The 144,179-nt window shown below is 37.7% G+C and overlaps 3 protein-coding genes across 3 annotated transcripts; 1 reads left to right on the top strand and 2 right to left on the bottom strand.

Annotated features, from left to right (window-relative positions):
• The first annotated feature begins 22,996 nt into the window (after positions 1-22,996).
• Positions 22,997-96,940, top strand: LOC140139927 (nuclear pore membrane glycoprotein 210-like). The gene is given in 39 exon segments (XM_072161707.1): positions 22,997-23,173; positions 26,891-27,030; positions 27,483-27,570; positions 27,572-27,612; positions 31,562-31,658; positions 32,240-32,390; positions 33,096-33,228; positions 34,150-34,278; positions 34,740-34,805; positions 35,563-35,674; positions 39,071-39,212; positions 39,803-39,943; positions 41,262-41,417; positions 43,175-43,283; positions 43,830-43,916; positions 44,120-44,208; positions 44,210-44,266; positions 47,568-47,739; positions 56,608-56,828; positions 57,893-58,085; positions 59,251-59,357; positions 60,616-60,720; positions 62,665-62,766; positions 63,177-63,305; positions 64,041-64,168; positions 71,980-72,121; positions 72,661-72,903; positions 73,580-73,948; positions 74,552-74,646; positions 77,220-77,391; positions 78,276-78,533; positions 84,217-84,346; positions 86,522-86,658; positions 87,992-88,115; positions 88,771-88,917; positions 89,351-89,604; positions 90,424-90,646; positions 91,819-92,052; positions 95,979-96,940. Coding segments are annotated over 39 exon segments (5,715 nt in total). The 5' UTR covers positions 22,997-23,009; the 3' UTR covers positions 96,107-96,940.
• A 20,228-nt stretch (positions 96,941-117,168) lies between these two features.
• LOC140138992 (uncharacterized protein TM_0508-like) lies at positions 117,169-117,591 on the bottom strand. Its single transcript, XM_072160773.1, has one exon. It carries the CDS (start codon positions 117,589-117,591, stop codon positions 117,169-117,171), a length of 423 nt encoding a protein of 140 aa, XP_072016874.1.
• Positions 117,592-134,115: 16,524 nt separating this feature from the next.
• LOC140139385 (uncharacterized protein TM_0508-like) lies at positions 134,116-136,222 on the bottom strand. Its single transcript, XM_072161154.1, has 2 exons — positions 136,042-136,222; positions 134,116-135,021 (listed from the first exon to the last, which is right to left on the bottom strand). Exon 2 carries the CDS (start codon positions 134,994-134,996, stop codon positions 134,307-134,309), a length of 690 nt encoding a protein of 229 aa, XP_072017255.1. The 5' UTR covers positions 134,997-135,021; positions 136,042-136,222; the 3' UTR covers positions 134,116-134,306.
• Between the last annotated feature and the right edge of the window lie 7,957 nt (positions 136,223-144,179).

The raw sequence follows: 144,179 nt of genomic DNA, 5'->3' as shown, positions 1-144,179 counted from the left end.
TCACACGGTAGAGGATAGGCAAAATAAAAATTCCTATCGTTTATTCTCTAAGTGACGGATTCTTTTCTTTTTGCTCTGGTATATTTAACATCTTTGATTTTTTCAGTGTCTTTTCTGTGCTCATTCAGTCTTGTTTGGAATTTTCTCCCTGTCTCGCCGATATATGATTTATTACAAGTTTGGCAAGGGATTTCGTATACACAGTCGCAGGATTGTGAGGAGTCGATCTTGTCCTTAGGATGCACAAGCAATCTCTTGAGGGTGTTGTGGGGCTTCATGGCCGTGCTGATACCATACTTTTGAAAGATCTTTGCAACCTTTCAGAGACTCCTTGCACATAGGGAATGACAACCATTCCTTTGCACCGATCCGCACTGTCTTTACTATTCCTGCTCACCTTAGTCTGTTTATTTTGAATTTGTTGTTTTGCCTTATCGATGGACCATTTAGGGTAGCCACACTGCGCTAACGCTGATCTTATTTTGTTTTCTTCCTCTTGTTTGTCCTCCTCCTCAGTGACAATGTTTTCCATCCTGTTAAGTAAGGTTCTAACCACCCCTATTTTTTGATGGAGTGGGTGCTGCGACGAAAAGTTCAGATATTGATCTGTGTGAGTCTTTTTCCTGTAGATTAACAGTTTCACAGATCCATCGTCCTTCCTGATAATGAGGGTGTCAAGGAACGGTATCTGGTTGTTTCTTCCTCTTCGTGCGTGAACTTGATGTTCTTAGTGGGGTCGACTGTGTTGAGATGTTCCGTGAGTTGTTGCGTAGTCCCTTTTTTGATGATTTCCAGGATGTCGTCAACATATCTCTTCCACATCTTAGGCTTACACTCCATGGGTGCTGTGGCAATAGCTTCTTGTTCGAGCCATTCCATGAATATGTTGGCGATGATTGCACTACATGGGCTCCCCATGGCGGCTCCGAACTTTTGTTTGTATATAGTCCCCCTGAACGAAAAGTATGTTGTCGTTAACACAAACTCCAGTAACTCCATTATGTCATCAACGTTCAAATTAGTTCTGTTCTTCAATGTCTTGTCATCTGACAGGCGGTTCTTGATGATACTAAGTGTCTTGTCAATCGGGGTGTTGGTAAATAAGGACACGACATCGTGTGAATTAAAGATGTCCCCTCTTCGATGAAAACCCTGCTAGATCCTCCGCTAATTGGCGGGAATTCACAACATGGTGCTCCGTTTTTCCAACCATTGGGGCAAGGATTTCACCGAGTGCCTTAGAAGTTTGGTATGCTATTGATCCAGTGTAATCTACAATGGGGCGAACTGGGTTGCCCTCTTTGTGAATCTTGGTTGTACAATAAAGGCGTGGAGTGACCTCTGCAGTAGGAGGTGTATATTCTCTAAATCACATATATGATCCACTACTAAGAACTGTGCACCCTAGGGATGAGAAGTCTCGCGGGAAAACCAGTGGATCATCGCATTACTGAAGAAGTCTTCCGACCAGGAAGACGAAACTGTCTAAGTGAGTAGAATTTCATTGGATTTGACTACATAATCAAAAACTTTAGTTTACTTCACAATCCTGATGAATTTGTTTCAATATGTGCTATATTATTTATTATATTTAATGTCATTTTGCTCTGTCTTTGTGTCATCTGTGGCATGTTATGCATTCAATCATTCCTTATATATATGTGCTATATATTTATTTTATTTAATGTCATTTTGCTCTGTGACTTTGTGTCATCTGTGGCATGTTCTGCGTTCAATCATTCCTTATATATATGTGCTATATATTTATTATATTTAATGTCATTTTGCTCTGTGACTTTGTGTCATCTGTGGCATGTTCTGCGTTCAATCATTTCTTACATATATGTCCTATATATTTATTATATTTAATGTCATTTAGCTCTGTGTCTTTGTGTCATCTGTGGCATGTTCTGCGTTCAATCATTTCTTATATATATGTGCTATATATTTATTATATTTAATGTCATTTTGCTCTGTGTCTTTGTGTCATCTGTGGCATGTTCTGCGTTCAATCATTTCTTATATATATGTGCTATATATTTATTATATTTAATGTCATTTGGCTCTGTGTCTGTGTCATCTGTGGCATGTTCTGCGTTCAATCATTCCTTATATATATGTGCTATATTATTTATTATATTTAATGTCATTTTGCTCTGTGTCTTTGTGTCATCTGTGGCATGTTATGCATTCAATCATTCCTTATGTGCTATATATTTATTTTATTTAATGTCATTTTGCTCTGTGACTTTGTGTCATCTGTGGCATGTTCTGCGTTCAATCATTCCTTATATATATGTGCTATATATTTATTATATTTAATGTCATTTGGCTCTGTGTCTTTGTGTCATCTGTGGCTTGTTCTGCGTTCAATCATTTTTTATATATATGTGCTATATATTTATTATATTTAATGTCATTTTGCTCAGTGTCTTTTGTGTCATCTGTGGCATGTTCTGCGTTCAATCATTTCTTATATATATGTGCTATATATTTATTATATTTAATGTCATTTGGCTCTGTGTCTTTGTGTCATCTGTGGCATGTTCTGCGTTCAATCATTCCTTATATATATGTGCTATATTATTTATTATATTTAATGTCATTTTGCTCTGTGTCTTTGTGTCATCTGTGGCATGTTCTGCATTCAATCATTCCTTATATATATGTGCTATATATTTATTTTATTTAATGTCATTTTGCTCTGTGACTTTGTGTCATCTGTGGCATGTTCTGCGTTCAATCATTCCTTATATATATGTGCTATATATTTATTATATTTAATGTCATTTTGCTCTGTGTCTTTGTGTTATCTGTGGCATGTTCTGCATTCAATCATTCCTTATATATATGTGCTATATATTTATTATATTTAATGTCATCTGGGTCTGTGTCTTTGTGTCATCTGTGGCATGTTCTGCGTTCAATCATTTCTTATATATATGTCCTATATATTTATTATATTTAATGTCATTTAGCTCTGTGTCTTTGTGTCATCTGTGGCATGTTCTGCGTTCAATCATTTCTTATATATATGTGCTATATATTTATTATATTTAATGTCATTTGGCTCTGTGTCTTTGTGTCATCTGTGGCATGTTCTGCGTTCAATCATTCCTTATATATATGTGCTATATTATTTATTATATTTAATGTCATTTTTTGGTTTGTGTTTTTGTCTGTTCTATGGCATGTTATGCATTCAATCATTCCTTATATATATATATGTGCTATATATTTATTTTATTTAATGTCATTTTGCTCTGTGACTTTGTGTCATCTGTGGCATGTTCTGCGTTCAATCATTCCTTATATATATGTGCTATATATTTATTATATTTAATGTCATTTTGCTCTGTGTCTTTGTGTCATCTGTGGCATGTTCTGCGTTCAATCATTCCTTATATATATGTGCTATATTATTTATTATATTTAATGTCATTTTGCTATGTGTCTTTGTGTCATCTGTGGCATGTTCTGCATTCAATCATTCCTTATATATATGTGCTATATTATTTATTATATTTAATGTCATTTTGCTCTGTGTCTTTGTGTCATCTGTGGCATTGTTCTGCATTCAATCATTCCTTATATATATGTGTTATATATTTATTATATTTATTATATTTAATGTCATTTTGCTCTGTATCTTTGTGTCATCTGTGGCATGTTCTGCGTTCAATCATTCCTTATATATATATATGTGCTATATATTTATTATATTTAATGTCATTTTGCTCTGTGTCTTTGTGTCAACTGTGGCATGTTCTGCGTTCAATCATTTCTTATATATATGTGCTATATATTTATTATATTTAATGTCATTTGGCTCTGTGTCTGTGTCATCTGTGGCATGTTCTGCGTTCAATCATTCCTTATATATATGTGCTATATTATTTATTATATTTAATGTCATTTTTGCTCTGTGTCTTTGTGTCATCTGTGGCATGTTATGCATTCAATCATTCCTTATGTGCTATATATTTATTTTATTTAATGTCATTTTGCTCTGTGACTTTGTGTCATCTGTGGCATGTTCTGCGTTCAATCATTCCTTATATATATGTGCTATATATTTATTATATTTAATGTCATTTGGCTCTCTGTCTTTGTGTCATCTGTGGCATGTTCTGCGTTCAATCATTCCTTATATATATGTGCTATATTATTTATTATATTTAATGTCATTTGGCTCTGTGTCTTTGTGTCATCTGTGGCATGTTCTGCGTTCAATCATTCCTTATATATATGTGCTATATATTTATTATATTTAATGTCATTTTGCTCTGTGTCTTTGTGTCATCTGTGGCATGTTCTGCGTTCAATCATTCCTTATATATATGTGCTATATATTTATTATATTTAATGTCATTTTGCTCTGTGTCTTTGTGTCATCTGTGGCATGTTCTGCATTCAATCATTCCTTATATATATATTATATATGTTTATTATATTTAATGTCATTTGGCTCTGTGTCTTTGTGTCATCTGTGGCATGTTCTGCATTCAATCATTCCTTATATATATGTGGTATATTATTTATTATATTTAATGTCATTTGGATCTGTCTCTGTGTGTTCTGTGTCAGTGTCTGCATTCAATCATTCCTTATATATATGTGATATATATGTTTATTATATTTAATGTCATTTGGCTCTGTGTCTTTGTGTCAGCTGTGTCATGTTCTGCATTCAATCATTCCTTATATATATATATGCTATATATTTATTATATTTAATGTCATTTGGCTCTGTGTCTTTGTGTCAGATGTGTCATGTTCTGCATTCAATCATTCCTTATATATATATATATATGATATATGTTTATTATATTTAATGTCATCTGGGTCTGTGTCTTTGTGTTATCTGTGGCATGTTCTGCATTCAATCATTTCTTATATATATGTGCTATATATTTATTATATTTAATGTCATTTGGCTCTGTGTCTTTGTGTCATCTGTGGCATGTTCTGCATTCAATCATTCCTTATATATATGTGCTATATATTTATTATATTTAATGTCATCTGGGTCTGTGTCTTTGTGTCATCTGTGGCATGTTCTGCGTTCAATCATTTCTTATATATATATGTGCTATATATTTATTATATTTAATGTCATTTGGCTCTGTGTCTTTGTGTCATCTGTGGCATGTTCTGCGTTCAATCATTCCTTATATATATGTGCTATATTATTTATTATATTGACACAAAGACACAGAGCCAAATGACATTAAATATAATAAATATATATCATATATATATAAGGAATGATTGAATGCAGAACATTTTGGCTCTATGTCTTTGTGTCATCTGTGGCATGACATTCAATCATTCCTTATATATATATATGCTATATATTTATTATATTTAATGTAATTTTGCTCTGTGTCTTTGTGTTATCTGTGGCATGTTCTGCATTCAATCATTCCTTATATATATGTGCTATATATTTATTATATTTAATGTCATCTGGGTCTGTGTCTTTGTGTCATCTGTGGCATGTTCTGCGTTCAATCATTTCTTATATATATGTCCTATATATTTATTATATTTAATGTCATCTGGGTCTGTGTCTTTGTGTCATCTGTGGCATGTTCTGCGTTCAATCATTTCTTATATATATGTGCTATATATTTATTATATTTAATGTCATTTGGCTCTGTGTCTTTATGTCATCTGTGGCATGTTCTGCGTTCAATCATTCCTTATATATATGTGCTATATTATTTATTATATTTAATGTCATTTTGCTCTGTGTCATTTTGTGTCATCTGTGGCATGTTATGCATTCAATCATTCCTTATATATATGTGCTATATATTTATTATATTTAATGTCATTTTGCTCTGTGTCTTTGTGTTATCTGTGGCATGTTCTGCATTCAATCATTCCTTATATATATATGCTATATATTTATTATATTTAATGTCATTTGGGTCTGTGTCTTTGTGTCATCTGTGGCATGTTCTGCGTTCAATCATTTCTTATATATATGTCCTATATATTTATTATATTTAATGTCATTTGGCTCTGTGTCTTTGTGTCATCTGTGGCATGTTCTGCATTCAATCATTCCTTATATATGTGCTATATATTTATTATATTTAATGTCATCTGGGTCTGTGTCTTAGTGTCATCTGTGGCATGTTCTGCGTTCAATCATTTCTTATATATATGTGCTATATATTTATTATATTTAATATCATTTGGCTCTGTGTCTTTGTGTCATCTGTGGCATGTTCTGCGTTCAATCATTCCTTATATATATGCTATATTATTTATTATATTGACACAAAGACACAGAGCCAAATGACATTAAATATAATAAACATATATCATATATATATAAGGAATGATTGAATGCAGAACATGCCACAGATGACACTAAGACACAGAGCCAAATGACATTAAATATAATAAATATATATCATATATATAAGAATGATTGAATGCAGAACATGCCACAGATGACACAAAAGACACAGAGCCAAATGACATTAAAATATAAATATATACAGACATACACAGATGACACAAAGACACAGAGCAAAATGACATTAAATATAATAAATATAATATAGCACATATATATAAGGAATGATTGAATGCAGAACATGCCACAGATGACACAAAGACACAGAGCAAAATGACATTAAATATAATAAATAATACAGCACGTATATATAAGGAATGCTTAATTGCAGAACATGCCACAGATGACACAAAGACACAGAGCAAAATGACATTAAATATAATAAATATATAGCACATATATATAAGGAATGATTGAATGCAGAACATGCCACAGATGACACAAAGACACAGAGCCAAATGACATTAAATATAATAAACATATATCATATATATAAGGAATGATTGAATGCAGAACATGCCACAGATGACACAAAGACACAGAGCCAAATGACATTAAATATAATAAATATATATCATATATATATAAGGAATGATTGAATGCAGAACATGCCACAGATGACACAAAGACACAGAGCATTAAATAAATGATATAGGATAATAAATATAATAAATAATAAATATAATATATACATATATATATAAGGAATGATTGAATGCAGAACATGCCACAGATGACACAAAGACACAGAGCCAAATGACATTAAATATAATAAATATATAGCACATATATATAAGGAATGATTGAATGCAGAACATGCCACAGATGACACACAAAGACACAGACTAAATGACATTAAATATAATAAATATATAGACATATATATAAGGAAATGATTGAATGCAGAACATGCCACAGATGACACAAAAACACAGATCAAAAAGACAAAAAATATAAAAAAAAATATAGCACATATATATAAGGAATGATTGAATGCAGAACATGCCACAGATGACACAAAGACACAGAGCAAAATGACATTAAATATAATAAAATAAATATATAGCACATATATATAAGGAATGATTGAATGCAGAACATGCCACAGATGACACAAAGACACAGAGCAAAATGACATTAAATATAATAAAATATACATATATATATAAGGAATGATTGAATAAACATGCCATATGACACAAAGACACAGAGCCAAATGACATTAAATATAATAAATAATATCCCACATATATATAAGGAATGATTGAATGCAGAACATGCCACAGATGACACAAAGACACAGAAAAATGACATTAAATATAATAAATATATAGCATATATATATAGGAATGATTGAATGCAGAACATGCCACAGATGACACAAAGACACAGAGCCAAATGACATTAAATATAATAAATATATAGCACATATATATAAGGAATGATTGAATGCAGAACATGCCACAGATGACACAAAGACACAGAGCCAAATGACATTAAATATAATAAATATATAGCACATATATATAAGGAATGATTGAATGCAGAACATGCCACAGATGACACAAAGACACAGAGCAAAATGACATTAAATATAATAAATATATAGCACATATATAAGGAATGATTGAATGCAGAACATGCCACAGATGACACAAAGACACAGAGCAAAATGACATTAAATATAATAAATAAAAAACATATATATAAGGAATGATTGAATGCAGAACATGCCACAGATGACACAAAGACACAGATCCACATGACATCAAATATAATAACTATATAGCACATATATATAAGGAATGATTGAACGCAGAACATGCCACAGATGACACAAAGACACAGAGCCAAATGACATTAAATATAATAAATATATAGCACATATATATAAGGAATGATTGAATGCAGAACATGCCACAGATGACACAAAGACACAGAGACATTAAATGATATATATAAATATAATAAATATATAGACACAGACAAAAATGACATATATATAATATATACATATATATAAGGAATGATTGAATGCAGAACATGCCACAGATGACACAAAGACACAGAGCCAAATGACATTAAATATAATAAATATATAGCATATATATAAGGAATGATTGAATGCAGAACATGCCACAGATGACACAAAGACACAGAGCCAAATGACATTAAATATAATAAATATATAGCACATATATATAAGGAATGATTGAATGCAGAACATGCCACATGACCACAGATGACACATATATATATAAGGAAAAGACACAGAGCAAAATGACATTAAATATAATAAATATATAGCACATATATATAAGGAATGATTGAATGCAGAACATGCCACAGATGACACAAAGACACAGAGCAAAATGACATTAAATATAATAAATATATAGCACATATATATAAGGAATGATTGAACGCAGAACATGCCACAGATGACACAAAGACACAGAGCAAAATGACATTAAATATAATAAATATATAGCACATATATATAAGGAATGATTGAATGCAGAACATGCCACAGATGACACAAAGACACAGAGCAAAATGACATTAAATATAATAAATATATAGCACATATATAAGGAATGATTGAATGCAGAACATGCCACAGATGACACAAAGACACAGAGCTAAATGACATTAAATATAATAAATATATAGCACATATATATAAGGAATGATTGAACGCAGAACATGCCACAGATGACACAAAGACACAGAGCCAAATGACATTAAATATAATAAAAAATATATAGCACATATATATAAGGAATGATTGAATGCAGAACATGCCACAGCCAAATGACACAAAGACACAGACACAAATGACATTAAATATAATAAATATATAGCACATATATATAAGGAATGATTGAATGCAGAACATGCCACAGATGACACAAAGACACAGAGCCAAATGACATTAAATATAATAAATATATATACATATATATAAGGAATGATTGAATGCAGAACATGCCACAGATGACACAAAGACACAGAGCAAAATGACATTAAATATAATAAATATATAGCATATATATATAAGGAATGATTGAATGCAGAACATGCCACAGATGACACAAAGACACAGAGCAAAATGACATTAAATATAATAAATATATAGCACATATATATAAGGAATGATTGAACGCAGAACATGCCACAGATGACACAAAGACACAGAGCCAAATGACATTAAATATAATAAATATATAGCACATATATATAAGGAATGATTGAATGCAGAACATGCCATGCCACATTAAATGACACATATACAAAGACACAGAGACACAGAGCCAAAATGATATTAAATAAGAAATGATTGAACGCAAATATATGCCACAGATGACACAAAGACACATATATAAAGGAATGATATATGAATGCATATATACATGCCACAGAACATGACACAAAGACACAGAGCAAAATGACATTAAATATAATAAATATAGCACATATATATAAGGAATGATTGAACACACAGATGACACAAAGACACAGAGCAAAATGACATTAAATATAATAAAATATATACATATATATAAGGAATGATTGAATGCAGAACATGCCACAGATGACACAAAGACACAGAGCCAAATGACATTAAATATAATAAATATATAGCACATATATAAGGAATGATTGAATGCAGAACATGCCACAGATGACACAAAGACACAGAGCCAAATGACATTAAATATAATAAATATATAGCACATATATAGAAGGAAGGATTGAACGCAGAACATGCCACAGATGACACAAAGACACAGAGCCAAATGACATTAAATATAATAAAACATATAGCACATATATATATATATATAAGAAGAGCAAAATGACATTAAATATAATAAATATATAGCACATATATATAAGAAACGATTGAACGCAGAACATGCCACAGATGACACAAAGACACAGAGCCAAATGACATTAAATATACTAAACATATAGCATATATATAAGGAATGATTGAATGCAGAACATGCCACAGATGACACAAAGACACAGAGCAAAATGACATTAAATATAATAAATATATAGCACATATATATAAGGAATGATTGAATGCAGAACATGCCACAGATGACACAAAGACACAGAGCCAAATGACATTAAATATAATAAATATATAGCACATATATATAAGCATATATATAAATGATTGAATGCAGAACATGCCACAGATGACACAAAGACACAGAGCCAAATGACATTAAATATAATAAATATATAGCATATATATATAAGGAATGATTGAATGCAGAACATGACACAGATGACACAAAGACACAGAGCCAAATGACATTAAATATAATAAATAATATACCATATATATATAAGGAATGATTGAATGCAGACCATGCCACAGATGACACAAAGACACAGAGCCAAATGACATTAAATATAATAAATATATAGCATATATATATAAGGAATGATTGAATGCAGAACATGCCACAGATGACACAAAGACACAGAGCCAAATGACATTAAATATAATAAATATATAACACATATATATAAGGAATGATTGAACGCAGAACATGCCACAGATGACACAAAGACACAGATGATTGAATGCAAAATGACATTAAATATAATGACATTAAATATAAATATATAGCACATATATATATAAGGAATGATTGAATGCAGAACATGCCACAGATGACACAAAGACACAGAGCCAAAATGACATTAAATATAATAAATATATACACATATATATAAAAATGATTGAAGCAGAACATGCCACAGATGACACAAAAGACACAGAGCAAAATGACATTAAAATAATAAATAGCACATATATATAAAGAATGACACATATATATAAGGAATGATTGAATGCAGAACATGCCACAGATGACACAAAGACACAGAGCAAAATGACATTAAATATAATAAATATATAGCACATATATATAAGGAATGATTGAATGCAGAACATGCCACAGATGACACAAAGACACAGAGCAAAATAACATTAAATATAATAAACATATAGCACATATATATAAGGAATGATTGAATGCAGAACATGCCACAGATGACACAAAGACACAGAGCCAAATGACATTAAATATAATAAATAATATACCATATATATATAAGGAATGATTGAATGCAGAACATGCCACAGATGACACAAAGACACAGAGCAAAATGACATTAAATATAATAAATAATATAGAATATATATATAAGGAATGATTGAATGCAGAACATGCCACAGATGACACAAAGACACAGAGCAAAATGACATTAAATATAATAAATATATAGCACATATATATAAGGAATGATTGAACGCAGAACATGCCACAGATGACATAAAGACACAGAGCAAAATGACATTAAATATAATAAATATATAGCACATATATATAAGGAATGATTGAACGCAGAACATGCCACAGATGACACAAAGACACAGAGCAAAATGACATTAAATATAATAAATATATAGCACATATATATAAGGAATGATTGAACGCAGAACATGCCACAGATAACACAAAGACACATAGCAAAATGACATTAAATATAATAAATATATAGCACATATATATAAGGAATGATTGAACGCAGAACATGCCACAGATGACACAACGTCACAGAGCAAAATGACATTAAATAAAATAAATATATAGCACACATATATAAGGAATGATTGAATGCATAACATGCCACAGATGACACAAAGACACAGAGCAAAAATGACATTAAATATAATAAATAATATAGCACATATATATAAGGAATGATTGAACGCAGAACATGCCACAGATGACACAAAGACACAGAGCCAAATGACATTAAATATAATAAATATATAGCACATATATATAAGAAATGATTGAACGCAGAACATGCCACAGATGACACAAAGACACAGAGCCAAATGACATTAAATATAATAAATATATAGGACATATATATAAGAAATGATTGAACGCTTGAACATGCCACAGATGACACAAAGACACAGACCCAGATGACATTAAATATAATAAATATATAGCACATATATAAGGAATGATTGAATGCAGAACATGCCACAGATGACACAAAGACACAGAGCCATATGACATTAAATATAGTAAACATATATCATATATAAGGAATGATTGAATGCAGAACATGACACAGCTGACACTAAGACACAGAGCCAAATGACATTAAATATAATAAACATATATCATATATATATAAGGAATGATTGAATGCAGAACATGACACAGCTGACACAAAGACACAGAGCAAAATGACATTAAATATAATAAATATATAGCACATATATATAAGGAATGATTGAACGCAGAACATGCCACAGATGACACAAAGTCACAGAGCAAAATGACATTAAATAAAATAAATATATAGCACATATATATAAGGAATGATTGAATGCATAACATGCCACAGATGACACAAAGACACAGAGCAAAATGACATTAAATATAATAAATATATAGCACATATATATAAGAAATGATTGAACGCAGAACATGCCACAGATGACACAAAGACACAGACCCAGATGACATTAAATATAATAAATAATATAGCACATATATATAAGGAATGATTGAATGCAGAACATGCCACAGATGACACAAAGACACAGAGCAAAATGACATTAAATATAATAAATAATATAGCACATATATATATATAAGGAATGATTGAATGCAGAACATGCCACAGATGACACAAAGACACATAGCAAAATGACATTAAATATAATAAATAATATAGCACATATATATAAGGAATGATTGAACGCAGAACATGCCACAGATGACACAAAGACACAGAGCAAAATGACATTAAATATAATAAATATATAGCACATATATATAAGGAATGATTGAACGCAGAACATGCCACAGATGACATAAAGACACAGAGCAAAATGACATTAAATATAATAAATATATAGCACATATATATAAGGAATGATTGAACGCAGAACATGCCACAGATGACACAAAGACAGAGCAAAATGACATTAAATATAATAAATATATAGCACATATATATAAGGAATGATTGAACGCAGAACATGCCACAGATAACACAAAGACACATAGCAAAATGACATTAAATATAATAAATATATAGCACATATATATAAGGAATGATTGAACGCAGAACATGCCACAGATGACACAACGTCACAGAGCAAAATGACATTAAATAAAATAAATATATAGCACACATATATAAGGAATGATTGAATGCATAACATGCCACAGATGACACAAAGACACAGAGCAAAATGACATTAAATATAATAAATAATATAGCACATATATATAAGGAATGATTGAACGCAGAACATGCCACAGATGACACAAAGACACAGAGCCAAATGACATTAAATATAATAAATATATAGCACATATATATAAGAAATGATTGAACGCAGAACATGCCACAGATGACACAAAGACACAGAGCCAAATGACATTAAATATAATAAATATATAGGACATATATATAAGAAATGATTGAACGCTTGAACATGCCACAGATGACACAAAGACACAGACCCAGATGACATTAAATATAATAAATATATAGCACATATATAAGGAATGATTGAATGCAGAACATGCCACAGATGACACAAAGACACAGAGCCATATGACATTAAATATAGTAAACATATATCATATATAAGGAATGATTGAATGCAGAACATGACACAGCTGACACTAAGACACAGAGCCAAATGACATTAAATATAATAAACATATATCATATATATATAAGGAATGATTGAATGCAGAACATGACACAGCTGACACAAAGACACAGAGCAAAATGACATTAAATATAATAAATATATAGCACATATATATAAGGAATGATTGAACGCAGAACATGCCACAGATGACACAAAGACACAGACCCAGATGACATTAAATATAATAAATAATATAGCACATATATATAAGGAATGATTGAATGCAGAACATGCCACAGATGACACAAAGACACAGAGCAAAATGACATTAAATATAATAAATATATATCATATATATATATAAGGAATGATTGAATGCAGAACATGACACAGCTGACACAAAGACACAGAGCAAAATGACATTAAATATAATAAATATATAGCATATATATATAAGGAATGATTGAATACAGAACATGCCACAGATGACACAAAGACACAGAGCCAAATGACATTAAATATAATAAACATATATCATATATATAAGGAATGATTGGATGCAGAACATGCCACAGATGACACAAAGACACAGAGCCAAATGACATTAAATATAATAAATATAATAAATATATAACACACATATATAAGGAATGATTGAATGCAGAACATGCCACAGATGACACAAAGACACAGAGCAAAATGACATTAAATATAATAAATAATATAGCACATATATATAAGGAATGATTGAACGCAGAACATGCCACAGATGACACAAAGACACAGAGCTAAATGACATTAAATATAATAAATATATAGCACATATATATAAGGAATGATTGAACGCAGAACATGCCACAGATGACACAACGTCACAGAGCAAAATGACATTAAATAAAATAAATATATAACACATATTTATAAGGAATGATTGAATGCATAACATGCCACAGATGACACAAAGACACAGAGCAAAATGACATTAAATATAATAAATAATATAGCACATATATATAAGGAATGATTGAACGCAGAACATGCCACAGATGACACAAAGACACAGAGCAAAATGACATTAAATTTAATAAATATATAGCACATATATATAAGAAATGATTGAACGCAGAACATGCCACAGATGACACAAAGACACAGAGCCAAATGACATTAAATATAATAAATATATAGGACATATATATAAGAAATGATTGAATGCAGAACATGCCACAGATGACACAAAGACACAGAGCCAAATGACATTAAATATAATAAACATATATCATATATATATAAGGAATGATTGAATGCAGAACATGACACAGCTGACACAAAGACACAGAGCCAAATGACATTAAATATAATAAACATATATCATATATATATAAGGAATGATTGAATGCAGAACATGACACAGCTGACACAAAGACACAGAGCAAAATGACATTAAATATAATAAATATATAGCACATATATATAAGGAATGATTGAATGCAGAACATGCCACAGATGACACAAAGACACAGAGCCAAATGACATTAAATATAATAAATATATAACACATATATATAAGGAATGATTGAATGCAGAACATGCCACAGATGACACAAAGACACAGAGCAAAATGACATTAAATATAATAAATAATATAGCACATATATATAAGGAATGATTGAATGCAGAACATGCCACAGATGACACAAAGACACAGAGCAAAATGACATTAAATATAATAAATAATATAGCACATATATATATAAGGAATGATTGAACGCAGAACATGCCACAGATGACACAAAGACACAGAGCAAAATGACATTAAATATAATAAATATATAGCACATATATATAAGGAATGATTGAACGCAGAACATGCCACAGATGACACAAAGACACAGAGCCAAATGACATTAAATATAATAAATATATAGGACATATATATAAGGAATGATTGAATGCAGAACATGCCACAGATGACACAAAGACACAGAGCCAAATGACATTAAATATAATAAATATATAGCACATATATATAAGGAATGATTGAACACAGAACATGCCACAGATGACACAAAGACACAGAGCAAAATGACATTAAATAAAATAAATATATACCACATATATATAAGGAATGATTGAATGCAGAACATGCCACAGATGACACAAAGACACAGAGCCAAATGACATTAAATATAATAAATATATAGCATATATATATAAGGAATGATTGAATGCAGAACATGCCACAGATGACACAAAGACACAGAGCCAAATGACATTAAATATAATAAATATATAGCACATATATATAAGGAATGATTGAATGCAGAACATGACACAGCTGACACAAAGACACAGAGCCAAATGACATTAAATATAATAAATAATATAGCATATATATATAAGGAATGATTGACTGCATAACATGCCACAGATGACACAAAGACACAGAGCAATATGACATTAAATAAAATAAATAATATAGCACATATATATAAGGAATGATTGAACGCAGAACATGCCACAGATGACACAAAGACACAGACCCAGATGACATTAAATATAATAAATATATAGCACATATATATAAGGAATGATTGAACGCAGATCATGCCACAGATGACACAAAGACACAGACCCAGATGACATTAAATATAATAAATATATAGCACATATATAAGGAATGATTGAATGCAGAACATGCCACAGATGACACAAAGACACAGAGCCAAATGACATTAAATATAATAAATATATAACACATATATATAAGGAATGATTGAATGCAGAAGATGCTACAGATGACACAAAGACACAGACCCAGATGACATTAAATATAATAAATATATAGCACATATATATAAGGAATGATTGAACGCAGAACATGCCACAGATGACACAAAGACACAGAGCCAAATGACATTAAATATAATAAATATATAGCACATATATATATAAGGAATGCAGAACATGCCACAGATGACACAAAGACACAGACCCAGATGACATTATATATAATAAATAATATAACATATATATATATAAGGAATGATTGAATGCATAACATGCCACAGATGACACAAAGACACAGAGCCAAATGACATTAAATATAATAAATATTTAGCATATATATATAAGGAATGATTGAATGCAGAACATGCCACAGATGACATAAAGACACAGACCTAAATGACGTTAAATTACATAAAGAATAAGCCCTATGTATATACATCATTACAATTTCATACTGGCATGACACTCATTACTTGAACGCTTGTTTAGTAAGAAATTTTGTCACGTGACACTACCTATGTTTTTTTCTATTCTACCCCTATTCAAATGTTAACTACGGAAAAAAATACCGCGTCCGGGTATGCGTCCTTGTTCAAGTCGTTGCTAAGCAGTGTCGGCTTCACTACGCGAATCAAAGTCACTGGTCTAGGTACTAGTTTGTCTGGGATTTCGGCGGTGTTTCTAGATCTTAGTCTCATGATGATAGCAGCTTTTCTATGTGGAACTGCTATCAAAATGTGGGTCAAAATCCCCCTAAAATTCCATGTGCGAGTGTCTCATCGCCATAAAAAAAATCATATATTTGGGTCAAGTGAAGTATAGACAACATACTAGTATTTATGTAGGTTTCCTTGACCTACCTGTTCTTTTAAATTTCTATGTAAATATGTATTGTGTTCTAGGCAAATTTGGCTGACTAGCAGATAGGTTTGCCTGGCATACCTATACGCTGTGTGCAGTATTACATGTAAACTATTATACTACTGAGTGGGAGCTGAGATGTATGGTCCAGTGTGCATGTTTCTCTTTCAAGAGCTTAATGGATTGGAAAGTTCCATGAAAGAAGTCTACATTGTAGAAATTTTTATCAATTATATCATTTTAAATGATAACAAAAATATGATTCTGCTAAGTGACAGATAAATCTAAATAATTTGGTGGATATGTAGGAATAATAACAGGTTGCAGATTTGACAGCCCCAATTCATTTGGAAAATGGCCAAATAAGTAAAGTCAACAAATTTGAGATCTATTTTTACATTTTTAGATAATCATTTCACATTTTACATAGATTTGGACATTGGACTGGACTGGGACATAGTTTTTAATGCAATATGCCACCTTTAGGCTAGATTCACTATGACCACCAATATTTGATCTCTTTTTGTACTTGATTAATTTTATTTGTTTATACCCATACCCATAATAGGACCCATACAAGTACTTGAAGTCCCAATTTCCATACCACTACTGGACCAGTACCCGTACTCGAGTCCCAATTTCCGTACTCCATACTGTACCCTGCACCCATGGCTCCGCACCGCACTTGCACCCTATTTTGGAATGGACCCATACTGAATACTCAAGGCTAGGGATCCGTACCCGTACAGTTTGGAAACCAGAAGGGATTGTCTACCACCCACTGCCTTGTTGATGTCTATCACCACTTGATGTCAGGGGCGAGAAATCAAAAATGTTGGCACACTTGTGCTAACAGATTTTCAAAGGCTTTCGATTTAATTGACCATAAGATCACAGTCACAAAGCTTCTCAAGCTTGGTGTTTCTCCTTCCCTTGTGCAGTGGGTGGTGGACTTCCTTTCTGGGAGGAAACAAAGAGTGAAGTACAAAAACACTTACTCTGAGTGGGTAGAATTACATGGTGGTGTACCTCAGGGCACTATCATTGGCCCTATTGCCTTTTAGGCATGATCAATGATGCGCTCACTGAGTTTGATAACAACAGAATGAAGGTTTGGAAGTATGTTGACGACCTTACAATAGGTGAAAATAGAGCCATTGATGATGTCACTGAGGTACAGCAGTGCTTGGAATCTCTCCATGAGTGGTCTGTCAGTAACAAACTTAAGTTGAATCCAAGTAAATGCCAAGCCATGAGTGTGTACTTTGGTAAAAACAATCCCCCGGATGTTGATCTACGCATCTCTGAGCACTCCCTGGCAGTAGTCCAGAAAGTCAAGTTGCTGGGAGTTATCATCCAAAATGATTTGAAATGGCAAGGCCAGGTAGACAATATGCATTCCAAAGCTAATGGAAAAATGTTCATGTGACGCAAACTTAAAGAAGCAGGTCTCAACGCAGGTGAAATCCTCTCTGTCTACAAAGGTTATATGAGACCAGTGTTAGAGTATGCAGCCCCCTTATGGCATGCAGGTCTCGCTCAGAGCCAGGAGGACCGTCTGGAGAGAATTCAGAAACGTGTATGTAAGCTGCTCCTTGGAAAGGAGTATAAATCTTACTCCGACTCCTTGCAACTCTGGATCTTGAGCCTCTACACTCCCGTGAGACTGCAGATTTGCAAGGAGTTTGCCTCCAAAGCACATGCATCTGAAAAATTCTCCAGATGGTTCCCTGCCACTGACTATTCATCCTCAATGACCCTAAGAAAGCCCCCTAAAGTCAAGAGTTACAGGTGGAAAACCAAAAGATTCAAGGAAAGCCCAGTTCCATACATGGCTGAACTCCTGAATCATGCTTAGTGTTCTCCTGTCCATCTAGTGATTTGGTTTGAATCATTTTTGTGGGAATGGATGGATGGGAAGGGCTGGTGTGATTTGGTAGTCCAAGCCTTTTAGTGCAATTCCCTCTCCTGTCATGTTGTCATATTATCATATCTTTTTATTATGCCGTCACATTGATATTCTATTTGGTTGAGTTTGTGTGCAATGGTAAGTGTGGGTGTGTATCAGTGGATGTTGGTGGGGGTGTGTGCAGGGATGTGTTTGAGATATGTTGTTGGTGTGAGTTCGGTTGAGTATGAGCTATAGCTATTTATTAATTCTTTGATTGTACCTTTTAAAATTTTCATTGAGTATGTATTGTGCAATAATCCAAGTTTTTTTTATGTATTTTATTATTATTTGCATTTCTTTATATAAATTTGATTGTAATTATTGTAATTCACCATGCAATTCAGCCATTTTGGCTGCTATTTGAGTGTTTTAATAAATATACCTGAATATATACCTGAATATATATACCCTTACCCATGACCTGAAATCCGTACCGGGACACGCACCCGTACCCATACTCATGGCGGGTCCTAATGGCAATACTACAAGTCTGACTGATTACTGATTTCCACAATGCACTGGATGGAGCACATAGATTCATAAATTAATATTATGTACTCTCACTGGGAAATGCAAATTGGGCTATCAAGTTGATAGCTGGTATCATGAGCATATAAACGTGAAGTGACTCGAAATGACTCGACAAAATATATCAGACTCGACTCGACTCGACTCGACAGAATGGCCTGACTCGACTCGACTCGACTCGACTGACAACTTCAAATGACTCGACTCGACTCGGACTCGAAAGCTTCATGACTCGACTCGACTCGAGACTCGAGGGCTCGATGACTAGACTCGACTCGGACTCGACTTTCAGTGACTCGACTACAAGTCTGCACAATAATAGTGACAAAATGGTCCACCAAATGGCTTCAATTGGGTCTTCATTTTCCAAAAGTTTCTAACTTCTGAGGGGGGCAGATCCCCTCACACACCCCCGTCGCGCATAAGCGCTCTGGGATAGCCATTACTTACTTTAAAAAAAATTGAATTGCCCCCCTGACTGCTCTGGATCCGCCACTGTATACAGGCGGCATAGGAAGCGCAACACGTGACGTACGAGGCTGGCGAAGATACAGGGCTGACAGCCCCATTCAAAATACACGGTTAGCAATTACAAATGGAAAATTAACCTACTTGCAGTGACGGTGGTACACGGTCGTACCCCGGCGGTTTTAGAGTAAGATAATTTTGCTTTGACACCACATAACAAATTTAGAATTGTTTATGAAGATTTCATGATTATGTGTCAGTAATCCAATGGCGACCTCAAAATTGGCGATATCGCTTCCATCACCGCCTGACTGTAGGCCTATAGGCCTACATTTGACAAAAGTGTTGTTGTTTCAGCCCCTACACAGTGGCGCCGTTACACAGGGGGGGGGGGGGAAATTCCCCCAGCCAGAAGCTCTTCCCTCAGAAAAATTTAGAGCTAGGGGTGAAAAGCCACTTTTACCGGAAATGCCCCGGTCGGAGGCTCAGTCCCCTTCAATCACCCCCCCCGAGACCATAATGGTCTCAGCCCCCCCTTCCCCACAGTAAAAAATATTCTGGCGCTGCCACTGCCCCTACAGGACCTACAAAAGTAGCATAGACCTATAGGTTTTCTTAATGAAATGACTCGCCATGATGAAATGGAGCTAAATGGCAATGCAATTTTTGCCAAAGCTCACTACCATTCGTAAAGATACTAGGCCTACTACCAAATCGCAACAGTTTAAAATAGTTGCTATATCTTGCTATAGGGTAAATTGGGGGTAAATGGAACGCTTAAGCAATAAATCACTTTCTGTGGTCAGGAGGGTATCCATATATGATTTTTGTTTGTTTCAATAAGTAGATAATATGTTTTTACAACTTGTTTTAACAGATAAACTCCCATTTTATGGCTTTGTTTCTTGTATCGGTCCAAATACATGCGTGGTCATGGTGTTCCAGTTACCCCAACAAATTGGGGTAAATGGAACAGTAGGATGGGTAATTGGAACAAGGGGCATTACTTGCAAGGAGCCTACATTCATAGCTATATTTACATTGAAAAGACATAAGAATATTTTATTTAACATATATTTTGTGACTAAACAAAAGATTAATAAAAATAATTTTGTTTTCATGTTTTTTTATAAACATGGTAAAATACCAAGTAAAAAAACACTTTCTCTTGGTACATAACAGAAAAAATGGTTTTCAGATTTTTAAAAAATCAATAGGAGGCCTAATCTACCATGAATTAGTTATTTGTAGTATATAATTTCATAATAATTAAACCAATTAGTAAAAAAAACATTAACATGTTATATATTTTTGAAGTCAGTCAACCGTGTTCCATTTACCCCAAGTGGATCTGTTGTGGGGTAAATGGAACAACAAACTAATTAATTAGCTAATTAGCATATTAATTTGCATAATTTCATCATTAAAATCTGCTATTTTATTGTTTAAAACATTTATGTTATTGTAGAAAACAAACATATTGCTAATATTGTAAGACAACTCTCAGCACAACATTCAAATATTTAGGAATCAATACCCTTAAATTAGTAATGTTCACTGAACCGTAGCACCACTTCAAGGTCAGTGACAACATTCGAGATTTTCTTCCACTCAAATACCGAGTACGAGTAAACCCACGCTTGGGGTATGACGTTGGGGTAAATGGAACAGTCGGTATGGTGTTGCCCAATTTTTTTCTTGATTGAGGGAATTGTATTCTCAGCGTTCCATTTACCCCACCGTTCCATTTACCCCAATTTACCCTAAACCAAGGTATTATTTTTTTCAAATCGGGAGTTTTCGGGACCCACGTTTTGGATTTTCTTGCAAAAAAGTGATGTTTTTTTAATGGATGGAGCGGCACATCCCCCGTTTTAACGCTTAGATGTAGTCCGACGAGTAGGACCTGTTTTTTTCTTAGTTTACCAACTATACTCTAACTCTGATCGCTCAAGAAAGATTAACCACAAAAGTCCACTATCCTGGGGGGCGCGGTCACTGGACTTCTTGTGCTTCGTCTTTCTTGCGCCATGTGAGATAGTGATCATAGTGTGAAAAGTGTATAGTCTGGTAACTTAGAAATAAAAGGTCCTACTCGTCGGACTACTTAGATGCACATGCACACTTGGCGCGAGGAATTACCCAATTGCTGTTGTTGTGCGGCATAGCCTAAGTTCTACGGCCCCTAATACGGTTTCTCAGTCGTGACACTCAAACATGGCTTGTGTGAGTATCGATGACTGGAGGTTTATCCTAACATGCGACTTTGTTTGAGGTTTTTATATCTAGAAACACTTGCACGTTGGTTCTCCAAGATGGCGGCACATTTCAATCGGATGTTACAAATTTGTGCGATTTTATTTCTTTATTTTCAGTTAGGATCATGTCACAAACTAAATGTTCCGCGTATAATGTTACCGTATTATGCTGCTACAGCAATAAATTTCACCCTTGAAGCCAGTGATGGGTGCTATAGATGGTAAGAATTGGTTGAAGTTTAACTTTAATTTAATTTTAAGCTTACTCACTCGGTCAAGCATTTTTGTTAAGTACATACGCATGCCATATCGCATGCACGTATGATGTGAATGTCATTGTACTAACTTGGCGCCGAATTCCCGGGGGGTCTCTCTCTAAATGACTGGTTACGCACCCGCGTACACATAAAAGCGTCGCACAGTGTAATTTTAATACCGTACCCAAATACCAACAATATTACATGTGTCACTTGTATGACCCACCCTATGACCCCGGGGTGGTGTGTCACTTGTCAAACATGTGTTGGATTTAACTACCATGACCCACATGTGCGTCTAAACAATCATCACGGACATTTGCCGACAATGACCGAGCCGGAGCCCCTCGTCAAAATTGTGATGCACATGTCATGCATGCATGCATGTTAAGGATTATGACTGTCCTCATGACGCAAATTTGACGCACCATTATTTTAGGTATTTTGACTGTCCTCCTGATGCATGTCCAGCTTGAGTTCACATTTTTATTCATCCTGGGCAATTCGTACCAGTCTACCGGTTGCTAAGGACATTTTGGGCCATCAAGGACGTTTTCATTTTGAATGAAATGCTAGTAAACCGACCGTTACATGGTATCAAAACCATCAAGGTCATTTTCGTTTTTCCATCATATTTTCCTTAGTTAAATCTGCATCAATTTCTTTCTTCTTTCCAAATTAAACTTGTTTTAATGTGTTGAAACTATTCTGTAATTTATAGTATTTATAAACGGTTGCGTAATTTTGGAGTACCGGTAATTTAAGTAAATTCTGAAAGACCCGTTTTCAAACGTTCTACAAACTGTCACCTACTTTCTGTCAATCAAGAACAAGGGCTTAGGCAGCCAGCCGTGTAGGGAGTGTTTTACACACCCAAATGTGTAAGTTATAATTATTTATACACACCCACTTTTCACCAACATGGGCGGCGGGTAGATGTTCATAAAATTTTGAAGTTCAATAATTTTAGCTGAAAGTTCTTTCATTTGAAAGAGAATCAAATTACCTAAACAATAAGGGGTCAATCATGTTTCTAGTGCATATACTTTTGAAGTTACAGACAAAAATAGTGTCACCAAATTGTCCAAAATTTTGTGTGTGAAATTGTGACAGCAGGCACATGTACAATGTGCACTACTGTATGTGACCCCAGATGACCTATTCTTTACTGTAAGAAAGCTGTTTTGGATGGTCTTGATTTGCACACAAATTGCTTTTGCGCTTTAACGAGCGTCCACTTGGTGGAAAATAGATTGCACTATGTGATAGCTTATAAATCCATTATTATGCCAGTACCAACATAAGTCAACATCACTTAGGTTTTGGTTGTCAAAATAAATTTTTAGTAATTTTTTCCATTGAGCCCCACAGTAAAGCCATTTTTGGACCGTACAGGCACATTCCACTTCCCTATGGACGAATAGCGCCACCTACAGTGTGTGATGTGAGCCTGACAACATGGCCTATACTTTGTACACAAATCAGTAAATGTACACACCCAGGTTTTTGAATTTACACACCCTGCCTAAGATCTTGATCAAGAAGTTAATATAAATATTCATGAAGGTCTAAACAACTGAGTAACTCCCTATGTTCATCAATATTCAGTAATAAATATTGGTGCCTATTTTCATTGGCCTGGTTTTCTACACACATGTAGTCTCCTCCGCAGCCAGTTTGGTTCCGTTCCATCTACACAGTGTGTGGAGGGAGCATAACCAAACTGGCTGCGGAGGAGACTAACATGTGTGGTGTATGCAAATGACCCACTGACGTCACGTATCCATGATGCTGCCTGGATAAAAATGGTGATAGGATGTTATTGTTTGCTTGCGAGCCAAGACGGGGTAGAAAAAGTGACATTTGCGTCCTTTATCATAGGCTCAGGCGATTGTTAAAAATAAATAATCGATTTCGATTAATTATTTTTTGTAATCAATTATTTTCGATGTATTGAACAGCGCGTGACTGTAATAGGTTGAGCATCATTAGTTGCATAGAATCCCACTATTAAACATTGCTGTACCGTACATTTTAAGTGGAGAAAGATGTGTGTAACAGTTGTTTCACTTGTTATTCTGGTTGTAGTTTCAGCTAATAAGGCTATTGAAACTTGATGTTGAGTTTAGCGTCCCATTTTTTTTCAGCTCATAATGAGGCAACTATTTCATTATTCATTATTTTCAAGGTTTCATTATCAGCGGCCTTTTACCAATGCTTATGCGCTTTTGTTCATTCTAATTGGGTATCGCCAGTCGCAATATAATGTCACAAACACACACATAAACATTTATAAAAGTATCTTGCTTTTTGTTTTTCAAGTTTTAAACAAACTAAATGTATTCCGAAGTATACCATGCCAGTCTTCTTCACTCCTGAATTTGTACTATTACCTCTCCGTATACATTTGAGGAAATGGGGGTGGGGAATTGACTGATTTGACTCATTAAATACAAAAATAACAATCATGCAGAACATTATGAAATACATTTTTGGCACCAATTTGTCAAAACTAGGTCTTTCCTAGTTAAATTATTTACAACATCAACAATGTCCATCTGGTAAAAACATTTTGGCTAGGTTGATTTCTCTTTTAGTCTATCCTGGTATCCCAAAAGTATAATTGAAATAATTGGATAGAGCAAGGGTCAAAAACCTGTATATTTTAATGCTCAAATATTTAGATGGATTCATCTAATAGTTCGCTATTGTTTTTGAAGGGTTCAAATACAAAAAAAGGGGTTTAAAAATTTTGCAGAACAAATTTTCTTTCTGGTTTAGTAGTAATTTGCAAAATAATGAATTATTTTCAGATTTTACATCTCAAACGCGGCACAAAATTCATAACGCGGGCGGCGGACACTAAACTCAGAATCAAGTTTCAAGTGCCTAATCACCTATAATAAAGATGCAACTACTTTAAAAACCACCTATCAGTTGAAAAATTGCTTAAATAATCTATTTGTTTAGAAATACAGTCGATTATTTTCGATAAAATCTAAATCTCGATATTTCTATTACAGTGTTTTTAAATAATTGAGTACCCAATTAAAAAAAAAAAATCGATTATTTTCGATTAATCTAAATATCGCCTGAGCCTGCTTTATCATATGAATGTCTATTGTGCTATAGTGGGGAATGAATATACATGTACATTTCCCCGATAGCGAGTGCTGTTCCGTGGACAAAATTCAATGGACTGCACTAACAAAACTGCTCCATTGATAGGCATGTTCATAAAATGTTGAAATTTAATAAATTCATCTAAAATTGCTTTCATTAAAAAGAGAATCATTTAACTTACTTGAGGGGTCAATCATGTATTTACATGGGCATGAAACTCTCTGCATTAGTAGCAGCTATGTAGGCTACAGCAAATATATGGTGATGTACGTGGTAATTCAGCAACTTTCTGCATCAATTAAAATATGTTAAAACTTGGGATTTAAAAAAAATAATTACCGGTACATTCAGGGTTCGAATTCAGTCAATTTGTTTGCATCGCAGTTTGTGCTATGCAAAACACATGTTTGCATAGCAGTATAGCACTTTTAGCTATGCATTTTGGAAAAGTGCATAGCAGTTGATGGAAATTGCATCGTATTTTGCGATGCGATACCGTCGAATTCGATCGCTGGGTACATTATAATCTAAACTAAATGAAAACTTTGCATGTTACAGGCGATCGTCACGACCGGAGGTGGCATCGGTGCAGCCCATGGATTCTGGTGTAGGAGGATGTTCCCCCCATCGTGCCCAGGTCACTGCCTTATCAACACACCCAACACAGGTCACCAGTGTGGTGTTTGCTGAAGAAGAAGGTAACAGTCTGTGTTCATTCACTTTATTGAAAATCAGATCTTACCATTCCCAGAATCCTTTGCAGCATGATACATCATTTCATCAAATGACACTCCTATTACATTGTACAGGTTCCCATTGTTTTCATTTTGAGAATAAACTAGCTAAACATGGATCGATAGTCAAGAAATAAACATATTTTGCAAGATCTGGAAGTGCTCTGTTTATTGAGGTACATTTCGTCATTATCAACCCATGATGCACTAGATAGCAAATCAGTACAGGAAATTGAAATAGAAGAACTGTATCATGGGAAGTGTAAGATATCCCAAGAGGAAAACTTTGGGTGGGGAATAATTTCAAAATTATATTCCCCTTCCCCCCAAAAAAACCCCCAAAATTCATGCAAGTGTGTCTAAATGTGTTCTATTTTTTATCCAGCTGGTAATTTTCTTGTGTTCTTTCTCAACAGGAAGTGGTCAAATCATCCGTTGTGATGTGATCATTGACAACATCGATTTGATTGACATCATAACAACAACCAGGGTGCTATATTTAGGGATTCCCAGAGGAGTTTGAGCTCAGAGCTTTGGATGATGAAGGTGAATGTTGACAGTTTTTATCAGAGAAGAACGGCACTTGTTTACATTTTGAGAGCGTGCAGAGTGTAAACACGAAAGTGGGGTTCTGATTGGCTGACAATCATAGCAACAGACCGATAATCTGATTGGCCGATTGTGCGTCAAATTGTTGGTCGGCGCTGCGGCGCAGATCGGTGCCCTTGAAGTGAACACAAAGCTCTGCGTATGTCGCTCATTAACAGGGCACTCACGTCAAGCAAGGGACTGCCGTTCTTCTCTGAAACCCAGTGTAGTTGTTTGATTGGGAGCCAAAATTGTCCATACATTGTACTCCCAGTGAGTGATTTTGGAGAGTGGTTTTATGTCATATAGGTAGGGGTGGGCAAATGAGAACATTTTGTGGAAATCTTTTATAAGACGAGTGGATTCTATGGCCATTTTGGCTGCTGAAACCGAATCCGGAAAGCTTTTTTGCGTAAAATGTATATCTATGTTGGTTCAGTGGACTTTTTCAAAATGGCCGCCAAAACCCCATTTTTTCAACATTTCGCCCCCAAAATGCCAAAATATGAACAACCATAGCTTGTAATAAGTCTTTTTATAGGTTTTTGAGGTCACTGAATTCAAATATTAACTAACCAGAGTGTTTCAAACATTCATATTTCCAGTAATGTGCAAACAAATTCAAAATGGCCGCCAAAAACCCATTTTTTTCGACATTTCGCCCCAAAAATACCAAAATATGAACAACCATAGCTTGTAATAAGTCATTTTTATAGGTTTTTGAGGTCACTGAATTCAAATATAAACTAACTTGAGTGTTTCAAGCATTTGAATTGCCAGTAATCTGCAAAACGTTAAAAATAAAATCTTCAAAATCGTACTTACAAAGCATTGATATGCATGTACATAAATAGAATATAATAATATGAGCAAGGGTTTTCGCAAACATTTACCAAAAGAACAATGATGACCTACATGAGCCACATAATGGAATTAGCATTTAAGAAGCTCTGTTGGTAAGTGTTTTTACCTACAAGGCAATATACAGTATGTAGTGTACAGTGTAATGAAAATCACAGCAGTTACAATGCATTCATTAAGAGAGTGCCAATGTCAGTGGAAGCATTATCCTCTGGTCTCAGGGCATTTCTTATTGAAGCTCGCAGCTCATCCATACTAAACTTCTCCATTTTGAACTTGTCATCTGCTTTCACACGTCTCATCTGTCGAATGTCTTGGGCAATTGTCAGTCGCAGATAAGAAATTTCAGCTAATAGCTGATTCTCATTCAGCTCAGCTAATGCTTCCAAGTTGTTGGGAGTCATGGGACCACCATGCGTCTTGCATTTTTCCAGAACAGCCACAGTTTTGCTTGCTCTCTTCTTTAGATTCTCCTTCTTGCATGGCGCTAACTTCTTCGCTTGAGCGTACTGTTGCTAGAAAATCCAACTTTTTTTTCACTGCATCAATGACTTCTTCAATTACAGCACCTTCAAGCCTATCTTTCTCTGATCTTGGATGTTCTTTTCATTCAACCATCAACTCATTTAAGTCCACCAGGTTGCTGTCAAAGAAACCTTTCACTCCTGCCCATGTTCTATCTGCATTTCTTTCGTCACCCCTCTTGTCAAATCATAGTATCTCCATCATCGGAAATATCATCAGCTCACCCATCTTTGAGTAGATATCTGAACAGCATGTTAACCAGTCATTTTAGATAAATGTAGACAGTAGACACAGCAATTACAAGCTTGTTCCTATTGATTTCTACAACTGCATTAAAGAAGGCTTGAATTGACCCATGCCAGGTCAAATACTCCTGGGCTAGTTCTGCTATTCACCCAAATCTGTTAGCCACGAATCCTCTAAAGCCATCAGCTTTGAGCCCGTTATTTGCCATCCAGGACTTGAAGTCATTATACAATGACGCAGAATGTTGTGCATGACTTGGAGATAACAGCTTAGCAATGGCAATCAAGCCCAGGGTGTGAATAGAAGAGCTCGGAGATGTAAAGATTCTTTTCCCTGCTGTGACTTCAAGTAGGCTGTGTACACCTATTTTCTGCTCTGTATTCTTAAATACTTTATCAATCGCATGATCTACTCCAAGGATTATATGGGCACAACATTTCAGTATCTTATTTGGGTCTATACCGAGATTCCTCATGAGCACTTCACAGTCTCCAGCACGGTCGGACATCCAGAAGTCTATTTCAGATTTCAGTTCATCAACAGTTGAGTTTGCAGTATAGCTAAACAGTTTAGTTTAAACTAATAGGCTTTAGCTCCATCCTCACCAGTATGACTTACATTGTCCACATACCCTGTTGTAAGCGACTTTCTTTGGCCTGAAGGTCCTGCAATAGTGATATGGTCTGCTTTTACATCATAAAGATGATGTCCTGCCGCCTTTGTCGTATCATCAAGCCCAACAGTTACAATATTGTCTCCTTTGTTAAGGATTTGTTGTGCAACATACTCCAAATTTAGATATGAGGCATCTTGTAAGTATCGCATTATTGCAATAAATTCAAACATCAGAGGTAAACGGTTCCACTGTAGCTTGATTCATTCCATTAGGCCCTATTACTGCCATGCATGCATCATCATGAATGGTTTGCTGATCTGCAAATTAAAAACTTCTTGAATTTATTGTTGTATGATGTTTTGGACATTTATCATTTTCAATCCTGTGTATTTTTAACATTTATTATTCATTTGTTTGGCATTTTTACTTATTATTTGGCGATATATTGCAGCTAACAGCAGACCAGAGCCCCCAATCAGGCTAAATTGTTTATATTTGAATTCACAGACCTCAAAAACATATAAAATGACACATTACATGTTATATTTGTTATTTTGGGGGTAATTTTATGGCGAAATGTCGGAAAAAAGGTGGTTTTTGGCGGCCATTTTGAATTTTTTGTAGATTACTGGCAATTCAAATGCTTAAAACACTCTGGTTAGTTTATATTTGAATTCAGTGACCTCAAAAACCTATAAAAGACTTATTACAAGCTATGGTTGTTCAAATTTTGGCATTTTGGAAGTGAAATGTCGAAAAAAAAAATGGGGTTTGGGCGGCCATTTTGAAAAAGTCCACTGACCCAACATAGATATACATTTTATGCAAACAAGCTTTCCGGATTCGGTTTCAGCAGCCAAAATGGCCATAGAATCCACTTGTCTTAAATTTTTTTTGCCATTTGCCCACCCCTAATATAGGTAATATGTCAAAATTAGAGCAGATGGTGGTTTAAATTACTGTGAAAACTGGATAAATGTTTGTACCTCAAATGAGCACCCGGCTGGGAAAAAAGTAATTTCCTGGTAAAACAAAAAAAGAATAATAATACCACAGTAAAAAAAATTAAATGTATATTGTCCCTGCCCTCTCCATTTTTGGCGCTGCACCAATTTAATCTATTGCTAAAAACTCATCTTCAAGGTGCAGAATTGAACACATTTTTTCCCCATGATTTTACCAAATGTTTTCTTTAAAATTTTCACATGTAAAAACATGATTTTGATTTTTTGTAAATACCTGATAGGATTGCACATATGTCTAGCATTCCAATGGTCTCTTTTGACTTTATCATCGGGTATAGCAGTTCTTGGAATAAAAAAAACAAACCGATTTATATAAAAAAATCTGATTTAAATCAAATAAATCAGATTTAAAAAACAAAATATATATAAATAAAAAAAATAAAAAATTGCCAACCCTGTTTTCATGTGATTGGTCACATATGCCATAGTTGTTATATTTAATCTTAAATTTGTTGGTACAATTACCGAGTAGGGTGCAACTTGCTAGACTTGAGTCCAGTCCTTGTTTATGGAGTTTAGGGTTATAAGGTTTAGGGTGGACTTTGGGTAGGGCAGTCTTGTAATAAGACTAGTAGAGTTGTACCCTATTCGGCAATCGCTCCAATTTTTTATGTTATTTGTATTCTTTCACCAGGCAACACATTCAGTAGTTTAGAAGGCCTTGAATTTGAGTGGACACTGATATCTGATAATGATGGAGACAATGTAGTAGATGCCAAGACTATACTCAGGTAAGGCAACCTTGTCAACTATAATATTTTTTCCCCTGATGTGGCAGTGACATCAACACAGCTCTTTTGCATGCGCATGTGTGAGGCGTCTTTTAAAGCATGTGTGTGTGCATACACCAGCTCTTTTAGCGTTCGCTAGCTACATGAAGTTGCGCCAAATGAAATGCGCACTGATGTCACTGCCACATCAGGGCGAAAAGTGGTATAGACTGACGGTCTCTGTGGTCGGCGTTCTAAGTTGGCGAAACTTCTGGTGGTATGAGTCTGTGCAATTGTGCCTTACTTATAACAAATGTGTTTCATTTGTCATGAAGTCCCGCTATGGAATCACAGCCAAAGTAATTTTTTCTTGACTGTGGCATGATGCGAAGGCTAAGTTTTTTAATTGTCACTAACAAGCCAAGCATAACATATGCACAACTGTCTTTCCTACAGAACTACTCAAAACATTGTCATTTTCAGAAAACATAAACCAGATCCACAAAAGCCAAATTAATGAGTACATGTAGACTACTCTTTAATCGGATTTGTCAAATCTAATACTTAAAAATATTGATAGAACAAAGTTTTCTTTATTCCAGGATCGTGAATTTTGAAGAGATGCCTTACACTTCTCGACAGTATATCACCTCCTTGGAGAATCAAGGCAAGCAGGGCGATAAGATCCTGGTAGAAGGTATTAGGGCTGGCTCTGCTAAAGTATCGGCCAGGATTGTATCTCCAGGATTTAAGGTAAGGGCAGCTTATGGAATACCAAGTGATGATTAGCGTTTGTTTTCAGTCGGTTGGCCAGTATCTTTATTACAATACCGTAAAAACTTGATAGTTAGCATATGTGCTTACTATCGAGCGCTTTTGAAAACATGAAATTATACCAAAGTCCTGTGCTTTACCAATTGAGCTAATGGGGTTGAGATGAGATGAGATTTGCTCAAAACCCTTTACACTTTTGTGCATGGGGCTCTTCATGTTTGCATGTTTTTATAGTGCTCGATAATGCTAACTTTTTTAACTAAGTTTTTACGGCTATCAAGTTTTTACGGTATATAGTTGGAATATAGGGTATTGCGGTGATGTCCCTCACACACACTCATAACACTATGTGTAAACCCCATCAACCATTGGACATAGACCCACCGTATTGAGCTTTTATTTCCAATTACAGATACATTTTGATTTTTCTCCACACTGTGGGCTATCCAAGTGTGGACACTGGCATGTGCAATCAGTGGCTAATCTCATGAATATTCATTATCAGTGCAAAGACCCAAATGAGGATAGACTTTAGTCAAGAATAGAGTGGAAATTTCAATTTTCGTTGTAGTTTGAAATACGCGAAAATATGATCGTGGTTAGATCGAATACAGCTGTGTTCATTCAATTGAAATTCCTTAATTTTGTTTGTTAACAATTTTTGTTTTGCATTCTGTAATATAGAGCGTCAAACCAAGCATTATTCGTCTGATTGTCATAGACCATCTAATGTTGAATCCATCAATGGACATCTACATATTAGTACATGCGCGGGTGAAATATCGGGTAGAAAAGATGAGACAAGGAAAGATTACAGGTGAGTGGTCATCTAACAGCATTTCTGATTGGTTGATAACTTGAAATGCTCATTTCAATTGCCAATTATGACTAGGCTTTAAACTATTTATGGTCAAATTTGGATTTACAGATGATTTTATTAATACCCTCCTTGATTGGTTCAAAATTGGACACAATATTAATTTTGGCCAATCGGCAGGTAGTTCTCATGGGGTTAAGGCCTAAAAAAATCGTTTGATTGGCATAACCCGACCAACCTTAAAAGTAGGCCCGACCCTGACTTTAAAAAAAAAATTGCTGAAAAAAAAAAATTAGTACGGTAAATAAAGTTTAAAAAAAAAAGTTTCAAGGCCTTTATGTTAGAGGGTGTGAGATGGAACAGCCGAATCCAGGCAAAAACAAACAGTGTGATGAAGCAATACATTGTAAGTGATGTCATGCCGTTCGATCGAATGCGATGTATAATTTCTTTTTGATTACTTTTTTCTTTTTAACAAATGTATGTACCCAATTTTGATGAATTTTTAGTGTATTAGGCCAAAAAAAAGGTTTGTCTCAAAGCTCACGAGTGATTTGAAAACAAATGCGAAATGCGATTTCTTTTTTTTTTTATTCCAGACTTGGTATTTTATGCCAAATTTTACGGAAAAAACTAAAAAAGAATTTTTTTTTTAAATAAAAAAAATTCTGCATTTCTTTTTTTTTTCAAATCGGGCGATTTTACAAATGCACGTGCAAGCTTTGAGACAAACCTTTTTTTTTGGCCTTAGCTGAGCTGACAAAGAATTCAATATTTTGAGTAGGGTATTTACTTGTTACAAGAATGTGCCACATTTAGTTGGATCTGGATTTTAGGACTTGGATTCAATTTTCTGCCTGAACAGGTATTTGATACTTAGTACCTAACTGATATGTTTTTCTTGACCTTTCTTTTCACCAGTTGTACCCATGCCGTCTAGTCAGTACAGACTAGTGGTGCAACAAGCCAGTATTGCTACATTAGATGAGGAGACATCCATGGTGACAGGAGTCGCACTAGGCACCACTGAGATCAAGTTGACTGATAGGAGTATCCTTTGTAGAGCATTTCATTTTGAACAAGTTCACTTTTACCAGGGTTAATTGTGATTTTAAAGCACAATTTAAATCAAATGAGCATTTCATTTTGAACAAGTTCACTTTTACCAGGATTATTGTGAATCACAATTTAAATCAAATGAGTTAAGAAAAAAACAATGTTTTTTAATTTTTTACCATATTTGATCAATGTTAGTTAAGGTTCTTACTTCATTCCTAATGCTTAGAACTACAACTTTTGAATATAAGATGCAATTTTATCTATTGCTAAAAATTTATCTTCATGGGTTTTTCCCCATCATTTTACCAAATTTTTTCTTTGAAATTTTCCATGCAAAAACATGTTTTGATTTGTTAAGTACCTTTGTAGGATTGCGCATATGTCTAGCATTCCACTGGTCTCTATTACTGAAAACACAATAAACATTGAGATCCTTAATTGCTTGTGTTCAGATATTCGAGACGATGTGTTCAGTCTTCCTTCAGCACGGATACATGTCATTGAGCCGAAATACCTTGGTGAGTAGCAAATATTTTATCTGCCATACGATTGGACCAAGCATTGGAAAGACAGGTGAAAAATCTGGAAAATTAAATTCTGTGTTAATGTCTAAAGTGCTAAAGGTTTGACAACAAAAGATTTCTCAACATGAGTTAACAACTCTGAAAATGGTATTTGATATGTGTTGTATGCTACATGGATGTATGATGTTCTTCTAAATGCTTTATAATATAATTAATAAAAAGGTGTAGCAGTTGCATGAGATCCGAGAGATCCATATAAAAGAAGTCTGGATGAGGGAGGTGGGATTGTATAGGTAGTTCCATACAACTGTCACAGAGCCAGAATTTCGGCGAAAATCCGAGAATCTATTATCGTAAACAGATTTACGTGAATCCTAGTTGATGCTCGCAAACTTTTGTAGTTTACACAGAAGTTGGTTTACAACTGCAAGAATCAAATGATTCCCACAAATTTATTCTGCAAGAATCAAGATTGATTCTCGCATGCGGCAAAACAAAATTCTGATCCTGTCAAGTCAGTCTTATTGTGTTTCCATATTCCACAGGGATTCAATTTACCCTTTCTAGTGCAGCTGTTACACGCAAGTATCATGCATTTTGTGTTAAAAGCTTTCATTTTTGTACTCTGTGCCATCCGTTTCAGATATACAGTACAAGCAACTGCAACTCAAGATGGCCAACCATAAGAAAAAATAAATAAATAAGAATTTAAAAAATCTGTAATTCGAAATTTTGATGTTTTTGCTTTCAGGTTTTGTGATTTTCCCTGGCAAGAACTGGGTGCTTCAGACAGGCAGATACTATGAGATTCAGATTGAAATCTTTGATAGGGACAGTCACAAGATGTTTCCTGCTGATATACCTGTAAGTGTGTGGGGTGGGGGGGGTGGGGAGTGTGTAGGGGTGAGTTTGTAACACGGCGTATGGGGATGAGTTTGTAACACAGGGACATCCGTAGAAGTCCCTTGCATTGGGCTATTTCAGTTGAAATACACACTACCCCTGTGGAAGATTTTGGAAATATGTTCCATAGGGGGAGTGTTTTTCAAATGTAATTGGTCAAGGTTAATCATTTTGAAACTCATACTCCCCCTGTGTTATAGCTTTACCTATATCTTCTACAACTAGAGTGAGTATTTCAAATGGAAGCTACCCAATTGTCTATTCTATTTGAAACTTATACTCCCTCTGTGGAAGACTTTAGCAAAATCTTCCACAGGGGAAGTGTGGATTTTAAATGGAATAGCCCATTCAGTAGGGGAACACCTCCAATAAGAAATATCCTCGGCGGTTGCCTGCTCGTGCAAGTTTCGCTGGTGATGGTGAGTAATGGTTTACTCCAAAACCGTTAAATGCAGATATGGGTGTGGGTTGCAGAGTGCTTGTTTTGCCTATCCTACTGGGGATATACCAGAATTAAACCCAATTATTGGGGTGGGGATATCTCTGCCCATTTCCAAATTATGCTATGCAACTTGAGCTAAAAACAGTGTTAAAACTGGCCAATATGGACTATGTCTTCCCAGTTAGCGTGTAAGAAGTGTGCTGTGTATGAGCCTGACAGGTCAACTGTAGAGTCACTAGAAACTTATTAACACTGCAAATTTAGTAGTGTGACAATATATCCCCGATTGGATAGGGAAAACGTGTTGGTGTCTGCAAATCATTCAGCGGTGAGAACTCGGGTAGACAGATGCTCATGAATTCCAGATTAGGGAAAATTATTTAACAGGGACATAACACATTTTAGGCCCCCCCCCCCAAAAAAAAAGGTTTGTCTCAAAGCTCACGCACGCATTTGTAAAATTGTGAGATTTGGAAAAAAACAAATGCGGACATTTTTTTTTAGTTTCTCCAGAAAAATTCGGCGAAAATCAGATTTTTTTCTCCAAATACCATGAAAAAAGTTGGGAATAAAAAAAAAAAAATCTCATTTCGCATTTGTTTTCAAACCACTCGTGAGCTTTGAGACAAACCATTATTTTTTTTGCCTTACCACATATGTTCTTGATTATGCCGTAGAGTATATATGTGACCCGCTCTGACAAAACCAGGAACAAGTCGCCGTTTGGACATTTCTTGATTTGAATAATTTTTTTAATGGGAATGTCATCTTTAAAGGCCTATATCTCAAAAACATGTCGGGAGACTTGTTCAAGGTTTTGTTGCAGCTGGTCACATATATATTATATGTGAGTGTCTAAAATATTGACAACAATTCGCCATGCATTTACAGGACATAGGAGGAATCAGGGAGAACCATGTGGTAGATAAAGAAAAAGTCGCACAGGTAGTACAGGACATACAGTATCTAGAAACACCAGTTACAACTTTATTATACAATAAGATGCTACCTTTTTGCTTTTGAGCTTATTTAAAAAAAAAAGTGGCTTTCTCTCTTGTGTCTTTGGATGTTGTTTTGTTGGAATTTAGTTTTATTGAATGGTTCTTGCAACTAATTAATATTTTTAAGTAGGAGTTGAGAATTTGTGAATTTTGTTGTGTTGTAAGTTACAATGTAACTAAATCAATGTATGTCTGCATAGATAACAGTTTTCTGAATTCTGTTTGGAGGCATTTAAGCTGCACATTTTGCTTAATTAAAAAATTACATGTACTTCCAAGGGCCTTTATAGGCTAAATAATTGCTTTTTAATTGCTGACAAAATCAAATACATGTTGTTACTAATCAAAAGATAAACATCCCAATGCAACATTTGGTGTGGCGAAATATATTAAGAACCGGCAAGATTTAAATGTTAAAATCTCTAATTTTGTTTGTTTGAATGGTCTTGTAACAAACATTCTTATCTTTATTGCTATTTAATGCGTATGATCTTACTTACGAATTTATGAAATTCTGAAAAGGATCATTTTATTCCATGTCGCCAAGCTCATACATACATCATAACTTGACTGATGTGGTAAAAGAAGCTAAATCCTTAATTTGCTCAAATCATGAAATATATTGTAAAAACCACTTAACATTGCTATACAAGCAGCTACATGTATTATCTATCAGGGATGTAAATCGTCAAATCAGGAAATTTTGCTTGGATATTCCCTGTACATAGAGAAATACATATTTTCAGGAAATATTAAAGCAGTCAGGAAATTATGTCAGTGCTTGTTTTCATCCCTGATGCTGAATGTTTGGATATTCTTGCCTTTTATGTTTTCACTTACACGAACCTTGGATTGTTACTTCTAAAATGTGTGTTTTCCATAAGTGTAGTGTTTGTTTAAGTGCTAACAAAGATATAAACTCATTTAAGTTGACACTTTCTTTACATACTAATGCCAAATTTATACAAATGGGACTATTGAGCATCTATACTCAGCTTTTATATATAGTGTTTATGCTTAGGGTTAGGCTTTGATATGTCATCAAGCCTAACCCCAAAATAGAATATAATTTATGAGTATTATTGATCTCTTCCTAACTGCATGGAGTCGGGGATTTGATGGTAATACCTGTTCAAAAGTGAAGTTTGCTCCAAACGAATATGGGACATATTATAGTCCTTATGTGAGTTATGTCAGTTATGTCATACATGGCATATGGCAAATAAGACTGAAGGATTATAAAAATGCCCATAGACTTGTGAGTTTCAACATAGGTTACTATGATGACTTGAATTTTGACATTTTTAACATAAGACTGACTGGATTGGGTAATGTGTATGAGGGCAATGAATCTAATGTTGCTAATATTAATTTTGAATTATTGGCAAAAAAATACTCAAATTCTTTTGTTTCTTATTGTTTTTGTTTTGTATTGTTTTAAAAATTGGCTATGATTTAATAACCAAAAGGTGAATTTTTTTTGGGTACATTTTTAGTAAATTATGTAAAAACCTTCAAATTGAATGCTGTCACCCAGAGAAGGTATCTTACCCTTCCCAGAATCCTTTGCAATATATGCAATCACCTCACTACAGCAAATGGCATTCCTAAATTGTACAAGTTTCCTATGTTTTCATATTTAGAATAGACTGGCTAAACATGGGTCGATAGTCATCAAATAAACATATTCTGTAAGATTTGGGCTCTGTTCATTGAGGTACTTTTTTCACTTTCGACCCAAATTGCACTAGATAGCAAATTAGTATATAGAATTAGAAAATCAAAATGAAAGAAATGCGTTGTGGGAAGTGTAAGACATCTTCTCTGACTGTCACCATGCCACATATCTTTCCAAGGTTATTACCATTATAAGTTTCCATATTCTAACTCACAATTTTTAAACTTTTCCCCCATAATATCCGTATTGATACAGTGTTTCAGGATGAATACTTTGAGGTGCTCCAGTCTACAGTGAATGGATCCCATCATTATGTGAGGACAAGGCAAAGCGGTGTCACAGAGATAAATGCTGCCCTCGTTGCTGTCGTAAGACCAGTAAGTGACTGACTTGATCTTTAACCCCATTTTAAATTTGGAGCCCAGACTAGCTCATTTAGGGATAATAAGACCAAAAAATATAAAATGTTTGATTGCCCTTCCAAGACAAAAATTTGGAGAGACAGTAGGTCGATCCTGTTTTTTTCCATGGGCTCTTCCTTCATTTTTCCTCCATTTTGAAAAAGGCTAGTAATGACAAATGCTTGATCATTTTACGGTAAAATAATTGTGCGTTTTTGGACTGAATTTAAATGCAAATACTGCCTGTTTTCAATCAATTATGCATTTTATGAATAAATGAGTGAATAACAAACATACAATGTCCTCGATACTGTCCAAATTTAAGGTTTCTTCTAAAAAATTATTGAAAAAAAAAACTTGACCCAAGATTTCTCATTTTTTCGGTCGATGGCTGAGGGCAAGCAAACATTTTGTTTTGCCTAACCAAAAACAAGCTATAAATTAGCATCAAGGTGAATTGATAATGATGCAGGGAAAAATAATATTATGATGAAAAATTGATTAGATTCTATCAAGACGAGTGAGTTTTCATGAGTTGTACCAATTTGTTGCATTTTTCGCTGCAGGATGGTGTTCGTGAGGAGTTGAGAATTCCGATCAAAGAATCACAAGAAGCAGAAATCTATGATCCAATTATAGTGAAGCCTGAATTCCTTGCTTTCCCTTACCAACCATCCAAATCTGTCATCTATCAGTACACATTGAAGGTAAGTAGGGCTAAGATAGGAATAGGAAATCTATGATCCAATTATAGTGAAGCCTGAATTCCTTGCTTTCTCTTACCAACCATCCAAATCTGTCATCTATCAGTACACATTGAAGGTAAGTAGGGCTAAGATAGGAATAGGAAATCTATGATCCAATTATAGTGAAGCCTGAATTCCTTGCTTTCCCTTACCAACCATCCAAATCTGTCATCTATCAGTACACATTGAAGGTAAGTAGGGCTAAGTTAGGGAATAGAAACTTGGGATTGGACACATGGACCGTTGGATGCTAGGGGTGGCATAATAGACACACTACCTGAGTAAGAGCCATAACATAAGTTTTCAAATTCTTTGTTAAAAATTATGAAATTATATTAGTAACAACAGTTAAAATTTCTGCCATTTTTTATGACAAACAAATGCTAAAAATATCAGAAATTTTGACAAAAAAAAGAATTATGGCGAATTGCTTTATGGCTTTGAGCCATGGCTGATAACAAATGATATGTGACACGATCTGGTCCATGAGGGCCAAAGGCGGCAAATTTGAAACTGAGATATAGGTAAAAATAAGGAGTAAAAAACAATAAAATACATAAGAAAATAGACATTAAAAAACTTCATAATTTCATAACCAAGTATGCTAGGCCTTTGGTGTTTTCAGTAAATGAAAGCCAATTGCAAGTATAATGTAATAATTATAGTAACTCAATTTTCAAAAATGCCTCCTTTGGCCCCCAGGGACAAGATCGTGTCACATATATGGTCAATAAGATCGATAACAAAATGTGTGTTTGTAATTGTCCTTAGGGTAATGCTGAACATCAAGAATGTTGACCATGTCAGTAATGCAAACAGGTCTATATTTTTCAGCAGAGAACTTCAGCGGTCTGCCAATCTGGTGCAGTTTATGGCATATACACAAGTGTGCTTCTGATTGGCTAATGGAATCACGTCATCATCACATTGGCACCTCATTCGCTGGTCAAGCTGTGTAGCAATGTGTGTCTTAAGTTCTTTTTACGTGATAATCAGACAGAGCAGACGAACACCGCTGAAGTAATTTGCTGAATGGTATAGCATCAGTAACTGAAGGAAATCCTAGTTAACAATAATTTGATTGTCTCATGTAGTAATTGGGGACACTAACAATATTTTACTGATCAGTAACAGCAAGTGCTATAGTTGAATTGGATGTATATTGTAGCACAATTAACAAGCAACTTTTAGTTGCTTGCTCGTTTTAGCTGGATGATGATCATGTTGATGATAATGAAATTGCATTTTGACAAACACTCATTGTTGTCTCAATATTTAGGCTACTGGTGGCACTGGAACATATATCTGGACGTCCAGTCATCGTGAAATAGCAACAGTCAATGTCCATGGGACAATGTCTACAGCCAATACAGTGGGAATGACCAATGTGACGGCTGCTGATAATCGCAATCCATCCCACTATGGACTCAGCATGGTAAGTAATCATATATGGCTGGATATAAGATTTTTTTAATAGTCAAATGACATATATCGGTACATGTGCATTTTCTTTACAAAACATGGACAATTTTTGTGGGGGTGGGGGGGGGGTGTGTGTGTGTGTGTGTAAATTTTTTTTTATGTTTCTCTATTTTTTTATTCAATGCACAATTCTGTTACGATTGTCATGAAAATAACAAAACCGCAATACATTGATATTTGCCTTTTGAATGTCGACAATATTATTTTGTGATTAAAGTTTTAAAACTTTTGATCCAAACACAAGAAGGTAATTAGTCCTACCTCTCAGACTCTTCAGATGGTTACTCCATCTTTCATCAGCGAGACCGAGCATACCAACACAGATGAACTTTCATGATCGCTTAATATCATTATACCTCATTCACCGTCTAAAAAAGCTCAAAATTCTAAAATCAACAGCCAAAAATACCTCACCTACAATAAATAAATAAGTGGTCTGGCATAATTGCGTACATCCATATCAAAACGATGCACTTGTGTCTCTTTGGCATAAAAAGCTAGGAATAAATATCAGACTCATCTCAAGTGGAGGTCACTTCAAATCATCCCCAAGTCACATGGTTTATGAATACAGAGAACATTTGTTAACCATGTGACTTGGGGATGATTTGTAAGTGACCTCCACTTGAGATGAGTGTGGTATTTATTCCTAGCTATTATGTGAAATGAGACACATGTAGCAACCGACATGCATGTGCATCATTTTGATATGGATGTATGCATATATGGGCATATGGAAATATGCAGGCCTAATTGTTTAAAATATTTTGTGTGAGCATTGACAAATGTAATTATAACATGGACCCAAATTTTGCAAGTTGGGGAATTTCTTAGCTGTATGAAATTAAAAACAACAATTTCTTGACTAAAGTGGGTTAATTTGGACATAATTTTGTTGCAAAAATTTCAGATATTTCACGCCATTTAGCCTCTTCCAGAGACAAAAAAACAGAAACAAAAATTCAAACTTGGCAAATCTGTCTTGTGTTTTGAACAGTTTTTTTGTAGCAAAGTAGATTTAAACTGTAATTCAACACAACATATATTGAGATAGTTACCTCAATATTTCGATGTGTACAACACACATCCTCATCAGGAGGACTCCAATGATGAACTGATGGAGTTGAATGTCCTGCTCTCGACCTTTGATGTCCTTGTAGTCACCGGAAGTCATATACTTTTATTCTGTGTGTCGATGCCACATCACTTCCTGTTGATGCTGCGACTCACGGTCGAGTGAAAACAAATTCTCAATACAATTTGTTGTTGATGATTGCTGTCATTTTTGTTATGTACATTTTGAATGCAGATTGTTGGTTTTTCTAGAATTAAATTTTGGAGTGAACAACATCGCTATATAGCCTCCTTCACAGCCGGTTTGAGTCGTTCATAACAAACTACTGTATAAGTGGTAATTTTCACGAGGGTTTTATTTTCGCGAATTTCGCGATTAGAGCTCCAACCGCGAAAATAACACATCGCGAATGTATGCAATAATGTATTACAAGTATAGGGAAGGACTGGGCAATCGTGAAAATAACATTTATGTAAAATGTGTCTCTCACTCCAAATCGCGAAAATAACTGTACGCGAAAATTACCACTTATACAGTATGAGCCATGTGCAGTTTGAGCCGGAGACTAGAAATACCCCGGATGTCGGACCGACAGAATTCGTAACAAGTTTTGTATGTTGTGTTTATTCATACAGGTGTACGTGTTGCCACCTTGTGACATGGGTTTCTTAGACTCACAGGTTGAAGCATTAGTTGGGGATGTGCTTCATCTACCATTGGCTGCCTATGCATTCCTTCCTAAATGTAAGTGTCTTAACTATGGCTTACACAGGTTGTATGTCAAAAAAGTTTACAATTTTAATAAAAAAAAAATAATGGCAGAAGAAAAGGGATATTGAAAATATGATGTCGGCCAATTAAGTCAGAATTTTGTGGGTGTGTGTGTTTGACTTGGAGCTTTTGTTTTAAAGTGGCAGTCATTTACTGGGGCATGTCAAAATTCACCTGGCCCAATTTGTATACATTGGGCTATGCCATTTGAAATCCACACTACCCCTGTGCAAGATTTTGGAAATATCTTCCACAGGGGGAGTATGAATTTCAAATGGAATGAGCACATTAAGCAGCTCCATTAGAATTTCATACACCCTCTGAGAAAGATTCAACCCGAATCTTCCCCTTTATAGGGAGAGTGAGTTTCAAATGGAGCTGCTAATTTATTTATTCCGTTTATTCCAAAATCTTCCACAGGGGTAGTGTGGATTTTAAATGTAATAGCCCAATAGAACAAGGTGAATATATCAGTTACAAATAGTTTTCACCGAAATATTAATTTGATTCATTTTGCAGCTAAGAAGAAGCTTGCCTACACAGACTGTCGTGAGATGCCATTAAGGATAGAAGTAACAGACAGACAAATATTTGAAATAGTTGGTGGTAAGTCTGTGTTATGTTGTGTTAACTGTATTTGGCAGCAGTAGAAAACCATGAAGTCCTACTCATATCAAAACTGCTGTAGCAGTACACTCAAAATTTAGAAACATTGTTTTAATAGGACGTGAAAAATCGGGCCGTGCCTCTTTACTTTAACATGTCATAGAAATGTCAGTCAGTCAAACATTTGTTAATATTTCTTGCAGGATCTTCTGACTCAATAGAGGGCGCTTGCATGATGATCCACATCAAGGCGTTGAATGCAGGACACACACAGGTCACAGTGTATTACTTAAGAAGGACCTGATAGGCTGCAAGCATCAGTTACTGTAGCTTCATATGTGACACTGAAGGTAATGATTATATAAATGTGCTTGTATGCTTACACATTCACCCCCAACCCCACCCCCACCCCCACACTTAACCCACGTAAGAAGAGTCTGATTGGCTACAAGTAGGATGAAGCATTCGTGACTGTTTGTTTGTTTGTTTAAACGGTCGCTCTGTGTGGAGACACACTTGGGTCCTGATGGGACCAGGCTCAAACAAAATGCTAAAAAGCCTATAAGCATGTAGCTGTGTTTGTATCACTTAAGGTAAGATTAATGATTATATATTATGCTTGCACACTCGCCCACACCCCTCCACACCTAACCCACATAAGAAGGGACTGATAGGCTACAAGTATGATAAAGCATTTGTCACGGTAGCTATGTATGTGTATGTGGCACTGAAGGTAAGGATAATGGCTGCCTGCACTTGTACACACACCCCTACACGTTTTCACTGACAACCGTGGACCCGAATTGTGTGTGTGGTTGTTAACAGTGAAACCGTGGACCCACACACACAGACATCATAATCCAAATGTGGATTTCTGTGATATTTCACCACCAACCTTGGACCTGGTATTACACCTACGATAGAGGACCCTACCCCAGATGCAAAGTTTTGCTGTATATCACCCTCTGCCGCTGTCTTACGATGTGGACATCCACGTTTTGCAGTGTGTGGTTTTTCACTACATAAGTGTGGACTCAAAGTCCATGTTTGTAGGTGAAAACAAAAGCACACATACCCACACCTACACAGGTCATGCTGTACAGTGAAGAACGGCCTGATAGGCTGTATGCATCTGTTACTGCAGCTCGTACTTTTGTGTAAAGATACTGATTTTGTATATAATAGAAAATGCTGATTTTAAAGAGAAGTTTGGCAGCTCTGCATATCGATAATTGCTAGCCTTTGTACATTGTGGTAACCTCATCTGTATATAACAATCTATCCAATGATTTTTTGTTTGGTGGCTCCCCCTAGCCTGGAGAAATCGATAAAGAAGACTTGCGCAGGATAACGCTGGAACTTGGGGAACCAGTTGTGGTAATGGAACGAACAGACAGACACAGTTATTTTGAAACATAGGCCCTGTTTACGCCAGGAAAAAAGTTTGATTTTGACTTAAGAATTCAGTTTTGTGCATCTCCGCTGCAAAGTCACCTTTAAATTGGGCCATTCCAGTTGAAATCCATACACCCCTATTGAAGACATGACCTTAAACTCCCACGCAGGGGGTGCAAATTTCAAATGGAGTCACCCATGCAGGTAACCCATGGTAATATTCACACTCCCTGTGTGGACGATTAAGGTCATATCTTCCATACGGAGTGTATGGATTTCGATTGGAATAGCCCAATTCTCTGAAGACGTCTTCAATTCACTGATGGTATAAACTGACTCAAATTTATTTATGGTGATCCTCTGGTGCAATTGAATTCAAGGTCAAAGGTCAAAATCAAATTTGCGAATTTTCCATTGATAAAATGGGGTAGTAGATTTCCATTATAGTTGGTGTTATTAAAAAGATTTTTGTGAATTGCCTGAATTGTTTTAATTACTAGTTTGTTTATACATTGTGTTCTTCATGTTTCTGTGATCTTGGTACTTAGGGGTACTTTGGGGTATTTTGTGACCCATCACATCGAAACCTGACAATTGTTGTCAAAATGAACATTCTTTACCAAAATAGAGGACTTTAATGCTATATGTGGTAGCCACAGGCTTCAAAATAAAAAGTCCAAGTTTTGAGATATTTTCTCAAAATATCAAGAGCTATCATAAGAACCACTGAACCAATACTAAGCTTGTTTGTACTCATTTTTGTGCATTTTTCATGCTGATTTCAAATATGGTCATGAGAATATACAATTAGAAAAATTGAAACTTGTCGTTTGCAGTTGACACCCGTGTGGAGAGATGCACATAGAATATTACAAATAAATTTCAAATTTTTGATAATTGTTTTTTTAATGTGGTCTTCCGATAACTGCCGGTTTTTGATATGATGTCACATTTACCCTTTCTAAAGCAGGACACATTTGAAGGATCTTGCAGTAATATGGATAATCACACATACTGTTTATCAGTTTCTGTGCATATTGGTCTATTGCTGATGCATTCATAGTTGCTAAGAGTTATTAACAACGCAGTATGCACATGTATTGTGTTAGCTATGTAACTCATGTCGCTGTTCTGTATTTTGTTCGTAAATTTACTGTTTTATTAGATTTTACAAATCTGGTGCTAAAGGTGAATGGCTTCCAAAATATTTTCAGAAAAGCCTTGGGATTCAAATTTTTATTCAGTGTTTAATTGAGTATTTTGTTGGTTTGGGTTTAGCATGATCCAGTTTAATGAACCTGGTTTTGATGTTTTAGTTCATAGTTGTACTACTTCTGACCTTAATGTGATATTGTTATTTAATTTTTAACTAATAGAATTATAGAAAGGGTTAGTCTTATACATTCTGTTGTTATTTTACTTGTGCTTTAAGATTTTGGCATTCAATTATGAAGGGAATACCATCTGCACCCTGTGGTTCAGAGTAAAGGCTTGTGTTTGGGTTTTGGGTTTATGGTTAGTGTGCATATAGGGTATTTTATAATTTATGATTTGAAACTTTTGCAGGGATGTGAGAGTTCCTCTTTTCTGCTGATTTCCTCTTTTTTTGTTGCCAAAATTTACAAGTTTTTCTTTTAGTTTCAGCCCATATTTGGCGTTTTTACCCTGATTTTACGCTGTTTTTAGTGATTTTCCTCGTTTTTGGTCTGTGGCCTCTCACACCTGCTTTTGATCTCAACACAAGATTAGACATACCTCAAATTTTCGGTCGTAACTTCGACTTTCATCGGGAGAATTACAACCGAAAATTTGAGGTATGTCTAATCTTGTGTTGAGATCAAAAGTTTAAAATCATAAATTATGATGTCTACCAACACAGGTGAACTGCTATGCTAGTCACTAGTAGGGTATTTTATATTTATTCCTAGAAATATGTTACCATCCAGCACAACTGAGCCCTGAAGTCGCCAATCATCATTTTTGAGATATTCAACCAAAATATTCTGCTTGAAATTAGCTTTAAAATGATGTATATCATGTCTATAGTACTTGACATTTAAGTAGTGAAAATCAATAAAACAGTCAATAAATCCTTTGTTTCCTATTGTTTATTGTTAAGTTCAATGGAGCATATCTCAATAGTGGCACTGGAGACATCAGGGCTCAGTTGTGGTGGATGGTCACATATATGGTATTTTACATTTAATCCTAGAAATATAAGTAATCCAAATTATTGTTGTTTCTCGCATGCTACAGCCGTTAGACCCAGAGGACATTGCCGTGGTAACCCCTGCTTCCTCCAAGACATTCATCCTATCAGGAGGCCCTCAGCCATGGGTGCTGGATCCATCCCAATACTTTGAGACCATCTTACCAGAAGATCCAAGCTGGGTGGAATACAAGAACGTCAAAGCATTAGGAGCCTCAAGTGAGTAGGAAATTTGTAATATCGTCGCTGGGCAGGAAAAACCTCCTATGTGTCTTTGGTCCCTGAACATGTTTAAAGCAAAACCTCCTATGTGACCGTTAATTGTAATATGTTGGATGAATGTATGTGTCGAAGTTTTAATAATATGATTGTGTTCGTGATATGAGCAAGATTTGGCTATTCCAGTTGAAATCCATACACCTCCTGTAGAAGACATGACCTTAATCTTCCACACAGGGGGTGTTGATTTCAGATGGAGTCGCCCATTCAAGTATCCTCATTTGAAATTCACCACATTCGCTAGATGGAATATTGAGCTCATGTTTTCCATAGGGGGTGTATGGATTTCAACTGGAATAACCCATTATGAGTTGAAATTCTTAATTTCATCCATGACCAAAAATTTCAGTTAGCAGCTATAGGTGTTGAAAATGTGTATTGTTTTTCAAAATTTGAAAATATCTAAGTAGACTTCCAAGTTAAAGCTTAGACATAGATATAGACACACTTCAATTTATTAAGTTTTAATTGCTTGCCTTTGATGATTCCTGAACTTCACTGCCATGCCAAGGAAGGAAGCAAATGTATACAATGTTTATTTTCAATTGTTTTTGGATTCGTATTAAGTCGACAATTTTGAACATATTGAGCTTCCTATGTAATTATGTCAAATAGTTTTTATTTACTTACTGAGTTGAAATTCAAACATATCATTTGCATTCTCTCAAATGTAAAATCTGGGTCGGTCAGGCCTGTAGAACAAGGTGTTTTTTTCCTTGCCTTTTAATTGTGCAGCTTTCAATTGAGCTTGTTTGTATAGAATCAAACAGATCATCCTGGCCAATCTGTGTTGCAATCATCTCGGCCTGATACAAAGAGATCAGAACAAAAGAATACTTACTCCGTCATGTTTTTGAGTCACCCATGAAGAGCAAAATAGCGCGGCTCTGGATTATTTTGACATGCGTCTGCAAAACTTCTATTTGAAGTGCAGGCTTGATTGCATTAGCATGACCAATGCATTGTGGCAATAACACACTAAAGCACTGCGTGTGCAAACCTTTGTTTTATTTGATATGGTCATAGACTGCCATAGACTTATCACAATCAGTTGAAGTCTCAGCATCACCCAATTATGAGGGCAGATTGTTCCATGAAGTGTGACAGACGAAACTGCTATGCACATGCCACATTTTTTACGGCCTTTCGTGTAAATATGAAGACATCAGGGTCAGAAATTTGCAACCAAGTGCGAGAATCCTTTTGGATTCTCCCAGTGGAATTTTGCAAGAATCTATGGATTCTTGCCATATAACTTTGTATGATAAATTGAAATATTTATGAGGATCCATTTAGATTCTTGCAATTTTATTGACGAGAATCTTTGCGAGAATGGATTCTCGGATTCTCGCCGAATTTCTGACCCTGGACATGCAATGCTCTATCCCGTATACCCGAAGGCACGCAACACTGACGTGATTGTTAGACACGCATGATCAAACGATCAGCCCTCATGAATATGCGAGAATGCACAGCATACAAAGAACAGGGACTTGTGACTGTTTGTAATTCGTCTGTGGTAGTCTGTGGAGATGTTGCTTTGCCTCTTAATGCCAGAAACACACTATTTTGGTCTCCAAAGCGTGACAAACCAGTGTGGCTAATTTACCATAGCATTACACACATGTTGCAATTCTGAGTTGGTACTCTTTGTGTCTAGTCTCCTTGAATGGCATAGTATCATGCATTGTACGCTGCATGCATTCTTGCCACATTCCATGCCGTAATACGCAAAGAATTGCAATGAATAAGAATTTTAGGTTTGTATAAAATAATAATACCATCTTACCATATTGCATATAATAGGAAACCATTCAAATAATCCAATGCATTTAGTTTTTATTCCAAGAAGTGATTTTGCAAAAGTTAATGGAATAAAAAGAAAAGTAGTTGCTAGAATGTATATTATCATGCACACATCATGAATATTGCACCATGCACTCATCACCTATCACCACTTGTTCATGCATTGCATCCAGTCCAAATCTTTCAGTTATTTGTAAACAAGGCTAATGTCTTGAATTCTGTGGTTGGCATAAAAATTAAAAACGAAAAATGAACAGAAACAAGCAAAAAAATAAACAATTTGAAGGTTTAGTTAACAGATCACTCCTTACAAAAATCCTAGAATTCTAAATGAGTCGAGTCATTGTTCACAACCCTCCCAAGTTCTGCACCACAAGTATAAGTTTGATTCAGATTCCACATTGAATTAAAATGTACATTTCAATTTCATTGCGTGATGCTGTGATGTTTTAAAAGCATGTGGGGTCTGTATCTCCTTTTATGGTCATTCTGCAGACCATGATTTTCCAGCAGCCAATCACAACCGTGTATGGCTGAGATATTGAAGCACGATGCAATAAGATGAACAAAATCCAACTCCATCGCGGAATGAAATTTCCACCGCCAGCTCATATAAATCTGGTTCAGATTTCAGTTTTTAAACAGAGGTGTAAGTCTTCCGGAAATTCCCGGATTTCGAAATGTGGCCCCCAAAAAAAAAACCTTTTTTTTTTTTTTTTTTAATTTCCGGAATTTTTTTTGGAGGGGGGGGGGTGATACCCTGCAGCCTATTCCCCCGACAAGCCCCCTTGCACTTCCAGAAATTTGGCGAGGGTGCTCGTCTTTGGCTCGCATGTTTTTCAGGGAGTGGATCGTTACCTCACTTACACCTCTGTTTATAGCATCGCAGCGCACTGCGATGTGGAGTCGGAATCAGACTTAATACTGCCTTGCATGCATCAAGCACAGAATGTTGATATGGTATTGGCAAAGAATGATGATACTTATGTTTTCAAGCAACTTTGTGATAGGCATTTGAATTTGCACATTCATTTCCATTGCATTATGCACCTATACATAATCCCATGCTTTGCACAATGCACAATCATGCATCGTTTTCATAACTTGCAGTTTGAAATACTTGTATCACATATTTTGCTAGTTATAACACCATATTTTCTGTAAAGTAAGACATAAACAATTACCCATTTTAAGTTTAATTAACTGTTAATGTAAGATTGTAGATCTCTACAGTATCTATGTTACCGGTATTTTAAGTAAAAACATGCTTATATCTGTATTACATAAATTGTTATTTTTATTTATTATTATTATTTTTTTATTTTATTTTTTATTTTTAAATTTATTTTTTTTATTTTTTTATTTTATTTTTTTTAAAATTTTATATTTTATTTTAATTATTATTATTTTTTTTTCAAAATGTGTTTATTTTGTTAACTTGTTTTGTACATGTTTCATTATGCCAAAAACATCCGTACCTTTGTCACAGGAACAGTCACAACCAAACGAGGACACTTCCAGAAATACACCTCGTATAAGTATAATATAACGACAGGTATCTCCACCAAGGGTAAGATGTAACAAATCACACGTAAATACTGGATGTAGGGAGTCTAAATACTTCTAAGCGATATTTACCAGCTTTCGCCTGCTTTTACTTTCATAACCCAGTACTGCTTTTTCCTATATAGCTGTGTGTGATAGCTCATTTTTTCCCACCGACAGGAACAGGATAGAAAAAGAGATTTTGCTGCGGAAAAGAAAAATGGTTGACAGTTGGGCTTAACCCCATGAGAACTACTGATTGGCCAAAATGAATATTGTGTCCAATTTTGAACCAATCAAGGAGGGTATTATTAATAAGATCATCTGCAAATGAAAGTTTGACCATAGACAGTTTAAAGCCTAGTCATGGTTGGCAATTGAAATGAGCATTTGAAGTTATCAACCAATCAGAAATGCTGTTAGATGACCAGGGGTTTAAACAGAAATCGTTGCATTTGTGTGACATTAACACAAAGTAAATATGATAGGTAGATACATAGGGATTTTTCTTAATGGCCTCAATGGCGATTCTATCGTAGAGATGCCGCCACTTTTTCCACTGCAAATTTAAAGGCTGACATGTTTGTAGACATTCATTGAAGACACTTTCAACAACATTGCCAATTGTATCAGTCAAAATTGATCCTCTGCAGCACATTGAAAACAACCTTTACTGCTGCATTTTTGAGAAAATGACACTGGTACCAGTACAGGTTGCACCCAGAAAAGATATCTTACGCTTCCCACAATGCATTTCTTCCATTTCAATTTTCTCTACTGATATGCTATAGTGCAACACAGGTTGTGTTCAATGAACAGACCCAATCCAGATCTGGCAAATTATGTTTATTTCTTGACTACCGATCCACGTTTCTAAACATGAAAACAAAGGGAACCTGTACAAAGTAATAGGAGTGTCATTTGTCAAATGAGGTAATATATCTTTTCTGGGTCGCAGCCATTGTCATCTGAAATGTGAGAATTCTGTTTTCATGAGGAGCATGTTTTTTTTTGGGGGGATGGTGGCAAAAAAAGAAAAGCTTAGGGTCAGGTGTATTTTTAGGGTTAGTCAAATAGCACCAATACAAAGTTTATGTTGGATAATTGTAGGGTTTCTGCATTTGGTTATATTTCACTGTCTATCATGGTTTTATTTGAAGTATCAAAGATGCAGGCAGAACCTCTTTTACACTCTCTAGAGAAGATGGTAGCTAGCAGCATGGCTAAAAGTTCATTGAATCATTTGTGTGTATCATATAATTACTGCGAATGCCAAATTTGTGTAAGTTATATTCTTAGATTCTTATGCATGTTGTACACTGGGTGTTTTAAAACTGTCCACAGTTGATAGGTGAAATGCCGTAATCATACCCAAAGGCCCACAATTAGATATTGTATTCATTCAATTCATTGTATGCCGGGATTGCCTGCATACTTCAATATGTTTGATGGCAAACATTTGTTTGTGGGGTGCGTGTGTTAGCAAAAACCTTCAAATGTGGATGTAGACCCAGCAGGCACACACCAAACGCAGAGTCTTTGCTGCGCCAACGCTACCAGCTTTCAGAAAAGAACAGACCAGAATGTACAGCATGTCCTAGATTAGCTGCAGTATTATTTCACACACATCCTTGTTTTAGATGATAATAATACACTTGTGTCATGTTGGGGTGTGAGTGTGTATGGGGGGGGGGGTGATACATAGTGTATTCTGTGCTAGCATGGGTGTGTAAAACAAACAAACAAACAAACAGCCACTAAATGCTTAAAAATTGGGAGTGCGAGTAATGCATAACTTTTATTACAGTCCAACCTCTTATTCTGCCATGATGGGACCAAGCACTGTCTGGATAAGTGAAAAATCTGGATAAGTGAATTACATGTAATTCTGCATTGACTGTATCAAGTACTGAAACTGTGACAACAAAATATTGTTTTAACATTGGGTAATAAACACTAAAAGATGGCTTTAGCGTGCTTTATGCAACATATAGATATGTCATTCTAAGCATTCAGAGCATGGAGTTAAAGTGTTAAATCATCAAAAACATATTTCCCTGTGAAGATTTCACAGCTGGATAACAGAGAGATCCATATAAAAGAGGTCCGGATAAGAGAGGTTGGACTAAATTAAAATGATTTCCAGTTATAGCAATTTATGTACTCTAATCTTAATACATATTGATTGCTTTATGTACAATGCTAATTTATATGTTGTGACAAGAACAAAAAATGCACTATTTGTATCTTTCCTGTTTTTGTAGTGTTGCATTAATTGCATGAAATTGTACACATAAGGTTTCTTTGATTTGCTGTTCTAAATGTTTACAAAGTGCAACAGAAACATGTAGTACCTGTACTTAATTAAACAAGCGGGTTGCTTATTTTAATAAGTGCGGTTTTTAATAGCTTGTCTATTCAAAAGCGTTTTTGTCACCATGGGGTCTTCCTGTTGGTTTTGTTTTGGCTGGGTTTTTTCTCGATGTTCGGGGGGAGTAAGGCAGGTTGTATTAATTGCCCCAGCTCAAGCCATATCAGTAACGTCACCCTTGTGAGGTAGTAACTGCTTGGCGGGCTATTCCCTTCTTGATTGGCTGCCTTACGACCTTGCCAGGCTCGGACCAATCAGATCTCTTGTTAGTGAGCGTCTGGTACTTAGCGGTTTTTTCCTTTCCATCTCATTCACTTTTTTCGGCTGGAGCGGTCAGGTTCGTTTGAAAATCCCGCCCAACCCACCCAGTTTTGTAGCTGGGGGAGGGTTTGGTGGGTCGTGTCCCAGACCTGTGGTGTTTGGGGGTAGCTGGCCAGGTCTGTGCGCAGTCCCCGTTCCGGGTGTGGGGGTGGGCTAGCAAGATATCTTGCAGCCGTGTGCTCAGCCGGGTATGGCATGTTTTTCAGGGGGATCAGGGTCTGGACCGTGTCTTTTTTGGTAGTTTCAATGGTCGTGTCCGGAAAATATTTGGAGGTGTGTTGCCCCAAGTGGGATCCACCATCCAAATCATCAAATAATATGTCCAGAATCCATTCCCACCTTTTTGTTCCCTATCAATGGGTAATCTCTGTAGATAGTCCTACTTGTTCGTGCATCAGTGTGGTGCTTTGACCGTTTCAGCTAAAAAAAAAAAAAATAAATGTTAATTGGGTGGTATCATAAATTGGCTGTGTGATGAGTTATTTTTCTCTCTGTGCATGTAGCCTAAGACCCTCTGAGGACAATGTAAAAAGTGTTGCTCAATTTATATATTACACTGATTAAACTGGTGTATTATCATGCATGACCCAGTTAATGTTTAGTGTAAAATAATTATGCCTTTTACCACTTTCCTTGTAGCATAATGTATTGAAGGTAGCGTAATTTTGCATGTGATCAAAATAAACAAGGAAGATCAGTGGGTTTGCTAATATTTACTGTTGTTATTAATGTAAAAAAAATATTGCTCAATATTACACTGATTACAGTTGCTTGCCTGTGTTGTATAAGGTTGCATGATATTATAAAGCATCTTATAAGTTCTAGATATATATTGACATTGGACTTTTCCAGATAAAATCCATACACCCCCTATGGAAGACATACATTATAACCTAATCTCCCATAATGGGGGGGGGGGGGTGCAGATTTCAAATGGAAATTCACAATCCCTGTGTGGGAGATTAAAATCATGTCTTCCGTAGGAGGTGTATGGATTTCAACTGGACTAGCCCATTACGCATGAGACTACAATGATAATACCCAGAGAGAGTTCAGATGTAGAATCTGATTTATCTGATAGCTGCTGAATTTGTCTGTATTGGAGTTGTTTGTTCTTTGGAATCAGGGCTAGACTTTTACACACACGCCAATGATGTGTGCTTTTGCTGTCGGGCCTGTTACTTTCTAAAAGTGTACGCCTGACTGGGGTATGACATTTTGACGATCATAGGTCACTCTATTTGGTAATTTTAACCTAAAAAGTGCAAATTTTTGCAATTTTTCACCATAGGGAACCCTTAACAATTTTAGCTTCAATATATGACAAAATGTTGCATGCGCTTCACGCGAATATGTAACATTAAACTTATTCTGTCACTAAAAGGTGCTAGATTAACTAGACTTCAGGGTCAGAAATTTGCAACCAAGTGCAAGAATCCTTTTGGACTTTCATTGCCAGTTAGAACTAACTAAAGGATTAGGATTTAGCTATGTTTCATTTGGCAAAACAAGATAATATTGTGTAAATTCCAAATATTAATGCGGTATTTTTCTGGAATAGGGAGTAGTTATAGAGTTACAGGACTTCATCAATCTTTTGTAGTGTTCCCTGACCTCATTATTATGACCTCAAACTACCATTCATTGCATGCACCACCCTCTTCTTTGCACTCATATTCTCATTGCATGATTGTCTTTCTTGCACATCTACTAATTTTATTAATATCATTTATTTGTTCATCTACATGTGACACAAGTGTTGTGCTTATATGTGGTGGAATTTCCAAATGAAAAACAAAAGATCAGCAAGTATAGCTTGGACAGCTTTCATTTGGACTGTGTCATCTTGTCCAGAGGGCTTCATCAGACCATCATTGTTGTGTCACCAAAACTGAGCCGACACAATCCATTGACAAAGTTAAAATTATGAGTAATTACACATTTGTGTACATCCATATCAAAACGATGTACTTGTCGGCTACTACATGGGTCACATTTCACATAATAGCTAGGAATAAATACCAGACTCATTTCCAAAGTGGAGGTCACTTCAAATCATCCCAAGTCACAAGGTTTAGGAATACAAAGAACAATCCTTAACCATATGACTTGGGGATAATTTGAAGTGACCTCCACTTCGGAGATGAGTCTGGTATTTATTCCTAGCTATTATGTGAAATGAGACACATGTAGCAGCCGACAAGTGCATCGTTTTGATATGGATGTACACATTTTTTAATTACAGAGTCATTTAGGTCATAATTTATATTATAATTGTGTAATAATATTGTAATTGAAAACATGTTATTAACAACACCACTTGAGTCAGGAGAATTTGCTTGCCTATTTGTTTGGAAGTCCACTAAGTTTTTATTTGGGATTTCTTAATCAAGTCCACACCTGCATGACTAAACTTTAAGTAAACATTCTAACAGAAGTAGCATAGAAATATGCTTTGTGCAATCACAAATTGCATGTAGTAGATTGATTTCACTTCAGCTTTTGCAGTGTAAATAAATTTAATTTAATCTATAGCATTAATCTTAATGATATGTTTATTTATATATAGTTTATATTTTTTTCAGCTTTTTGTTAATTTATTAATCTATGTAAACAAAATATTATGTTTGATATTCTATCAAAAGGACAACTGGTATCTCCTATTGAATAAGAAATATTTTAAAATAAAAAATATTTAGTTTCAGTTGTATCATCAGTTCTTCTTGAACTTACTAAAACACCTGCACAATTATTGTCGTCCTCAGAACACTACCACGTCTTCCGAGTCATGTGCCTGGAGCTGGGAGAACAAGCCATGAAGGTTACCGTCGGTAACAAGCCATCATCGAAGAACAGGCATCCATCAGTTGCCACAGCAACGGTTAGATTCTTATGTACCATACCAGTACGTCTTCAGCTAGTGCCAGTCATCCGTCAGCCAAATCTGCAGATGCCATGCCCGATATCATTGGACTCGGATAACCAGGTGCGTAACATCAAAATGGAATAACATCAGGCTATTCCAATTGAAATCCATACACCCCCTATGGAAGACATGACCTCAATCTCCTACACAGGGAGTGTGAATTTCAAATTTACACTCCCTGTGTGGGAGATTAAGGTCATGTCTTCCATAGGGGGTGTATGGATTTCAACTGGAATAGCCAAATTTAAATAATAATGTAAGGGAAACAGAAGGCTGGTGATACATACAAGTACACTATGCTAAATTCACACAGCATAATGTACACTATGGATTATCATGGATGGTGACCCGAAACATTCCATATACCAGTTGAAGATCCTATTTCTAAAAGGAGATTTAACAGGGATAGAAATATGCAACCAAGTGCAAGAATTCCTTTTGGATTGTCCCAGTGGAATTTTGCAAGAATCTCTCCATATAACTTTGTATGATAAACTAAAATGTGACATGATCAAAGGGAATGAGTGGGATGTCGCTAATATTGTTTTTGAGATATTGGCAAAAACAGTTTTCAAATTCTTTTCAGCCATTCATAAATTGCCCTTCACACGGTAACCAGATGTCCGATTTTGACGGCATTTGCATCCAAATGTAGCATTAATAAACTGCCAGAAAATGATGTAAAAAACTTCTAATCAACAATTGCCGACATGTGACTCATTCCCCTTGATCATGTCACAAATATCTTGTTAGATTCTTGCAATTTTGTTGACGAGAATCTGCGCGAGAATGGATTCTCGCCAAATTTCTGCCCCTGGGTTAAGTCACATTGAGTTATTGGTTAATGACTGCATCAGTTGTTTTGAGGGTATTGTGAAAAATATAAATATTTGCTTTTGGAACCTCGCGAGTATCCTGAGGGGTGCAGCCCCATAGGATATTCCGAGGTCCAAGCAAAATATTAAAAATTCAAATTGGCTTAAACATTTTGCAGTTGAGAGTGTATAAGTTGACTTCAATTAGTGATTATTATAGTCTACTAATAAAAGGTTTATTCAGATGTTCAGTGTAATGAGCTGATGGTAATTGATGCAAGTTCCAACTCTATGATTCTGATTTTACAGATACCGGTGTTAAACAATGGTCAGTTGGACATAGATGTAAGAGCAGTAGACAACAGTGGTCACTACTTCCACAACTTCTCATCAGTGGTCATCGGATGGACAAACACAGACAATAGACTTGTGAGGTTTTATAGTCCTAATACAATATATGATGACTTTGATGGAGAGATACCAGGCTCCAAGTATCTTAGAGGTAAGTCCATAGATATTGGACCCAAGGAGTACCAACTATGCCATGTTAGCGTGTTGTTTATGAATGGCAAAATAGGACAAAATGGAGCAGATTGTGTCACATGTGGGACATATGATTGTGTTCTATTCAAAATTCATAACCTCTGTGTATTACACCGTATGTGTGTCCCAATCAAATTACTAGTTTGCGTATACCTTTGTTTAGAAGAAAAAATGGCAATCTTAAACTCAAAAATGAGTAATCCAAGAATCTCGCTCAACAAAAGAAGTGAGCTGATAAGCAAATGTCGTCATAGCCGTTAAGAAAAAGTAATGTTTCATATGGTATGTTTAGGCCTATTCATTATTTTCTCCATAACCTATTTCACCACCTGCCGTTGTGCGTCATACTTGCGCTAGGTGTGTTTTTCGACACCGCGTATGTTGCGTGCACGCTTAATTTCGTTGCTAGGTTACGGAGTTTTTGGAAAGGCCTTTGATCACCGTGTTTTTCATTTTTAATTTATTCACCTGAAGATCGCTTTGGCGTGAAACGTGTTGTGAAATGTATTAATATCTGTGTCTATATTTTTAAAATAGCTCTACCATTTATTGGTATCGAGCACTGTATAGCTGTCTGTGATACTTTTAATTCATTTAAAAATGATATACGCACAACGGCACTCCATCAATGACCTCCGCATGTGACGTAGCAAGGAATTATGTGGTATAATGACTTCGCGTGTGCGCATACTTTGTCCTGGAACACTTCACACACTCGCAACTACGATATTTGCAATATAGCCTGATTTCGCACTGCTGTAATTGGTAAATCCGTTTTAGCCTGTTTGATTTTTTGCGAAATATAAGTTGTGATTAAAATTGTTTATTTCAACAAATATTTGAGAAAATCTTGAGATTTGGTTGTGTGATAAGTTAAAGATGACGGTTATAAATTTGGTATCGGTTATATGTCAGGAATTCAGGCATTGTGAAAAATCTAAACATCTTGCTTTCGACCTCAGAATATATCCCACGGATCAGGATACTTCTCGGTTCCAAAGGCAAAATATTTAGATTTTTCACAATGCCCTCCAAATAACTAATGCGAAGTTATTAACCTATAATATACACTTTCAAAAATCATTTGTAATTATTATTTCATTGTTTTTATGATTTGTTTGCAGCATACCAAGATTGCACTCTGAGTCAAGAGATCGGATCACTGACTCTGACTGCTACAACAAGAGGGTATGATGCAGCAGTATTCAAGAAACACAATATCAAATTAGCTGTAAGTAATTACATCAAAACCACAGATTTATAAACACATGGCAAAAAGTAATTACCCATATTTATTATGATAAAATAACTAAAAAACTTGAAAGTTAAATAATTGCAAAATGAAACCCATTTGTGATGCGATCAAGCAAAATCAGTCGGAACTTGGAAATATTGATTTTGAGATATAGCCACACAAAGGAAATATTTCCTTTTTGTTTTGGAAACTCTTTATTTGTTCATATCTTTGGAACTAGTTGTTCAATTTCAATGGGTTTTCTGCAAAATGCAGCTTTGTAAAGGCTTTTTTCGACTGATTTTGCCTGATCGCATCACATTTTAGTTTTGCAAATTTTGATACCTCATTTGTGTTGACATCTTCAAGTTTGTAGCCACATGGTGACTCCTTGAATGAAAAAAGATGTTTATTCAAAAGTTGCACCAAAAAGCTACCAAAGCCAGTTTCTGCATGGTGAATAGTGGTGACCAGGCATTTTCAATGGGTTTAAGTGCACCTTTTGAATCTGCATCTGCATTTAAAGGGTCACCATAGCAAAACATTTTGTGCTATTAAAACTAGCATCAAAATTTGCAGTGAGGCATCAAAAATTCAGATTTTAGATTTGATGCATAGATTTTGAGGTATAACCTTATACTGAAGGGGGTAATTACTTTATGTGATGTTTTCCCCAAAAGTTTGAACTGACTTTCAGCACAACAAATTCAAATAACCTTGATTTTTTTTATGTGTGCCAACACATCTTCATCAGAAGAAGTCCTATGATGTTGTGTTGGACTTATGCCATTGGCGACTTTTGGTCGAACAAGAGTGTTATTAAAGTCAGCGCACGGCTTGGCGCAGGTGCACTACGGCAGAGCACTATGATGGTAAAGACTATCACACGGAGAGGGTGATAGTAAAAATGATTAATGGTAATCAACCAATGAACTCTCTAGAATTTATGTATGAGTGATATAAATAAAGATGGCAACTGCAGTCCTTGATCGTGATTTAGTTCTGGTGATTTTTTCTTGATTTGGATGGCCTGCCTCACTAAACGAGGTTACTCTCTATCATCCTTGTCTAAAACCTTTGAATTCCCAGTCAATGTTGTGGCGAGATTCTGTTTTATTGAGTTACATATTGGTGTCTCCGATACCGTGTACCCTCCTCGATATTATATACATTATTTCAAACTGGACTTCAATTATAAACTCTAGAATATTAACATTGTTCATTTTAATAAATAACACTTTATCATATTTTTCAGGATAAAATTCACCCACCAGTGAGTGCGTCGTTGGATTTGAGTCTGGTGACAGAAGCCACTATTGCTCCTAAACAGATGTCTATCTTTAACCATCCATCAAACAGGGTAAGTGAAATGCAATGGGTTATTTCAGTAGAAATTTCAGTAGAAATTGTGGGATAGACTGCCCCTTGACAAGGGTCAGTCTTCAGTAAACGGCTCTTTTCAGAGCCATCAGTAGGCAATGGACGGCCTATGTGTTTCATTCTTAGGTACTTAGGAAGTCAGAGCTACTGACGAAAGCTTGACAGTTCTTAACTTGTCTGATGGCGAACCCGCTAAAAAACCCACTAATTGTTCAATAGAAATCTATACACCCCTTATCACTATGAAATTTTTACAATGGAAATCATCAGAACAAAAGAAAATGTAACACTGAAATTGTTTTCAGTGGTATATCAATTGCCTATTGTCTGCTACAATGAAGGCACTAATTTCCATAACAATAGAACACAACTCATTTCAGTGTGATTAAATCCATTTCAGTGGGATTAAATTAATTTTAGCGCAGTGGGATTAATGACTGGCCAGTGATTTCAGAGTCGTTTCAGTCAGTTTTTCAATATGATTGGACAATGGTTATTTGCATACAGAATAAAAAAGTAAAACTATTTCACTAGGCACGTTCAGACGGTACGATGATTAGCTTGTAGTTAGTGACCGTGTGGACGCAATCGTGGTTTAGTAATCAACGAGTAAACTTCAAGTTACTAACCATAAGAAATCTTATGGTTTAGACCTAAACTACGAGCAGTTGTCGATGACAGTGGCCGTGTTGACACGCTAATCATCGAAGTCGAAGTTTAACATGACCTTGCATGGTGTCTATACATAGCATGTTTAGCCGTCAAATTATAGCAGTGAAAGACGGAGTTTCCATAGCATTGCATTTTTAGTAGGAATATTATATAGTATTTTCTTAATTGTTTGGCGTAAAAATAAAGTAGCAAACTTGAAAAAAGAGACAGAAGATTAGAATAGAATTATGATGGTTTTTTGGTATTCGTTCTCGTATCACATTTACGGCCATTGGGGAACCCCCGACAGTGAGTTTGACCAAAGGATTCAGTATATTGTTGAGCGCAAGAAATAAAAATTAAATGGTCTAAGAATTTGATCTTTCACAGTTCAATTTCAAATAATAGGCCATATTTATTTTAATTTAGTAACAGCATGATTTAAAAAAATCTTTTTCACTATAAAAAATAATGAAGCCACCGCGAGTCTCGCCGATTTATTTTTAGCTGCACTGGTGGATTCATCCGCAAAAAAAAAAAAAATTTAATTCATGGCTAAATAAATCATGTTTAAAATATTCAGCATGAAATAAATGATGTAGGCTTATATTCATTATATTTTTCTGCCATTTTTTTAGCAGTACATGATAAGGCCTATGAATTTTCACCAACCATGCCAACGAAATTTAATTCAACATCGCGATCGTAGAACATCAATGTTTCATTTCATATTTTCTCGCGGTATACGGTCCACTTCTGGTTTTTTATCAACAAGCAAGGTGCTGGCTTGTTGATAAATATTGGAATTGTCGAAGGTTAGCCGCCATGTGGACGCTTGTCGTTGATTAGGGGATTACAAGTTACCATCGCTGATTAGTAATCATCGATGGTAAGGCACCGTCTGAACATGACTACTGTTATTTTTAGTAGTGCTGTTAATTGTTTCAAATTTTCAGTGTTCATTTAAGATATCTGTGTGATTTTCAGTGTAAAAATACCATAGTGTATGGAAGACATGACCTTAATCTTCCATACATAACAGGGAGTGTGAATGTCAAATAGGGTTACCTGAATGAGTGATGCCATTTAAAACAACTGTGTAGGAGATTAAGGCCATGTTCTCCATATAAGGGGTGTGTGGATGTTGTACTCTTTGATTCTACATCATTGATTAAGAAATAAGAAAACCGTGATGTCAGATGAAGCTGGCACTTGGAACATCTCTGTATCTATAGGATTCTACCTTTCTGCTTTGTTTTCTTGTGATTTTTAGGTGTATTTGGATCTTCAAGGCGGGTCTGGTCACTTCTGGATCACCCCCAACATACAGGGTATAGCTGAGGTGATATTTGATGAGAAAAGAAAGAAGATAGAGGTAAGGAATAATCCTTCAGATCTATGTAAATCGTGTTCTATTCTGTGTTTGGATTTGTTCATCAAATCTGTGGCTTGTGTAACGGTCTGTTCATACTACGCCGCAATTGCTGTGCGATGCGGTGCATTGCCGGTGATTACTTTTTTCCGCAACTCAATGCAACTCATCACATTTCCAAGTTAAAATGTATTCAACTTTATTGCGATACCGCAACTGAAGTATTCTGCGGTACGGTGCAGTGCGGCATTGCATCGCATCACATGTGCGGCATAGTATGAACAGACCTTAAGGATGATAATTCCAAGAATTCTATGATTGTAGTTATGACCCGTGATTATATTGGAGAGAAATATATTGCACATGAAATCGAGAGCTTTCAATCTGATATATTTTTTTAAATTTCTTCACAGGTGAAACCTTTGAATGATGGCACAGTAACCATTACAGCACACGATCTTTGCTTGGAGACTACCCAGCATGCATCAGCACAGATTCACATCGCAGGGGTCAACATAATTGACCTCAGGGTTGTGGACAAGGTAACAATTTCTACCACAGAACTATAATAAAAGTCAGAAGATATTATTATTTACAAAAGTTCTGGTGTACAAATCCAAAAGTATTTCGGTATAAAGATGTTACTCCACTCCAAAACACCATAATGTCGAGTTCCAACAGGAAACAGACCAGGAGTGTGAGAGTTGATCAGTCAATTTGAAAAAGTACTATGATGTAGTACGAAACGTCATTGAGGTATGTTTATAACATCTTTATACCGAAATACTTTTGGATTTGTACACCAGAACTTTTGTAAATAATGTATTATGGACAATCCTGATGAATTTATTTACGGACAGTACTAGTTTGCGCCTGTCAATCAAACTCAAGACGGTTTGTTACGATTTGTCGTGATGATTGAAGAAACAACAACGCATGGCCTATAGTTTTCACCTATATACAAATTGTCTCAAAACCTAGGTCTTTGTAATAGGAAACTTTTTTTCCTGGAGGCACTATGTCAAAAATGCCTAGAAAAATTGCTCTTTGCTTTATATAAAAGTATTGATATTGGTCTCCTTTTTTGTGAAAGCCAAAATTTATTCTACTGTGACTTTTTAAGGCTCAATCTGGCAAGTCCTGTTAACACTCTTGGTACTGAGTGTATACAGTGTCTAAATATTTATTCTTTCAGTTTAACTTTAATCATCAATTATGTACAAGTAGACAAAGCTACATGTATAAGCATTTCTTTTTGTCTTTCAATTCCCATGCAGGTCCAAGTAGAGCATGACATAACGGCCACAGTACAGGTCCTTGATGCCAGTAGACAGCCGTTATCTGTCTCTTACTTCCCACTGATGGGATTGGAACCCAAACCTGCATCAGACATCATCACTATTAGGTAAGTTGGGACAGATCTTAAGATCTGAAATTGGTACACAAATTGAAATTATGAACCAATTATTATATGACTAATAGAAGTTGACATGGAATGAATGCTGATCAGCAACACTTAAAGCCATAATGTGTGATTTGCTCCACAGCGATACCCTCAATTTTTCTTGAATTTGCATGATTGTAATGCTCAGTGGTGTACTAAAATACCATGTGCAAGACTAAGCCTGAAGTGCTATATTTACAAAAACATTTTCAGTTTTTATATTAAATCTGGAGATTGCCAATTTTATTCAGAGTTCACCGATCTAGTGCTTGCTTACACGTCTCGTGAATGTCGGGTCATGTGTAATTGTATCATTGAATCAGTGATGTATAAATTGTGTGCATATCCCTATTTGTCATACGTCTATACATTCCAGCTGTGTGATGCTCCGTGCAATAATACATATAGTACGATCAGCAAGGTAATACACGCATTGTAGGTGCTGGAATGAAATAGCAATTTTCTTCATTTTAGCTCATTTGTTTGGCTTGAAATTAAAAGGGGACAATGTGATCAGTGAAAACTAACATTTAAATAGTAATCTGTTCTTTATACAAATCACACAGACTCAGTACACCGGTCGATCTTACCGTTTCCGATGTTGATTAAGATACTTCTTGCATCGATCCCGAGATGCGGAAAAACCAATAGTCATTTTGTCCCACATAAATGAATAAATAACAAAACCCCCGATCCCCGGTGGACTCACCCAAAAGGTGACGTCACACCATATGATCGTCCCTTATCCTCCTTGGTCTCCGACTGACACAGACGTGCCTATCGATTGTTCATAGCACTGTGTATCAATTTCTCGACCAAAGGCGAGATATACTGGTTGTAGTTTCACACCTTAGGTAAAACCAAACCGGTATTGTTCGGCTGAGGATAGTTTTGACGGCATTTTCTGGCGAAAAAGTAACAAAAAACGATCCAAAACTTAGCTACATATCGTGCCTCCGTTTGTATACGGGACACACGAGCAATTCAAAATGGCGCTCGTTGGCGCCATTCATTTTGTTTCCCACGTAAAACAACCATTGCAGCCTGTAAGTTACAATAGATGTTTGTACATACACATTGTATTTCATGTACGGTAGGTTATTGTTGCTATGTTAGGGTGATTACTCTATCGTTATGTCTTCATTACCGTCCAATAAAGGCGAAAGTTAATCAGATATTCATACGGTGGGGATTGGTAGGGACCCGTCTGACATTTAGTAATAAAGTTAGCCAGTCCTTACTTTACCACTAACGTTAGCGACCAGCCTCCGTGCTCAGGTTTGCTTACTGGGCTTGAGTCGCGTGTTGGGGGGTAGTGCCCCCTCCCTTTTCTCCTCGCTTCGCCTCGGCCCTGTCGGGCTTGCCCTTCCCTGGTGACGGAGCGGGACCCACACCCGCTCTGTTTCACCCACAGGGAGTGCTCACGATCTTCTAGATGTCTTTCTTTTGCTTAGGACTCTCCGAGTTCCAGCTTGACGATTGGGATAGGCTCCGTCATCGCCATAAGACGAAGAAGAAATCTACCAAGGGCACTGGTAAGGTCGATCACGGTGGATTCTGCTGTGACAGCCCCTATGGGTCATGGCAGGTCTGCTTAAGGGGCTCCGGTCCCGGACAAGCAGGCGGTTCCTTCGGGACTGCTAAGCGCGTCCAAAGGCTCAGCAGCCAGCGAAAGCACTGACTATACGTCGGAGCAAAGTAGCAGGCAGCAGAGCGGTAACCACCAGCGAAAACCCTAAGCGGGTTTTGCAGCAGGAGGATACCAGTCGATCACGGTAGATTCTGCTGTGACAGCCCCTATGGGTCATGGCAGGTCTGCTTAAGGGGCTCCGGTCCCGGACAAGCAAGCGGTTCCTTCGAGGGACTGCTAAGCGTCCAAAGGCTCAGCAGCCAGCGAAAGCACTGACTATCGTCGGAGCAAAGTAGCAGGCAGCAGAGCGGTAACCACCAGCGAAAACCCTAGCGGGTTTTGTAGCAGGAGGATACCAGTCCTCTAGCGAAAATCCTCACGGGTTTTTAGCAGGAGGACACCCGTCTGTTGCAGGCATATCTACGGGCTCAAACAGCCACAGTAGTAGCCAGCGACGGGCAGCATGCAAGGGTACCCGGGCTTGCCTGGGTTGAACCCTAGCATGCATGGGTTCAACAGAGAGCGATACCGCTGCTAACGCTGTGGGTGTAGTCTTAGCAGAACCAACTGGGGTTGTCACACGCAGCGTTCCATGGCGGGACCGCCGAGTGATACCCTGGGCCCTAGAATAGCTGCTGGCTGTCCACAGGACTGGACTGGCTGGCGATTATTCAGGGGTTGGGCTGCGCAGTCTCTCACGGGACAGCGACCCAGGTGCATTCGGTGGCAGCTACAAAGGCGAGCTACGGCTTGACTTCAGTGGTAGCCGCTATGCACCCGCCCATAGCTGCCGTGAGTGGTCCGCCACACACAGCGACCTTGGGCGAAGCTCTAGAGGTACAGTAAGTAGCTTGAACAGCCTAGCTGATCAACAACCCACTTATGTCCTCGAGAGCCAGCGGGCGTGGGTGATCCATTACCGTCAATGGGTCAATTACCCTCTCTTGATCGATCACTGTCAAATCAACAGGGCATAGCTCCATTGATTGGCGCTGCCTATTCAGGTGGCGAGGTGATTGATCGGGGTATCTGCACGCTCAGCTACCCGTGGTACTAGGCAAGCTCCCTCTAGCCAAGGGACAGCGGTATAGCGGGGTACCCATACTGCGGCTTGATCCTTGCGGGGAGCGCAGTGAGGCATGGGTACAGTGGTACACAGCCGGGAGCCCTCACGGGCACCTACGCTGGAACCACGCATACAGCGGTACACAACCGGGAACCCTCACGGTACCCATGCTAGTACCGCGCCGGTACCACGCCAGCACACAGCGGGAGCCCCCAAACAGGGGACGCGGTGTGGCGAGGGTACAGCGGTCCACAGTTGGGAACCCTCACGGTACCCACGCTGATACCGCACCGGTACCGCAGCACCGCCTTAGTCGCCACAGTCTCTGTGGCAACAAGGGGGAGGCGGTGCTGGTACTGCAGTACCATGGGGTTACCCTGGTGGCGGATCCTTTCAGGGTCAGCTGCCGGCTGGGTATGCCCGTGGTACCCGCCGCAGGGTGTTTCTTCCACGGCCTAGCACCGTGGCAAGTGTCGCCAGCGATGGCCACGCAGTACCAACATCAGCTGTTGACCAGGCCAGCCGGCATGGGGCTAACCCAGATCTTGATCAGGGTAGGCCCCGGGCTGCTAGCGCTAGGACGACGGCTGCGAGAGCATGCGGACCCAGTGGTGCCATGGCGGATACCTCAGGGTCTTGCGGGAGTACTCCCTCTTCTGCTGGCAGGTAGTCGGCGAGCCACACAGTGGTTATGCCTTCTTACCCGCTTTCAGATGCCCGTCCTCAGTTACCGTCATCATCGGAGCATGATACGGATACTGTGGGCGAGGGAAAGGAGTCGGAAGCTGAGTCCGGTAGTGACATCACTACAATCTCCTTCCCCCGCTGCCCCGAGAGGGGAGCAACAGCACTGATCGTCCTCCGGACACCCCCTAAGGGGGAGTCCATGGAGGAGGACCAGGGATCCTTTCAGTAGGATGCTCAGCTGCTGCTTCCTCACAGGGGCGCCTGCACTCTCATTCCCGGCAAACCTCACGGGTAGATATCGTGGGGCTGTCGAGCTCAGTAGAGCTATGCGCGCGTGCTTGCACGCTTCCTCTGCGTGTAGCGGGAGGACCACAGGACCTACCTGAGGGGATCCGAGAGGGAGGACCCAGATGTCGTCAAGCGTATCACGCTCAGACAACATCTGAGCTCTTCCGCGAGGTGAGCCTATTAGCTAGCCTCAACGAGAGCTCCATGGGCCTAGCCCATAGGGTGTCCACTCAGCGCCCGGGGGAGGGCCTGCCACTCCAATCGCTCACGCGATGGAAAGGCAGGGTCCTTTTCTCTTTGGATGCTTCTGCGCCACGGTGGAGGACCGTGCAAAGAAGCTACCAACGGAGCACTCTGAAGAGGTCGGAAACTGCCCTTACCATGGGTAGGAGCTCCGACTTCAGCAGGCCGTGCACCACCAACAGTACCTGAGCCCACTACCTCTGCAGCACCCATTTCTGGGAGGCGCAAGGGTAGCACAGGAACAGCTGGCAAGCCCCGAAGAAGAGCAAGCGCTCTTCCAAGGGAAGCTAGGCAGAGCATTCCTGGGGGCTCAGCGGTTTTTCCACAGCGGGATCTCCCAGTGGACGACCGCTTATGGCTTTCACCCAGAGGTGGGAAACCATCTCTTTGAGCGCCTGGGTATGGTCAGTGGTGAGTGGGGGTTACAGACTGGCAACCCAGTCTCCCCCACATTCGTCTGCACATTTCAGAGGTCCACAGTAGTGCCGTCAGGCGGCCCCCAGCGTCGGGCACTACTGACAGGGATCACACAGCTTCTCACGAAGCGGGCGATTGTCCCGGTCTACCCCCGTTCTACGGGTGATCTTGGAGCCATTGGCTCCAAGGAAGACCGGCGACGGGACCCCCAGCCGGAACCGCAGGCTGTTGAACGCGTGCTTCAGGCCCAAGAGGTTCAGAATGGGGACTCTCGCCTCGGTGCTAGCCTGCCCCATCAGGGCATGGGAACAACATCGCTAGATCTCTCGGACGCCTATCTGCATATGCCAATCGCCGCTCAAGATCGGAGGCATCTGCGCTTCTAGGTACAGGATCAAAATTACCAGTTTTGATACCGGCCTTCCGGCCTGTCCATCTCTCCCAGGGTGTTTAACACTCTTGGTCAGAGCGGTGGCAGCGTACCTGAAGCACAGGGGTGTCAACATCAGTTGCTACCTGGACGTTTGGCTCATATACGGACGCACTCCACTGAAGACTACGGGTCTCATGGGGTTGATAGTCCGTGGGGTGCGGGACCCTGGATTTTTGATCAGCTCAAAAAGTCCAGCGTGGTCCCGACGCATGACACCACTATTTGTAGGGGCCCAGATCACCCTCACGGAGGGGTTCGCGGTGCTCTCACCCGGCGGGTGGCGAACATGGTGCGGTGTGCCTGACTCTTGGCGAGTCTCGGGCAAAACCCGCTGTGGCATGGATGAAGGTGGTAGGCCTAATGGCCAGTATGGTAGACCTCGTACTGTACTGCCGTTTCTACGTTAGGCTTACCCAACTACACCTTCTAGCCTGCTTGCAGGCCCAGTCGTCACCAATATCCCTCGCGGTTCCGTTGTCGGAGATCGCGCGAGAGGAACTCTGGTGGTGGACCCATCAGCCCAATTTGACCCAGGGTGTCAGGTTTCCTGCACCCCGGTATGTCACGTAGTGGCGACCATAGCGTCAAAAGCGGGCTGGGGGTCCACATCCCGGAGACTCCGTCTCGGGCCTATGGGGGCCATAGAGACAGAGTTTCACATCACCCTCCCTCGCTTACGAGGAGGTGATCGTGGAATCACATACCGTTGTCCTGACGGATAACACAACCGTGGTAGCCTACCCCAACAGACAAGGGGACTCCGGGCCACACGATTGAGCCTGCATGCACGACACCTGATAGGGTGGTGCAAGTTCAGGCAGATTACGATGAGGCGATACACATCGCTGGGCGTCACCAGCATCCTCGCGCACAATCTGTCACGAGGAAGGGTGTCGGGACCAGCAGAATGGTCCCTTGCTCCATGAGGTCGCTCAGGCGATCTTCAAGGGATGTACCACCCCTCGAAAGATCTGTTCGCATCTCATCGCAATCATCCACTGCCGGTGTACTGCTCAAGGGTCGCGGCCCCCCAAGCATTCACCGTGGACGCTCTGTCCATAGACTGGGGAGGGATGGCAGCTTATGCAGTCCCTCCGATCTCACTACTCATGAGGGTGGTGGCCAAGATCGGGTGGGAAGACTGCATTGTCATTCTGCTAGCGGCAAGGTCACAGATCTACTCCGGCTGCCCGGAGCGGAGGTACCCAGTCTATCACTAGAGCACCTGCAGTTAGCTGCATGGCCCTTACCAGGGAACACGCAGCGGAGGGATACTTTTCATCAGAAGCTGTTTTCTCATCGCCGGGGCTGAGCGGAAGTCTACCCTCCGTGCGTATAGCCAGAGTCTGGCTCCATACTACGCTTGGTGCAATGAGACAAATAGCTCTCCCGCTAGAACCTCTGTGCTGCTAGTTCCGGAGTTTCTGACAGAAAAGTTCCAAGCAAGACTTCAGCGGGCCACTGGGGCCAGCTATAAGTCAGCTGTCCTCTCCATTCACCGAGGTTTCGAGGCGAATTCGACTATCATAGCCGATGGTTACCTTATTAGTCTACGCCTCGACTGTATGTTCAGCGAGTGTCTACCAAAAGGAAAGTGATCCTCCTAAGGGATCCCAACACAGTCTTAGATTACTTTAAGGGTCACCCTTTTGACCTTCCGTCAAAAGCGGCGCTTAAATCGTAACTCTCAAGATGGCTTTCGGTTTGGCGTTGGCTTCGGGACGGCGGTGCTGAGTTGCACACGGTCTCGAGGTTAGCTTCGTGTTCACAAACACTGGAGCGACACTGTTTGGCGCTCTGTTCTCGTGACTACGAGCGGGCGCGGTGCATACCGACATTCGTCCCTCTCCAATCCCCAGGGTTGGGCAAGGTTCGGCTGAAGCCAAAGATAGGCTGGGGTGTCCGATAAGGCGCTGCAGCACTATGTCTTCCGAACACAAGCCTTGCGAGGGACTCACGACCGCATTCATCACCCTTACAGAGCCTTTCGGTCCAGCCGCTGTCGCAATGGCTGGTCCAGGTGTTGGTGGGGTCCGGGGGCTCGCGAAGGTTTCGCGTCCCACGACCCACTCGACACGAGCTATCTCATCATCTTGGGTATACCGTTCGGTTGTCCCTTGAGGAGATCTAGCAGGCGGTGTCCCCGGGGCGGTGTCCCGGAAGCCACCTTCGCCCTTCTCTACGATACTTCCGTTTACGTTAGTAATCAGAGACGGGCGGAGGTTTACCGGGACATTGTTGGCGATCATAATACGGTGGTGTACGGGTACCAGGTTTTCAGACTATACAGAATACTCACCATGGTAAGAACCAGTGTCGCTATTCTTAACCACCAAACTTATTAAGTAAGGAGGTTTATGTCTGTGATCGCGTGGTCTTTTTTGTTTCCCGACCGTTGGGGACAATATTTTCTGACCTCGCGAAAACCATCGTTACCGCTCCCGATCCCTGATCAGATGCTGACCAATCTTGTACCTCCATCCGTCGGTTACTTGCTAGATCGATCTTTCAGATGTTGATGCAAGAAGTATCTTAATCAACATCGGAAGCGGTAAGATCGACCGGTGTACTGAGTCTAGTCCCAAACAGAAATGTTTGGTAGACTCATAACCGGTGCGATCTTACCTTTCCGATGTTGATTATCCCGGACCCGCCACCCCTACAAGTTTGGTCCGGTAGGGGATCCCAAGTCGGATAAGGGGCGATCATATGGTGTGAGGTCACCTTTTGGGTGAGTCCACCGGGGATCGGGGTTTTGTTATTTATTCATTTATGTGGGACAAAATGACTATTGGTTTGTCCGCATCTCGGGATCGAGGCAAGAAGTATCTTAATCAACATCGGAAAGGTAAGATCGCACCGGTTATGAGTCTACCAAACATTTCTGTTTGGGACTATTATCGGTTTAAATCATTGTTAAGTGGTGGATGGCATTAACGATGAGTGCCATGCCACCCACCATAGCTACAACCCTTTTAATAAACTTTTTTTTTTGATCTCATTACCAGACCTGATCCAACCAAAGGCCAAGATGACATGTACACAGCGTACTACAAAGTACACGGCTCTATACTTGGATTCACAACTCTATCCTTCACCGCTGCCTCTAAGACTGGTCACATGATATCCAGTAAACTTAGAGATATACAGGTAATAGATTTGATTGATTCTGTTTCAAGATTTGACTGTTTTTAGTAAATAGGAACTTGACTTAGAGCTTGAAACTGTGAACAAGCAGTTTTGATTCAGATTGAATATATTGAAGAGTTCAAGCAAAAAATGTGATATATGTTTGTCCATTTCAGCCTTGTGTGATATTTGCAGTAACTTGGTCCTGATATGATAAATTGTTGTTATCTTTAATTGTTAAATGATTTTCCAACACAAGTCTCCACATACATAAATGACAGCCAGCGAATATTTACCATAATTTAAACCTTGACCTTAATCTTGAATCCATAGTGTCAAAGTATTTATTTTGTTGCGTAATGCTCAAAGGGTTGGTTCATTTATTTTCTGGGGTTTGTGTGTGGGATAAAAATCACAGGATATCTTTTTCTTCAGCACTATTTTTTTTTATAAATTGCTAAGTGAAATTACTTTTCCTGTAAAAATGTCATGTCACTGCATATAATTGTTCAATTTATTTCATCATAACCTTATTCCAACAATCTTGTTGCATTTGCCAGGTTTTCCCCCCGATGCGACTCTCGCCACGCAACATCACTCTACTCGTTGGCTGCGATTTCCAAGTACGCAGTGTGGGCGGACCCCAGCCTCAGTCCCAAGTAGACTATGTCATACGTGACAGTACCACTGCCAGCATCACCAGTAGCGGATTGTTGACGGCAAACGCAGTGGGACGTACCAGAGTGACAGGGAAAGCAATGGGATTGGATACAGAGGCAGGCTCATCAGTTGTGTACTCACAGGTACAGTAATTATTTTAGTACTCCTGTGGTCAGGGTACAGGCTGGTGATTGGTGATTGCACAGAAGTGGCGAGGTCTCCTCCCCTTCTACACGCCGATGCCCAATGGGTCAACTCTCTTGTTGTCAAGACTGTTGTTTAGCCATTCAGTGTGCTTGTTATCAATTCTGTGTTTATGCTTGGCCCACAGCACAGACCATAGAAGTAATAAAAAAAATTAACTTTTAAGTGATTTGAGATTTGTCATAAGTATCCCCAAAGTGTGTGTTTCCGCCACATCCACAGACTCTTTGAGATCAAATTATTTTGACAATTTTTTAAATTCTTGTGTTATATCAATATTCATAAAGAGACAGACATATCAATACTTCTCCTGTAATTATGCAAATGATGTTAGTAGTGATGAATATTTCCTGGGTATTTGATCACAGTAAAAAAAAATGCTGTCAGCGGCTATTTTTCAGTTCTATATAAAAATACTGTAAAGATTTGCCTAATGGCGCATGTGGGTTCCTGTGACATAACTGTAATTTCAGGCACAAACTAAGTGCCTTCCAGTAAAATCCCTTAATTCTTGTTGGGATGTCCAGAGGAGGGAGCTCCAAGAAGACCAAACATGCTGATACAATAGTATTGCACAGATACAACAAGCTTTCTTCCTTTGAATTTGTTAAACAGGACACGGCTGATGTGAACGTAATACAACTTGCCGGGGTCAAGATTCATTCTTCATTACTACGCCTGCAGACAGGAACCGAGATGCCCGTATATGCCATGGGGACCAACGAATATGAAACTCCGTTCACTTTTGGTCACTGCATTCCAGGGCTAGAGTTCTACTGGTCTGTCTCCAACCCTAACGTCTTCCAAGTTGAACCGGTATTTTACGATGGTGGTGTGTCAAGCCGTGCCCCGCATAATGTCGCAATGCGTATACGTACTCTACACGCTGGTGAGGCGACTCTCAGATTGCAGGTCTCTGTAGGAACGGATAGCATGAATCAAGTCAAGAGAAATGCACTGCTGATTGATGAAATACAAATCACGGTAAGTGTGAAGGGAACAAAGTATATGAAGAATAAAGTCAATAGGTTCATTTCTTGGTCTCAATATCGAGAAATGACATCAACATCACTGCTGTCAACTGTTTGGAATTGCTTGGCGTGAGATACTGTTGAACAGTGGCGTTCCTGGATGGAATTACTGTTAGCCAACTGCAATTGTTCATTTTTGACCCATGATTAATTTGAATCAGGGTGCTTGAGAATCTAAAAAGTGGGGAGTAGGGACCCATATATAGATGAATCCAAGGAGCCAATTGATGGTCAGAATATATTCTGCCATTACTGGGTCCCGTCTGCACCAAACTGGTGCTGTGACTGCCCAATTGGGTGATTTAAAGCCACTTAAATATCCATCATATATTGTAATGTGTTGTAAACTTTCATCATTCTTTTGTCTACGTGTAACACGGGTGATATGGAATGCAGTTTAAAATTCCTGCCAAGGCCGCATCATTTCACATTGCAGGTGGGATGGACCCGTCGCGGACCCATCTATGGCTGCCATTGAGGTGTAGGAATGCATGAAATTGTCTATAGGTTTTTGCTCTTCATGTATCTATTCCTGTTATGCTACTTTTATTTCCAGGTATTTGAGAGGTTAGAATTGATCAAACCAGATCCTTGCTGTCACAGTCAGATGCTACTCACACCAAGTACTCAGGCACAGATTAAAACAACAAGGTAAGGAAAGAATTGGCCATTCCAATTGAAATGCATATGCCCTCTATACAAAACATGACCTTAATCTCCTACACAGGGGGTATAGATTTTGAATGGAGTCACCCATTCAGATTACCCTGTTTGAAAAGCACACTCCCTGTGTGGGAGATTAAGGTTATGTCTTCCATAGCAGGTGTATGGATTTCAGATGGAATAGCCCAATGCAGTTGTCAGATAGGTTAAGTCTTCTAAAAGACTAGGATATAGTCTTGAGAAAAAGAAGATAGAGAATTGACACTCTGTACAATTTACGTGCAAACGGCCTATACCGATGTAAGGACAGAAAATGTGACTCTCACGCTAGTCTCCCACACTGACACTCGTCGTTCATACCGCCAGGACCACATAATTAACCGGTTGTGCAGGAGACCAGCTCAAGAGTCACATTTTTTTGTCTTCCGGAGTGTCGCGGTCCTGATATAGTCTGACGTCATGGAAGTGGTTTCCGTTGTGGCAAATGCAGCTGCAAATTTGAGAGAAATAATAAAGCTAGAAAATTTAGCAGAACATTTACAGAATCAAAATGACAGGGTTGTTTGTTGCAAGGGAAAAATGTTGATGCAGTTGCCAGTAACTATGTCCATAAATGTTACAGGAAAATTGCTAATTTTGTGTTCATTGTGGAACTCTCGGTACACCATCAACGTGAGGGCATGCATCGCAGCTCCATCATTTTCAGTTAAAGGTGCCACCACAGGAGAAGCAAGCTCTTGCTAGTAGGCTTCTCGCAGTTAAACCTGATGAAGTGATCGGTATGGTTCAGGCTTTAGCTGATTTTGCAGGCAGAGATTCGTGGTTTACTATGAACATCTTGCAGATTAACGACGAGTTCTTAACAGATGCTGTAGACACATGGCCAGAGTCCCCAGCATATCTGTCTTCCCTAAGCAATGTCAAAGCCATCAATGTGGTTAATGGCGCAGCAGAGCAGCGGTGTGAAACTTAGTGCAGATTTCTTGGCTACAGCCCACAGTGAGAAACATTATCAGAATGTTTTGCAGGTGGTTGAACAAGATAGGAAAAAGACACCCAATCTGCGAAAGCGTCAACTGTATAGCTGCAACTGAACTTTATCTATACTAATAACTTCTAAAAGGAAAGTGACAGTTATGACTTGAAAGATTATGACAACATGATTATTATATTGCCCACTTTCTGATAGTAACAGGTGAAATAACGCAAATAAGAGAAATGTGTGATTTATTATGTATTTAAATACATGGGGCAGCTATTCATTTTAAGGCATGACTAACCTGTGACATCATCCTAGCATGATTGTTATGATTTGTTAAGTATAAGGTGACACATTTTAGTTACAAACACACTGTTTAATGCAGAATCAATATGGCAGCCTTTATTTTACATGTCAAAAAGTGCGTAAAACTAAATAGCTGTCTCATTTGTAGTTCTACCGTTATACTTACAAATAACATTCAAACTTTGAGCTTGCGGAGGACCCATTTTCCGACCTCCATTTGAATTTAAATTTGGAGCACTTATTTAACTTGATAAGTGGCACACTTTAATCACTCAAGCAAAAAATAACATTGACATGAGGGGCGTTTGATGCACCCTAGGCATGGTACTTGTGTAGGTAAGTATTTGCCAACCAGTAATTATGAGAGAACATTCCGAAACTTCATATGTGGATGATTTGAAGTGACCACTAGCTGTCATCAGTTGAATGCAAGCAGGTTGTAAGAGATGATAATCAGTGTTGCCAAACCCGCGATTTGGTAGCCTAATTAGGTGCCTGTTAACCACTACTTGAAAATAGCAAATGCCATTTCTTAAATCTCAGTTTATTCCTAACCAGGATTGGAACAGCCCGAGGATGTCATACCATCTTGCATCAAATTCATGGAATAATTACCTTTGACTAAATACATATCAATTGAATATATGAATACAAAACCCACCCAAGTCCACACTGTGGCCAAATTGAGTTAAGCATGGGAAATTGTTGCTATACATAGGCCTGTCATATGTATGAAAAACAACTCAAATTCATCCTCTGTGTCTATTGAGCATGTGAAAAATAGCATGTATGAAAGAACCACCCAAGTCCATGATTTGAGTCTTGTAACACATTGATTGAAATCCAGTATGTATAAAAGTCCGCTTGTAACACATTCATTGCTGGAGAGTGACTTTTGAAGGAAAAAATGGGCTTAATAAAGGAAAGTGTGTGGTTTATATTACATGGCAGAATGTTTATCAACATTATACATACATGTGTGCTTTATTTTGTATTATCTTACTAGTGGTAATCTCATTCCAATATTGTTGTCTTTGTATATGATTCAAAAAACCACCCAAGTCCAGAATTTAAAATGAACCCCACTAAGTCCCTGAAATGCTAATCGTCATATTTAATACAGTTTAACCCACTCATTTGCAAGTAAAACTTACCATATTGACCAGGTAAATATAATTGAAGGAATTAAAATGATACACAGGTTTTTCTCTCAAAATCACTTCCCATGGACTTGGGTGGGTTTTGTATTCATGTATTCAATTGTTTTGTTTATCAGGGATGGAACTGCTAGGATGTCCTACCAAGTCCTCAGCAACGACCGAGAGCAACTATTAAGGGTCAACTCTCAGGGCTTGGTGACCACTGAAGCCAGGACAGGTCAAGCATCGGTGATGGTCATTGCACATGAGAACTTTGGTGTGAACCAGACGTTGGTGATACTGGTCAAGGTATGAATGAGTGGAAGATGCAATTCATTTCTTTTATGGTATTCAGCAAATGTTGTATATGGAAGAGAAGTGACCCATAACATTTAGACCAAGGGTGAAAACTAGTGACTGATGGTGTTGTTCCATGCCTGCAAGTTGCTTGTTTTAAAAATATGCAGTTTAGGCAATGAGGTTTAATTAAGGTGATACCCTCATAGCCTATTCCCCGATCTCTAGCGTTGGCTGAAAAGATGGCGATCAAGCGATGGGTTTGCTCACTTCGCTCCCACCGTTTCAGGGTTTTTTCCATGAGCTACTTACATCCCTGTATTATAAATACCCTTAAACACCAGAATTCACCTTCAAACCTTCGTCTGCATTCAAAGGTCACGACAAGCCCAAATATGACCCTACAATGTTCTTTACCATATTTCCTCTATTAAACATCCCTCTTCTAATAAATGCCCCTCCAGTCTTTTTGTCAAATTAAATTAAATAAATGCCCCCCCCCCTAATTTACCCCTGAAACAAACAATTTCCATGCTATCTCGTGAAGTAAGCTTACCATGGTGCACACACGATCAGTAGTGGCGTCAGTAATTGAAGAAAGTGACATTGTAGACCAGAAAGTGAACCAGAAATCATTGATCCAAAGTTCATAGTTTGTCATTTCAGCATGATTTTGAAGCTTAAGCTAACAATTTTAACAGGAATATCGTTTTAAGTGACCTTTAATAAATGCCCCCCCCCCTTTTAAAATTTCATGCCCTGGGGACATTTAATAGAGGAAATAGGGAATTTGGACATTTTATATTCACCTATCTCAAATGGAAAAAAAAAATTATATATCAGTTTTTTGCACCTGAGTTTTTCATTTAATTCTTATCAATGTATTGTTTCCCCAGGTAAAACCAGTTTCATACATCGGCATTGACAGCCGTACCGACATCCAGACCACGGACGACAAACTTGCCGTATTCCCCATTGGCGCCACAATATCTATGTCGGTAAACTTTTATGACAATATTGGCGACAAGTTTCACGCTACCAATGCTGTGTTACATCATCGGTTGAATAGATTTGATCTGTTACAGCTGCAGTCTGGCCCTGATAATGGCACTTTTGTAGCGAGGGCTGCACATGCTGGTAGCACTGTACTGAAGGTGAGTCAGTTATCAGTTATCCCTCTCCATGTGCGACAAGTTTTCAAAAAAATTTAAAAATTTGAGAATTGTACATTTTCGTGACCATATTTGGAATCGGCATGAAAAATGCATTGAAATGAGTACAAACAATTAAAACCCAGTATTGTTTCAGTGATTCTTGAGATAAAAGTTTAAACAACTAGAGCGGTTCTCGGGTTGCGCGGTTTTCGGCATACGCGGTTGGTGTGTAAGGTTGTTGGGTGATGGTATGGTAGTGGTTGTGTTTAGATGTGAGTTTCTTTTCAGAACCCTGTATGGGCGTAAGCCTGGATGGTGGATGGGGAGTGTGGGGTGATTAAAGAAGGAAATAATATGGAAATGTAATAGGCCGCACGGCTGTGTAATGTTTATGTTTTACAAGATGCCCAGAGCACGGGTTGGGATATGGGATATCCCCTCGTGGTGACGAGTTCACAACAGGTGTTGGTATTGCTTTACCAAAACAACCCGAGCCGTGTGGTGGAAGTTCAGTTTGTATGTATAGACAGTTTCCTAGCAATATTGACTGTACCCACCAAGTTTCATGCCCATACGACAGATGTTAGTCATTTGACCTCAGATGACCCCTAAGTGACCTTGGATTACCCCAAAAATGACCTTCCAAACATTTGACTATTAATGTTGACTGTACTCACCAAATTTCATGCTGTTATGTCAGTTTTTAGTAATTTGACATCAGATGACCCCTGGGTGACATCGGATGACACCGAAATGACCTTCCAATAATTTGAATCTAAATGTTGACTATACCCACCAAGTTTCGAGCCCATATAACAGTTTTTAGTAATTTGACCTCAAATGCCCCTGGGTGACCTCGGATGACCCGAAATGACCTTCCAAAATTTTACTCTAAGTGTTGACTATACCCACCAAGTTTCGTGCCATTATGACAGTTTTTTAGTCATTTGACCTCAGATGAACCCTGGGTGACCTTGGATGACCCCGAAATCTATTCAGCTCTACAAATACAACTGACCAAGTTTAGGCGATACACCATGTTGTTAAAACCCTGTAGACCCTATAAGGGAACAAACCAAAAGATCGATGACGTCCTATAAACGTAACTAGTTTCATTTCTCAGCCGACCCCTCCTCCCTGCCAGAAAGCGTAATAATGAAATGTTGAAAATTTTGACATAATAATAATAATGACACATTCTTCAGACCGATGGTTTTGTATAAACGTAATCGAGTATTTTTCCCCCCTCACCCCTAAACGAAACTAGTTTCGTTCATAGGACGTCATTGATCTTTTGGTTTGTTCCCTAATACTCGGCATCATCGCACATGTTGACTGCCAAACTTCATCACAACATAAACTTCGAAAACGATCCATTATTCATACTGTCCCATTTATTGATACCTTCTGTTTGTATCAATTGCCAGTGAGCAAAATACACGCTCTGTTCACTGTACACAGCAAGGTATAGGTAGCTATGTGCACGATATTACAACCTCTACCTTGCTGCATTTGATTTGCAGTTCTGACATCTGGCCTGCGCCGGTTTAACAACCAGGTCAGACCTTTGGAGCGGGCTAGACAGGGATGACAGAATGCTGTGTAAGTCATAAATTAAATAAAATTTATTACTTTTGGTAAACAAGGGTTGTCTGAGAAGAAAAAATGTGGAAAGGTGAAAAGCAAAATGAAAAAAAAAAAGAAGAAAAACAGAAGGGGAAAATGGGAGAAAGCGTCACGGTGTCTGATCTCCGCCAAACTCCCCTTTATAATTCATCTCCCCAAATTTTCAGTTTTCCCCTTTTGCGAAATGCTTTCCCCTTTTTCAAATATTTCCCCGTTTAACTTTCCCCTTTTCAAATAGTTTCCCCTTTTCAAATAGTTCCCCTTTTCGACTTTCCCCTTTTCAAATAGTTCCCCTTTTCGACTTTCCCCTTTTCAAATAGTTCCCCCTTTTCGACTTTCCCCTTTTCAAATAGTTCCCCCTTTTCGACTTTCCCCCCTTTTCAAATAGTTCCCCCTTTTCGTCTTTCCCCCTTTTCAAATAGTTCCCCCTTTTCGACTTTCCCCCTTTTCAAATAGTTCCCCTTTTCGACTTTCCCCTTTTCAAATAGTTCCCCTTTTCGACTTTCCCCTTTTCAAATAGTCCCCCTTTTCGACTTTCCCCTTTTCAAATAGTTCCCCCTTTTCAAATAGTTCCCCCTTTTCGACTTTCCCACTTTTCAAATAGTTCCCCTTTTCGACTTTCCCCTTTTCAAATAGTTTCCCCTTGTCGACTTACCCCTTTTCACATAGTTTCCCCTTTTCGACTTTCCCCCTTTTCAAATAGTTCCCCCTTTTCGACTTTCTCCCTTTTCAAATAGTTTCCCCCTTTTCGACTTGCCCCTTTTCAAATAGTTTCTCCTTTCCCCCCTTTCAAATAGTTTCCCCCTTTTCAACTTTCCCCTTTTCATATAGTTTCCCCCTTTTGAATCCCCCTTTTCAAATAGTTTCCCCTTTTTAATTTCCCCTTTTCAAATAGTTTCCCGTTTGAATTACCCCTTTACAAATAATACCTTTTATTTTCACCCATTTTGTAAATAGTTCCCCCTTTTACAAATAATCCCTTTAACTTTCCTCCCGCTTTTCACAAATAGGTTCCCATTTTAAATAGTTTATCCCTTTTTAAATAATACTCCCTTTTTTTTTTTTTCTTCCCGTTTTCCGTGCGTAGGCTTTACCAGTAAGCCTGGACCCTGGAGAGTACCGTGCACTCACTACAGCTCATTTCGCTACATCCATTATTGGAAAGGCGTTCTATATGAATTTGGATACCAACGTAGGTAGATTTATAGCCTGTTGTGCAAGCGCCGCTAAATTCAATGGGTTAGGGATCCGTCAACTTTTTATGCACGTTTATAGAGGGGCTGTACAAAGAGCAAATCCGATATGATTGATAAACCAGATGACGTTCAGAGTGTTAAGCGGGTGAAACTGGCATGCATAAATATTTATGCTGGTCAAATTCATAGCAATGATGTTTGAAAGTCTGTGAAGAACTTGTCTATAAACAGGGATATGTCAGAGACAACAAACAACTGGCTGCCATTGTTACAGAAGCCTAGATAATAAGAATTGTTTGTGCTATATTATTCAAAAGGTTTTTTTTTAAGTAATAGCACCAAAGTTTAAAACAAGCGGTCTTAACAGTGAAATGACAATAAAAGCATACATTTATAAAACGGGCCTGGACAAAATGGGCATTGCATATTTATGACAAGTGTGGCTGTGTGATTTTATGCAACTTTATTTTTAAGCCAGTTCCGAGTAATTTTCGCTATTCTTTGTTTGTCAACAATTCCGTTAACAATAAAAATGTGCTTTCTAATCAAAGGCTCTATGGCGTATATTCAATTGACCAGACAAATGAACCAGGGACTTCGGTCAGTGGTGCACGCCTCAAAAATCCAAAAAAGAATTAGTAGGCCCTATTATGTTAGATGGAGAATTAAGTAGCAATTAAGCCTAGTCTTTTTTTAAAGTCGAGACAAGTCCAAAATAATAACGATTAATAAGCCAATCGAATTGATTCGAATTCCAAACTCCTGGCCTTTTCCTGGGTCTATATTTAGTTGCATGATATAGGCCTAATTCAGATTATGATTTTTCTTAAATGTAGATCTATATCCTATAGAATTCATAAATTACACAATAAGTATCATTTTATTCATTTTATTTAGCTCAGTAAAAAGGAGGATATTTACAAAACGGTGAAAGTAAAAGGGGATATTTACAAAACGGGTGAAAGTAAAAAGGGGATATTTACAAAGCGGGTGAAAGTAAAAAGGGGATATTTACAAAAGCGGGTGAAAGTAAAAGGGGATATTTACAAAGCGGGTGAAAGTAAAAAGGGGATATTTACAAAGCGGGTGAAAGTAAAAGGGGATATTTACAAAACGGGTGAAAGTAAAAAGGGGATATTTACAAAACGGGTGAAAGTAAAAAGGGGATATTTACAAAGCGGGTGAAAGTAAAAGGGGATATTTACAAAACGGTGAAAGTAAAAGGGGATATTTACAAAACGGGTGAAAGTAAAAAGGGGATATTTACAAAGCGGGTGAAAGTAAAAGGGGGATATTTACAAAGCGGTGAAAGTAAAAAGGGGATATTTACAAAGCGGGTGAAAGTAAAAAGGGGATATTTACAAAACGGTGAAAGTAAAAAGGGGATATTTACAAAAGCGGGTGAAAGTAAAAGGGGGAAATTTAAAGCGGGAATTATTTGTTAAAGGGGACCTATTTACAAAATGGGTAAAAATAAAAGGGGAACTATTTACAAAAAGGGGGAACTATTTGCAAACAGGGGAAATTAAAAAGGGGGAATTATTTGTAAAAAGGTGGGGGGGAAGTAAAAATCGGGAAATTAAAAATAAAAGGGGGAATTTGGCGGAGATCAGACACCGTAGAAACGGGAGGGAAATTATGATTTCCTTTCTCCATGCTCAAAATTAAATGTTGAGATTAAAGTTTTAATTTTTCGTTGGAAAGGGTGTGCCCGAAAGTGATTGCGTATTAAAACAAGCGTTAACAAACAAAAACAAAATTCCCTGAATTGTTATGCCAAAATAAAAAATTTAATCTTGTAACTTTTTGGCTCTATGTAAAGTTTGGAAGGATTTTTGTTTCTCAAAAAAGAAAAAAAATCTGGGGTCATAATGAGTCAAAAGATGTGTTTTATACAGTAAATGAAGTAAAAATTATGATGTGCAGTGATTATGCCACGTTATTAAATTTCTAATCTTAATATTTCGTCTTTTGTCAAAATTCAAAAAGTATTTAGTTTTGTTTAGTTGTATGCGTTAAAATACCCAAACAATTAAATTTCTGACTTGAAACAGTTCTTTCAGGGACACCCTGTATATAGCATGTTTGTACTACAGTATCGATTTTATTGAAGGTCACTGGTAAATAAACACTTGATAGTCTGTGCCTCGGGCCAGACTGTATGTGGCTATCACGATGTTTGTTCGGATCGCCCGACACAAATTGGCTGTGTAGGAGACTAGGTCTGTGCAAACAAATTAACGACTTTATAGCGGGCGCGAGTGTTAAAAAAAGCAACACAAAAGCAAACAAAAAATACACCCATTGCCCGCTATTTACCGCACGAAATGAACGACTCTAATCATGTACCGCACTAAATGAACGACTCTAATCAGCTGCGGCAATTCCCCAATGGTGGATAGGCCTATTCTATACACGTATTCTTATTCGTGCATTTGACGGACTTGGGTGTTTTTGTTTTTGTTAAATATCTCCTCTCCTGAACACATATTATTATAGAAAATCTATCTACTTCTTCATTCGATTACATACTATATACCCTGCAACTTTCAATCTATACAGTGGCTAGATAAACCCTTAAACGTGCGAACAAATATTGCAAAACAAAATTAAAGTATGGCTCTCCGCCTATGGCTCCGCCCATACAAAAATCATGATTTATAGCAACACAGATGAACTTACATGAACAAACAAATATATTCCTTTGAAGTTTGTGCGCAGGTCAATGTATGGAAATTCATGATCGTGAATTTAAAAACAAGGGAAACAGTTCATAATTGGAGAACTTTGGACTCTAGTTATACCCCTTCAGCAAAATGCATAAAGAAAACCCTATTCTATTGTTATTTCTTTTTGTCTAGGTGTGGGATGAGACCAGTCCATGGATTGAGGATTATGTCATCGTCCCTGTCGGTAGTGTTGTAGAGCCAGAGGAAGACCTGACAGTAGGTGATGTTGTCTGCTTTACATCATCACTGTTAACCGATGAAGGTAGGTATAAATGGATAAAAACAAATTGACTTTCCTTGATGCCTTTGTGATTAATTTGAATCCTGACTACCTACTCATGCCTTTTTGGTTAGTTTGACTACCTACTCATGTTCTAACTACCTACTCAGAAATAGGTTCTCATTATTATCATACAAAAAGCACCAACATGCTCTTTACCAAATGAGGCAGTATACAAATGATCACCAGTGCAGTGCTCAATTAATGCATCCAAGTTAGCGATGATCGCAGGAAGAACACCGAGCCGAAATTGGTATACCAATTTTCACCCTGATGTGTCAGTGGCGTTGAGGCATGCACGCATCTATGCGGCGTCTTTAGGTGTGTGTACACCAGCACTTTGGGCGAATGCTAGCAATTTAAAGATGTATGGAAGGAAATGTCACTAACGTCACTGCCATATCAGGATGAAAAATGTTATGGTATGCCTATCACTTGGGACATTTAGAGAATAAAGGTATTGGTTTTAGCCACCGGAGTGCATCTATCGTCTCATATAACACGGGCGACATCAAAATTTTCAAAACATTTTTGCCCCAAAAAGCAAGTTATAGGCCCTAAATTACTTGTTATTGAAGGTCGGAAACCGTAGAAATACTGCTACTTAAAAAAAAAATTGCCAATTTTTTTTTATAAAGTTGATAAAGTTGTACATTTTTTATTACTTTTGCTTCTATTGAACAGTCAGGGACACATTGAATTTGTATGTGTTGCTAGCTGTTCAATAGAAGCAAAAGTAATTAAAATGTACAACAATCAACTTTGTAAAAAAATTGGCATTTTTTTTTTTTTTTTAGTAGCAGTATTGCTCAGGTTTCAAACTTCAATAACAAGTAACAAGGCCTATAACTTGCTTTTTATGCAAAAATAGTTTTTGAAAATTAAAGAAAAAAAGGGGGGGGGGTGGTCAAAAATGTGATGAATCATCAATGTCATATTGCGCACTATATATATATCAATTTCAGCCAATTAAGCCATGTTATTAGGCAAAAAAATAACTTTGAAGAATGCTTCTTATGTACAAAAGTATAGGAAACCGAACATTTAAAACCACTTTTTTAGGATGAAGGAATCATTTTTTCAAAAAAGTCTAAAATGAGTTTTTATGTCAAAAATGGCCTTTTGGGGTGCTAAATCTGCTAACATTGGCTGGGCTTAGGTACCTAATTTACATATTTTACGGTATAATTTTGAGAAAACAAGCCAAGATAACAGCCTTGAAGAAGATTACATGTATAATAGATATTTTCCAAGGCTGTTATCTAGGCTTGTTTTTTCAAAAATAACCTTATTTTTAATCCATTTAAATGTAATTTTCCCCTCAGAAATTGTGTCTCCTGTAGTGTAAAATGTGTAGAAACCCTCTGGCTTCACCCCACCGCGGCCCTTGAATGGACCCCGGCCGTATTACGCGAGCGCTACACTCGCTTCGCTCGTTACGCTTCGCAAATTTTCAGGTTTTTTGACAATGAGTCACTGGCATCCCTGTCATATCGGGAGATTTTATACCCAGCGTTTGTCGCAAAGCTTGATGAAAGGAATGTTTGATTGCTGGGGTTTAGCTATTGGACCAGGGAAAACTACTCTCTATCACTAACAATGTCTAATTGTTTTTCATCCACTAGGTCAGCGTGGATCGTGGAGATCATCTAATCCTGCAGTGATTAAGATGGATAGCTCTACTGGGGTTGGTGTGGCTGTTGGACCAGGGATAGCTACTCTATCACTAACAATGTCTTGTTGTTTTTCATCCACTAGGTCAGCGTGGATCGTGGAGATCATCTAATCCTGCAGTGATTAAGATGGATAGCTCTACTGGGGTTGGTGTGGCTGTTGGACCAGGGATAGCTACTCTATCACTAACAATGTCTTGTTGTTTTTCATCCACTAGGTCAGCGTGGATCGTGGAGATCATCTAATCCTGCAGTGATTAAGATTGATAGCTCTACTGGGGTTGGTGTGGCTGTTGGACCAGGGATAGCTACTCTATCACTAACAATGTCTTGTTGTTTTTCATCCACTAGGTCAGCGTGGATCGTGTAGATCATCTAATCCTGCAGTGATTAAGATGGATAGCTCTACTGGGGTAGGTGTGGGTGTAGGACCAGGGACAGTTACTCTATCACTAACAATGTCTTGTTGTTTTTCATCCACTAGGTCAGCGTGGATCGTGGAGATCATCTAATCCTGCAGTGATTAAGATTGATAGCTCTTCTGGGGTTGGTGTGGCTGTTGGACCAGGGATAGCTACTCTCTATCATGATATTGCTAACAAGCTGGAAACGGAGACTGAAGTAAGTAATCTGTCACTATAGTCTATATATCTACCTCCCGTCACCGGCACTAGGTTTGAAGTTCAGCATGTTCTGTGTTGGCTTAGTGTTGTTTCTTGCGTGTACATATGCGCCACTTAGACCGTGCGCCACTTTGACCGTGCGCGTAAAAGTATGTACATGCACCAAGTAACGCTTAGCTAACATAGAACACGCTGAACTTCAAAGCTAGTGCCACTGACTGGAGGTAGATATAGGTCTATATAGAGTATAGGGAGAGATGGAAATTGATACATTTGAAAAACAAAGTTAGTGCAATGAGTTATCACAGACTCTTGAATGTAAAGTTATGGAATTTTGAAAAATGGCAAAATGAATAAATAAATATTGTACAGCACCTGTATCAAAGCGCTTTACATTTATTCCGCTCTCGCAAGAATATGTCGGCATTCATACAATGCTCAAAGCATACTCATACCTTTGGGCAGCGCTCAATGGACAATATTCGTAACAGCTCCCCATTTCTCCCCTGGGTAGAGATAGTCAAGTGAGGTAACACGACACAGCCGGGGTTGGAACTCACAATCCGTGAAGCAGAGCCCGTACTGCTGTGTCACCGTGGAAATTGAATATTGGTCATGGATATACGTACCAGGTAGTTGTTAAAAGTTATGGAGAGGTCATGGAAAATTCATTTCAAAGTGAAATTGAGAATGAGAATCTGTAGAAGAGAGAAATGAAAAGAAACATTGGGAACAAGTTGTCTTTGATAAAGATTCTGCTGAGCTAGAAAGCTCAGACCACTAATCAACCAGTGCATACTAAAAAGTAAGATATCTTCCCACTTCTGATGTAAAGCACCATGTGCTTATTAGAATGGGAACTAACAATACTGCCTTTGCCACTCAGAACTAAACCAAACCGACTTTTTAGGTTCTCTGGATGGTCCCACAACACATTCAAGATGTTCCCGAAATTAAAAAGTGGTCCTGATTAGGGTGTAGGGGTCAATCAAAGGTCAGCACAGGGCCAAATTTCAAACTTGCTAAAATTTTTGTTAACAAACAATATTCTTTTTTTTTTTTTTTAAACCCATAAGATGAGAGGAATACTCCAGTTGAAATCCATACACCCCCTATAGAAGACATGACCTTAATCTCCTACATAGGGAGTGTGAATTTCAAATGGAGTCACTCATTCAGGTGACCCCATTTCAAATTCTCACTCCCTGTGTAAAAGATTAAGGTCATGTCTTCCATAGAGGGGTATATGGATTTCAGCTGGAATAGCCCATTCTGTTCTGTTTATATATATAGTAATATTGAACTAACCTGTATGTTTATTTACCTCACAGGTTACTGTGCGTCCAGTTAGCCGTGTTTCTTTGGATAGTGATGACATCAGGTACTTGACAACTATATCCCAAGATGAACCTTACAAAGTGACGGTTACCCTCAACCAGTCACCAAGCATCAAAGGTAAGATTTAGGGGTTCATTCATAAGATTGAGGGCATAAACAGCGATCATGCCCGAAATCCTATGAATGAACCCCGTTCATACATATCCAACATTCTTAGCAATTCAATACAGATGAAAATAATAAGGGTTTACAAGTTTAAATAACATTTCCATACTGTTTTCCTTCATAAATTGGAAGAAAATGAGTAGGCCTACTTGCAGGAAGCAGCTCGGCTCATGAGGTCAACGGCCGGGAGTCAACGCGTGATACGCATTATCTTTTGCGCTCCGCGTGAGATGGGCGCAGTGACATGTGCATGTACGCAACACTAGCAAATCGTGGATCGTGTTAATTGGGTTCCAACGCTGCGTGACGCAGCTTGTTTATGCCCTGCGTACTGGTCATAAACAGAATTTATGACCAGCAAACAAGGGCCCAAATCCAATCAGAAACGTTGTTATATAGTGAGTATGTATGAATTGTTCATCATTGATAAGACTGATACAAGGTGGCATTTTATATTGATTAACATGCATGTGTTATGACATCATTTGCAATAATTGGACTTGAACCAATGTCTGATCCCTTTTAAATTTAGAATGATTAATAATTAGCATGATTAATTGTTATGTTCTGTTGGTTATTTAGTTCTCTTTCTTTTTTTCTTTCATAGGGAACAATGCAAGTGCCTTCTTGTCAGCCAGCAAAGTCAACCTACCAGCGCCCCCTATCCAGTGCCATCTGCGATTTAATAACCACGCTATCAGGGTACAAGCATCGGAGCTATTCCATACATATCCAGCATTTGACCCCGTTACAGGTAAGTAAGGACAGGACGGTATGTGCTGTTGCTTTTCGAGAACACTTTAGCACTTCAGACACTCCCACAGTATGCAAGTCACCAATTAAAGTACATGGAGCACTTGCTTCCCTTTGAATTAACTCTCTCTATGTGGGTGTCGACTGCAGACGACAAGTTTAAAATTTTCTTTAAATATTAACAAATTTTCTTAAAATATTAACAAATTTTCTTAAAACATTAACAAATTTTCTTAAAATATTAACAAATTTTCTTAAAATATTTACAAATTTTCATAAAATATTCACAAATTTTCATGACCATATTTGCTATCTGATCCGATCTGATCCGATAAGGGCAAACCAGAATTTTTTTTATTGGCCTAATGTTATAGAGAGTTGTGCTAATCTTGTTGATGATTTTACTTGGGTATGTTTTATTTCACAAAACACAGGCCAGTACTACTGCGGCATCACACAGTTACAAAGCAAGCACTCACCACACTACCTCAGCACGCTAGCAGCCGATCTAGCACTGTCTGTCACCGTCCCTCGACGCACAGGTCAGACAGAGGTCAGATCAGATATAGTGACCTTGACCTTTGTACCTCACATGTATGTACAGCCTACTATGCTGTCACTAAGTTTGAGTCAGAAATCTGCAGAGATTACAGTGGAAGGAGTGGAGACCACTTTGAAAGCCTTGGTGGTAAGTTGCCATTTGTAAGGAAGTTGTTGATATGTTGAATTCTTGATTAGGTTGAAAAGTGATAGACTACTCTGAAATCCTTGGTGGTAAGTTGTTATTTGTAAGAAAGTTGGCATTTGTAAGAAAGTTCTTATGTTGAATTCTTGATAATGCTTGGGAAGTGATTAGGTTGATGATGAAAGAGGGTCAAGTGGACACAAGGTCAAGGGGCAAGGAAACTACTTTATAATGACACGGTCCCAGAGAAGATATATAACACTTTCCACAATGCATTTCTTCCCTGTACTGACTTGCTATTCAGTGCAACATGAGTCAATAGTGATAGGAATACCTCAAAACAAAAGAGTTATATAACTCTTTAGTTCTCATACCCACTGACTACAGTTTCCGTCAGAGAAGAAGGGCAGTTGTTTACATTTTGAGAGTGTGCAGAGCGTAAACACGGAAGTGGGTTCTGATTGGCTGAATCAATCATAGCAACAGACCGATAATCTGATTGGCCGATAATGCGTCCAAACGTTGGTCAACACAGATCGGCACCCCTTGGAGGACACGCAAAGCTCCACGTATGTCGCTCATTAACAGGGCAATCGCGTCAATCTGCCATTCTTCTCTGAAACCCAGTGTACACTAGTACTTTGCAAATAACATCTTTTCAATAGAATTCATTGGAATATGGGCAAGCTCGGTTAAGACCTGGGTGATATAACCTTTGCAATGCATTATGGGAAGACCTTTTCTCTGGTTCCAATTTGCCAGGTAAATTAATCATGTAGTTGAATACTAGTTTCATTGTTATTTTCCCTGCTCATGCCACAGGTTACCGTAGATGATGCACAGTCACAGCTACTAGAAGTAGGCAAACCTTACAGCACAAGCGCCTCATCCCTACAGTACCCTATACGTCTAGTAGAGAAGACGGTAACACAGATGGGTCCAGTAGTGACAAATGCCAAGGCAGAAGTTTATAACACACTGACTGGAGAGAAGATGGTGTTGCCGGTTCATGTTAACCTGGTGCCAATCAAGGAACAACCACAGAGTAAGTGCATGTTTTGAGGTAAAGGTAAAGGAGGCAACCTGTATATAAACAGTGAATGGAGTGCCCATCTCTCTTTCATATGTGATTAGGCCAGACTCCTCCATGTAATGTTGCAGTCTGTTACCTTCCCAGTACTGATGAATGCCTGTACCCATCTATACACCTGGGTAGAGATATAATAAAGCACTTTACTCAAGTGCACAACATGCATGGTCACAGTGGGGCTCGAACCCACAATCTCAAGATCATGAGGCCTGTACTCTACTGCTAGACCACACCCGCCCCCAAGTATAAGATGTCATTTGTGTGTCAGTCTCTCTGTTTGTGCATCAGTTTTTCAAGGCCAAAGTGTGTATTAAAAAAGAAAACTTTGTGATTTGTAGTGTGCTGTGCCACATGCACAGGCCTCTCCACACTTTACAGATACATGCTGACCCCTGTGGCCCAAATCAATCTATAATGCAGCTAAGAAATGCACACCCTCTTCATACCACAATAAACTGTCGCAGCCAGGATCTTTGCAACCAAGATCAGCTCCCCAGGTTTTGTATAACGGGCCAATTAGCAGTGATTTCTTGTCCAAAAGAAGTAACTCAACAGTGTCCCACTTTATCACGTTAATAATAACGGAAATAAGGCCATAATAATAATATAGTGTACGTTTTCCATAAGTGTCCCAACACATTTTGGCCATGGTTGTAGTTACAAGTGAAATTACACAATGATCTCAAAAAATACAGTTTTGTATGGCAAAATACTTTCATTCATTCATTCATTCATTTAAAAAATACAGTTTTTGGGGTCTGTGAGTACAGTTTCTTGAGTTGCAAGGTTGGCATCCCTGAGTGGGGTAGGTGATATTGAATTACGTGGATGAACTGTATTATGCAATAAATAGGTATATTCGATTATGGCAACATCATTGGGCTACATCCCTATACCCCATGCACCCCATATGGGAGATATAACCTTAATATCCCACAACAGGGAGTATGAATTTCAAATACAGTCACCCATTCTGGTATCCCTATTTGAAATTCACATTCCCTCTGTGGGAGTTTAAGGTAATGTCTTCCATGGGGGGTGGATGTATGGATTTAAACTAGAATAAGCCATTTGAGAGCTGCAGTTGACATCTTATGCAACTAATAAATTTCCATTTTTTCCCTCAGTTGTTCAAGAACCCAAGATCAGTGGTTGGGCTCGTGTCATCCAAGTTGTCCTTAACAACTACCAGAATTGGCTTTTCCTAATCATCCTAATCCTGGCAATAGCTGGCGCTGTTCTCATCGGCTACCACGTCTTTCTCGCACCACGTTACTATTACACAGCCACAGGTCCTGCTTTCCTGTCTCCAGGAACACCCATGCATCCTTCACCGCCACCATATGGGCCACCATCAGCAGGTAAGGGTTGTACAAGCTGTATATTGATTCACAATCAGGGGATCATTTTCTCCTCACTTTGCATGAATTAAAGGCTTAATGTACGATTTCCTTCAAATTTTAAATTTGTCATTATACACTCAAAATGCTGAAATAATACTAGTAATAATTATCGGGAATGGTTTCTGTTAATTTTGAGCTGAAATAACGAGGTAAAGTGAAAGAAACACTGCTTGTTATTTTGGCCGTTTAACACACAGTTCTACGGGAGGACATGAATTATGACTTTATGTCGAACTTTGCTCTGTTTACCTACAAACACAGGAAATTTGGCTGATTCCATGTAGGTGCAAGTTGTGACATGTGTAAACATTACAAATATGCCAAAAAATCAGGTTTGAAAAAAATTAACCAAATTCATATTATAAGATCGTACATTATGACTTTAAAATAGATTCTCACAAACTCATGTGGTGAAAATCAAATGAGAATGAGCTGATTATGCTGTTATTTGTAAATTGATACAACCTAATCCAATAAAATTCCACTTACATGCTTCCTAATTGCCTGGCTTCCATTAGGAAGTGGGGCAATAACCATCTACAGAGACAACTTAAAGGGGCATTTCGTGATCCACAGCCTCATCCCCCACTTTTCTCAAAAAAAGTTGAGATTTTTATATCACTGGAAACCTCTGGCTACATAATGTTTATGTAAAAATATTTCTTGCAGATTAATTCATTTTGCAAAGATATCGTGAAATTTGAATTTCGTTCTGGTGCACCAGAACGAAATTACAACGCATTGTCTATGGAGCAGTGTAATACACATAATCATGCATAACTCATAAATGCAAAATCGGAATCAACTGAAATTTTGGGAATAAGCTTTTTCGTGGATATGTACTGAAAAATGTCATAAAAAGAGGATGCTAGGATCACGAAACACTCCTTTAAGTCACATATTTGACAATCTGATTGCTGAAGGAAAATCAACTGGCAACTCTGTTACCAAGCAGCAGAAAACATCAACTGTACACAGATCGTTATTGCAACATAGCAACGATAAAGAAAATCAAATTGAATGAGACTAGTTGTATTTGTGACCCATCACATCGAAACAGACCACCTCGCGGCAGAAATGAAAATGGAGCTTTTAAACACTAGGATAAACTGCTGCTTTTTAGCTTGAAAATGACACCTTACTTGTAATATTGTACAGAGGAACATTATCACAATTTTAAGTGCATTTTCATACAAAAATAGGTCTTTGAATGAAATTCTATTATAATTCAGTAATGAATTGGATGGAAGTTTATAACAGGTTATGTCCATATAATGTCATGATTGTGACATCCAGTAATTGGCAAGGGCCAGTATAAAAAAGCTTGCTCACATGATATGGCATTATTTTCTGCATTTCAATAAAAACAAGTATTCCTGAAAAAAATTGGTGTCAGTTCCAATTTACATTGTCTCAGTTTGAATGTAATGTTAAAGAGAAGTTTTGCACTGTAGCGCTGACAAGAACATGAGTGGTAGTTCATATATCATTAAATAGGCCCACATGTTTTGGCGCAACGTCAGCCTTCTATTCTTCAAATCTTTTCAGAGGGCGCACCACCAAATCACTCCACGATTTATGTACCAGTGAAATTCGGTTAAAATAGTCCACCGCTTATTTGAGCTTGTTGTGGCTTTATTTTCAAAAGATAATTGTCAAAATTCGCCTGTTTTCAGCTCATTTGCTTCTGGCAAGTGTCTACATGAAGGAATCTGAGAAAAAATCCCAATATTTTATTTCAGAGCTGAAGTTTTGGCGCAAATTTGAACAACGTCTGGTTTAAAAAATGAGTAATTTTTTAGGTTTAAATTTGAAATGGAGCCTTGATCTTTGGTTCGAGTTGTATTTTTTCCTGAATGTATTTTATGCTTTCTCTCCCCCACCAGCTCTAAGTACAGATAAAATACAAAAAGCTGAAAAAGGGAAAAAAAAAAAAGATGTGGACACCGTCGGCTTCCCCAGTGTATTATCGGCCGGTGCCATTATCACGTGACTGTAGAAAAATGCTGTTGCCACCAGATATAGGCTAATTAAAACAGCGTATTACTATCAAGACTTATGTTTGAAAGCTGTCCTCAGATCGATGCGTGAAGTTTCCAGTCCATCACACTACGTATTCTATATATTAGTCCATGTCGATATTATCAAGACAGAGATTGCGTCTGATGACGTCATCTGTCAAAGTCGTTGATGATGAACCGGCGTTAACGGCATCTTATTTTAAGCTTATTGTTAATTTTGCACCTTCAAACCGTACAAACCATCTCAAAAGTTAGGTCTTTATAGTAGAAACTTTCTTTAGCGGGGGCACCATGTCAACAATGCCTAGAAAAGTTGCTTTTTGCCTTGTAAAAGTACGTAATTTTTCGGCATTTCCTGGTATCAGGTCGATTCGCCCAAACCAATTAGTCCACAGTTGACTTGGCCATATGCCAATTCATGCATTGGCCCCAAGCTAAGTCAGCCACAAACCAATTCAATATCGACCAAAAGGGATAAACGATTTAATATGTTAATGAATATATGTGACCGTCCATCACGAAACAGCTGTAAAGTCGGCTGGCGGTCAATTTTGTTTTATTTCGTGTTTAGAAAATATATCATAAGCTTTAAAATGAAAAATCATTTGACTCCAAACGATATCCAGAAGTAAAAAAACAAGGGGTTAAGTGCACAACATTACAAAAAAAGTGACTATATCTCATTAACCGATGATCCTACAGATATGCGACCACTGACTTTTTTTTTTGTTCCTTATGACTAAGGGAAAAGTTTGACATATCTCACGACTCTGTAGGAAATGATGTACATCATCATCATCATACATCATCATTTTATTTTCATACAAATCGACATACAAAATATATATAAAAGACACAACATTTGAATGAGGAGATGCTCAAAAGGCCTGAAGCGAGCGCCCCCTTACACTGCCTTAAGTTACAACATACAATTACACAAAGCTAACAAATAAAAGAAAGAGTAGAAGAACATGCAAAGAAAGAAGCAATATAAATATTTATAACATTTCATATAGACATTCCACAGTTCACAGAAGAAATTGATAGTTGGGGTGGAGATGGGTGGGGATGGGTGAGGTCATTAAATAATGCCTAAATATTAGATGTAATTTTTATTAGACTTTTCTTTATTTGTAACTTAAACTGGTTTACTGATTTTGCCATCTTTATATATTTATCAGTAATATTCCATTTCCTAGGACCGGCAGCTCACCGGAAGCCCGTGTTGTGAGGGCCACAATAACTCGTGACTACGTGCCGGACTACGTACAGATACTGTGAACGCTGACTTTTTTGTTCTTTATGACCTGAGGAAAAGTTCGACATATCACATGACTCTTTAGGATATTTGGTTTAAAAGATAGAGGGTTAAGTGCACAAAGTACAACGAATTGGTTCGTGACCGAATGCAAGACATCAAGGCATCTAAATATACAGATTTGGTGTAAAAACAACGGTTATGGAGAAAATCACGAAATAGTTTTGGCCAACTTTTTTGTACTTCAATATACAGGGTTCGAATTAGCATGTGGGCGAATTGGTTTGGGGCTGAATTGACGAATAGTATTGATATCGATATTGATATTTTTACCCACGTGATATTTCGATATGATGATTCGAATTGTCACGTGATCGTCAAACCTGTACTAAAGGTGCAGGAACTGACACAAAAAATTGTTGGGAAAAAGGGGCATTTATCAGAGGAGGCATTTAATAGAATGATATTGACAATACCGTAAAGCATTTAAAAGTATGCATGAAAATTTTGTGAAATTCAAAAAATGTATAAATTTCGTCAAAATTGCATGTTAGAAAAATTATGGTGCCTCACAGTTGCGTTCCATTTTGTTTCCTCTACTACAGGCTATGAATACCAAAGTCCATACCAAAGAGGAGATTCAGGGTTACGGAATCGCAGCGCCAGGAGATCACCCACTAAATTATGGAGTACAGCGTATAGTCCTCAAGAAGGCTCTACACCACAATATTGATGATAGTACTTGTACCCTAGGTAGTCTGTATAGGATAGCTGAACAGGTGTGGTTTGGTGTATGAAGGAGGGATAAACATACTGTGCAATTGTTGACTACGTGTCAACAAGCAGCCCTCTTCGGGCCTGTACCTAAATACCAGTGTGCAGCTTTCTCCAGCTTTGCCTGGAAATTCCTCATTCAATGGGAACTTAGGCATTGTAGCTGTAGCTTGGCTGGGGAAGGCTGCGCACTGGTAAATAGGCATATAAAGCTGTGACTTAATCAAAAGATGTGAAACTTGTGTTCTCAGATACTATTTTGGGTATGGAGCTCCCATAGATTAAATAGTTATAGATAATGCACCAACAGGCAAAGTCCCTGTGCTTTTTGTATAATGAGAATTCCGACATGAGGGTCGATCGTTCTATCAACAATGTGTAACAAATCACGCATGCAAAAAAGCCACACATTGCATGCCCTTCACAGTTACTTGTCTTCGCAAAAGATGTGAAAAATATGCAGTAACAAGCGCACGGTGGGCATAGCAATTTCTTCTGTCCTATTTTATGGAACAATTTGCCTGCATTAACAGGTGGTACTGGTTAGTGAACCATTTGGTGTTATTAATAGTCTATGTTAGCTCCATGCTAAACCTGGTACTGCCAGTTAGTGAACCATCTGGTGTTATTAATAGTCTATGTTAGCTCCATGCTAAACCTGGTACTGCCAGTTAGTGAACCATCTGGTGTTATTAATAGTCTATGTTAGCTCCATGCTAAACCTGGTACTGCCAGTTAGTGAACCATCTGGTGTTATTAATAGTCTATGTTAGCTCCATGCTAAACCTGGTACTGCCAGTGAGTGAACCATCTGGTGTTATTAATAGTCTATGTTAGCTCCATGCTAAACCTGGTACTGCCAGTTAGTGAACCATCTGGTGTTATTAATAGTCTATGTTAGCTCCATGCTAAACCTGGTACTGCCAGTTAGTGAACCATCTGGTGTTATTAATAGTCTATGTTAGCTCTATGCTAAACCTGGTACTGCCAGTTAGTGAACCATCTGGTGTTATTAATAGTCTATGTTAGCTCCATGCTAAACCTGGTACTGCCAGTTAGTGAACCATCTGGTGTTATTAATAGTCTATGTTAGCTCCATGCTAAACCTGGTACTGCCAGTTAGTGAACCATCTGGTGTTATTAATAGTCTATGTTAGCTCCATGCTAAACCTGGTACTGCCAGTTAGTGAACCATCTGGTGTTATTAATAGTCTATGTTAGCTCCATGCTAAACCTGGTACTGCCAGTTAGTGAACCATCTGGTGTTATTAATAGTCTATGTTAGCTCCATGCTAAACCTGTTATTGTCCAGCGCTCGAAATAAGGCGCGTCCTTGCGTCAAATACCCGTGGAAGTAGACGCGGACCCGCAAATTTCCTACGCTACGGGTCTGTGTGACCTGCAAAAATTGAACCAAGCAAAGAGCAGAAAATCCTAGTTTTGTCTTCCACTGGAAAATCTGGTTCACATAATAGGTCCAGCTCCCTGAGTACACTTTCATTTTAGTTTCCCATCAAGTTTTAAACCCTGGGTTTCAATTGTCTACAATCTAGACATACCGTGATCGCCGTAGCTAATTCTCTCTCTTGAAATTTCATAGGCATGTGTCCGGCATCGGACCATTGAAAATTGGTGAGGATCCTTGAAATTTCAAAAGCAAGGGACCAGAGGACCCTTGGATTTTTCTTCTTATTTTGAGGCCTGTTATTGTCACTTCATGGAAAGTGACCATTTTCAAGTAGAGTGCTTAAAACAATGCTTGCCACAATTACCCATTTTTAGTATGGTGTCAATCACATTTTAGCTAGTAACATCTTGCTTAATTATAAGAGAGAACATGTTCAGGAAACTTCTTGGAATTCAGGAAATTCATTCACAGGAAAAAGATGCAGACATTTTGATTGGCTTCCATTTTCAGATATCAGTTGGTCTAGTTTCTTTGATCTCCTGATTTGTGCCCTAATCCAGTATGTGCAAATGGTCAAACATGGATCTTATCGGATCAGTTTAACTGGATGATTGACGGTTGCAATTTAGTAATTGTGCAATTTTTACGTAATAATTCAGCAACAGTTGTAAGCAAGATTGAAATGATTGTTGCAGGGCCGATGCAGCAATTATCCAAATTGGTAATTTGTGGCGTTGTCTACACTACTCACAGTACTGTTTAGCTATCATGTACATAGTATGTTTTGTCATATAGAAACTTAACACAATAATATTCAACTTCTTATAAATTGTGTTTTGTTGGGGATAATCTTGGTCACGCTGATGTCACTCAGAGGCAGGGGTTTAGCCAGGATTATTAACTTGCCCATCCACGGACCTGATTTACATGTAAGCTGCCAATGAATGGGCCACCACTTGGCAAAGTGCGACCAACGCAAATGTCGCAGTATCAAAATGGCAACTCTACTGTACTATGGTGCAACAATAAATGCAATGAAGAAATTGTCTTCTGATAGACATTTAGGGCCGGTTTCTCAAAGCATGGCTAGTGACTTCCTAAGCCAGCAGGCTAGCCCTACCAATGTGGATCCATTTCATTAATTTATCTTTCTAGGTGATGTAACAGTGTGAAATTGTGAGCACTGATATCTAGGTCTAATTGGGCTTAAGACTGATGGCTTAGGAAGCCGACCACTAGCCATGCTCCGAGAAACCGTTCCTTAGAGGCTTTAAGTCATTGATTGCACAAACATTTAGACTTCAAGGGAAATAATACTATAAAATCAGGATTTTTATTGAAAGGGTTATAGATAGCCTGGGCATTTTTCGGTCCATCCAAGTTTACCATTGCCTATCTCAAACCTGGCAGGACGGGTTGCTGGCTTAGTCCTTGCTCAGAGGGGAAAGTATCAAGTATGCTTGTGCAGTGCTGGCTGCTGTGTTTCCCCTTTCTTGATAATGGTCACTATTCATGCACCATAAATTTTGTGCAACAAGGACAAGAAATCCGATACATTTTGCTTGCCATGTTAAGTTTAAATTTGAAATGTACAAATTCCTGTTACAATTGTCGACGTGGAAAAAAACCCACAATATTGTGATAAGTTTCTGGATGACAACTTAGTACAATTGTTTTGTAAGAAAGGTAGAATTTTGTATGTTTATATATTTGGATGATGTAAATATTTGTAAAATGTCTGTCAAATGTGGCCCTATTGGGGTTTTAAGTGTGTATGTGTATTGTTTGAAAATGTTTACTTTTAAGGATTGCACCAATTTAATTTAAGTTCTATAATTTCCTATGGTGATTTGACTGGTAATGTATTAAAGTCTTATTCAGATTTCATTTGACAGCTTAAACCATCGCGTATACGTGCGCGACGTCAAGCGTGTGCATTGGACCTTGTGCAAATAATACGCGCTGGATGGCTAGCAGTACGCTTAATTTGTAAAAGGGAATCTGAATAAGACTTTAGCAAGTTCAATACCAGATCTTCCTTTGGTAGAAAGTAAGAAAAAACATATTAGAGAGATGGCGATTTCCAAATGTACTTGTGCCTGTGCAATCTATTCAAAAACACTCAAGACAGGATTTTGAATAGATAGCACAGACGGTTGATTCTACGTTTGGAGATCGCAATCTCTGTATTGAAATTCAATTTACATTCAGTATCACCTATGCTTTTGTGTATTACTGTGTCCAAGTATAAATTAATTGTTTTGATTCTAGCCATTGTGTAACAGGGTAAAGGGTTAAATATGAAATTGTGATGTGCTAGCTACCAGTTGATATGCTATGATAGTTTTTGGCAAAAATTAGGCTATTCCAGTTGAAATCCATACACCCCTATGAAAGACATGACCTTAATCTTTCACACAGGGAGTGTAAATTTCAAATGGGGTTACCCAAATGGGTGACTTCATTTGAAATTGGCACCCCCTGTGTTGGAGATTAAGGTCATGTCTTCCATAGGGGGTGTATGTGTTTTAACTGCAATAGCCGGCCCATTGAACAGGTGTGCTAGACGATATCACACAGGGTGGAATATGTAAAACTGTGCATTTTTGTGTGCAGGCTGTATCAAAATAAATGATCTCCGACTGTTTTCAGTTTTTGTGAAATGTTTGAATCATTGCTAAAATATGATGGCAGTTTTGTTTAAATATCCAAATTATTAAAAATGCCAGCTTTAATGTGATATGTATGGTCTTCCCTTTGAAATACCTACTCCAGTGGTGAAAGATAGGGTAAAACCATATGCAGGGGGAGTATGAGTTTCAAAATAATTGCGTAAGTTGTCAAACATGTGATTTTCATATAATTTCAATTGACGTTAAGCAACTGCATTTGTACACAGGTCACAAAAATAGCCACTGAGTCCTTAGTAATGGTCACATGCCAGTGATTTTGCAGTTGTGGAAGGACAAGATGTTGAGTCAACTATCAACTAAAGTATTTTGACCTGATATTTTTTAATCTAGTGGCATTTTTCAAATGGTTTACTTTATTTTGATACACCCTGTACGTTGTAGAAAAGGTTCATGAGAAGATCAAAGCTTCATATTTGAAGCACATAAAATTATTTTTTGATGTATTTTTGGTTTTTTTGAAACTATTGTAAATAGCCTTTGGAAAAATAGTACAGTGTCTTTAAGTACACTGTATTCAGAGTGAGAACTTTGAACCATAGAATTAAAACAGAAGTCAGATTCTATAGTATCTCCCTGTGTAATTGCTCTATGTAAAAACAATTCAAGTGATGATAGGCATCAAGGAGAGCAAAGGTGTACGCAAGTAGTGTAGCAGGTGCATGGCAAAACACCCTGGAGGGAAATCAATTACCTTCTCCCCATGAATGAAATACATACATGGCAGAGTCTGACATCTGTGATCTAATTCTGTGATTCAGACATAAATTTTATCTATTCCAGCCCCAGTGACACCTATTTCATTGGACCTTTGGATGTAACAGTCCAACCTCTCTTATCTGGACCTCTCTTATATGGATCTCTCTGTTATCCGGTGTGAAATCTTCACAGGAAAACATGTTTTTGATAATTCCATGCTCAGAATGCTTAGAATGACACATCTATGTTGCATAGCACTCTAAAGCCACCTTTTAGTGTTTATTACCCCATGTTAAAACATTCTTTTTTGTCACAATTTCAGTACTTGGGACAGTCAATGCAGAATTACATGTAATTCACTTATCCGGAATTTTCACTTATCCGGACAGTGATTGGTCCCATCATGGCCGGGTAAAAGAGGTTGGATTGTATTTTAATTAGCATTTTACTTTAAAAATCAACATAAGCGCTGCTGTAGTACTACAATGTAGGTATCATGGCATGCCACATGGGTACATTGTAAGTCTTGGGACAATTACGCAGGTGGTGTCACTGGAGTTAGAACAGATAATAGTTTTCTATGTCTATTTGCAAAGTGAGGCAAATCCAACCTCCCTGATCAGGTCTGCTTTTATACAAGTCTTTCTGTAATCTGACCGAATAAGCTTCAAAGGAAAACACCTTTTCAAATGGCATAACATCTTATTTCAAATGCATTGAAGCCATGGAAAGACTTCCTAAGGGGACCAGAATAATAATTCACTTATGTGGATTTTTCACTCATGCGGTTAGTTCTTGGTCCCATCTTTGGCCACATAAAAGAGGTTGGACTATAGGACATTTGTATCTATATGGGTTTATGTTGTGTCCTGGTACATTAATGTGTACATAAATGTATTATAACAAGCACTTTTGTTACCTATCAAAAAGAATATGCAAAAACATTTTTTAAATTATAATGTCGAGACCAAAGTCTACCTTGCAAAAATTAAAAAGTTGTTAATTGATTACTTTATACAGAGGTGCTACGATGTAGAGTATTGTTTGATATAATTGTATTGTTCTATGAGCTACATTCCACTCTGTGAAATCTTCCTTGTGTTTGTAGTAACTAAGTTGTAAACGATAACAAAAAATCTCAGGAAGATTACATTTTGGATTCGTAATTTTGATTAATTATGTTTAGGTTTGATATAATACAGAATTGTACAGTTTCATGTACAGTGTAAATAAATGGTAGTTGTTTAGTACTTAATGAAAAACAATAAAATGATATTGCCTCCTGTGTATTGTTTAGAGGTTAATGACTGCGCATCAGTTGTTTTGAGGGTATTGTGAAATATCTAAACATTGTGCTTTGGAACCGAGGAATATCCCGACCGAGGGATATTCCGAGACGCGGTCATTATACTTTTTCAATGACATGCATTTGCGTCCGCGTGTTTAAAAGTTGTTATCTGTGATTGGATCGCACTTGCTGCGTATATTAATGAGTTTATGAATAAATATTTATGTTTATACAGCCAAACAAAATAATAGTTTTGTCTCATGTTCCCTGTGCGCATTTGATTTATGCAGAAGTTGAATTTTTTTTTTTTTTTTTTACATTTTAACAAAATTTGGCCGAAAATCTGCTATGAAATCAATGTTCAATTTTAATTTTGTTTCTGTTCGCACCGCGACTCCGAAATTGTAACGCTAGATGTAGCCTGTATGCCAGCTAAACATAGCCATTATATGGAATTGTATAATTTTGATATAAAATACCCAAAATTGGTGTTGTTCAATTTATAAAATATAAAATAAAAAAAACGCATACCACATTAGATTTCAAACTCCCATGGGACATGAGACAAAACTCTTTATTTTGTTTGGCCTATCGAATAAACAAATGGGAACGGTACACCATGTATAGCAGTTGAAATGACAGCCATGTTGTTGGTGGATAGTTCTAAGTGTCGCAGAGACATCTCTAGTTGATTCCACAACCATTCATATCTATCACCTGTTAATCATTGTATTCTATTATCATGCGGATTGCCCTGTGGACACCTCCTGGTGGACAGAATTATATTAGAATGAGGATGAGTGATGTAGTATTCGGTAGGGTCTATACAGACTTCTTGTAAGTCTTGTTTTAGTAAAACTAAATTAAAATTAAAACTATAATGTATGGGAGGCCCCATTTTCAAACACTTGTCTTAATGTGACGCCATAGTCCCATGTTCCATGCATTGAGTCACTCTACATCCGATTGACAACACATTCACCTGAATATGCACTGCCATGAATGGACAGTTGACCATGTGAAATATGAGTGGTCATCGTAAAATGACATTGGCCAGATAGATTTTTAAAGTGGGGTAACCAATAAATGGTCATTTTTATTAATTTCATTCATTGAAAGACTTACTGAAGGTTCATACATGCTGAATTCAAATTAGCATATCTTAACCAATATATGAAAAGAAAAAACATTGGGTTGTTAACTTCCTTTAAAGGAGAGCTCTGTGTTCAAGTCTGGATCAAGGACTACAACACATGTGGATGTTTACTTGTTGCATATAAAAGTGACAAGTTCAGATGCAAAATGTGAGATACGCCATTTTCAAACTTTAGAGATAAGGCCACCAGCATGTGCTGTATAATGCAGGTTTGAAACTGACATCCTATTAAAAAAATTTCCAAGTTTCTTATTATTTTCTTTATATTTGACCTGCTATATTTGTCAATATCTAAAATTGAGAAAAAATGATATATTATTTTAGCGTATCTGAACTTTTCAAGTGTTTAGTGTGAATATTTTGGCTTCAGGGTAATATGGTAGTGCCTTATAGGAAAATTGGGTTGCACTACTTGAATCAAATGTGATTATTGAATGTCAAAAAAGTCAATTAAAAAGCATTTTTTGGTGTAACTGCTGTTTACAGCACATGCGCATAACTTTGGATTGTAAGAAACTCAGGTTGGAGCTTAATTAACAGTGACATTATGCTGTATTCAGCAGTTGCCCCAATGTATTTATTTGTAGTTGTAACTTCCACAAAAGTTGTGTATAAACAGGACAGTAATATTATACTTCCATGTAATAATGGTGGTGGTTATTGGTATCATTCATTGTGGGATCAGGTGAAAAGATGTACTTTTGTTGCAATTACCCTTTGTACAATTTATGTGTGTGTGCAGACTTCTCTGTTAATTGAGTTAAGCTGTGTTATCATGTGATGTGGTCTGATGCACTCAGGTCAAAGGCGAGAATGATGAAACTGAGATTCGGACATAAGTAGGGAGTCACCCAAGGGCTTATGCAGCCAGCCGTATAGGGAGTGTTTTACACACTGAATTTGTAAATACACACCCAGTTTTTGCCCACATAGCCTATACTTTGTACACAAATCTTTAATTTTGCTTTGTACAAGGTCACAATATTGTAATGAAATGATGACCATCCACAACAAATAGGCTGTAATTTTGGCAGAGTTTGGTAGAAATATACAGCCCATTTCTGGTGGGCGGTCACAAATATATTTTTATCTTTTCGTAAGTCTATTGTTCAGATACGAAAACGCAAGGGATTAGGTGAGTTATGTCAGAGTTTAATAGTTAAGATTGGTCACACCTGGGAGGCTAACACTTCAGAATAACAATGACATACGAAAAAGAAAACGGATACGTAGACAGAAACGGAAAAGATAAAAAGACACTTTGTACTTTGGCCGGAGGCGGTTCGATCATATCACATTTTCACTTCTGCTGTGTACATTTATGATCATGTTTTTGATAATTAGCACAATATCAATTTATTGTAAACCAGTCTGAGTTTTAAAATTGCCTGGGAGCTACTTAATCATTGGGCTATTCAGTTGAAATCCATACACCCCTATGGAAGACATGACCTTAATCTTCCACATAGGGGGTGTAGATTTCAAATGGAGTCACCCATTCAGGTAACCCCATTTGAAATTCACATGCCCTGTGTAGGCGAATAAGGTCATGTCTTCCATAGGGGGTGTATGGATTTCAACTGGAATAGCCCAGTATTATATTTGGGGCCTTCAAATGCATGCTTATGACTCGCCGATCATTGGCCCCTGAACATGTTTAAAGCAAAACCTCCTATGTAACCTGTTAGCAGTTTTGTTTTAAACATGTTCAGGGGCCAAAAACACATAGGTTTTCCTGCCCAGCGACGTTTTGCTCATGTAGTTAAAACTCGTCTCTGTTATAGACAATTGTTAATTGAGGTTAGAAAAGAAAAAGTGTTATAAAATTAGTCAGAAAATTTTTAAGCAAAATGTTTAGAAAAGTTGTGACTGACACCAAAGAATTAATACTAAATGTGCAAAATTCCTTTCTAAAAAGTTGTGTACAACTAAGCGCCTGCCTAGGTTTTATTATCATTGAGATTTAGGACTATTGATAAGACTGCTATTTGATTATTTTTCTACATGTTCAATGTTCTTACAACATACTGTGAAAATTTCAGAAAAATAGAAAGGGACATTTTAAGAAATTTGGGAATTTGAGGTTATACATGTAGCACTCTCAACGGGCACTCTCTCCATAGACTCAAATGCCCTTGAAATAAAAATTCCCCTTTCTTTTTTGCATGACGTAGGTCCGAATTTTGGACTACACCCAAAAGTATTATAATCTTGCTTTTTGTGTAACTTATGTTTTAGGGTAGGTGGGTTAAGTTTTACATGATTTATTGATGTGTCCTTCAGTACCTCATAGCAGAAGTGCAATATAGGACATTTCACACTATGATTGTATCTAAAAGCTAGTAATGATCTGAAGTATCTGTCTTTATTACAAGTAATTTCCTGGTTTCTATGTTATCAAAAACAAAGAAGTAATTAGCGGTCTAATCTGTTGTCGAGTACATTTACATGTAGTCTCACATACCCAGTTGTAAGTAGTATCAATTGGGCTATTCCAGTTGAAATCCATACACCCCCTATGGAAGACGTGACCTTTATCTCTCCCACACAGGGGGTGTAGATTTCAAATGGAGTCACCGGCCCATTCAGGTAACCTGATTTGAAATTTACACCCTGTATGGAAGATTAAGATCTCGTCTTCCATAGTGGGTGTATGGATTTCAACTGGAATAGCCCATTTTAGCATGATATGCATTATAACCAAACTAAAGCAGTACTTCATTCTATATGTTCAAAACTACAGCAAGTGCCCAAATCTTTGACATGATTATAAATTATATGTGATCCATTTCCAGCAAAATGAAAACAATATTTTAATTTTTTTTTTACATCAAGATAAAATTACATCAGCTGTAATGTGATGCAAATGCCATCAATTCAAAATGTAAGAAAGCGATGTTGAAAACATTGGATATTAAAAACATAGGAATTTGAATGGTAATTCAAAACCAACTCTATTGACATTGCCCCCATTTTGACTAATCTGGTCACATAATGGGCTGTTCCAGTTGAAATCCCTCTATGGAAGACATGATCTTAATCTTCCACACAGGGGGTGTGAATTTCAAATAGAGTTATCCGAATGGATGACTTAATTTGAAATCCATACACCCTGTGTAGGAGATTAAGGTCATGTCTTCCATAGGGAGTATGGATTTCAGCTGGAATAACCCAATGTACTGGAAAATGGGTTAACTTCAGTAGTTTAAAACCAATTTGGTACATTATTGTATGTAAATGACTACACTTGTACAATAAACTGGTTTATAAATTGGATAACTAAATTAAACCAACAACACATGTGTACTGGTTGCCTTTTCTGTGGTCAAAATACAAGGTTCCCAAGAAGTATTAAAGTCCCACATAAAAACATTTCAAAAGTCCTGGAACAAGTAGTGGAACAATGTCTAATTTGCATAATATAAATCCAAAGTGGCTGCTTATATACAGGGGTGAAATTTCTAAGTTCATCAAATCTTACTATAAATAGCAAAATGTTGTGACTGAATAGGTGGGCATATCCAGAAAGGCTCTGTCAGTTTCAATCCAAATGTCGCCATATTCATACAGGAGATCAAGGAATATACCGAGACGGTAATGCACTTTATTTGGTTGAAAAAGGTATTGGCCTCAAGGTGAGTTTTTCGCGGCAAATATATAGTGGTTGTTTGTTTACGGGCTATGCCAACCAATGCACCACGTATCTAGCAGAAAGCGTGCCGTCGTTAGCGTGTTGCCATACACGCCACTTGACACGCACACATGGGTGTGCATAGACAACTTGCGTACAGTGTTATGGTTTAGGGTATGGTATAATTTGTGGAATTCTGTAAATGGGGCAAAAATTAAATACGAAAATGTGGAAAATGAGAAAAAAATCTAAAAAAAAAATTTTGTCTCGCTATGAGTTTTAAAATATTGGACTTGACTACGTCTCATTCAATATTTGAAAACTCAGCTCGACCAATAAATTTGTAGTATTTGGTTCAAATACAACAAAATAGACTATCACGATAAGCAACAAGTGGAAAAACTGCAAAATGCCAGAAGCTACCCAAGCGCTGACATTGGATCCGACCATCAGCTTGTAATAGCTAGCATCCGCATGAAATTCAACACAATCAAGAAAGCCGAATATCCAAAACAGTACGATATCTCATAAACCCAGGAACCAGAAGGGATTACGAAATCGATATTGGAGGACGAGAGAATAATTTCAATCGATTCAACTAGATTAATCCAAAACATACCTTGGAGGCCCATTCTCCGATAAAGCGTTCAAGTTTGGTCTCAGGAATGACAAAATGCCAACCACAAAGAATTCATAAAATTCATTCAGAATCGTAAACTTTAATAGTTTAAGAACACAAAACAATGCATGGGGGATTTTTCAACAATACTTAATTTTTGAGCAATATTACTTGTATGTATTGTTGGTAACGTATCAGTGGTAACGTATCTGTGAAACCATGGAGGTATATAAATAAATGGAGAATGATCGCCAGAATTCTAATCTCTTAAGTGGAGATTATCCGATTACCTCTATTCATTGAGTCACCAAACTTGAATGACTAGCCACTTCAGCCAAGCTATTGATCTCCACGATGGTTATGAGACTCTACCATGGTTCATTGATCGTCACTCCCAAAATTTCCTCATAGGAATTGACCCTACATTGACCCGTACCGGAAGGCTTGTAAAAGAGACTGTATAATGACGTCAGCTAGTCAATTAGCTGTTCAAAGTCGCCAGTTTTGATAGCTTATAGTTTCAATGTATGATTGTGCGAAAACCCGATGAAATTTGGATGTTCTGTTCTCAAGTTATGAAACTGTTTTCAACACTAGTTGTGCCGTAACTTGACAAATATACTTAGTTTTCATGTTCATATATTAAGCTTTTAAGGGGTCTGAGGGAGTTCAAATATAGTGCAAATGAAAGCAAAACGTTTTTACCTTCCGATTGTGAAAAAATTATGTTGGGCCAATTTGGGCCAATTGAGTTAAGAGCGAGTAAAATTTACCGGAAGTACTTCGGAATTCAGCTAAAATCTTTTCATCATCATTAAACTTCTCATTTTATAATAAATAATTATCAGTATTTAGGCCTAAATGATTATTAATATTATTAGGGGCCATCATTTTCTTTGGAGGGGGTTCCAAATAGGCCTATACCGGGGGGAGGGGGGTCATAACTTTTTGGAAAGAAAAATAGGGGGTCATAGCCTAATTTAATTTTTCAAGAATCATGACCAAAATGTAGGGGGCACAATATGACCACAGATATAGGCCTACAGATAGGGTGTTTATTTTATTCAAAAGACTGATTTCAATGCATTTTTTGGCGAAAATGACATTTTGATATTAAATTCTCTGAAACATGAGCACTTTCCAATAAACATTATAAGTAACTGCATTTTGCACCCCATTGAAATAAATGACCAGTGAAACAGACTTAACAATGTAATCAGCTTAGCATAATCAATATCCCCTGAAATTGCCTATTCAACAATAATTGGTCATAACCAACGTAGTACAAAAGATGCTTGGCTAGATCATTCTCCATTTATTTATATACCTCCATGGTGAAACCCTTTCCCATCTTTGTCTTAATCGTGCAAGTGTATAAACTGACCGACTTAATACCCATTCTTGACCAGTCATCACCCAATGCACTAAAGTCTGGTATGGTATTTGGCTTCATTTATTACAGCGTTTTTTCCGAGTGGAGTAGAATTTAGGTAACGTATCTGTGACGGCATGAACGTAACGTCAGGACTTTTTGCCATTAATAGACCTGATATTTTTACTTTGAAACCATTGTGTTATGTTCCATATATATAATATAACTATGGAGCCTGCTTGATCCATCACATTATGAGAACATTCATCTAGCCAATTATTTTCACAGATTGTTATCCATTAGAAATACGGTAACGTATCTGTGAACAATATTGGTGACATAGTCGGAAAGACCTGTTGGAAAAATTTAATAATCTGTGTTGTGATGATTTATACTTAATAATTAGGGCATGATACCAGCTAATGAAAAGTACCTATAATCCATTATATGCGCGCATGTTTAGAGAGCAGGGACACATTGTACGGAACACACCTTGGCTGGCGACATGGAGGTAAAACAATCAGTGGACATGCATAATCAGCTTTATTGTTTTATACTTTCTAGGCATGTTACAACGACCTCTAGCCTCACACATTTTAAAAAGCAAGTTATATTAATAAAAGTTATTTCTTTCTGACGAAACAAGCCTGAATACGACTTGAAAATATGGGCGACACATATTTCGCATTTTGAACATTTTATCGGAGAGAATGTGCCTGGAGCAACCAACGTTGCAGTCAGTACCACTGATCTTCAGCTGGATTGTGATGTTAAACACCTTGACCTAGAGGACGTAAGAGTCCTCAAACACGAAGCACGTTGGTACGAACGGGGAGTTAATGAAGCCATCTGGGTGCGAGCAAAACAACCATCCCTCAACTGTGGTGGAGGACTCAGAAACAACATCTCACACGCCTGGGACAGAACCTTCAGAACTCTACCTTGCCAAATGACAGGGTGACGTCATCGGGACTCAAGGTGTTTAACATCACAACCCAGCTGAAGGTCAGTGGTACTGACCGCAACGTTGGTTGCTCCAAGGTATGTTTTGGATTAATCTGGTTGAATAGATTGAAATTATTCTCTCATTGTATGATTCCCAGATGATTGAGCGTATTCACAATTTGATATTGGGAGGACGTTTTGCTCCACTAATGGAGCAGGATGATCAGGACACAGAAAGCATGTGGACAAAAATTAAAAACGTTTTTAGTGAAATATCAAAGAAAATACTTGGTTACAAAAAGACCCAAAAGGAAAAACCCTGGATCAGTGAAGAAGTTATCCTGCTTGGCAACGAAAGAAGCAAAGTCAAACAAGAGAATCTTATCGATCAAACCAAACGAAGCAGATATAACTTCTTAAATTGTGAAATCAAGAGAAAAATCAAGCAGTGTTGTGACAAGTGGCTTAAAGACTTATGCATCGATCAAGCACATCAGGCTGCAAAATCCAAAGAAGTCTACTCCACAATCAAGAAAATTACAAAGAAAGCAACCGCCAAAATGCAAACAGTGAAAAGCAAGGATGGAGAAATACTATCTGAAACAAATGATGTCAAAGAAAGGTGGAAAGAGAACTTTCAAGACTTGTACAACAAACAGAATCCAGTGGACAAAGAACTTACAGATAGTATGATGAGAATTCCCAAAATTCTAACCTCTACTGTGGAACTAGATATCCTGCACGATGAGATCAATAAGGAAACTTTCCGATGGAAAAGCCCCAAGCTATGACGGCATTACAGGTGAAGAACTCAAAGCAGCAGGAGACATAGGAGTTGATATTATACACAACTGTGCAAGAAAATCTGGGACGAAGAAGGGTATCCCTGCGACTGGGGAAAGGCAATTATCACCCAAAGACAAAGGACAAGCTAAACTGTGGCAACTACAGCAGAATCGGACTTTAATAGTCACCCTAATTCTCCAAAGACGCATCATGTAAAGGGCTGAAGAAATCCTATCAGAAGCTCAAGCGGGGTTTAGACCAGGCCTTGAGACAAATAATGGAAAAACACATTGAAAAGGACAAAGGACTCATCTGCTGCTAACATTGACTTCGAAAAGGCTTTTGATTCTGTGTGGCAGGAGGGCCTGTGGAAGGAACTGGATTCTTTGGATTCCCCAACAAAATTATAAAGCTGCTAGAAGTACTATAGACGAATCCAACGAGCCAAGTCATTGTCAGGATTTGGTCGGCCATTATTGGGTCCCCGCAGCACCAAACTGGTGTCGTGACTGCCCAATTGGGTGGATTAAAGCCGCTTAAAATTCGATGTCAGATTCTTTTGTGTTGTAAACTGTCATTCTTTTGTCTACGTGTAACACGGGTGATAGAATGCAGTTTAAAATACCCTTCAAGGCCGCATCATTTCACATTTTAGGTGAGATAGCTGGGTCCCCGTCGCTATATGGCTGCCATACGGACTACAATAGTGTTTATAACGTGATTCGCACCGCCGTATTCCTCATTCCTTTGACAGTCAGAATTAATAGGTACATTTTCACGGGAAAATTTTCTGGACACGTGACACCCATGGGCGCAGACATATTAGCATTATATGGAATGTGACCCCGAGCACAGCGGGTGTTCTTCCAATGTATTTGAATAGGAAGAATTCTTCCTTTGAGGCAAAATAAGTTACTTGTCGCAAGTTAATAATGTTATGGTAAGAGTTTCCGTAGATAAATATTTTTTCCGTAGATAGATATTTTTGAAATTACGTTTTGATGATATTGTGAAAAAATTAAGATAACATGATATTCAATAAATTTGCAATGCACAAATTTCTATCAAAATTGCGGTCAAAAATACTATTCCGATTCAAAATTACTAAGACTTGAATAGCGAGGTCACCGCCGGGGGTCAGAGATCAGGCTCGAGGTTACACTCACATTGATACGCATTGGTCACGTGTCCAGAAAATTTTCCCGTGAAAATTTACCTATTAATGTTGACTGTTTGATTTGGTCAATGACCCTATTGGTGCTACATTCTACAAAATAACATTTGCTATAAATTATTGCGCGAGTGTTGGTATTCTGAAAATTGTAAACGGAGTTTAGGTTTCCCTCCAAGATGGCGGGTAACCCAAAACACGGGAACTCTCTATTGTAAAAATCAATGAAACACCATTAGCCCAGGTTGAGGGGTTAACATACCTAGGAAAGAGACTGTGTCAAACGGGATACTGCACCGAAGACGTAAAATTACGCATTGGGAATTCCCCGAAAGCCATAGGGACTGTTCAAAGACTCCACAAGATATGGAGTGCCACAGATACACAGAGAAGCATTAAGATCGATCTCTACAAAGTACTTACCCTCTTGATACTACTGTATGGAGCGGAAACATGGACTCTAAGGAAAGAAGATGAAAACAGACTTTCAACATTTGAAATGGTGTGCCTTCGCAAAATAATCGTCTCGACAGGATCAGAAACACCACCATTCGCAAAACCCTTGACATGGAGTTTACCAACCTGGACAGAATCTCAACAAAAAGACTTCGGTACTTTGGCCATATTCAGTGAATGCCACCATCACGTTTATCAAAATTAGCATTTGAGGCACTTATCTATGGCAAACGCCCAAGAGTGAGACCACCAAAAAGATGGAGTGACTGCCGGAAAGCCGACTGTACACATCAGCTCTTTGATCAGAGCTAGCAGGCTAGTTGACTGAAGGAAGTGATAGGCAGTGGCGTAGCTAGGGGTGGGCACTCGCCCACCTTGGAAAAATCTGGGTGGGGGAATTTTGGAGGGACAAAGGGAAAAAAGAGAAAGCAAAGGGAAAAAGGGAGAGGAAAGAAGAAAAAAAGAAAGAAAGAAAGAAAGAAAGGAAAAGGAAAGAAGAGAAAGGAAGAGGGAATGGGGAAAAGAAAGGGTCAAGAGGGAAGGAAAAGCAACGAATTAATAAATAAAAAGAGGGAAATGAAAAAGCAAAAGGGAAGCTTAAGGGATGGGGGAAGGAAGGAGAATGAAAGAAGAAAAAAGAGGTAAAGAAAACAACTTGCATGTTTATTGTGGGGAAGCAATTCATACACACGGGGAAGGAGGCAACGGAAAGTGATTTGATGGGGGAGTAATTTTAGTGAGTGTAATGGAAGGGGGAAGGAATGACAGAAAGGGGAAGAAATTGAAGAATATGAAGAAGACGGAAAGAGAAGGAAGGGGGGACATAAGGAAGAGAGGGGAAAGCAATTTAGGGGAAGTAATTTAATGGAAGGGGGAAGGAATGAGAGAAAGGTGGAGAAATTGAAGAAACCTTACATTTTGACATGGTAAAATGTTCATATAAAAACGTTACAAATGTATGCAAGGAGGCTTGTCCTCATGGTACAAAAATGCCCAAAACCTATGAGCTTCCGCGGGCTTCGCCCCCTGGACCCCCACCAGGGACCTAATGCGTGCACCTGGACCCCACGCCAGTAAAGGTGTTACTCGCTACGCTTGCTCGCTTTGATCTATTTCTTAATCAACTTGGGGGAAATGTTGAAGCATTGTTCACCCTGGCAGAGACGACTGGCTACGCCCCTGGTGACAGGACATCATGAAACAGAAGGCACCACTCATAACTGCACTATTGGAACCTTCATGTAATGGTTGTTTCCAAGGTCACACACTGAGGACAAAGGTCATTTGAGATCAACTTTTAAAATAGGCTTAAAATGGCAAACAGTACTGTTAATCAAACTTGGGCCAAGCTGCACTATGGAAACTTTCAAGTAATGGCGGTGTTCAAGGTTACACTGAGGTCCAGGGTCATTTGAGGTCATCTTTTAAAATAGGCTGATAATGAAAAAAATGTCTCAAATGAATATTTACTTGAGTAATGGCGAATGCAGGCGGTTGCGAAAGCAGGAGAGACTAGTGGTTCGAGAACCGCCTTTTTATTAAACCTTGTTCAGACTCGTACAGACACATCTTTGGGGTACATGAGAACAATATGGTACCACTTTCTCAAGTGGGCACTTTCATGACTTTGTATTCACCACTAATTGACAGTCGCCTGATATATAAACATGCTAAAGCGTTAATATGCTGTCGGGTCAGTTACCAATTTAATGGCGCAACCGTTGTGATCGAAACGATGATACCACTTTTATGAATAGCCTATCGGCAAATCAATTCAGTACACAGAAACTACGCGTTACGTAATCTATTGGCACTCTATGTTTATATAGCCTCCTTGGTCAAGCTAGTTCCACACATGCTGTAGGATGTGTTATGTAAGGTCATGTAAGGGGCTGTGTAATAATTATCAGCCGGGTGGGTAGGGGTAAAATTTCCAAACGGCGTGCCAAAAATACTTGACTCCCTCTCTTTACCTGAGAAAATGCTTGCCCCCCCTTCTCGGCCTGCCAACTTTTTTTTGCCCACCACCACCCCCGCCCCCTTTGCACATGCCACTTTTTTTTTCCAAAAACCGCTTGCTGCCCCATATCGGCTTGCCAAAAATGTTTCGCTTGCCCCCCCCCTCCCTTTAGGCTGGCCAAAAATGTTTTCCCCCAATTTTGCAGAGTCTCTAAAAGTACATAATATTTGAGATGTTTTGCTACGGGCGCCAATCACCGGACCATGAGCCTGATGTGTCATGCAAGTAACGTGTTTCTGAAGATCATGATCAAGAGAATGAAGGGCAAACTGGAGCAAGAATGAACTAATGAGCATTCAGGATTTTGTGAAGGAAGGGGGACTAGGGAACAAATTGCCAACAGCAGAAATGTAATTGAGAAATGCAGACAGCATAGACTTCCTCTTTAGGCCTGCATGTGCTTCATCTGTTCATAGATTACAGTAAAGCTTTTGACTGTGTTATTGGGAAACTATGAAGAAGGTGGGTTTCCCAAGTCATCTTGCGGACCTGATCAGCCGCTAGAAGACCAAGATTCTGCAATCAGAACAAGTAGTGGGGACACAGATTGGTTCAAAATTGGAAGAGGTTTACGGTATGGCTGTGTACTCTCACCAAACCTATTTGCGTGCCGTCCTATCATTTTTGATAAGTCTTCGCAGAAAACCGACAAGAAACCCGACATGTGAAACCCGAAATAAGCTTTGGAGAAACCCGCAAATTTGGTGTCTGTTCACGTTGGTTTATCAGGTTTCATTACCGAAAGATCGATTATAATATTTATACAATGAAAAGCATGTTTAGGTCTATTTTCAAATTGGTAAAATCATGTAAGCCTTTATTGATTTTAATACCGATATGTTAGGTTGTTTGACAATAATGGTGAACGATTTCAACTGAAAAATAATTGTAAATGAATTACCGTTTTGGAAAATATTTTAAAATTTAAGAACCTTAAAGGTGGTACTATACCCCCTGATCAATTTTGTGACTAATTTTGCCTTTTTCTCAAAAAATAACTACACACTGGTAAAACAAGTTATGTATATTATAGGGGAAAGGAATCCAATTACTTCACTGAAACTTCAGTGATTCAAGACAAGAGGTTCATTATATTAAGAAATAAGGTACATTCTAGCGGTACACATCGTCATCATCCCTATATCTTCGTGTCAAAAATTGCCGTGATAGTACAGCAAATCCTCTCGTTTTTCAACAGCTACGCATGGCGATTTTGTTCGAGATAGGCCGAGCGACTCAGGCTAAGCATACCATGACTATCATATGAGATACGACAGAATTTCTATATTCTACACATTATTACGATTTGTGCATGCTCTAGTACCCCATATGATGTTGCTATTACAAGAAAAATCGATTTGTTTTCAGGTAAAACCAGGGTTTTGTTTCCAGTACACTAACTTGAAATGCAATACACTAATTAGCGGCGACTGCTGTTTGTTGTGTATATGTTTTACTGCATTTTGTCCGTAAAGATTTTTAAATCGCCCGTAAAAATTGTGATATATTTAATTTTGAGAATTACAATTATTATACTTTATAGGTATAAAGGAACACGTTTAGCCCATTCAGTTAAGTTCCAGGTGCAAGTCCTATAACACAATGCATATGTAAACTTTCTTTATCTGTGTCAATAATAGAATATTGATTTCAACGGAGTATGGAGCTTTATGGAAAAAATATTTATAATACAGGGTGTTGACACTGTGCAGTACCTCTTTTCTTATTATAAATAACGTACCGCTTGTCTTGAGTCACTGAAATTCCAGTGTAGTAACTGGATTTCTTGCCCCTATGCCCTATGATATAAACTGAGCTCAAAAAGAAACTTATGATTTTTTACAACTTGTGAAGCACAAGGTCATATCTTAAAATACTCTCAATCAAAATGAACCAAAATTTCACACAGGATTACCTTAATACTCTACTCAAAACACATGTCAGTAACCAAGCAGTTGTCCAACTGACACAACAGCAAAATGCACTGTCATGGGACAGCTTCCTGGACTTCCTTCACTTTCACAGCCCAACATTTGGCACCCAGGACAAAAAATCTGTGAGAATGCACACAAGATCCTTGCACAGATGATAAAACGGTGCTGCTTTCTGCTTTTCATACACTTTTTTCATGAAACAGGGCTGGGCTGTGAATGTGGTCCAGGAAGCTGTCCCATGTCAGTGCATTTTGCTGTTGTGACAGTTGGATAACTGCTTGGTTACTGACATGTGTTAAGAGTAGAGTATTGAAGTAAATCTGTGTGTAATTTTGGTTCAATTTGATGGACAGGATTTCAAGATATGACCTTGTGAAAAATTATAAGTTTCTTTTTGAGCTCAGTTTATATAACTTTGTTACCAGTGTGTTATTATTTCTTGAGAAAAAATGCAAAAATACAAATTTATCAAGGGGTGTAATGTAATGCATACAGAAGTAGCTGCAGGAAACCTTTTCAAGATAGCATTATCGATCTTCGTCACACATTATGGGTCGCTCATTGTTATCGCTTGATTGGCTCCTGACTGACGAGCGTAAATAAGCAATTTCAATTTCCGACGTGATTCACGTTAAAGAAGCTGCTGAGAGGCAACTACTGGATCGAACGCGAAATGAGCTCTCAGCTTGATGTTCCTTGATCTCTGCTGAAGACGCTGGAACCAATACCTTGATTACGTGCAAACATACTGGCTTTTCAGTCTTCTCAAAATCGTGGATAAGCTGAATGTAATCGGCAGCTGCGCTAGACCTGGAAAATCCAAGAATTTTCACAAGCTGTTTCATCTTAGTCTGCCAGGTTGTTTTGAGTTTGAGAGCCATGTTTTAGCAAACTAGGATCATGATGATGATGATGTAATAATTGAGGGACAGCTATAGATCTCATCTCTTCTCTATCTGCTTGCCGCAGAGCCGTGTAGAGTGCGTCTTTCATTTTAGCAGAATGATGGGTCACAATTACATGGAATATCTTCTTGAATGGAAGGTTCCCCGCAGATGTTACGATGACACCACGCCTGACGAGACGATTTTCCTTAGCTTTCTCGTCCTCGAATTCGGCCAGAATTCTTTGGCCAGCTGCTGCAAGAATGCCATTGGCATCAGGCAGGTGTTCCTCGGGGTACACGAAGTTGATAATTGCATCAACGTCTTGCTCTTTGATGTCACCTTGGAGGTATTTAACCAAACAGTGTTCCCCTTCAATTTCCATCTTGTTGGTAGCTATTAATGCTGGTAGATGCTTCGCTGCACGTCCTGTGAAAGATACAGTTCGTCGGACGCATCACATACTGGTCTATCTCGAAAAACACGCATTTCGAGAAAATCGCAATTGAAAATCTTCGTATTAAGTTAACCTTTCTATAATTTAATTAGACTATGGATTTTAATGAAAGTGGTTTTAAATTAAAGCATATAGGCCTACTTAACAAATTTATTTAAGTGGAATTTTGAATTATATTTATGTATGCAGTGTTGCTTAAAACTACACTAAAGTTGTAGTTCTGTATGTGAAATAGTTAATGTCCCGATATCGTATTTAAAATTCGTTTCATACTGGTCTATCTTGGGGGCTATCTCGATTTCGCGAACAATGATGTGACTTTAGACGCATCACATACTGCAGGCATGAGAATTTTCAGTTTAAAGGGGGTAACCCTATTGGTTTTGGATATGGATTGTCTTTAAAATTACATAATAATATCAAATATCGCCCCCTTTATGCTGCTTTGTGAAAAAACGAGAGCATTTTCGGCGTAAATGTGAATAAATAGCCAAATTTGCAATCCAATACCTTGGTATACGTGAATTGCATTCTGGGTAGGCAAGCAACAACAACCATTTCCGTTCGTATGACGAATTTAATGCTGACATGCTGTACAATCAATGCCCGGCCCGTATTGAACGAAAAATATTTGTTTTTTTCGTACCGTTTCAGAAAAAAGGAAACAAAATATATTTCCCTTGCAATATGTACATTTCAAATGAATATAAAAAAGTTTGGGTTAAAAATGGAGAGGAAAAAAAACATTCCGACACCAGATTTTGAACCGGTTACCTCCTGGGTACAAACATGAAGCGCGCGCTAACCGACTGAGCTAATCGGCCCGCTGCCTCCATCGTGGAAATTTTATAATTAAATACGGAACACCGTCTAGACGCGTCTCCTCAGCAGTTAGTGTGGTTCGCTTTTTTCACAGAATGTGTATGACGCGAAACCAAAGTAGCTGTTGAGGCGACTGATATTACGAGCTATTTCGTTCATAATTCCCGGCCCAGAAATCAAAGTATTTACCATTGTTTACAAACTGGTATACCTGTAAAAGCCGCTGTGTTTCATGATTTCTCCGGAAATACATCGACTTGGAGCGTCAAATTTCAGGATAGTAATGAGAAAAATAGTATCTATTATGTGATACCAAAACCTCATCAACAATGAAAAAAATCGGGGGATGATGCTGTCGATCGGGTTACGGACCTTTAAAAACTGAATTCAGTTTTTTTTATAGTCAAAATTTCCGCAACTTTATTTAATTTCCGCCTGTTTTTGGTACTTTTTGCCCAATTTCACGCGCATTTTCAGTTTTTTCAGGTTTTTTTAGGAAAGTGCAGTCTCATGCCTGCATACTATCTCGAGATAGACCAGTATGTAATGCACTTTCAATACGATATATCGGGAAATTAACGATTTCACATACAGAACTACAACTTAAGTGTAGTTTTAAGCAATATTACATACATTAATATAATTCAAGATTCCACTTAAATAAATCTGCTAAGTATATGCTTTAATTTAAAACCACTTTCATGAAAATCCGTAGTCTAATTAAATTATAGAAAGGTAAACTTAATACGAAGATTTTCAATTGCGATTTTCTAGAAATGCGTGTTTTTTTCGAGATAGATCAGTATGTGAAAATACGTATTTTGAAAAAATCATAGATAGTTTAAATTAAACATTTTATAACTAATTATCTAGGAAAAATTGAGGTCTGTAATTTGTTGTATTTGAAGAACTCCGTAAAAAAGAACTATATACCAATTTTCTCAAAAAAGTCAAAAATTCAAGATAGACCAGTATGTGATGCACCCGACGAGTTATATATAACTTGTACCAGTTATATATCTTTATATTATGGCTATCTGTATACTATAGTTTGAGCAGCTCGTAATCGACGGGAATTGTTAGGTTTTTACCATTACGCCGAACAAGTAAACCCACGTTAAGAGTGATAGTTGCCCTTATTTTTGCACTCTGTACTTTGCCCTGAGGCGGTCCGATCATATCACATCATTCATTTCTAATGTGTACATTAATGATCATGTTTTTGATAATTAGCACAATATCAATTTATTGTAAACCAGACTGAGTTTTGAAGAGCTACTTCATCACTGGGCTATTCCAGTTGAAACCCATTATGATACTCCCCTATTGATGACATGTCCTTAATCTTCCACACAGGGAGTGTGAAAATCAAATGGGAGTTACCTGAGTGAGTGACTCCATTTAAAATCTACACCCCTGTGTAGAAGAGTAAAGCTATTTCTTCTATAGGTGGTGTATGGATTTCAACTGTAATAGTCCATTATTTTATTTGGGGCCTTACATTTTTTATTGGTCTCTCATCTATATAGGGAATTGAAATTAAATAGGTGGGGAATGTGTGTGATCAAGGCCATTAACATATGGTGAAATTGGTCTATCCTTCTTTAAAGGAGTATTTTTCGTGATCCTAGCATCCTCTTTTTATGACATTTTTCAGTACATATCCACGAAAAAGCCTATTCCCAAAATTTCAGTTGATTCCGATTTTGCGTTTGCGAGTTATGCATGATTATGTGTATTGCACTGCTCCATAGACAATGCGTTGTAATTTCGTTCTGGTGCACCAGAACGAAATTCAAATTTCACGATATCTTTGCAAAACGAATTAATCTGCAAGAAATATTTTGTACATAAACATTATGTAGCCAGAGGTTTCCAGTGATATAAAAATCTCAACTTTTTTTGAGAAAAGTGGGGGATGAGGCTGTGGATCACGAAATGCCCTTTAAGGGAGACTTTGAGTTGAGCAATAATCGCTCTTGTTAGAATAAACACGAGTCTGTTGTAGACAATTGTTAATTGAGGTTTGAAAAGTAAAGAGTTTAATAAATTTAGTCTGAAAAATATGAAGCAAAATGTATGGAAAAGTTGAGACTGACACCAAATTATTAAACTAATGTGCTAATTCCTTTGTAAAAAGATGTATACTGCTAAACGCCCACCTATAGGTTTCATTATCAATGAGGTAAAGGACTTTATTTAATTTGGGAGAAAAGCAGATAAGGTAGCTATTTGATTATATTTCTGCATGTTCACACTACATTTATGTGAATATTTCAGAAAAATAGGTTATAGCACTCTCAAAGGGCATTCTCTCCATAAACTCTATTTAAACACTAGTTATAGAAAAATGCCTCTAAATTAATGCCCTTTCGTTTTTGCATTATGTGGATTCAATTTCTGGAATGTAATGTCAGTTAATTCTTTGCTGCTCTTCAAAATTAATTTATATCCCCCCGAACAAGATGCGCCCAACACAAATTATTTTGGGCAAGATCCAATAGCATACATGTGATGTTGCAATCGAGCATACTACGCATCATTCAGCAAGATTATAACATGGACTACACCTAATAAAAGTATTATAATCTTGCTTTTTAGTTTAACTTACGTTTTAGGCTAGATGGGTTAAGTTTAAATTTATTGATTTGTTCTTCAGTACCTCATAGCGGAAGTGCAATTATTGTAACATAGGACATTTCTCAGCTATAATTGTGTTTAAAAGCTAATAATGATCTGAATTACATGTATTATTTGTCTCTATTGCTAGTTATTTCCTGGTTTCTATGTTATCAAAAATAAAGAAGTAATTGGCAGTCTAAACTGTTGTCAAATTGTCAAGTACATGTAGTTTCACATACGCAGTCATAAGTACTAATTAGGCTATTCCAGTTAAAATCCATACACCCCCTATGGAAGACATGACCTTAAACTTCCACACAGGGGTGTGTATTGCAAATGGAGTCACCCATTCAGGTAACCTGATTTGAAATTCACACTCCCTGTGTGGAAGATTAAGATCTCGTCTTCCATAGGGGGTGTATGGATTTCAACTGGAATAGCCCATTTGAGCATGATATGCATTATAACCAAACTGAAAGCAGTACTTTATTCTACATGTTCAAAACTACAGCAAGTGCCCAAATCTTTGACATGAATATAAATTATATGTGATCCATTTCCAGCAAAATGAAAACAATATTTTGATTTTTTTTACATTTTTGCATCAAGATAAAATTACATCAGCTGTAATTTGATGCAAATGCCATCAATTCAAAATGTAAGAAGGCGATGTTGAAAACATTGGATATTAAAAACATAGGAATTTGAATGGTAATTCAAAACCAACTTAAGTGACATTGCCCTCATTTTGACTAATCAGGTCACATAATGGACTGTTCCAGTTGAAATCCATCCCCCTATGGAAGACATGATCTTAATCTTCCACACAGGGAGTGTGAATTTCAAATAAGGTTACCCGAATGGGTGACTCCATTTGAAATCTACACACCCTGTGTCTTGTCTTCCATAGGGGGTATGGATTTTAAGTGGAAAATCCCAATGTACTGGCAATTACTGTCACTTCAGTAATTTAAAACAAATTTGGTAAATTATTGTATATACATGACTGTACACTTGTACAATAAACTGGTTTATAAAGTGGATAACAAAACAATACACTACATAGTTGTTTCCTTTTATGTATCAAAATAATTATGAGGATTTGAATTCAGGTCCAAAAGCCAAAAAGCACCATTTTCAAATTTAATTTAAGACCACCAACATCTGCCCTACAATGTACATGTATGATGAAAAGTAGCACAGCATTTAAAGCTTTGATTTTTGCAGGCATTACAATTGTGTAAAAAAGAAATAAGGGATTTCAATCAGATGTGGGCTGTGGTCAACACGCAGTTTGATGGGAGCCATTTTCCTGCAACAAACAATTTCATGCATGATGCAGTCATGTCTACAGTAGAATTCATCTCGACCTTTGCAGGACTTAACCCCCATTAAAAGCTATTAAACCAAGATAACACTCATTAAAGCAGCTCAACTGATTAAATCAGATCTTCTCTGGTTGTGCACAAGTGTCTGTTTTACATGTGCGACATCGCAATAAAGCTGGTATTATAGCTTCAGTTGGGTAACCGATTATAAAGGAAACGAAAGGAAACAATGGTATGTGTACCTTTGTTCACGAAATGAGACAATGGCCTGATTTTTGTTAACCAGCATTCTTCAAAATGAGCAACATATAATGATTGTTGACTTAACACGGTTTGGAAATAATTTCTTCATATTTTTGGTGTTATCTGTCGTTTACATATCCTTCCTAAAACACAAAAGTGCGACCCTCTCCAAACATCTAAATTAGCTAAACATTTAGGACATGTTACAAAACTATATTTTCTAGAACCTATTTAGAATAGTTTAAATGTAGCTTGTACCGTTTTTTTTGTGGCATCCTTCAGAACGGAGCGGTCCGTTACCAATATAGCTCAATATTTTCGGTCAAATCTCCATTCAATTAACACGGGGAGTTGGCTAGCTATGAGCTAGCTATGCTTTGCCCTCACTCATATTCTACGAAAGTGCGACCCCTTCTGAACATCTAACCTAGCTGTAATTTTAGGTCATGTTAGAGAAATATATTTGCTAGAAGTTTGGAGAATAGTTAAAATATTGGCCGGTTATTTTTCACACAGTGATGTTAACTAGGCAATGCCCATATACCTATAACATACACTGTTTGTAGAGGTCACGCGTCAATGGTGAGAGCACTGTGTATTGTGTATAGGAAAACGGACAGTAACTGCAGAATGGGGAGACATTTTTTTTTTATCAAATCTTACCAAATTGTGGTCAATTGTTTAACTCAATCAATGCTTTACTTAAACTGCAGTAAAATTTGGGAGAGCACCATTTTTGGAATTTTGCTTAAAATCAGACTTCTTAACCTCCCTTTTCATTTCATATTAATTTTGTTTTCAGCAAATAGCCTATAAAAATGCAACGCATTAGGAAATTCTATAAACGAATTATATCACACTTGGCCCCTTAACCAAATTAAAACAACTATACGAACAAAAACCCCATCACATGTATTAATACCATCATTATTCAGTATGTATGATAAATGGAGTTAGGTCATCAGACCAAAGCGGTGTTCATGCACTATAAGTTTGAGGACATTAGTCCCGTTGATTTACTTACCAAGGAGAAATGTAATTCAAATACAACACTTTGTAAATTACGGTATTTTGGTATCGTCAAAAGACAGCCTGAAAAGAAAAACTAGCGATTTGAAGACTTGCAAATTGTAAAAGTCAATGCATTTCAAATATACTAAGCCCTACTTGAATTCTTGGTACTGATAATAATCTGGAAAATCCCACGAGTTTCTGTGTTGTGACACGCTTTGTTAATATATATATAAATAGTTATATTTAGAGCAGTCGGAGTAATTTTCCTTCAATTTGGTATTTGCAAATTGTTACGAAACCAGTGACCCGTATAATGTCAGGTTAAATTACGTCACGGCAATCCAATTGGCACACAAATATATTTGCCACAAATTATTCTCTATAAACTTAGTTTATGCGGTCGCTGTTTGTGTTATCATCAGCCAAGTAAGGGGTCGTCCATAATTTTCGCCATTTTCACTTACGTACAAAGCGTACGTAAGAGGGAAGGAGGGGGTAAAAAATGATTATCATGGGCATGTGTACGTAAGAAAAATGGCGATTTGTTTGAGCAATAAAAAAATAAAAGTGAAAAATAATGGTATTTTCAAATATTTTATTCATAAGTTATAACCAGTTGACCTAAAATTGTTCAATTCGTTTTAATAATTTCTATAACATGCCATGAAAACAATGATTTTCCCTTTAATTTTGAGTCTAATATGCACAGTGGTCCTATTTTACATTAATATGCTTAAAGACCCATCAGTGATCCCAGCGCAAGTGTAAAAAAATTAAATGGCTTAAATGTGAAGGACAAGTCGTTAAAATTGTCATTTGGTATTTTTGAAATGACAAATTTGGCAAAAAACGAAGAAAACAGCAGCACTGACAAAGTTGAAGCCCAAATACATGTAGCTAATTTAGATACTGTCAGTATCTAAATTACAGATTCGTGTAAAATGTCTTATTTTGTCTTAAATACACGGCTTTCGGCTGAATCACTCGCAGGCTATGTTAGGGAGTGATCGTTATTTATGGCAGGGGGGGGGGGAATGGGTAAATTTAGGGGGGAACACGAAATTTTTTTGTGGTCTTGAGGGGGGCACCTGAAATTTTTAGTTGAACCAGGAGGGGGGGTTGTTAAATTTTAAATGGAGAAAATTGGGAAAACAAGGGGGAACGCGAAAATTTTGAGCGGACGCGAGGGGGGAACGCGAAATTTTTTGTCGATATTTTTGCCAAAACACCCATTCCCCCTGCCGTAAATAACGATCGGTCCCTTAGCACATCTATATGATAATGACAATGGTACCAAAATCTGAATTTTGATGATTTTTACGATCGTCTGGATGAGCAAATCACTGAATGGGCCTTTAATTTACTTCATTTTCTATCTGCGCTAGGATCAATGGGGCTCTAGTGTCACTGTTGCGAAGTCATAGTTTAATCATGGAGGTATATAAATAAATGGAGAATGATCTAGCCAAGCATCTTTTGTACTACGTTGGTTATGACCAATTATTGTTGAATAGGCAATTTCAGGGGATATTGATTATGCTAAGCTGATTACATTGTTAAGTCTGTTTCACTGGTCATTTATTTCAATGGGGTGCTAAATGCAGTTACTTATAATGTTTATTGGAAAGTGCTCATGCTTCAGAAAATTTAATATCAAAATGTCATTTTCGCCAAAAAATTGCATTGAAATCAGTCTTTTGAATAAAATAAACACCCTATCTGTAGGCCTATATCTGTGGTCATATTGTGACCCCCTACATTTTGGTCATGATTCTTGAAAAATTAAATTAGGCTATGACCCCCTATTTTTCTTTCCAAAAAGTTATGACCCCCCCGGTATAGGCCTATTTGGAACCCCCTCCAAAGAAAATGATGCCCTTAATAATATTAATAATAATTTAGGCCTAAATACTGATAATTATTTATTATAAAATGAGAAGTTTAATGATGATGAAAAGATTTTAGCTGAATTCGAAGTACTTCCGGTAAATTTTACTCGCTCTTAACTCAATTGGCCCAAATTGGCCCAACATAATTTTTTTCACAATCGGAAGGTAAAAACGTTTTGCTTTCATTTGCACTATATTTGAACTCCCTCAGACCCCCTTAAAAGCTTAATATATGAACATGAAAACTAAGTATATTTGTCTAGTTACTGCACAACTAGTGTTGAAAACAGTTTCATAACTTGAGAACAGAACATCCAAATTTCATCGGGTTTTCGCACAATCATACATTGAAACTATAAGCTATCAAAACTGGCGACTTTGAACATCTAATTGACTAGCTGACGTCATTATACAGTCTCTTTTACAAGCCTTCCGGTACGGGTCAATGTAGGGTCAATTCCTATGAGGAAATTTTGGGAGTGACGATCAATGAACCATGGTAGAGTCTCATAACCATCGTGGAGATCAATAGCTTGGCTGAAGTGGCTAGTCATTCAAGTTTGGTGACTCATTGAATAGAGGTAATCGGATAATCTCCACTTAAGAGATTAGAATTCTGGCGATCATTCTCCATTTATTTATATACCTCCATGGTTTAATTCAGTATCGAAGTTACGTAATGTTACTATGTCAACGAGATCACGCACTTGAGTAGTGAACCACGATCGAAACAATCACCACGCAAAGTATATGGCACTCGAAGGCATACCAAAATAGCGTGATCTGGTAACCAAGAGAATTACGTAACCACTTCGATGGTGAATTGCAAGAACATACACCAAACATGCCAAAGGGATGTCCCCCTGGTCACCCTACACACCGACATCGCCCGGTTAATAATTACATTATACAGCCAGAGACACAGTGACATCATACCCGGGATCGATACACGTAAATGTGCTATTGGTACTATATAGTACAATATCAGTATTTTTGTACTTTTTGTAACTTTTATTCTATAAAAAGACACAAAAAGTACAAAAATACTGATGCTCAGTTTCTGATATTCATATGACTCTAGAATTTTGCACATTAATTTTAAGAAACATTTTTATCATCACCCTTTTACTCACAATTTTCACCAAGTATGTGGATCCAATACTTTGGAGAGTGAGTGGATCAGGAAGATACCCGGGGGAAGATAACACTATACTCTCTGAATGTAAACTAGAGCGGTTCTCGGGTTGCGCGGTTTTCGGCATACGCGGTTGGTATGTAAGGTTGTTGGGTGATGGTATGGTAGTGGTTGTGTTTAGATGTGTTTCTTTTCAGAACCCTGTATGGGTGAAGCCTGGATGGTGGATGGGGAGTGTGGGGTGATTAAAGAAGGAAATGTAATAGGCCGCACAGCTGTGTAATGTTTATGTTTTACAAGATGCCCAGAGCACGTACGGGTTGGGATATGGGATATCCCCTAGTGGTGTCGAGTTCACAACAGGTGTTGGTATTGCTTTACCAAAACAACCCGAGCCGTGTGTTGGAAGTTTTTGTATGTATAGACAGTTTCCTAGCAATGTTGACTGTACCCACCAAGTTTCATGCCCATACGACAGATTTTAGTCATTTGACCTCAGATGACCCCTAAGTGACCTTGGATTACCCCAAAATGACCTTCCAAACATTTGACTCTTAATGTTGACTGTACTCACCAAATTTCATGCTGTTATGTCAGTTTTTAGTAATTTGACATCAGATGACCCCTGGGTGACCTCGGATGACACCGAAACGACCTTCCAATAATTTGACTCTAAATGTTGACTATACCCACCAAGTTTCGTGCCCATATATAGTTTTAGTAATTTGACCTCAGATGCCCCTGGGTGACCTCGGATGACCCCGAAATGACCTTCCAAAAATGTTACTCTTAAGTGTTGACTATACCCACCAAGTTTCGTGCCCATATGACAGTTTTTAGTCATTTGACCTCAGATGAACCCTGGGTGACCTTGGATGACCCCGAAATCTATTCAGCTCTGTAAGAACATCAACTACAAATACCTAATACTCGGCATCATCGCACATGTTGACTTCCAAACTTCATCACAACATAAACTTCGAAAATGATCCATTCATACTGTCCCATTTATTGATACCTTCTGTTTGTATCAATTGCCATGTGAGCAAAATACACGTGCTCTGTTCACTATACACAGCAAGGTATATGTAGCTATGTGCACGATATTACAACCTCTACCTTGCTGCATTTGATTTGCAGTTCTGACATCTGGCCTGCGCCGGTTTAACAACCAGGTCAAACCTTTGGAGCGGGCTAGACAGGGATGACAGAATGCTGTGTCGTCATTAATTAAATAAATTTATTACTTTTGGTAAACAAGGGTTGTCTGAGAAGAAAAAAATGTGGAAAGGTGAAAAGCAAAATGAAAAAAAAGAGAAGAAAAACGGAAGGGGAAAATGGGGAGAAATAGGAGGGAAATTATGATTTCCTTTCTCCATGCTCAAAATTAAATGTTGAGATTAAAGTTTTCATTTTTCGTTGGAAAGGGTGTGCCCGAGTGATTGCGTATTAAAACAAACGTTAACAAACAAAAACAAAATTCCCTAAGTTGTTATGCCAAAATAAAAAATTTAATCTTGTAAATTTTTGGCTCTATGTAAAGTTTGGAAGGATTTTTGTTTCTCAAAAAAGAAAAAAAATCTGGTGTCATACGAATGAGTCAAAAGATGTATGTTTTATACAGTAAAAAATCCCACCTACATATACTTTAAGTATAAATCATCAGATTTATAAAGTTTACTTCAAGTACTGTTAAATATCAAAATATCAATTTTTAATGATTTGCCATAAAATGTGTATTAAATTGCGAATTTCAAAAAATCAAAATTATTTGATATCAGAATGACATTCTTCGTATTCAGAATGCAATTCGATATGTCTGATGTGCTCTGATGTCCCAAAATAAATACTGTCCAAACGTTCATACCCCAGCCCTTAAAATACCCAAACAATTAAGTTTCTGACGATACAGTTCTTTCAGGGACACCCTGTATATAGCATGTTTGTACTACAGCATCGATTTTATTGAAGGTCACTGGTAAACAAACACTTGATAGTCTGTGCAGGGGGGTGACACTCTATTCACGTGGTTTCTTTTCCAACGCTAAAAGATTACGAATTTTGGTGGTTTGTAAATGAAAAGTGTCCGCACTATCGATTGATTACGTAACTGTTATGAATAATTTATTAGTTTTTCAATGCAATCGCCTCGACCCATTAATACGTATTATCTGTATTTATCAAAGTACTTGGAATAGCAATCTGGTGAGTTCACTGAACTACGCCCAAATACTGATGGAGTTTTAATGGCGCTAATCCTCTCCATACACAGATGAACAAATACAATAGGAGAAGGTCAACACATATGACCTCCTATATGACATGTTATATGAGATGTACAACAACCTGAATATCATAAAGATCAGTGTTCGTTTGTGCATATGAACTGCATATTTACAATACTAAATATTACTCGTTATATATTATGTCAAATATTGGTATTATGACAACACGGTATATACATTGTATATAAAACGACTAATAGATCCTACTATCATGGCGTCAGGTCATTGGTTCATCATATCCCGTATGTTTCTTAAAATTAATTCATATTTGAGACAAATTTCTGTGCCCATTTTATAGGCGTACAGGTGGATCCGGTTTGTAGTCATTTTCATTTCTTTTTGATGAAAGAATTAAGGTTTTCCACTGCACGGAGGCCACTATGTGATACTAATTTAATGCTATTTGTAAATGAATGCGGATTCCCGGTTGTTGTTTTTCCACAGTGTGACAACTGTCCACCCATCCAGACAACATCATCACATAATAAAACGTCTGTATTTTTACGATGAGTAAATATTAAACTGAACTTTGCCTTGGAACATTGTGTAAGACGGTGTAAGATTTTGTGGGCGCCCTCAACATTATTATCCTCTTTGTATCCGTAAATGACATGGCATAGACTGTGTGAATTCTATGAAGACTAGGGGCCTACTTATACATGGGGTCATATCCATGGACACAAGTAACGATAATTGACAACACGATACGCGACTGTATTTAGGGAGGCTAACCACTAATAATTAATAATGCCGGGTAGGGCCTACTCCTGGGCGACTCGTGTGGGCAAGGACGCTTAGGACGGTGACCAAATGAGTCTCAAATTTCACCGGGAGGGGCACTCAAGTATGATAATGTAGGCCTATACGCATGTGTGGCCAACTTTTTAAACACCCCCTAAAACGAGTTTTACCCTAACAGCAAATTTAGGATCAATAGGCCTAAGCTAACTTAATACACTAAAGGAAGTTTTGGATGAGAAAACGGACATTTTGATGAGAAACGGCCAAAATGGTGAGAATTTAAATTTTCTCATTCTTTTGGATGAGAAACTTCCTGGTGTGTGTGTCAATCATTATTGTCTTATTAAAATCCGGGACTTTGGTTGACCTGTGCTAGACTCCAGCACATGTTAATGACGCAAAGACAGTTGTGGTAACACCATGGTCGCAGACCTGCAAAAAAGCTCAAAACAGATAGTAATGAAACCAGTTTTTATTTTCCTTGCTCTAGCGAGTTCACAGAGAAGGTGTTTCTAGTACAATGCAGCGTCGGACTCTAGCTGAGAGCGTAGCCTGAGTCCAAACGGACTCCAAGAAGGGCTCTCCATACACAAATGAACAAACACAAAGGAAAGTAGTCTCCTCCGTGACCAGCTTGATTTCGATGGAGCGAAACCAAATTGGCTGCAGAGGAGACGGGTAATTTTGCCATGCAAATGAGGTGAGTGCCCTCTCAAGAATAACTACTCTCTGGTCTGTGCCTCGGGCCAGACTGTATGTGGCTATCACGATGTTTGTTTGGATCGCCCGACACAAATTGGCTGTGTAGGAGACTAGGTCTGTGCAAACAAATTAACGACTTTATAGCGAACGCGAGTGTTTCAAAAAGCAGCACAAAAGCAAACAAAAATACACCCATTGCCCGCTATTTACCGCACGAAATGAACGACTCTAATCATGTACCGCACGAAATGAACGACTCTAATCAGCTGCGGCAATTCCCCAATGGTGGATAGGCCTATACTATACACGTATTCTTATTCGTGCATTTGACGGACTTGGGTGTTTTTGTTTTTGTTAAATATCTCCTCTCCTGAACACATATTATTATAGAAAATCTATCTACTTCTTTATTCGATTACATACTATATACCTTGCAACTTTCAATCTACACAGTGGCTAGATAAACCCTTAAACGTGCGAACAAATATTGCAAAACAAAATTAAAGTATGGCTCTCCGCCTATGGCTCCGCCCATACAACTATGGCTCCGCCCATACAATAAGTGAAAAGCTCACTCTCCAAACTCATGGCCCTTAAATCATACCTTGAACACTCTTTCAGTGATTGATTTTCACTCTTTAAGGAGTAGTTTTAACTCTTTTAGGAGTGATTTTCACTCCCTTTTGGAGAATGAGTTTTTCACTCTTTTACATTAAGAGAGTAAAAATCATTTCTAGCTTTAAGAATGCTTAGTGAAATACATGTAGTGTCACAAATTGACAGGAAAAACAAGGGTTTACCTTTCATGACAAATGATTCTTTTGGTCTTCACTCTTTCATGATTTGTATTAATGTAGTCCATTAACAAATTTCTCACATGATGCCATGAAATAGTCCACTCATTTTAAAAGTTCACCTGCAAAAACACACTGTTGCAAGCCAATAGCCCAATATAAAAAAAACAGGTGTTAGAGTTATACACATGTAGGCTACATCTATTTGATAATGTCCATGTCCTTTACACCACAGATCAGGTAGGTAGTCCACTTGGTTCCTTTACCCATCAGATCCCAGGTAGTTCAACTTGAGTGTCTCTCATCCAAGCTATACCATGTAGTTGCAAATTTCTCTTCCTGTAAAAAGGATATAAAACAAACAAAGAAACATTGTGAGAACAGGGCTCTTGAGAGAAAAACAAGTGAGTATGACAATGTGTGGCTTTTGAATGGGATTTAGCGGCATATCCTCATAATCACTTTTGTACTGAACACTAAAGTACCTCCGGGATGCTGACAACACAACTGAATTTGATGTCTCATTTTCTTACAGATCTTGATGATAATTAAAATTCAAGGCAGCATCAAATCGCAACATGTAACACGAAAACACAACATTTTGAAATTTGTGGCAGGGACAAGAGTGATTCTTTAATGTTTAAAGATCCACAAAACTGTGTTTGCCAACGAACGAGCACATAAGTATCAGGAACCATTTGACGCAAATGAGCGTAGGAAGATCACAAACATGCGAAACTGTGTATGCCGCGAATGAGTGCAGATGGATCGCAATCTTGTGAAAGATCAGCAAACCCTCATATGAAAACCATGTGGCCGTACTCGGTATCCAATTGATACTACATTCAAAATACACAAACACACTACGGTACACACTGAGTGCTGTTCTGTAATTATAATACACTAGTAAGAGAAATAATTATGTATTCCCCTGGGTTGGTGAATTCGCAAAATTTGCCAGATGCCAAAACTCACTTGCTCCCCCCCCCCTCCTTTGGCTGTGCCAACAAATCTTTGCCCCCCCTTTTGACATGCCAAAAAACTTTTGCCCCTTCCCCCTTTTGGCATACGATTCCAAAAATCTCTTCTCCGGGGTACACAAAACTCACCCCTAAGGAAGAAGAAGAAAAGATGCACACACTGACAAGCCAAGGTGAAAAATGTAAATAATCCCCCAATAAGGCTTGCTTGAGAAGTCTAGCCACAAATTTGCTCACCGATAGCTTCACATTCGAGGCTAAAGACCATTGCATTCACTTCGGATTCGCTGAAGCATGACACTGTAAAGCAATGGAAGTTCAGAAGTAAACACAGTCGATCACGACGGGTAATCATATCAAAAATATTGCTAACAAAGATTTAGATTGTTCCGGGGATTGTTCAAAATAGGCATATACTCGAAAGATACAGTTGACTAACCCTCATCTTTTGTAATAAATGTCAACGCTGTCTCAGCCTGACCTAAAAACGAAAGCAACGTACCGGTACTCTAGCATCGAATGCGTAATCGTGTGCAAATTCCTCTGAGTTCTCTATGAGAAACATCCCACTGTAGCATTGCGTTCTTTATCATATGAGTGTCTATGGTGGGAATTTGTTGTGTACATTTCCCTGATAGCGAACAGGCACACAAATTCAATTCTCGCTATTCACAATTTAGTTTGTCAAAATAGAGGTTACACGCGAATCGATATGTATCATAATACTTAATGTGATTTGAAATGTGCACAATTAATTTACCATCTATCGATTTGCGTGTAATACCGTTATATTGACAAACTAAAAATATTTTCACGTGTTCCTATGTAATAGTATGGTAATATTTGTATTGCGCGGACTTGGATGTCTACCTTTTCCCATGATACATCACGAGTACATCTCAAACCGCTGGCGGCGCTCTTATTGTGAATAGCGAGAATTACTGCGGGTAAAACCTTCCTGCAGTTCGCTGTGCCATGTTGGCTCTCAATCTCCAACCATGCTGTATGGATCATACTTACTGGGGACCATCACGATCTTCCGCTACGTGTTTCAGGGCTATTTATTGTCCAACCTTTTAGTGGAGAGTCTTGTTCCGTTAAAAAAAATGTCAGTGATAACAGTCGATGTCTGCTGACTAAACTCAAGTTGGACGTGGATAACTGGAGTTCTCAAGTAAAATAAGGCAGCAACTATTGTTGGAAACAGTTCGGCAACTTTACAATTTTCTTTTATTCAGTCAGTCATCGCATTGGGAGGCTAGTCCTGACTCTCAATCCATACAATACTTCAAACCAATGTAAGCTTGTCCCAGCAGCTTGTGAATGTGACTAGCCAAGCCCAAGGGCCCCATGATTTCCACATGATTTAACCCTAGCCTATATCCAGTATCCGTGGTTCAAAACCAAGCATCAAAACATGCTTCTACATCCTTCAGTTTGATAATCACTCTTTACAGATACTAACGAGGTTGATTTACGTTGATTCCACACAGAATAACGTAGTTTCAATTGTTTAAAAGATCGCTTTGACGTATAACTGCCGAATTCGACACCCGTGTCATTTCGCAAATTCACAAAGAAAACACTGCATATGAATCATTGGCAGTTCCGTTTATACTAATTTTCAATGTGTACGTAACTTGATAACATAAAATTCATTTTGCGCATATTCGTTTGCAGCTCACATATCTAAAAAGTACTAAAACATACTCACGTTTCTGAAACTGATGTTCACCACGAACGTTTGTTTATATTCTTCCTGCACAATCTGCCTCGCCTTCAGTTTTCCGTTCCGCTAAATTGGAGTTAGCCGAGCCATCAACGCCATCAACGGCGAAAAGGTGCCAATTATAAGAATCGTCTATACCGCCTGTATTAAGTGCGATCATAGACTTTTTATGACCATTTATTGAATACTTTACCTCGAGTTCTGAATGCGTTCATTATAATTAATAACAGAATTTTTTTATTTATCAAAATTCGACTATGGCAGATCCCCCTAAATTGTAATACTTCCGACGCCATTGACACCCTCACTTTTTAGATTCTTTAGTGCCCCTGGGAAAATTGGGGACAAAATTCATAATTTCAGTCGGTTGTAATGTGACGTCTCCTATGCCTAGCAACCTGATCATATAGGCCTACAATATAATCATGATGTGTTTGATATTCCCCTCGTGTTGAAGCGATGCTAAATCCACGTAATGAGCTCTCAGCTTGATGTTCCTTGATCTCTATTGGCGACGCAGGAACCAATACATTTATTACGCGAAGACATACTGGCTTTTCATTCTTCTCAAAATCTTGGATAATCTGAAGGTAATCTGCAGCTGCTTTGGATCTGGGAAATCCAAGTATTTCTACAAGCTCAGATGAGATATTTTGTGGCTGATGGATTTGAAGCGAATCATTTTGATCTAATAATTGAGGGACAGGTGCAGCTATTGATCTCATCTCTTCTCTATCCGCTTGCCGCAGAGCCGTATGAAGTGCGTCTTTCATTTTAGCAGTATTATGGGTCGCCATGACATGGAATATCTTCTTGAATGGAAGGTTACCAGCAGATGTTACGATGACACCACGTCTCACGAGACGATTTTCCTTAGCCTTTTCGTCCTCAAATTCGGCAAGAATTCTTTCGCCAGCTGCAGCAAAAACGCCATTAGCATCGCGCAGGAGTTCCTCAGGGTACACAAAGTTGATAATTGCATCGACGTCTTGCTCTTTGATGTCACCTTGGAGGTATTTAATCAAACAGTGTTCCCCTTCAATTTCCATCTTGTTGGTAAAGACTTTGCACGTCCTGCGAAAGATACAATTATTTCTAAAGAATAATTATTTTGTCGTAATGAAAATATAGGGGGTGGGGGAGGCAAATGCCCCCTTGCTGCCACTGCACTGCTAATAATAACAAAATATGGCGACGTTGCGCACATAATGAATAATTTGCGATTGTAAGGTGGCCCAAGCCAAGCGTGATTCAATACGCACGGGATCTTGTGAAAATCATAGTCTTAACTGCGTATTGGGAAGTGCGTTTTTCTGCAACATGCAGTTTAATGAGAGACATATTCATGCAACATGCAGTTTAATGAGAGACATATTCATGCAACACTTAGTATTTTGGGAGACATTTTCATACGTTTGATTTCAGTCTTAAATTTGATTAATTGCTTAACTCGCTGGGTAAGGAATCGGTTAACTTGTGTACATATTTTACTTCATATTGACTTCCTAAGAATCTGCACGTAATTTGCATGTTCCTGTAATTTCATGTGATTCTCTATTTTCATTTCATTAGTTCATTACATTGCACTGTGCTATTATCAACAATGTTTTGTAACCGGTTTTATTTCGCGCGATTCTCATCAAGCTTATCCTATAATTATCAGAGTGGAAATTGTGCTTAGCAGTTTGTCCCATAACCACATTTTTAGTTTTCTATTTCAACGGATACAATAGCAATTTCATCATGAACATGATGAAGAAAGCAAAAAAAAAAAATTCAATGAACAAATGCAATATTTTGCTGTTTTTCCATAGAAATTTTAACCTCCCTTTTTATTTCATATTGTTTTTCAGCGAATAGCCTGTGAAAATACAAAATATCAAAATATTAGGAAACGAATTCTACCACGCTTGGGCCCCTTGACAAAAATTATTAACACACTACATATGACCCCCCCCCCAAAAAAAAACACACCAAAAAACCCACCGTTACATGTATTAATATCACTTTTTCAATATGTATGATAAATGGAGTCAAGTAAAACCAAACCGATAACACTAAGTTTCAGGTCATTAGTCCCTTTGATTTACTTACCAAAGAGCTCCAAAGGTAACTCAAATGCAGCACTTTGTAAATTACGATATTTTGGTACCGTACTTCAAAGGAGAAACTAGCGATTGGAAGATTTGCAAATCATCACACAAGTCAAATGTACCTCAAATAAGCCAATACCAATTTTGCTTCTTGATAATGAGCAGGCCTGAAAAATCACCGGGAAAATCCCACGAGTTTCTGTGTCGTGATACGCTTTGTTAATATAGTTATATTTAAATCAGTGAGTAATGTTCCTTCATTTTGGTACATGTATATGCAAATTGTCATGAAACCAGTGACCCGTTTGTCAGGTCACGTCGACGGTAATCTAATTGGCACACATCGCCACACATAGTGCAATTGATTTCAGTTTACATGCACTACACAGTGGCGTACCGGGCCGCCCCAACCCCGGGGGCTGTAGAAAATTCAATTTTGCCGCCCTTCCTCAACAGCCCGAAAAGGTTGACCCAATTTTTTTCTCGGTTGTGTAAAAAGTGAAGAGCAAAAAAAAAAAAAAAAAAAAAAGGATTTCAGGCCCTGAATTCACTAATTTTTTTTGCCGCCCCTTTCTTTTGCCGCCCTCTTTTTTGCCGCCCCTTCTTCTTCCGCCGCCGCTTCATTTTCGCCGCCCCCTGCTTTTACCCGGGGGGCTGGCGCCCCAAAGACCCCCCCCCAAATACGCGCATGCTACATGTACAATCATGCAAATCATGTTAAAGTTGGGTCGATCCTTCATGTAATTATTTCGTGTAAGCTAATCCTAACCCTAATCCTAACCCTCATTGAACTTTGCACAGAGGGTCAACTTCAAAATTACTTAGACCTGTTCAAAATCAACACCATCGTGATCCACTGGTAATAAGGATTCAGAAAATGTATACTTTGACCTATCTATGATATACGGTTATAGAGTAACATTGTGACGTCAATTTGCTCTGATTTTGATGAAACTGGTCTCAAATTGTTTTTCCTGTTGCAAGACAGGGTTCTCAGGTGTTTGCCGCTGGTGGAAAAAACAGTGGTTTTAACCGCGGTTTTAACCGCTTGGCAAAAACAGTTTTTGCCAGTTTTTGCCGGCAAAAATGGCAAAAACTAAAAAAGTGATTTAAAGTTCTTTTTTTTTTTCATCTCAAAACAAATTATTAAGTTACAAAAATAATTTCCTGAGTGTAACAAGGCCAGATTTTGTTATTATATTAAGGGGATTCAACACCAATATAGGGCCTATTGGTTTGATTGGTCTAAAAAAATATTTTTCATTTATAGCTAGGCGATATGACCATGGATCATGTGAAATAAAAACAAAATAATGAAAAAACATCGTAAAAGTGTCCTTTTCACCTATTTGTCTTAAAGTTGACTGGTTGTTAAGGACGCTTTTTTTTAGCGATCCACGTAGTCTTCTTCACAACCGTTTTCTGCCGTTCCTAACACAATCGATAACCACATACAGTATTAGAATCGCAGTCCTATAATACGCCGTGCCTTTAAAATTTAATAAACATATACAATTAGTACCCAGGTAATTATGCTTGCAAATGAACAAAGTTCATATCAATAAAATCAAGGATCGAATGCCTTTTAGTGTCAAAATAGGCGAAATTACCGTCAAACTTCCACCGAATTCTGCACCCTGGCGAAGCCTCCTAACTATGCTGGCGTTCACAGAATTCCGAAGTTGTAATAATAATACCCAATCTTTACGATCAAAAACACAAAACTACAACTTCGGAAAAACTATCCTGGCAACATACATTATTGCCAAACAATATAGAATAGAAATTTCGACGTCAACTTGTCAAAATATTGATAAAATGTGCTCTAACAACATTAAGAAAGTACGCAAAACAATTTCTATTCAAACGCGTGTGAAATCACCGTGGTGAAAGTAGATGTCATTTGTTGATTATTTTATGCCAACCTCTGTAGGGATGGGCGATACCAGCTTTTTGTATCGATTGTCGATCTAGAGCAACCAGAGGGGGTGGGGGCAATTTTAGAAAAAAAAGAAAAAAAAAAAGAATGGCCGCGAAACGGCCATCACGTCAGTGCTTGTGCGACGCAGGGTGTGTCTGAGGGGGGGGCGTGGCCTCCTCAGAAGTAAGAAACTTGTGCAAAATGAAGACCCAATTGAATTGATTTGGTGGACCAGTTTGGTACTATTAGTGTGTAAAATTTTAATTTGAAAAAGCAGCAAATTTGTTAAATGACGGTCCATGAAACCTTCCTTGGACAAGTTTTCCCTGTAAGCCTATAAATTGTGTTAATAGGGCTTAAATTTGCAAATGTTGGAAGAAGAGCGAAAATGGTCATATGTATAGGCCTACGCAAGGGGGTGTCTCTGAGGGGGGATGTTCCCCCCTGAGAAAATTTTGCAAAATGAAGGTCCAATTGAAGCCATTCGGTGCATCGTTTTTACACTATTTGAATCAATTGCTTTAAACAGAAAAAAGGGCCCGAACTCAATTTGCAAAACATGAGATTCGCAATTTATACTAAAGCATGCATAAATCGATGAAGTCGGTAGGGCCTATGGAGTCCGTCTTAATACTGACTTTGGTGGCAAAATGTGAGGGGCCGTGCATATCGGCGGGCCCGCAGTAATTTTCACATGCTTTTAGGACGAGGACCCGCCTTCAAGCAATGCCTAAAATAATCGCAGGCCTTTATGATTATTATAGGACCCCTACTTCCGATCGTCCCGACTGTGCGGTTATTTAGACATGGGTCTACTCAATTACGTGCAATTTAGTTTCTCTCCTCCTTTCTTGCATTTCCTCTTCTCTTTTTCTCCTTTCTTCCCCTTTCTCTTCAGTCCAGCCTCCCTGAATCCGCGCCTTAAATGAGTCAATGTGTTTGTTTGGGGAGGGGATGGGGGTACGTGTGGCTGTACTGAGGCCTACAACATTTAATAACGAACTTAACTTACTAACTTATGCTGGTTTCATACTACCCTGCCGCTTGCCGCTGAGCGGTGTGGCGCACGCGCATTGCAGACAAACGGACACAATAAAGGCTTGTCATTTGTTGAAACGAAAGTATGCTGGAGGCTTTACACAAATAACACAGGTACGTGATAATATAACCAGTAGCAATGATCACTTTACCAACAAGATGCAACAACTTTACAACTTTCTTTTTAATTAATGAAACAAAGCTTATTTTTGACTCAGAGTTTAATTTTAAGATGCTTGCCGAAGTCAATAACTTTGCACATTCTTTGGGTTCCTTTGTTTCCACTCTTGTTAAAAGAAGACATTTCTGTTGAAAATTTAAGTTTAAAACATTATTAACACAATTTTTGTGTTGAAATCATTTATATTATTATTGTAGGGATGGGCGATACCAGCTTTTTGTATCGATTGTCGATCTAGAGCAACCAGAGGGGGTGGGGGCAATTTTTAGAAAAAAAAAAAAAAAAAAAAAAAGAATGGCCGCATGAAACGGCCATCACGTCACGCTTGTGCGACGCAGGGGGGTGTCTTTGGGGGGTTGCGTCACCCTCAGAATTGACAAACTTGTGCAAAATGAAGACCCAATTGAATTGATTTGGTGGACCAGTTTGGTACTATTAGTGTGTAAAATTTTAATTTGAAAAAGCAGCAAATTTGTTAAATGACGGTCCATGAAACCTTCCTTGGACAAGTTTTCCCTGTAAGCCTATAAATTGTGTTAATAGGGCTTAAATTTGCAAATGGTGGAAGAAGAGCGAAAATGGTCATATGTATAGGCCTACGCAAGGGGGTGTGTCTGAGGGGGATGTTCCCCCTGAGAGTTTGAAAAATTTGCAAAATGAATGTCCAATTGAAGCCATTCGGTGCATCGTTTTTACACTATTTGAATCAATTGCTTTAAACAGAAAAAAGGGCCCGAACTCAATTTGCAAAACATGAGATTCGCAATTTATACTAAAGCATGCATAAATCGATGAAGTCGGTAGGGCCTATGGAGTCCGTCTTAATACTGACTTTGGTGGCAAAATGTGAGGGGCCCTGCATATCGGCGGGCCCGCAGTAATTTTCACATGCTTTTAGGACGAGGACCCGCCTTCAAGCAATGCCTAAAATAATCGCAGGCCTTTATGATTATTATAGGACCCCTACTTCCGATCGTCCCGACTGTGCGGTTATTTAGACATGGGTCTACTCAATTAAGTGCAATTTAGTTTCTCTCCTCCTTTCTTGCATTTCCTCTTCTCTTTTTCTCCTTTCTTCCCCTTTCTCTTCAGTCCAGCCTCCCTGAATCCGCGTCTTAAATGAGTCAATGTGTTTGTTTGTGGAGGGGATGGGGGTACGTGTGGCTGTACTGAGGCCTACAACATTTAATAACGAACTTAACTTACTAACTTATGCTGGTTTCATACTACCCTGCCGCTTGCCGCTGAGCGGCGTGGCGCACGCGCTTTGCAGACAAACGGACACAATAAAGGCTTGTCATTTGTTGAAACGAAAGTATGCTGGAGGCTTTACACAAAAACACAGGTACGTGATAATATAACCAGTAGCAATGATCACTTTACCAACAAGATGCAACAACTTTACAACTTTCTTTTTAATTAATGAAACAAAGCTTATTTTTGACTCAGAGTTTAATTTTAAGATGCTTGCCGAAGTCAATAACTTTGCACATTCTTTGGGTTCCTTTGTTTCCACTCTTGTTAAAAGAAGACATTTCTGTTGAAAATTTAAGTTTAAAACATTATTAACACAATTTTTGTGTTGAAATCATTTATATTATTATTGATAGCATCATTTTACTTCAATATCTTATTCGCCATCGTGTTGTGCCCTTGAGTAAGGCACTTTATCTCGATTACTCCTCTCCACCCAGGTGTTTAAATGGGTACCGGCATTCTTAAATGCTGGGAAGGTAACAGACTCGCTGTAGAGGAGGTGTAGCGATCCCCTATAGAAACATTACATGGAGGAGTCTGGCCCAATCGCTAATGAAAGAGAGATGGGCACTCAGATCACTGTTTATACAGGGTCGGCTCCTTTACCTTTACCTTTTTTTTAAATCTTATTCAGTTTATTTACTTCATTTCTTAATTTTCTAGCCATAATCCAATCATAAGAATTATTGTATTTATGTACTTTTGCAGAGTAATGGTCCATATTTTTAGAAAGTTTTATATACTTGTAATCCACTCAGAAAGTGATCCTTTTATTCTCTTTTCTTTTAGAGCATATTGCAAATTGCAAGCTTTATCAAACATATCTTAAAACAATTTTATGCATTGTCCACATCATTGGACATAAGTATATTATCCAATTAATTTTACAGCATCTATAAATTGGTGTTCATTGAAGTTTTTAAACGTCTAGATTTAATGATCGTAAGAGGAATCTTTACTTTTTTTACGAATTAACTATATAAGAGAGTGATCAGAGATCACCTAAGTACGGTGTACCATGAGGGACATGCAAACTTCAAATCAGTTTTTGTGCAAGACCACTAAGCCAACTAAATATCTGTTGTGAGATGTGTGACATTAATCTTTGATATTGCTTAATGGAACAAATCGCGGAATTAAATCAGTAATAAACGAAGTAGATTCTTATTTAGCGGTCAAATTGGATAAAAGGGGAAATATTTGTCCCTGCTCTAAAGAAAATATAGGTTAGAAAATTATCCAATAAATTTAAATTTAAAATTGAGATTTTATATTTATTTATTTCACGAGGCGGCATTATCACAGACAAACACTGTATAAGCTAAAAACTCGAGCCTCATGCTGTCATAGCTCAGTGGTAGAGCATCAGACTGGTAATGTCAATATCGTTGGTTCGAATCCGCCTGCCAGCAATGGTTATATTTATGATTTTAATGCTACGCTACAATTTGTTCATTTTTTTCGTTTATTTATTCATTTGGGAATGTGTAGGGACCAGCTTGATTCACCATCCACAACATGATAATGTGTGAACATGCTACATTATAATACACTTGTAGGCCTATGTTGTTGTTGGTGTTTAGCCCTTTTGATCTTAGTTTTCCTTAGCCTTTTCTTTATGAAAAATTGTATAGATATACAGGAGATGATGGCAATCTTTTGCTTTCAGGACAACACATGAGCCATTTTGATATGATTTCGAAAATCATTTACCACTACTTATGTTTTGAGTATATCCCCAAACCTATGACCACAGGAATTGCAAAGCCCCACATTGCTTCCTGTATTTTGATCAATTGCTCAGCGTCATGGTCAGTGAGCACATAACTCACCCACTAAGTAATGGGCCTCGTGTATACCCTGCTTTAGTATCATAATTTATTAGGGAAAGATAAACACTATTCAAAATATCAATAGACAAGAAGAAAGGGATTTAGAGATTTGAAATTGAGTAGTTAGATGAATAGGCACGATTTAACAGAAGGTTCTTTCCAAAACTCAATCGTAATGGTGTATGTAGCTGGGAGGAAAAGCCGTCGACGATCAATTGAAAATTTTGACCTTTCATATTGAAGATATGGACTTTTTTTCCAAAAAGACCTAATTTTTTGGGGGTTTTGGGAAAAAATCCATATCTTCAATACGAAAGGTCAAAATTTTCAATTGATCGTCAACTTTTCATCCCACCTACATACACTTTAAGTATAAATCATCAGATTTATAAAGTTTACTTGAGTACTGTTAAATATCAAAAATATCAATTTTAATCATTTGCCATAAAATGTGTATTACATTACGAATGTCAAAAAATCGAAATTATTTGATATCAGAAGGACATTCTTCGTATTCAGAATGCAATTCGATATGTCTGATGTGCTCTAATGTCCCACAATAAATACTGTCCAAACGTTCATATCCCATCCCTTAACTGTACCAAGATGGTATGTGGACATATTGAGCTCTCTCCATAAAGCTTCAACATCATAAAAACAATTTTGCAAATTAGGATTTTCTTAAAAAAATAATACCATCTTTCACGTAACACAATAGACCACCATATTATAACAATCGCTTTTAATCTCACCATCATTAATAGTATTATCCAACTAAAAACATTGTCATTAAGTAACATTGTAATATGATCTACTTTTTTTGACAAATTATTAAAATTTGATATTTTTCAATTCCCCGCTAATTAGTGTATTGCATTTCCAGTTAGTGTATTGGAAACAAAACCTGGGGTTTACCTGACAAAAATCGAATTTTCTTGTAATGGCAATATCATATGGGGTACTTGATCATGCGCAAATCGTAAAAACATAGAATAGAAACTCTGTTGCAGGCTATGTGGTACCTCATATCGTGTGCATATGGTATGCTTAGCCTGAGTCGCTCGGCCTATCTCGAACAAAATCGCCATGCGTAGCTTTTGAAAAACGCGAGGATTCGCCGTACAATCACGGCAATTTTTGACACGAAGATATAGGGATGATGACGCTGTGCGCTGCTCACCACAACCCAAAAACCATTGCTCATCTGGATAGATCAGTGTGTTAAAAAGGATCAATGACCATTTCCACGTTATCACAACGCTGCGGTGATAAGTGCATTTATTATATGATCAGGTTATATGAATCAAACAATTACAATATATATACAGTAACGTATATTGGCTATATCAAACAACAGTTACAAAATGGTTCGAAATGTTCCAAAAAACAGCCTTCAATAGATCCGTAAAACAAAGATGTTCAGCTCAAAAGTTTCTAGAGTACTTACAAAAGTTCCGATTAGTAAAGGAATCAAACAATTATTGCAGAATAAATGAGTTTAAGTAGATTTTGTCAGAGAGGCATATCACTAAGTATATAAACTTTTTTATGACCATTTATTGAATACTTTATCTATACTTGTGCTAAATATTGGTATAAATTTGAGTTCAACTGAATGCGTTCATCATGATTTATAACATTTTTGTTTATTATCAAAAATTGACTAAGACATATTCTAGCTCGACCCCCTAAATTGTTATACTTCCGATGTCACTGACACACACTCTTTTTAGATTCTTGAGTGGCCCTAGGAAAATGGGGCTGAACCCTGATGTGTTAGATGATGTACAATAATAAGCATGATATAATATTTGATGTTCTTTTCGTGCTGAAGCGCTGCCAAATCCACGTAAAGAGCTCTCTGCTTGATTTGCCTTGATCTCTGATGGCGACGATGGAACCAATACTTT

This window comes from Amphiura filiformis, chromosome 18 (genome assembly GCF_039555335.1).
Source record: "Amphiura filiformis chromosome 18, Afil_fr2py, whole genome shotgun sequence".
Classification (NCBI taxonomy): domain Eukaryota; kingdom Metazoa; phylum Echinodermata; class Ophiuroidea; order Amphilepidida; family Amphiuridae; genus Amphiura; species Amphiura filiformis.
Note: the sequence above shows the minus strand (reverse complement) of the source record. Positions and strands in the feature narration are given on the sequence as shown.

What these genes read in the sequence shown, in the direction of transcription:
- LOC140138992 (XM_072160773.1), bottom strand. Translation starts at nt 117,591, where the DNA reads ATGGAAATTGAAGGGGAACACTGTTTGGTTAAATACCTCCAAGGTGAC.
- LOC140139385 (XM_072161154.1), bottom strand. Translation starts at nt 134,996, where the DNA reads ATGGAAATTGAAGGGGAACACTGTTTGATTAAATACCTCCAAGGTGAC.